Raw genomic sequence first — 106,095 nt, 5'->3', positions numbered from 1 at the left:
CCTCTTGATGTCTGACACTGACTTTGATGCTAGTATGCTGTGTTGTGATTGGCCAAAAACACGTGCAGGAAACAGCTCTGAACATTCTCAGAAGAGGGAATTTACGCTCTCAAAGAGCCTCATGTGGAAAATTATTGCAAAAAACAAACTTTACTCAGGATGATAATAAGTATGTGTTAACCATGTGTGATTCTTGTCTGATAAGCCACTAAGTTGAAGATTTTCTTCAGACTTCAAGAAAAAAAGTTAAATAATGGCATGACATATTTTTGCCCTCTCAAATTTTCTGAATTTAATAATCCTCTGGGGGCCAGATTGGAAACTGTGGGGGGCCTGATGTGGCCCCCAGGCCTCCAGTTGATTATCACTGCTCTATGATGAAACTATGTTAAAGTGCATCGTCCTGATTACATAAAAATAAATTCAAAATTCATCAGTTACTAGCTTACATTAGCTAGTTCGTGTTTCTTGACAGTCATATCAGGGTCACTGTCAGCGGTCGGTCAGTGTTCTGGGGCTGTGGTGTTAGAAGACAGTCATGTTTTGAGCAAGCCGAGACAAAATCTGAGCTCAGGATTAGAAGTCTGTTTAGTGCTACCGTCTACAGTAACCTGCAGACTAACAGCATTAATCTGCTTCTTGTTCTTGTTTGTGATTGCTTCTGTAAATGTATAACCCAGGCTCGTTTTCTTATCAGGTGGTGTCCCCAGCTGAACAACGACTTTCTTTCATTATAAAAATAAGCAATAAAACACGTAGATGGCCACCGAGCTACCACTACTTTGGGGCAGCTCCATGAAGTCACGTGAAAGCCATTCAAACACTATTCTGCTCACAAGTTGATTTGCCCCCTACTGGCCATTAGAAATAATGCAAATTCAGGCACTGGCTTTGCATTTGTAAACAAGACACTCATCCTGTTCTTATACTAAGTCTATGGTGGCTGATGGTAGCTCATTTATCAAACATTTGCTTGATTTGCTTCTACTTCTACTTCATATTTGAATGGTAAAGTAAATGTAGCATGAAGCTCTTCAGAAAATAGCTGTGTGGCCTCCTTAGAGGCAGATTTACAAGGTCATATGAGTTCTCATCTTTGAAAATGAACCAGAAAAAACTCAGAATACGATGAAGGAAAGGCTGGAACTAGAAAAGGATGGTGGATAAATAATAGGAAAAGGATTTTTGTAGGTAAAATCAAGTTTAACTAAGATATCTGTCATTAGAAATGGAGTTTAAGGTACTTCTGCATTAACTTCCCTTTTGTACAGAAGCCCTAAGAGGACATACACTGATACACTTGATTTCACTTTATTTTCCTGTGAAAACAAACATTTTAGTTGCATTTCTTTTGAGATCCCCATTGATTGTTCTTGTTATTTTTGGTGGGATAACATTTTTTCCAGCAACAACTAAATTCTTGATTTTGAAAATGACAAAACTTAAGTCCTAATCATGAAAAAGCAAGCATTGCCGTCCCAGAATAATGACTCAAGATCTTGAAGAAACACCCAAACTTTACTTGTTGCTGCAAAACTTTAAAAATATGGGTGCATGTCCTCTTAGGGCCTCCGTACTTTCAAACCTAAAGGCTAAACCTTGTCATTTATACAGACATTGATGGCTAATATGCTTTGGCTCATGTTACAACTTAAGCCTTTTCTTTACTAGAGCTATACAATCTTATATTTCAGGTCATTTTCCTTGTATGTGCTTTTTCTATGGTTATGTAGCTCTGCAGCCAGAAAAACTGCCCAGATTCATGGTGGAGCCAGTGTTTAGGGGCCAAACTGAAGGGTCATATAATGTATACCGCATATAGAGTCAAACATTAACTCAGACTGAGTCGTTGCCCAGAATACAAACTTCAAACACGGGGGCGGCCCTTTAATTATCTCTATAGGTTTTTCTACGTTGAGCTGCTTTTATGATCCTTTATCTGCCTCTGTTGATCATGTTTTTTTAGCTGGCCTACTGACCCACTAATATACAAATCAGCCTGTTTGTGTCACGAGACCTGTTTTGTTTTTTAGTCAAATTTGTCTGTAGCCACCGTACTGTTGTTGTTTTTTAGCCTCCTTTTGTCTCGTGCTAAGCCGTGTGTGCTTTCAGCTGCATGTGTGGTTAAACCCTTCGTCCCCAATGCTGCCCTACCTGTTCTCAGCCTGAAAAGTCAATGAAACTTGATCTACCTGCTGTTTGAGGAGAGAGGGGGGGCTGCAGACGGTTTAACTGAACGTGAGCATGAGGAGAGAGATAGGAGATGTGCAAACAGGCGATGCAGGAAGCAGTAGGGCTGGGAAATATGCTGAGTTTGTGACATACAGGATTTAGTTTGGATTAGATAAAGAGAGGAGAACATCCTTTATGTTGATGCTAGGCAATGAAAATATCACTTACAGTAAGAACCACTGATGAAAACAAGCTTACTAAAGTCTAAATCATAATTTTAATTTCATTTATATCTCAGTATAAATCAAAAGTTGTTGATGCATTTTTGATATCACTGCAGTAAAGTAGAGGCACTCAACATCCAGTATTGGTTAACTTGCTTTGAATGACCAAAAATTGCAGGCAAACTTCTGCACACTGTCTAAATTGCACAAATGAATACATGTTGGAGAAAGAGGAAAGAGTGGGGAAGTTGTAAGGAGCATATGTGTGCGATTTAAACATTGCTCTCCCTCTTACGGTTGAATATGACCAACGGTCATTAAATTCCTGCTCTTTTAGATACCACTGATCGATCATTTTAAATGCATAAGAGCATAGTGGCATTTCCAGCCCCCAGTTTTAATTCACATTTTCAATTTGCACATAAAAACCTGACCAAATCCACTGCAAACTCAGAGGGAAACTTGGAAAACTGCAAAAAAGTTCTGGCACCTGTGAGATAGAAAACTTGGATGACCAGAGAGGTGTGACTTTTTGCCGTAGAGGCACATTTGGCTGATAATTAATGGCTTACCTGGATCTGGGATGTTTCTAGAACTCTTCTAAGAGCTTGTAGGTTTTTAAAACTCTCCGTTCCTCAGATAAAACTGGGCTATCCTTTGTTCTTGCTTCGCAGGTATTAGAGATGGGAATTCTGACTCTGGGATTGTTTGGCTCATCTCAGCAGAAGAGTCGCTGTAGACACCAGACCTGCTAGGGTGTCAGATCTCAGCGTCCTGCATCTTTTAGTGGCGTATTTTTGTTATACATTGGTAGATGACGTGGCTCACCGGAGAGGTTAGGGATGCGAGTTTTTGCAGATTTTTTGTGGTTTTTGATTTAATGTCAACTTTTAGTATGTAGCATGCACAGTTATCTAAGTTAAACTCCTTGTTTACTTCAGCATAGTTAGTTGATTAAGCTGATTCTATTTGGAGTAAAAAGAACTACTTAAATATAAATACACAGCATATTTTTGTGTGCAATATAGTGTTATTTTGATAGCAATACTAACTGATTACCAACTACAAAACCAGCTATGACATCAACATGATGATAAAATCAACTCGATAATACTTATAGATGTATATTAATAATGGTTTTGACATTTTATGCCTTTATTTATAGAGAAGGACAGTGGATAGAGGCGGAACCAGGATGAGAGAGCGCCACATGCTGGACTTCAACCCGGGTCACCCACAGACACGGGGCGCGCCCTAACCACTTGGCCATCTGTGCCTTATGTTAAGGTATTTGCAAATGAAAATTTCAAATTATTTCCTCAAACTATCAGATGTACAGTCACATTATCATTCTAATGTACAGCTAGTTATATTGAATAACATCACTAGTAGATGGAAGACCCAGAGCAAATTTATGACCTGCACTGACCCTTTTGGTTCCTACATGGCTGCACCCCCAAGTTCAAGTCTGTGGTCCCTTCACCACATGTCATCCCCCATTCTTTCATCCCTGTTTCCAGCTCTATCCACTGTCCTATCTCTCTCTAATAGAGAAATACAACAAATGCCCCAAGATTACTCTTAAATAAAAAAAAAAATCACATAATTATTTACTAAATTATCCTGTCTTCCCAAAAAGTCTTGCAGACCAGTTGAACCCTGCTTACTGGCCAGGCCATTTGACCCCGCTGATATGAAACATTAATGCTACACCATCATGCATGAGCCCTTAGAGTGTAGCATATCTGTGGTAGAGCAGTGAGGAAATATCCTCTCTTAATTCTGTCTTTCAAATAATAACCTGAAGAAAACAATGGAAACGCTCTTAAACAGGAAACAGATTTCATATAAAAGAGTCGGCTCTTTGAGCCTGCTCGTTTTTGAACAACACATCAGTTCAAGACATCAGGATCTTTGCAGGGCAATGTTGAGCCGTCTTCCTCTGCAGGATCTTTTGTTTTTTTATGTATGTGAAGTGCAACCTTAAATGTAGAAGAAAACCCTTCTTTTGTGCACCACTCTTTAAAGTAGTTGAGATTTCTATCATTGTGAAACAGATTATATTTACAAGTACAGTTTGTCTTCAATTATTGGTCATAAAAAAATAAAAATGACCCAATATTGGGTGTCTGTCATCATAAATGTTCAAAGTTCCTGGATTGTGAAAAACATTTGTTATTTCTCAACCGACGATAATATGGAGCTTTATTGTGTTATGCCATTCAGCTAATACATAAAATTATGATTTATGCTCTTTATTGCCCAGCCCTAGGAAGCAGTGAGGCATTTGGGAGGGCTGACTAAAAAAGCTCATAACATTTGACCACTGACTCGTGCAGCTGTTCATTGATTTCTCTGAAGCACGTGCTCTTTTAAGCTACTTTAAAACTCAGTCAAATGTATACAACAGCATCTATAACGCTTTAATCCTGCAGTTTAAGACCAAGTTTTCCTTTGTATTTGATGTGAGGTTAATCTCTGAATTCCCAGGACTGAAGATCCTTAAAGATCTTCTCTTTAAAATACAAAAGCAGTTTTTGTGAAAATGGCTTTAAATTTTAAACCAAAACCTTTTAAAAGAAAGCACAAAAAGTTGGAGGCAAAATTTAAGCAAAGGTTAAATTTACCTGTTGACTGACGAAGATGTGAGATGATCCTCTCTTTATCCCTCTGCTCACTCCTCTTTCACTCCAAAATGCATTTTTCTGCAGTCAAACTGAGATCCCAGCAGAGGAGAGTTTAAGGTTTTCTATGAAGTCCTGTCCTCCTCCTGGCCGTCCTCTGTCTGACTCACAGGTGTGCTTTTAGTTGTGAATGTGTTGGTGGGTGTGTGCTCCTGGATCAGCTTTGTCAATGTCAGCTCTGGATCCTCCTTCCTCCTCTGTGTCTGCTGGCCTGTATCATCTGCCCTGCTCTGTCAGCCCTCTTTTTAGCACTTTATGCAAATGCGGTTGGAGAGTGACTCGGCCTTGAGGTGGTGTCTGGAGGTGGAGAGGAGGGGGAGGGAAACTTCAGAGAGAGTAATACACGTTCTTACCCTCGCACTTCTTTCTGTCTCTCTTTCTGTGTTGATATCTCTTTCATCTTTGGCTCTTTCTTACAAAAACACTCTGACTAAATGCAAATCTCCCTTAGCTCCATCCAGCACACCTTCTACTATCAGACACATTCCCTTTCTTTATAACAATTTCCCACTCTTATAACTCCACAGGCTGCACCTTTTTGACTCAGACTGAAGCCACACAAACAAAGTGAGTCACCATTGTGCTGTAACGCTCTCGCTCTGGACATTAAACAGAACTAGAGCGCTTTTGCAACATCCAGCGAGCCTGAAGACAAACTTTGCACATAAAGAGTCATTTCCATGTAGACAGTGATAAGCTAACAGGTGGTTTTGCAGCTCTATATTCTCACTGGAGCACCACTAACCTGTTGGTCCACTTCCTGACACGGTTAGCATGATATATTAGCACTTGAGCCGTGACTGCTCCCACACAATGAATACACTGTGGTTACTCTGTAATGCTTCAGCTATTTCAGGAGGAAATGTTTCTTATTATGAAATATAAAGATTATGTCAGCTTTATAAAACTATGAAGTAATTCACACCCAGCAGGTTTATATGCACAGTTAAAACTACAGTAGGTAAATTTCCCTGCCAGGGAGCTTCCACTCAAAACATTAACAAAAGATGAGGAGTAGAGATGCATCAATCTGCTCCACCCACCTCTAATGCCTACATGCTGTTTTAGATTGAGGACTTCATTTAATAAAAGCAGAAATCTATAGGTTATATTTAAACACCAAGATGGCAGGGCCACTTTAATATACACTCACCACTTTATTAGGTACACCTCCCTAGTTGGGAGGGTTGGACTCCTTTGCCTTCAGAGCTGCCTCAGTTCTTTGTGCCTCAGTTTCAACAAGGTGTTGGAAACATTCCTCAGAGATTTTGGTCCATATTGACATGATAGCATCACATAGTTGCTGCAGATTTGTTGGCTGCACATCTATGACGTGAATCTCCTGTTCCCCCACATCCCAAAGGTGCTCTATTGGATTGAGATCTGGTGACAGTGGAGCCCATTGGAGTACAGAGTTCAAGGAACCAGTTTGAGATTATTTTAGCTTTGGTACATTATCCTAGCCATCAGAAGATGGGTACACTGTGGTCATACAGAGATGGGCGTGGTCAGCAACAGTACTGAGGTAGGGTGTGGAGTTTAAACTATGCTCAGTTGGTACTAAGGGGCCCAAAGAGTCCCAAGAAAACATCCCCCAACCCATTACACCACCACCAGCCTGAACCGTTAAAATAAGGCAGGATGGATCCATGCTGTCATGTTGTTTACACCAAATTCTGACCCTACCATCTGAATGTCGTAGTTGAAATCTAGACCCATCAGACCGGGCTACATTTTTCCAATCTTCTGTTGTCCAATTTTGCTGAGCTTGTGTGATTTGGGAGTGGCATCCAGTGTGGTCATCTCCTGCTGTAGTCCATCTGCTTCAAGGTTCGACGTGTTGTGGATTCAGAGATGGTATTCTGCATACCTTGGTTGTAACGTGGTTATTATTGAGCCTCTGTTGCCTTTCTATCATCTTGAACCAGCCTGCCCATTCTCCTCTTATATCAACAAGGTCTTGTCGATCACACAACTGCCACTCACTGGATATTTTCCCCTTTTCTGACCATTCTCTGTAAACTCTGGAGATGGTTGTGCATGGAAAATCCCAGTGGATAAGCAGTTTTTGAAATACTCAAACCAGCCCATCTGGTGCTATAACCATGCCACTTTCAAAGTCACTTAAATCCCCATTCTTCCCCATTCTGACACTCGGTTTGACTTTCAGCAAGTCGTCCTGACCACAAGCAATTAAACAGGTGTGTCTAATAAAGTGGCTGGAGTGTATATCAGAGCAAAATCCAAGCCATGAGGTCAAAGGAACTGCCTGCAGAGCTCGGGGACAGGATTGTTGAAGGCACAGATCTGGGGAAGGCAAAACAGTTCTGCTTTACTGAAGGTTTCCAAGAGCACAGCAGCCTCCATAATTCTTAAATGGAAGAAGTTTGGCACAACCAGGACTCTCCAAAGAGCTGGTCAACCAGGCAAAGTAAGCCATTGGGGTAAAAAGGCCTTGGTGAGGAAGGTGGTCACTCTTACCAAGCTCTAGAAATCCTCCAACCATCCCTTATCCTTCCACAAGACTTAACATCACTCAAAAAATCCTTTAAATAAGAGGTGGCAAGTCCTGTTTGCTGTCTCAGTTTATTTAGTAAATGTTTATTCAGTTCTTTGCAAACTGGACGTGGGGATTATACTTTTAAATCCAGTAAATTAAGAAGTTTTAATGACAAGTAGTGATAGTAGCTGTTGATGTTTGTTAACACGGGAAATCAGATGAGAACCCCAAACCCAAACAGCAGCAGACGGGAAAATGGTTCTGATATAGTCTTCAAACTTCTGGAGGAATTTGACCTTTGATGGTCTAAACTGAAGTTCACAAGGGACGATTTACATGACAGCTTAACTAAACTGAAATAATTATAGAGAAGCCCCCTGGAGATGAAAGTTATGAGACAAAATAAGAAAGAAAAGTCGTGTTTCAGAAGTGACTCTTAACATCCCTCTTGGTTACACCTGTTGCACAAAATGTCCACTAGTTTCTCAATTTTTAACACCAAATGTCAAATTAATGAAATATTTGATTAAAATAACAGTGAAAAAGATGAGCTTTGATTTTAAATGAAACCCTCCTGTTATCCAGGAGTTATTGACTAAATGGTGTTATCACTACAAGCAGCATTATTCTTAAACTAGAAAAAAATACCTTCAAAAACCAAATACAACAAAATATCTGATCCTGGAATAATAAATAACATAATTATAAAAGAGGTTCAGAGGTTTTGTGGTCAAACATTTACATTTTTTTAGAGTAAGTTGTGTCTAAATCCCTTGGGGCTGTTTAAAAATCCACTGAGCCAAACTGCCGGTCCTTTAAATGTTTATTTCAGTTAAAGTTTCATCCTTCTGTTTGTATCCTGCTATCTCCAGATATCAGATTAGATAATCTTAATTGATCCTCAGAGGGAAATTCTACAGTTATGTTACAGCTCCTGTCAGTTCCTTGAAGCTGTAAAAGAAAGTCTGAGTCATTGTTAATAAATAATCAACTCAAACTATCTGATGCAAGATTTTTTTTTTCCTTTATCCCCTTTAAGAGTGATACAGCAGTTTCCTCAGAAGCCAGTTTTATACCAATGTGTTCAAAATAACAAAAACAAATCAGAAATAGGCAAATATTTTCCTTCTACTGTGGTGGAAGGGTTTTTAGTTTCTTTATCTAATTAAAAGATTTGAATTCTGTCATAATTTAAACTACATGAAATACGTGCAAACTATAATTCACGTGTCTGTGTGTGCAGAAACACATGCACCTGTTTACAATCCACATTTTATAATATTCTCACTCTCATTTCCCTTTTTATTGTTTAAACATGAACAACAGATTGGAATTTCAAAATAAAATGTCATGATTTGAAAGCACTTTCATTTCAAACTCATAAGTACGGCATTCATCATTTCTTTAGAGTCTCGTTTGAAAAATAAATGTTTTTAGTAAGTAAAAATCTTAATTTATTGATTTGATGCAGAATTTGGGATTATCAACACAAAGTCTCTTTTTTTTTTTCAAATCAAATTCTCTAGAAACTTTTAAGTGGACTGGACTTTAAAGATCAAAACTCAGTTATCCAAGATAAAGTTAGAATCTCTTGTGTAAAGTTGATTTTCAAAATAAAAGTCTTATACATTTAGAGTACAATCCTCACAATTGCAAAAATAACCATTTTGTTTTAATTATGTCTTAATTACATGAAAGTAATTTCTTTACATTCTTGTTTGATTAAATTTGATTTTCAAAGTAAAAGTCTCAATATCTTAATAAACTATTGAGATTATTTTAAATAGAATGCATTTTGTACAAATTAAAAAAATGCAGTGTTTAGAAGTTCCTTTGGATCTCTCAGGTTGAATGGATTTCAAAATAAATGTCTAATTTTAAAATTCAGCATTTTGGAACCCTGAACGTTAGTTGATCTTTGAAAAAACAAGCTTCAGTCGTTCCAAATAGTGTCTCTAAGGTAAAGTGGATTTTCAAAATTAAAGCCCATAACTTTAAAAGGAGATCCTTATTATCTCTCAAGTTGACTGCTTGTTCAGAATAAAGACCATTTAAATATCCAAGTCATTTATTCAGAATATTGTTGAAGTAGAACTGATTTTCAAAATATGATAAACTTAACTGACAAATCTTCTAAGAAGTAGTGATTTTTACCTCTCAAGTACACTGAATGTCAAAATAAAAGTCTTTTTCCCCCAAACTGAATTCTTGAGAACTTCTTGAGCTAAATAAGAGTTTCATTTGAAAGATGGATTTTCAAAATAAAAGCCATATTCATTTGAAAGCAAGTTCCTACCAATCCTGTAACTTGACTGGATTTCCAGAATCAACAGAACTGATTTTCAAATTAAAAAGCTTAAACCTCTGTTACTTAAACCCTTTAGACTGTTTGAAGTAGCTATAATAGAGTTCAAAAATTCAGTGTCACAATCATGTAAAAGTAAGATCCTTTAAATCTCCTTAGCTAAATGGCTTTTCAAAATAAAAGTCATTTTAAATTAATTTCTAAGAATCCTTCACTTTTTAAAAAGCTTTACTTTTCAAACTACAGTCTTCAGAGTTTCAAAGGAAAAGTTGTTTTCCAAATTAAGGCCTCATTCATTGAAAGTTAGTTCCAAACAATCTTATGATTTAGATGGATTTTCAAAATAAAAGCCTCAATCATTTTATAGTCAATTCTTGACAATTTTGTTTAAGCAGAATTGATTTTCCAACTCAGACATGAATCTCTTGAGTTGTAAGTTCCTTTGAATCCATCTTAACCGCACTTTGCAAAATAAAAGCCTGGATAATTTTATAGTCAATTCTATATGTTGAGGTAGAATTGATTTTCAAGAGTAAATATCAAATAATCAAATTAGAAGTTCCTTTAAATCCATCTTAATTGCACAGGATTTTCAAAATAAAAGCTGCAATAATTTCAAAGTAAGTTACTTTGATTCTCTTTTGTACACAAGATTTTTGGAAGTGAAGCCTTCATTACCTCTGAGTATAATTTCTTTGGATATCTCTTAGGGTTTGCTAGATTTTAAAAATAGAAAGATTAAGTGCGCCGGTTTTCAAAATTAAAGCCTCCGTCATTTCAAAGCAAGGTCCTGGGAACATCTGCAGTGGACTGGATTTTTAAAAATAAGACTTTCCACTAACAGCTGAAGATGAGACTAATATTTCAGTAGGACTTCTGAGGAAACCCTGCCTCCCTGCGGTGCTCGCTCATGTTTAGTGATCCAACCAGATGCAGGCACCTGTAAAATTGTCTCCATAAATTTTCTGGTTTATTACATGAAGTCCAATAATTCCCAGCTATGAGTCGTGACCTCAGCTGACAGAAAAGCTTTTAAAAACCCGTCTCATTTCCTTCAAATGAACACTTTAAGGATATTTAGAATCATTTTTCAATCTTTAATCCAGGAAATGGAGATTAAAAATAACAAACATCCTCCAGGAAAAGGCTCCCACTCATTACCAGGACTTGAGCGATGGGTGTGAGAGTTTTTATTTGATTACTCATTGGATTTGATGGTAATGACTAATAGCTACAGGCCATTAGCACCAGCATGTCTGTGCAATAACTGACCGAGTTATTCAGTAACCCAAACACAAATACTGCCATATCATATCAGCAGAGTCATTTATTGGGATGTGAGTGCTTCGAGGAAGGAGCAGGAGCAAATCAATCCCTGTTTTATTCCTCTGACTGGAATCCATGAAGGTGGTGTTATTATAAACATGTCACAGATTTAGAGGGTGTCAGGGTGGGAGAGATCAGCTACGGTAAGTTACCCTGCAGGGAGGAGGGAGGGAGGGTGAGGCTGCTGATGAGGCTGAGGAGGGAAACACGTGAGCGGGGAGGCTGTGTGAAGGCCGGCTGTAAAAGTGACACAATGTTTGCTTTTGTTCCTTCGGCCCCGACTACACAGCAAAGATCACTTCTACCTCTCACACCAAGTCACATAGGGTTAAATCTGTGCTCTGACATTTTGGTTCAAGGTGAAAGTTTCAGTCTAGTTTACAACAGTCTAATGTCTTTATAATATAATAAACAAAAAGGGAATAAAGGTCAGTAGAATCCACCTCTTATTGGAGGTTTGTTGATTGATCACATTTTAAGATCACTAATAAATTCAAAAACAGAAATTTAGTTTGACTATGCTTTTGAACTGTGGCTGTAAGAAAAGACAGATGTTTATGCTTCTTTATTTGTTTATGCAAAAGAAGTAAAAGTCATGTGACTGTAGATGTGCATGATAAGAGGAGGAAGCATCTCCTGCAGCCACTGGGCTCCATCAACCCCAATAAATAAATAAATAAATAAATAAATAACAGTATCAGACAATTTTTAATGAGCACAGCAAGCATTTTATCGGCCTGTGTATTTAGGTCAGCCTTGTTGTTACTGTCTGTTTAGGCTTGCAGGAGTTAAATCACTGAAACAAACTAATCAGCCAGTTCTCAGGCTGCCTTAAAATTTTAAGTTGACTGGACTTGAAATGATGAGATAGCTTTGTATATTTATTCAAAACGAAAAGCCGTCCTCCTCCAGCTTGCTTCCTGTCTTACCTGCTGAGCCAGAGAACTCATAAATGTGAGGTATTAGGAATAACCTCTGCCCTACATAGTCACCTCACTTATTGTAGCTCTTGGGATCCACGATCGCGCCGGCGTGATTTCGTCATACGCTACTTTGTCACATGACATCATGAAACATGTCACATTTTGCCTTGCAATCACTTTGTTTGGAAAGCATGATCTTTAAGCTTTCTTCCAGGTTTATTTGATGCCAATATGCCAAGAAAAATAGGAAATATGATCATTTTAATTTGATATAAGAATTAATGTCACACACAGGGGACAGTGGACCATGCTGTAAAGGAACGGCACTGGTATTTTTCATAATTTCAGCATATTTTAATTTCTTTTAAAAAGTGACAATATTGTTTTAAATAACGTATTTTAAATTCTTTTTGTGGTGTGTTGTGGGTTTTTTGAAGGCCCTAGATCTAATACAGTAAATTAAACTTAGAACAATATAGTTTTTATTTTATGAAGCTGAGGTAGTGCCAAAAAAGATTATACCAAACATGAGCATGGTGTATTTTTTTGAGTGGTTTATTTTGTCAAAAGAAAATTAACAAAATGGCAAAATAGCCAGTGGACCTCTAAGGGATAAAGTGCACTATTTTGACTCATATTCATTTTTCAGTTGAAAACTTCCCAGAGTACATAAGTAAGCCAACAGGAAGGGAGCTGGACTTGGAAAGCTTTTTTGTTTTAACGGCCAGCTGATCCCAATGATCACTTCCCAGCACTCACAGCTCTTTCTCTCAACACAGCGGTTTATTTAAAAATGACACACTTCTCACTAATCCCTGCTTGCGTTAATGCTGATGCACCACACTGCTGCTGCGCACAGAGCTTCACCTCCTCCACCCCAGCCTCCTCCTTAAGTCTGTTTCACCCTCATGTTCAGATTCATGCTACTGTGAATTAATTGCTCATGAACTTTTATTCTTAACTTTTATTGTATTTAGTACACATTGTCATAAATGTATCTATCCATATGAGGGTTTCTAGCCATGCACTCCCTGGAAAGTCAAACATGCTGCTTGACTAACCCAGGGAGCATCTTTAGAGCAGAGCCTTTTCTGCCAAGTAAAACTGTACATCCGTTTAGCAATGAAATGGTTAAATGTATGATGAGGGTGTTTCAGGTTCAGTCAGTTCATATATTATGGCAGCCTAAAGGCTAACTTTTTAATGTTTAAACAACCAAAGAGACTTGTGTTTTGATGCACTAAACTTTTCTCAAAGGTTTGATATAATAATAAAAAAAAGAGGCTGTGCTGCAAAACCTCAAAATCTGAGAGAGCATTCAATCAATAACTGGTCAAAATATCTCGTACTTTTTATAAGCCAAATTTATCTGACCAGCCCAGGTAAATATCTTGGATAGCTCAGTGGTTTATATCACAAGCTTTGGTGCTAGAGACTGGGGTTTGACTTGGTATTAGTACCAGGGGTGGGACCAGGTTAGGTCCTTAATGCTACCAATGTCTCCCCATACCTTAGATATGCAAATATGAACATGAAAACAAACAAGGTGACACTAATCAATATTTGCCCCCCCCCCCAAGATAGGATTTTCTAACTGAGAGGGTAACTTCACTCATGGTGCAAAAGTGTTTGATGCTGAAAAACGTTTTGGGAAAACTACAGATGAGGATGATAAGGGATGAAAGTCAAATAATATGAGTACAGTGACAGAGGAAGTGCTGTTTACTTAAAGTTAAAAAAGGACATTCAACTCAGAAAAATAGAGCTGAAAAAATTACTTTGGATTTTTAAGTTACCCCCAAATGTAACAAGCTTTACTGTTCAGTCTTACAGTGTACTGTGCATAAATTTTAGACATGCAAGGTGCTAAGGATTTACTGTGACATGACTCGGAGCTGGAGATGGGGGAGAGCAGCCATAGTCACTCTTGACACATGTTGACATGTGTGTTGCTATGTCATCTTTTTTGTCTGGACCCTCTCAGCCCTGGTAACACGCCTCAAGACCACTGGGGGTTTTTGTGACCTTTGGACATGCACAGCATGAACAGGGGCTCCTAACAGCCCTACTGCCTGCCTGGTTGGTAGCACTGGGTGTGCTTATTTGCCAAATCCACTCCTTACCCCCCCCCCCCCCCCCAAAGGTCTGGACTTTATTTTCTAACATGTATTTCCCCATGCCCCTGGTTATATGCAAGGAGATCCAGAGCACAACTGAGGTTGTGTCAGTCCTCCTTCCTGTGAGATGGTGCCCTCAGGCAGCTTACTCGCCACATCTACGCCTTACTTCAGCTTCAATTTTTGGCCCAAACAAGCCCAAAAGTTCTGTACAGTAATGTATATATTCTGGCTTCCCAAGTCAACGAGGCCCATATTAGGTGTTGGGGAAGAGCACAGCTAAGGTACTGCTCAGAACCCCCAGGCCTCTGGTAGAGGGCCTGAAGGCCCTGCATTGTTTAAGATATTACAAATCTGCTAACGGAAAGTGCATATTGTTTAGGGTCTTGAAAGGGCATGCATTAGCTGACATAAACAGAATATCTAATTTCAAAACATACAATGAGTATACTGAGAGAGAAAAAGGAGGGAAGTGTTGAGGATTTTGTCTTCGTTTTGAAACAGGTAAACATGTTTGGTTCTCTCAAAGTATTACAGGGAAAAAAATCACTTTTTTGTGGAGCTGCCAAACATCTTCTCATAGTCAGAGCAAACCAACTTTGAACGATAATCCAGGAGAACTTTTTTCAATTTGCTAAACTTCTTTAAAAATGTTTTTATCAATATGAAAGTTCTGTAGAAAAAACCCCCTGAGATTTTGTTTTAAACTCCCGAAACTTTTTCCCCACCTGTTCCTAAGTTGTGAAAGCCAGAGGGAAATGATTTGGATCAGACTGAGAGGACGGATCACCCGAGAATTTTCTGGCTCGCATTCGTGGCTTAGAAACTCTAGAGACGGGAAAATCCTCTTTATTATTGCCCAGTGAGAAGAGTCTGAACAACTACGGGATGTTTCCAGAGGATCAGGCTGTTGGAGATGTTGATGAACGAATGACTCTTTCTGGAACATCGTGAGGCTGAAACCTCTTTTGATTGGGGTAAAATATCTCAGCAAACGCAGGGTGAAGTCGTGTTTTAAACACATGCATTTGTAGCAGTGCTAAGGAGTCCACTTGCCATCACCTGTCAAATTTTCCTGTTTGTTTGTGTCGATACTTCTAAAGTTTGTTCTAATGACTTTCTTTAGGGACTGGTACTTTCTGTTCCCCACTTGACCCCAGAGCCTGGTTCTGCTTCAGCAGTTGGTCTTGGACACAACTGATGTTAACTCTGGCAGTGATGTGAACACAAACAGGACCAAGCACAGAGTACCTGACCGAGTAGAGTGATGAAGGTCATTCTAAATGTCTCCAGCATGGTCCCATTTCATCCTCCAAACACCGCGGTAGATGTACAGTGAGAGTAGGAAAAGGGTTTTTTGATAATATCAAGGGAAGAGCTTTGTGGGGCCCATGGAGGTCTGTAAAATCATAGCTGTGATAACCATATTTCATATTTATCCTGATTAATATCCTCTTATCAAAGCGACAAAAAATGAATTTTGTTTATTCATGCTGTGGTATAGTATAGCACTTTATAAAATGTAAAGCCCTTTTCTTATAACAGATTTACCTTTTTGGTCACGTTAACAGAGTGAAAGGGCACATGGCACTTAGAAAGCCATGATTTACACAAACGTACAGATGCCAGAAAATAAAGTAGAAGGAATGTTAATAGAAGAATAACTAAATAATAGCAAAAATGTGTTAAAGGTGGCCTAAATGGGGTAGAAGTTGCATAAATTTGCAGGAAAAAGTGGTAATAAGTGTTTAAGGGGTTGCAAATAAAATGGGCTTAAGGTATAAAAAATCAGAAGTGGCACAAATGTTGCAAAAATGGCCATGTAAGTTTCAAGTTTCAAGCTTAGTTTATTTAATAGGACAGTGTGCAGTGTCATTAAATATTTAAAAAAAATGAAAAGATGGCTGCACCAGATTTAGCGAAACGCTAATTTCCATTCGTAGTCCTCAGTCCTAAGTGTTGGAAAGGGGTTAAAAGTGTGTCAAAAAGCTACAGAAAGAGGCAAAAAGCACCGAGGATTAGTTAAAAACGGCAAGTAATGTTACAAGAATGGCCAGTTAAGGTCTTGAAAAGGGGCTAAAAAAGTTTAAAAAATGATTCAAAAGGGGCAAAAATTGGTTGAAAGAAGAAAAAAGTGGCTATAAGTACCAAAAATTGTTTAAAATAGGAAAAAAAAATTGCAATTGAGCAGACAATGTAGTGAAAAGGGGTTAAGTGTGTATTTAAGGGGAAATTAAATGGCAATTATGTTGCAGAAATGGCAAGATAACATAAGGAAATAATGGTTAGAATTAGATAAAATGTGGCAGATAAGGCCAGACAAAACAGTGAAAATGGGTTCAAAAGTGACAAAAAAAAAGTTAAAATTGGCAAAAAGGGCAATTAATACCAAAAATAAGTTGATGTTGGCAATAATTTGCAGATGCTGGATAAAGTACTATAAAGGTTTATAAATGGCAACGATGGGCAAAATGTGGAAAAAATGATGCAAACAAAATGGGATAAAGTTGTGAAAATGGGTTAAAAGGTGACGAAATTGGTGTGAATTGCATTAAAAGGGCAAAAAGTACCAAAACTGGTGTTAAGAATGACAATTATGTTGCAGAAATGTCTGGATAAAGCAGAGAAAATGGGTTAAAATGTGACAAAAGTGGGTTAAAAGTGGCAGAAAAGGTTGGACATTGCAAAAATGGGTTAGTATTGGAATAAAGTGGTTTAAATAAGCCAAACTGCGGTGAAAAGGGGTTAAAAAGTGGCAGGAATGAATAATTCCAACATCACAATCCAATAATAGTTTGACACACTTTTCTAAAAATGAAGAAACTGTTAGCCAGGACGCTAACACCAATGCTACTCATCCAACACACATGCATTAATATCATCAATAAATCCCAGCCGAGGAGAGGCCCCAGACAAACCTGATGGCCGGCCTGGCCTGTCTGCATCTGATGAAGGTAGCTTACAATGAATGCAATGAGGCATGTTTTAAACCGTATAAGAAATAGACCAGTATAGATTTGATTTGATTTATTTATTTATTTATTTTTGCAGTGTAGCCCCGCTGTCTCTGATCACCTCCACATCAGTAGAAGGTTTATTGCCCTATATAAAGGCCTAAAGCGCTACAGGAGAGGAAAAACATAATAAATACATATCCTCATCGTGTGATTGAACAATTGTCAGCCTACTAAACAAACAAAAACAAGGCACGTTTGACCCAAATAGACGGCCAAAAGAGGGCCTATAAAAAAATTCCTGGCACTGTTATCAGTTATTTATATCAGCTGGTCAGAGTTGACAGAGCTCAGCAGCTACAGGAGGTGTGCTTCCTCTTCTTCTCACACATACCTTCCATCAGGGACATTTTCATTTTTGCATAAACAAACAAAAAAAACAAACAAAAAAAAAAACAACACAGTTGCCAGTTCCTCATAGTGTCAGTCATTAGTGCAATAGTAGGGCCTGAGTGACCTAGTATTTAATTCTCATGCCCCATTTATAGAAGCTGTTGTCCTCAAAGCAGGCTGCCCTGTAGATCCTTCCCTGCAGACCATTCCCTACTCCCTCACTCTTTCCAATAATTGCAACATCTAAAGTTTTGATTTACACAGTATGTTACTGCTTCTACGAATGTAAATGAGTCTGTCACGCAAAGCCAAACATCGACAACGTGAAGAAGTTCTGCAGACTTCTCTGAGCCAGAGCTCATCTGAGATGGACTGAGCTGAAGTATAAAAATGTGCTGTCGTCTGACAAGTCCACAATTCTAATGAAGTTTGGAAATAACGGCTGTTTAGGCCTCCAGAACTTGCAAAATCCAGGTAGTTCTATCTACTCTGCCACACGGCCTCTAGTGACTCCACAATCCAACTAGGTGAAAAGCAACAGTCCACACAGCAACTGGGTCATTGAGTGGGCCCCTCCTTTGCTGGTATTTAATAAAGTCAGACCCTAGGCATCTTGGCAAGACTTGACTGCTAGCTTGGATGTCCCAGAGATGCCTCCATCCATGGTAGCTCTCACCGGCCTTAACACCCACCCATAAAACTTGTGATATCATGTTGTTATGTACAAAGGGCAAAGAAACCAACAAACATACAGATATTCCTGGTGTTAAAAAAAGCCTGAAGAGAAAAGACAAGGGTAGAATGGTGAGGGCAAAGTATTAATATCCACTTCATTCAGCAACACAAACACACATCTATAATAGTAAAAACAACGAGTAGATAGAATGTTAAAGGACCCTTAGATACTGATGCCCCTGACAGTAGTAAGGCTGGATCCAACAATCATAAAGAAGCACAAAAGTTCAGCCAACAGGCTCCTGTATATCAGACTTGCAAAATGCATCTACAAGTCACTATCTTACATGTAAACAAACATGCACGTGTAAGACAGTGTATGTTTGAGATAGCAGCACACAGATAGATGCATTTGCAAGTCTGATGAAACATGCTGCTCAATAAATGCTCTAACAGGAGCTGAAAGAGATCATGCCGAATCTTAGTGCTGAGTATCTGCCTAATATAGTGCTCCACCTTCCTCAGGGGAAACAAACTGAGTATTATGAAAAGGTTAAGTAGTGATTCAGTACTGAGTAACTACGAAGTTTAGTGATTAACTAGATTTAGTTTAAATTAGACAATAATACTACCTGCAGCTTTAAAATGAGAAAATAGCTGAGTTAGTGTTGATGTTTGCTGAGCAGAAGCAGATGGATGTTTGAAGGTGGAGAAACTCCTCAGGGTGTCTAGTTTACTCATCATTTCCTCCTGAGTTTGATCACATTTCAGACACTACAGTAAGCCTTCAGTGTTTATGCTTCGAAATGTAAAGAAATCACAGTATGACTTAATATCATCTGCTTAAAGAAAAAAAATCAAATTAATACTTTCTTCTTTTTTTTTTTTAATCTGCGCCAACTTAAAGAAGATGTAATGCTGATGTAGGACAACGTAATGGTGATGTAACGTCCCAGTGTAGGTCAGAGGTCATGATGACCCTGTGGTCAAAGACCTCTGCCTCACATAACTGAAGCATCTCCAGGGCTGAGACCTTCTCTGAATGTCATTCACCTTTTCTTTTTCCCCTCACTTGCTCTTTAATTCTCTGCTTTTTACTACAATGAGTAAAAATTACTAAACTATGGGATACAAACATGTATTTAGAGATTTAAATAAAGCAGGATGTGTGCTAAAATCACAAGATGTAGTCTTTAGAGCAAGGAGAATAGCCCACTAGGATTTTAGGGTAATGCCTAGGAAAGTGCTTTCATCTCAAAACCACTCCTCACCTCTTTATCATTTCTATAATCAAAAGGATTTCAGTTTCCAGGGACTTTAGAGCATTGCATAGTGATAAGTCTTGCAAAAGCTTTAAAATTGTTGATATTTGAAAATGAAATTTATGTGTAAAATTGCTGACTCTTACCAACAAATAAGAAGTCTTTTCTACAGTCTACAGAAGCCCCATACAAATTCTACTTCCTGTTCTCTTTAGCAGTAAGATACTTTTTAATTCATTGGTTAATTCAACCTGACACGCCACATAGACAATTTCATACACCACATTCAAAATTATTAAGCAAATGATATTTTTCCCTGATTTTCCTAATTAGTCAATGCAAATTGCAGTCAGTATAATTTTCATGTCATCAACCGTTAGAGCAAAATTCAAATTTTATCAAACAAACCTCCCAATGATAATGATTATTTTTTCAAAAATAAAAAATTCAAAATGCACTGTTCCAAATTATTATGCAACACAAAGCTATTTCAATCAAAAACATCTTAACAGGACAAGTTCCATGTTAGCATAGGAGCCTTTCTTTGATATCACCTTCACTATTCTTGCATCCATTGAACTTGCGAGTTTTTGGAGAGTTTCTGCTTGAATTTCTTTGCAGGGTGTCAGAATATCATCCCAGAGCTGCTGTTTTGATGTGAACTGCCTCCCACCCTCATAGATCTTTAGCTTGAGGATGCTCCAAAGGTTCTCAGTAGGGTTGAGGTCAGGGGAGGATGGGGGCCACACATCATGAGTTTCTCTCCTTTTCTGCCCATAGCAGCCAATGACACAGAGGGATTCTTTGCAGCATGAGATGGTGAATTGTCATGCATGAAGATAATTTTATTAGGGAAGGCACAGTTCTTCTTTTTGTACCTTGGAAGAAAGTGGTCAGGCAGAATCTCTTTGCCAAAGTCATTTTCACACCTTCAGGGACCCTAAAGTGGCCTACCAGCTCTCTCCCCAAGACTCTGGCCCAAAACACGGCTCTGTCACCTCCTTGCTGACGTCGCAACCTTGTTTGGACATGGTGGCCATCCACCAACCACAGAAGAAGGCAGTTTTTATCAAGAATGAATGGACCGATAAATATGTGTTTAACATGCATTATATTTGCAAACTAGAAAAGCATTCGGAGAGCGCAGACCTCTGCCATTAGCCCTCTCTCTCCCAATAGTAAAGAATCCTTCAAAACATTCCTGGATCCAGATGGTGATCTGGATCACTCCCAAAATCTAATCAGTTCTTCCTTGTGCCATTTCTGACATTTCCTGAAAATTTCCTGAAAATCTGTCCATAAGTTTTTTAGTTATGTTGCTAACAATCTAACTAACAAACTAACAAATGCTGCCGATCACATAACCTCCTGGCAGAGGTAATAATGGCTGAAAGATGGATTTCTGAAAAATGGCTGAAACAAACCATTCCTGATTGATTGTTTTGGAGTGGCTTTAATAGCTGTTTTTAGCTTTTATTTCTATTTAGTTTTTACCTTTTGTTTTGGATTTCAGTTCAGTTTTTATCAGTTTTTCCTGCTGGTTTCTTAGTTTTAGTTTAGCTTTAAAAAAAAAAATACTTTGTTGTAGTTTAGTTTTTTATTAGTTTTAATGTTAGTTTTAGTTTTTTTTTTATCAATAATGGGCACCTTTCAAGGGCTAGACCCAAGTGGCTCTTCACTTTTTATTTTATTTATTCAATTTTTATGTTTGTACAACTAAAGACCTAAAATGTGTCTGAGCCGCCTCTCATTTCTTACCCCAAGGCACGTAAACATCCGTGCTGGAGGACTACGGGAGTAAGTTGTGGTCAAACTTAATCAGATGACTAAACTACGTTATTACTTTTATCGAAGTGTTAAGGTTTCAAGATCAATCATAAGCGTTAACACGTTAATATTAACAGCCTTAGAAAAAATTTAAACGAAAATATAACTAGACCATTTTTCAAAAATTATTTTGGGGCTTTTTGTGCCTTTATTTGATGGAGGAGGACAGTGGATAGTGTCGGAAACAGAGACGAGAGAGTGGGGAGACACATGCGGCAAAAGGCCACAGGTGGGATTCAAACCCAGGCCGTCTGCATACATGGGCCTCACCTTAAACCTCTAGGCCATCCAAACCCCAACTAGATCATTTTTTTGGTTGATTTGAGAATTCGGCCCCCCACAGTGCCTGATTAGGAAAAAGCTGGCCCTGGTACAAATGTAGTTGATGACCCCTGCTGTAAAGTGTCACTGTTACAGTTTCTCTGCACAGAAACATCAAATCTGAAACTTTTTAAGACCAATGTGAGTGTCACCTTTAGGCCTGTAGAAACAGTACAGTGTTTATGTTCTTTAACGTCTCCTTTTTAGCACAGAGGTCGATTCACCTATTAGACACAGTCTACTGCCATAGTTAGTCACAGCCTTGTGTTAATTTTATGATACATGAGTCTCTAGTCTGGTCACCTCTTTTTGAGATCGTGCTGTTATCTCTGTCTGCCAGGTCAGGTTCAAAACAAAGCAGATAAACACCAGCAATACTGATTTACAAGCTTATGAGGCTCCATCTTACAGTATTTTACCGTTTACTGTAAGCTGGACCGGGTCATCAGCTTATCTTTATGACCCATAACTGAAAAACAGTCACGTTTCTCTTCTAATAATCTTTGGCCCCCAGGCTCCACGGAGCTCCCTGTTTTGTTGCCAAGTCACGCTTTGAGGAAGAGGGAAGTCATCCTTTTAGCGGTCCAATCAAGAAATAAACAAACACCCATCAGAATATGTGGGATGGGAACGGCTCCCTCTGGTTCTCAGACTCACGTTTACGACGGTTTATCAGAGACCTGAAAAAATCACTCTAACACCGACCCACGGCATGAGATGATCATTTTCCAACACAGTGACCTTCACTGACAACATGTGGCTTTTATGGCTGTATTTATCCCCCGTCTATTTTATGCATAATTACATCTTTGCAAAATAACTTTCAGAAAATGATAGGTTGTAAAAAATCACCTGTTTACTCACACATCCAATCACACTAAAACAATCAGCAGTTAGATTAACATTTTTACAACTCTGACTTCAAGAATACTCACATATGGAAGAGTTATTGGTCTCTGTCTTTGGGTCCGGTCCAGACTGTCAGACGAAGATCCTTCTGGATGTTCTACCAGTGTAAGAGCAGAATCCACGCTCGTCTTTCTGTGTGAAAATGCTCTTTGAAAGTTCAGCAGGAGTTAATATGAGGCCTCTTCTGCCTGCGTCAGTCTTTTTACTAATAAATGCCCTCTTTGTTTTACCAACTCTCCACTGCAGTTTCACACCATCTTAAAAAAAGAGGACAGTTGTATTAAAATTGTTGTAACACCCACATGATACTGATAGACTGATAAAGCCATACAGTGATTTTATAAGTTCAGTATGGATTTTAGTCATGATCTTTGCTAGAATGGAGTCCCAGCTCCCTCTCAGAGATGTTACCAAAAACCAAATCCACAACCCAACCATATAGAACATGATTCCCCTGTTAGTTTATCCTGGGGATTACCTGACACTGCACATAGACTTTGTTTGTATTTTCACTGCATTAATGCAGAGCAGCTAATCTGAAGAACCAGGAGAATTCCTGCAGTTGCAAGCACTTCTTTAGTAAAATTTCCCCTAACAAGTCCTTTACTCAATCCACACTAGAGCCAAATGTGCTACACAAAACACAACATACAGCACCTATAAAAATATTCACCCCCCTGGATGTTTAACCCTTTTTAGGATGTCATAAATCAGTTGTGGTCGGTCTAATTTGGCTTTTTTGACAAAAGAATCACAGAAAAACCTTCTCTAATGTCAAAGTGAAAACATTTCTACAAAATAATATAAAATGAAAATATGATGCATAGATGCACTTTTGGCTGCAATCACATCACTGAGGCTTGCACATCTGGACACTGAAATTTCACTCCATTCTTCTTTGCAAAGCTCCTCAGTCTCCGTGAGGTTGCACATTCACTTTGCTGTCTTTACACCATCTGTGTGTAGCTTTCTCTGTATGCTTTAGGTAAGTCTTACTGAAAAATAAATCCTCTCCCAAGCTGTAGTTCTCTTGCAAATTGGATAAGATTTACCCTCCCTTTACAGGCCTGTCTGCCCAGAAGCATCCCCACAGCATGATGCTGCCACCACTGGCTTCACACTGAGGATGGTGTGTTTGTGCTGATGTACAAACATAGCATCTTGTCTGATGGCCGAAAAGCTCCATTTTGGTTTCATCAAACCAAACAATTTTCTTCCACATGACTTTTTGTGAACCTTAGCAGAGATTTAATCTGAGTTTTCTTCAACAGAACCCGGCCAGCAGTTGTTGTCTGTAGAGTCTCTCCCATCTTAGCTGCTGAAGCTTGTAACTCCTCCAGAGTAGTCATAGGTGTCTCGGTGGCCTCTCTCACTAGTCTCCTTCTTGCACGGTCACTCAGTTTGTGATCTAGGCAGATTTACACATGTGCCATATTCCTTCTGTTTCCTGATGATGGATTTAACTGAACTCAAGGGGATGTTCAGAGTTGCTTGGAGTGTTTTTTTGACTTCATGGTGTAATGGTAGCCAGGAATACTGATTAACCAGTGACTGGACACAGAATGAAACTGATGACAGACATAAAATCCGGCCAATCCATCAGCTTTTCAGGGTTATTTTTTGTTGGAGTTCACCCCTGCTAGGTTGTGCTGAATGCCCTGCCTCTTCCATTTTCACGAGAGAATCGAGGAAACAGAGAAAAGAGGAGACTATCCTGAAACCACTCATTTAAAACCTTCTTCAGAGGATGTTTGAGAGAATTTTACAGTCCAACAGCTGGACAGTGACCAGGTCTGCAGTGGATGATGTTGGCAGCAAGTAATGCTATTTTCTTGCCTTCTTAACTCCCTGTGCTGTTTTTATTTATCTACACAAACATGCATCAGTGTACCTGATATCTATTACTATAAATACAACCGTTCAACATAGACTGAATCATTCAAATGCATGAGCTATGCTGGTCATGTGGTTATTTTGCAAATTGTATGGTGATATGCTCAACTGAAACTCCTTGTTTGCAGACATTTAGACTGAACCTTACATGGAAATATATAATTAGCAAATGTAAGTGAAGTCAAAGTATTATAGGTAGAGGAAAGGGAAAGTAAGGGAAAATAAAGCAGTAAACCAAAATGCCATTTAAATCTGGTAAAGCTTGGATACAAAAAGACAAAAAAACAGATGGAAACAGGTTTGAGCTCAGTCTTCTTTATCGCCATCATCCACAAACTTCAGTCCAAACACTTTCAGTTTCTGCAAAAATATTTTTCCGTATCCAAACAGAGGATCTCCCAGAATAAAACAGAACATGATGAATATTTTTTTAAATCCCTCTGAGACAAATGTGGGACCTGCTGTAAAGCTGCAGGTAGATAAGGCCAGCACGAATAAAGATGTAAACCGTTCCTGATGTACTTGTCAGAGGAAGGTGTTGATGCATGAGGATAATTCTGTCTTATCATCAGAGTTTTTCTGCTTTTTCTAAAGGGAACTTTCTGGGTTGTAAATATCTTGTGCCTGTTCAACTTTGACTCCCTCAATTATAAAGTTGGGACAGTCTGTAAAAGGAAAACAGTGCGATAAATTTGAAAACATGAAAAGCCCATTTTTGAATGCACAGCGTGTACCTCCGGCTTCAATTACTAGCACCGAGAAGTTTAGTGATTTTGGGAAATTAAGAACCTAGTTTGACTTCTATGCCACCAGTATTAAACATTTATTATGTTTACTAAAGCCCTGAAATAAAACAGAAGGGGAATTATGAAGATTTCAACATTTATTGCATAAAGATACACAAGTCAGGATGTCAGTGAAAAAGAACTTTGCACAAGGATCTTATGGTTCTTTATTGCATTTTTCCCACTATTGGACATCTGGAGGGTATTTTACTATGTTTTTATTCCAATAAAAGGGCACCTTGAAGGGGACTTTACCAAATTTTGCCAACTTGGAGGCCACCAAAGAGGGCATGTTGTCAGAATTATCAATGTAGAGGACATCCTAGGGGGCACTTTGTCAAATATTATCGGCTTTGAGAGCACCAAAGAAGGAACTTTGTCAGATTTTATCCACTTTTGGGGCACCCTTGAGGGAGCTTTACCACATTAACCTCCTATGGGGTCATCCAAGAGGGAACCTTACATCATTTAACCAACATAAGGTCATTGGGGTGGTGGTGTTTTCTGTCTATTATGCAGTAAAGCATTTTGAATTGTTGTATGTATAAAGTAGTCTTTCCTATCCTTACAAACCTCCTCACATTTTTAGTCATTATCAGAAATACTTTCTTTATCCTGGGTAAGGGGACTAAATCACCTTTATAGATGCTTTTATGGGGGTTGGGTGGTATTGTTGCTCTTTCTCATACTGAATTCAATAAAAAGGGAAAAGAACAGGACATCATATTATTCATAAGGGATATAAAAAGTTCTTCTTTGTGGAAAACTGTCCACAGGTTGTTTTTCATGATTTCAACACAGAATATATCTGAAGACTAATCAACTGATAGTTTGGTTGATAGTTTGCTCAGTTGTAAATGCTCTCTCTGCTGCCCTCTAGAGGACAACCACCCCAGCATGATTCACTGATTGGATAAACTCAGTCCAGGTGTGCTCAGTGTGACCCTGTTTCCACTTCACATGTCTCCAGACTCTAATCCCTCGCATGAATCACTGACTGTGTGAGTTTTCCCTCTTTATTTGTTGACCTTCATTGCCTGAACTGTTATTATGAGGATTTCATGAAACACAGACCCGTCAGAGCTGTGGATTTTGTAGAATTAGATGTGAGTGTGTCACGATCAGTGAAAGTCGTTCTGTGAGTAACAGTGAGTGCTGCAAAAACATTCAATTGTCTAATAAATTGTGAGAACAGAGGAGCCTTTTCTAAAGCATCATTTTGCATAATGAAGCACATGTTCAAAAATAAATGCAAAGTATAACCTGATGAAGAAATAATTATGGACTCTTACTGATGCAGAGGAGGACAACATGGACTTTATAAAACTGTGGGCGTAGCTTGTGTAATGTCACTGGTAAATGATGAAAGAAAAGCACAACAGCACCACATGTCTAAGAGCCAGGGGTGTAGCTAGGGATTTTGGGCCCCCAGAAAGAATATTACCCAGGACCCCCTTTAACTGACTAGCCGAGCAACAAATGTAGCCTAATTTTACAAATATCTCTTCGTTGTAATGGGTTTTTTATTCATAATTTCCTCATTTATGAGCAGTAACTTTACTATGGTTAAATTGAATTTAATTGCATTATTTTGCAGCGCTGGTCATTTGGACATTTTTAAGGGAGGAGCAGGGCCCCCCAGTATTATGTTTTACTCTATTTGATATAAATTTCAGTCTGCTGACTGATTCATTTAGTCAGTTTTGATTCAATAATGACACTAATTACTAAGAAAAAATAAATAAAAACACACTTTCTGGATGACTATCTGGATGAATAAAAAAAGACTGTATGGGCTTAGTCTGAGCCTGTGAGATACCTTTGAATAAACCATAACTAGCATACAAGTTTATGAGGCCTTTATCTGTATAGTTCTTATCAGAAGCCATGTGTGGAGGGTATTTAGGGGAAGTTGGATGTGTTTTGTTCTTTAAATCTGGAAATAATTAACAGGTCATTAAAGATATTATTGATTTCAGTTGGAATTAAACGTCTTACTTTCAAAATTAAATCTGACAGAAACCGTGCAGCTATTTTCCACGGCACTTATTTGATTTACAAGAAAAGCTGGAGTCATGATGAGTGTGATATATCACATGTGTGTCCTGAAGGGAAGCCGCAGTCAGTCTGAGGGAAAAGAAACTGTTTTTCATCCTGGGCTGATAGAAAATGTTCAAATGCGTCAGAATTCTGAGACGGCAGCATTACCCCATACTCCCTTTTTTGTTCTTAGAAAATACCAAAAAAGGATAAGAAACAAAACAAACCAATTTCTCTGTCAATATTTCCAAGTCTGGCGCTTTCAGAAGCATGAACACTGGTTTCAACTGGAGATAAAGCAGCCTTGAATATGGTTTATTTTTCATTTTATCTCCTAAAATAGCTGGGAGCTTAAGTCTGTAACCAAACAGTGATAAAACAGGGGAAATTGTGCTTTTTCAGGGGACGTTTTTGACCACGGATTACAACAGAAGTATGAAATCTGAGCCTGATTAATGTCATTAACAATGCCTTTTGGTTAGACAGTGTTTAAACGTTTTAATTTGACTTTAATCTGTCTTTAAACCAGGAGCCAGGCTCTGTAGGGAGAAAAAACTCACATGGGCAGTAAATAAGACTATTTTCCTCCTTTTAAAGTGATACTTTAACAAACATTCAACAAGGGTAAAATATATTTATAAACTAGGCATAATAACAGATAATCACAAAACTTCCAAAGTCTAAAATGAATAAAGAAAATTAAAAAGTTGAAGGCGACTATTTTAACACTGACGGTTCGTTTCTTAGTGGAATCATGTGGAGACAGCGCCCCCATGTGGCCACAGTTCCTTCTAACGTCACTAGTCTGTTGTTTCTGATGCTGAAGTTGAAAGCTTCCTCTCATTGTAATTGTACTCTTACGGACGGTGCCTGTTAGCTTAAAAATCTCCATATTTATCTTTTGGACTGTAAGGGTCAAAGGGTTCGTTCGCTGCTGGGAAATAAAATGAGGAAGTTTGATATTAATACAGCCAGAGAGGAAGTTGTGCCTGAGAAACTTAGCCCAGGGTCCAAGACTTCCCTGTCAGTAAAAACCTGTTCGACAGGAAGTTCTCATCCCTCCCTCTCTGGGTGTGACTCTGCATCAGTACAGCTGTCCTCCTGAAGGATTAACTCCTCTGTTTGAGCCTAAAACCCCCCTGTATTCACGTTTTTGACGTTATTTTAAAGCTTTAGATTCACGTGAGGTTTGTTTTTGTGGTTTCAGATGTCAGGGAGTAAACGGAGTGAGAGGTCAGAGAGAAGTGTAAACACAACAAAACTGAACAAAGTTTGTACTGGTCTGTACTTGTAACGTTTTAGATTTTGTGCATTTTATTTTAATTGTAGAAAAAGAAAATGCATGTTAACTTTTTGTACTAACACACTACAAACTATCTTAAAGCATTAGCTACGCCTTATTCATAAACTACATGGCATTAGAAATTAATTTATAAAGTGGCTAAACAGGCTTTATGAAACATTTTGAAGTACACTACATGGACAAAAGTATTTGGCCAAACTTGTTAATTATTGAAACCATGTGTGTCAATCAGACCTGTTATCACAGGTGTATGAAATCGAGCACCCAGCCATGCAGTCTCCATTTGTGATGTATTCTGTAATGGATGCCGCCTTTGCAATAAGACTGTTTGTGAAATTTCATCTCTGCTGGATATTCTACAGTCAGCTGTAAGTGATAGTATTAGAAAGTGGAAGCATTTAGGAACAACAGCAACTCAGCCACAAAGCAGGAGACCATGCAAAACCACAGAGTGGGGTTAATGATTGCTAAGGTGCGTTAAAGTCGCCAATGCTCTGCTCAAGAGTTGTAGACTTCCTCTTGCATTAATTTAAGCACAAAACCATGCAGCAGGACTTTATTGTAATCGATTTCGTGGCCGAGCATCTGCATGTAATCCTCACATCCACAAGTCCATTGCCAAGTGTCACATGGAGGGGTGCACACCAATACTAGACTGTGGAGCAGTGGAAGTGTGTTCTGTGGAGTCATGAATCTGTTTGGCATTCAGATGGGCGAATCTGAGTTTGGCAGATGCGAGAACGTTACCTGCCTGACTGCATTGTGCCAACTGTGAAGTTTGGTGAAGGAGGGATAATGGTCTGGGGCTGTTCCTGTTTCAGCCACTTCCTAGTGCTAAGATGTTTTAGATGCCACCAGTAATAATCCTATCAAAATATAGGGTTGTTCCAATTCCAGTACCATTATGGGAAATGTATACAATTCACAAAACTGCTTAAAATGCAGGTACTGGTATCAGCAAGTACATGAGGTTATACAATGATCCGATACCGTTTGGTTTAGCTGTATGTTTTGCTTTGTTTGGCTAAATGTTGGCGCTATCAGTTCTTCTTTGATGCATGCGAAAAAACACTGCATGTACAAGCTACCGTTTTTAGAGCAGCAAAGAATTGAGGCTGTGTGACAGATTTTCTCTTAATATGATTGTTCAAACGCCTTCCAGACCAACACTGTTGTACACGACCAGGAGTGACGCAATTAATTAAAAGTTAAATAAATTTTAAACCATAAATTGTTGCCTCTTGTTTTTCCTATTGAAGCTAGCCATTGTGCCTTTCCATTAACGCTGTTGTTGTATTTGAATCCCTTGCAGCATTTTCAGCTGAACTTATGTGACTTTTTGGGGACTTCAGTGATCAAATCCACACCAGTCAAATCAATCAAATTATGATCATTTATTACCGCTAGCTCGAACGCTAAAGGCCATATTGTTAATCCTTTGTGAGGGTCTGTCAGCCAATGGCACGTCATGCAACCTGAAAAGAGCATAATGGAGAGAGAGATAGAGAGCCTGTGATGCAGTCCCCTGTATTATTATTTTAATATTTAGCTGTAAAACTCAATAATCAGTAGAAAAACAACTTTAGGGTCACAGAGATGCTGTACATTATGTTGAGCCATGTTCTGAGTCAAATATAGGTCTAAAATAATTTGCTAGTCTGCACAGTCAGTCCAGAAAGTTCACGCCGGTATCAGATCGGTACTCGGGATCTACTGATACCCAACACCTTGGTATCAGAACATCCCTATCAAGATGTACATATATCCCTCTTGTACCTAAGTTCTTCAGGATCTTTCGGGATGAACAACTTTAAAATGAAGTAAAACTTTTGCTAAGAAGGTATTCTCCAATATAATTTATAATATAAATCTGTAACTAAAATTGGATCACAGCAGGACAACTTAAAAATAAAGAAGTCATTTGCCTCTTTGTTTCCACAAAATCTCCACATTATATTTAACATGAACTGGATTTCTTTTGCACAGAAGTACAGAAATAGCACATCCCATTTTTCCAAGAAATTTCTCTCCATGATGGCAAGCTGCTTATGTTCCAGTAGTGGTTGGAAATTTCTTCCCATTGTTGCTGTGAAACTGTCCTGATGACCTCTGTTTCCCGTCTTAATTTAACAATTCGTGTACTTTCTTTAAGCGACTCAAGGTATGGAGCTGTGTTTAAGCAATTTGAGTTTAAATAACTTAATTGACTCATTAAATTCTGCTCCCAGGAACCAATTTATTTATAAAGTAGCACATGTATGACACATCATGCTTTAGTACAAAAATACTCCAAATACTGTACACTGGTTCTCAACTGTGCAAAACATAAAATCATATTTACAACTCCAGTTAACAAAAAAGTCACTGACAGAAGAGATTACTTAATTTTCTCAAAATGTAAATTTTCTTTTACACTTAACCCAGAGTTTAACACTCTGGATAGGTTTAAGAAAATAGTAAACAATGTATTTTTACAGATTGTGCAGGGGAATGCAACATAAAGTGGAATTTACATTAAAATGTAAAGAATCAACATGCATCAGGTTGGATCCATGCACATTATTTATAAAAATATTTACAAGTTTGAAATGTGGAAAGGTTGCATTTTCACTAAAATGCACATATTGTTTAGTAAATCTAAACCTAAAGTCATGTACAGTATGTAAACATGTTAATACACAATGAGAAGAATGTCCATCCACACGTTGATCAGGCTGAGGTTCATGAATGTCTTTACTTTTGCAGATTCGTTCTTGAGGCTTCGTTAAACAATGATGGAAAATCTTTTCCAGTTCTGCTCCATTAAGAAGTGCACTGCTTTCAAACTTGCAAACACAACTATGAGATGACCACAGTCCTCTAAGATCCAAACTCATCCTGGTCTGCTCACATCAGGATGCAGGAATCTTACTCACATTCACTCCTTCAGATCCTCCAGCAGCAGCAGGTGTTCTGTTTTTAATCACAAAGTATTTCCTTTTAGAGCTGCAGGGATTTTCACTTAATTTGTAGGAGCTTCATCTTGTTTCCTAAAAAAGGACAGAATCATTAGCCGCTGAAAATGAACCCCTATAAGAATGAACACTTGATGATCCGGCATCACTCACCCAGTCCTTTAAGAAACTTGTTCACTCCACTCGGCTCTGGCTCAGGGTCTGCATCCAGATACTCGGCCACTCTGAACTCAAACAGACCTGAGAGGAAGATGAAAATATGAAGCCATCGGGAGGGAATTAATACTAGATTAGATATCAACCAAAGTTTACATTCATCAAAGATTATTCCTCTGAGATCTCCATGCACAGAGAAACATTATTTTCACCCTGCTGCTCAAATGCTCAGTTTTTCCTATAAGTGTGTGGCACATTTAATCAAGCCCTGACATGATGATTTAAAAAACTTATCTGGTTTTTGCTGCCATTGGTGTACAAAACCAAATCCAAAAAAGCTGGGACGCTGAATAAAATGCAAATAAAAACAGATGATGTGCTCATAAAGAACATAATCACTCTGTATCAGATGTTGAACCTGAGACATTTTACCATTTCATGAAAAATATCAGCTTATTTTGAATTTGCTTGCAGCAGCACAACTCAAAAAGTAGAGACAGGGCAAAAAAAGCCTGGAAAAGTAAGTGGTACTAATGACAAACAGCTGGAGGAGCATTTTGAGATGAACTGGGCCAATTGGCAACAGATCGGTAACATGACTGGGTATAAAAGGAGCATTTAATAGAGGCAGAGTCTCTCAGCAGTAAAGATGAGCAAAGGTTCACCAATCTGTGAAAAACTGTGTCTAAAAATTGTGAAACAATTTCAGCAAACTGTCCCTTAACATAAAGTTGTGAAGCCTGAATATCTCATCATCTACAGTCCATAATATCACAAGATTCAGAGAAATCTGGAGAAATGTCTGTGTGTAAGGGACAAGACTAAAGGTTAATACTGGATGCTCATGATCTGCAGGCCCTAGGGCAGCACTGCATTCAAAACAGGCGTAATACTGTACTGGAAATCACTGAATGGGCTCAGGAATACTTCTACAAATTATAGACAATAATACAGTTCACTGTCCCATCCACAAATGCAAGTGAAAGCTGTATCATGCAAAGAAGAAGCCATATGTGAACATAATCCAGAAACACTGCCATCTTCTCTGGGCCAAAGCTGGTCTAAATCAACTAAGGCAACATGGAAAACTGTTCTGTGGTCAAAGGAATCAAAATTTGAAATTCTTTTAGGAAACTTCAGACGGCCTGTCCTGCAGAGTAAAGGAGGGAGCATCCAGCTTGTTCTCAGCACACAGTTCAAAAGCCTGCCTCTCTGAAGGTCACAGGCATTAGTGCCAATGGCATGAGAAACTCACACATCTGGAAAGGAACTATCAATGCTGAAAGGTAGATAAAGGTTTAAGAGCAACATATGGTCCCATTCAGACAACGTCTCTTTCAGGGAAGGCCTTGCATATTTCAGCAAGACAATGCCAAACCATATACCGCATCCATCACAACAGCATGGCTTCACAGTAGAAGAGTCCAGGTGCTGAAATGGCCTGCTTACAATCCAGACTTTTCACCAGTAGTGCACTTGGTGCATCATAAAACAAAAATATCTGGCAAGAAGACAGCTAGAATCCTACATCAGACAAGAATGGGACAGCCTTCCTCTCCCAAAACTCCTGAAACTGGTTTCCTAACTTCCCAGATATTTACAGACTGCTGTTAAAAGAAGAGGGGATGCTACAAAATGGCAAACATGGGCCTGTACCTACTTTTTTGAGATGCATTTCAGCAATCAAAACCAAAATTAGTTAATTTTTTCTTGAAATATTAAAATGTCTGTTTTTACATCTGATATGGTTTTTATGTTCTACTGTTAAAAAACAGTATAAAAAAATGATGAAAAAAACGGTTTATGAGATTTGAAAATCTTTGGATTGTTCATATTTACATTCAACAGCGCCCCAACTTTTTTTGGAATAGGGGTTGTAGATAGTTGAGTTGTGGGCCAACAGGGACCATGTGGTATCCTAGAAAGTATCAGTACTGTTATAACCTGGATAGTTTGTATTAACAGGACCAGGGTCTGTTCAAGGTGGAAATGATGCTTTGGTTGCACTGGCGGCTTAAATCCGTACAGACAAGGTTCCAGCAGGGGTTTCCTCAATTAGCATTTACAGTATTTCAAATTTAACAGATTAACAGGTAAAACTGTGTGACTTCTCATTACGATGGGCATTTCTCCATCCACACACTCACCTCTTCCTCCTCCCTTGCGAAGCTCTTTGTCCTGAATGAATCCTGCAAACATCTGAGTTTCCATGAAGAGCTGCAGGAACTGACGAACTCCCCGGGATGGGTGAGATTTGCGGAAGCTGTCACGCTGCAGCTCCCTGCTCCCGTTTGAAGACTCGACCATGTGGAGAGGATAGTGACCCACCAGCTCCACAAAGAACCGCACGAAACCCTCCGACACCAGAGAGCTCAAGTCAGCCTGCTGACCTGGATGGGCCAAAGTGTGACAGGAAATTGAAGGATTACTGAAATTACTGAGACATGATAAATACTTTAACTTACATAACATATTGGCTAAATATCTAATATCAAAATATCTTGTAGTGGTGTATAAACTGCAGGTTATTAGAAAAGGTGGCATCATAAATGCTTTTCTAAAGAAGAGCGCTTTATGCTGCTGTTAATGAAACACAAAGCCCCCAAATACTCTTCATAGTACACCAGAAAAAGAAGGAAATATTTCATCGACACACTCCTCAGACAGTGAAGGCTGCAAAATCACTGTCTAAAGATGCTGAACTATCTGACTGGCATAAAGCATTTCTTTTTGGCTAATTGGACGTCAGTTATACAAACCTCCACTTCTGTCTCCATCCTCTTGTCTTAAGATTTCTTCTCTCTCCTCCAGGATCTGCTGCAGCGCTGCCTGTAGTTTACTGGGCAGGATGCAGTCTTCATCACCAAGCTGTCACAGGAAAAAGGAAGTCACATGAGACACTAATTACCCATCATTGTCTATATACTAGAGCTGGTGAACTGTGTGTTTTTAACTCAGGTGCTATTTTTCAACACATTATTTCAGGGTCTCAGGACTTTCTGGATTCATAGCTAAGAATGAACTTTATTTACATGTCATGCACACGACCTGTCTAATCCTGGTGCGTTTATAAAACACCACCGTTATCATTGCAGAGTTCCAAAAAATTCATTATATTACAAGGCATTACAAAGTTGCATGACCAAATTGAAGCCGAGAATTAAATGGCATATTCTCCCTTTTCTCTTTGGCTCCGCAAATAAAACGAGGCATCAAGGTCCCTTTTCTAAAACACAACTCAAGTTTTTTCATACTTTTCAAATGAGACAGATATCAACAATTGAACACATCTTCCTAAAAGGACAGTATACCATCATAAATGAGAGTAAAACACAAAATAAATCTCCTTCTGTTTTCCCAAACTCACACTATAAATGAACTCTGCCTTCCTCATAGGATTCTACACTGCAACCTTTTTTATCATCAACCACTGTAACCAAATGGCAGACAAGAAGAAAATGCTGCCACTGGTGCTCGATGCAAACCGAAACTGCCAAGGCTTCTTGTTTCCATGATGAATCTACAATAAAAGCCTGTCTGATACCACATCAGTAATCAAAGAAATGGCCAGTGCATGTACGCTCTGCATCCTCTGCATGTTAAATAAAGTGAGAGAGCAAACCCACTAATAGCAGCACTTCATCCTAATGCTTGTATACACAATTTCCACATACACAGGTTATGAGCAGTGCTGATGTGCAACTGATTATTTGCCTTCAGCGACTACACATGTAGTGTACAAGGTGTTTTGTAAGTCACAGGAAGCTCTAGATGAAGAGTCTGTCAATACTGTTGGAAATAGCTGATGACATGTAAGGTACTAGAGGTTCCTGAACTTTTCAGCCCCTGATCACCCCCAAAAAGCATCAGAGATCAGGGCTTTGTATAATATTGTGTGTAAAGCACACAATATTACACAAAGCATCATGTACAAAACTTGCATTTTAGGTAGTTTTTACAACTTTTACTTGCATTTAAGCACAAATATCACTTAATAACGGCATTGTGATTTTAATTTGAACTAATTTGAACTAATTTTAACAATATTTTTAAAATAATATATACAATTTATGAATTTGTATCATGAAATTTCTCTTTGTTTTATAGGAAGCATCCCGTGACACCCCCCCCCCCCCCGTCTTGCGACCCTCCTGGGGGTCCTGCCCCCCACTTTGGAAACCACTGAGGTACACAACTGAAAGCCAACAGTTTGTCAAGTTAATGCAGGAACAGGTCACCCCACTAAAATCAGTTAACATCCTTAAAGATACAAACAATAGAGTCCCTTTATAACAGCTTTCTACTTTTAACTATGCGTTAATTAGTTGTGGCTCATTATTTCTGTACATTTTAGACTAATTTCAACAAGAAAAGAGCCATTTTAGATTTAAAATGTTTCTTTGCTACTGAAACATAAATCTAATCTTATTGAGGGAAAATCCCCCTTTATACATTTCTCATGCGGCCGTTATGTTTTTGACAAACGTTTTAAATTCTGAAACTCTTCATTTAAGAGTTTAAAACAAAAAAAAATTCTCATGGGTCATCTCTCGCCCTTTTCTGACTGGCTCCAAGTTTTGCTGCATGCACACATGTCCGTTGGGCATGCACCGTCTCTCTGCTGTCCCAGCCCTGTCCTTCCTCATAAGTTTTAATTCAATAAATCTTCCTACAAGACTTGATTTATTGTAAAGCTAAACTAATAAAAAAAATCTGAATTTAAAAAAATCTGTTTGTCCAAGGAGTTTGTCCAAAGAGATGCTAATCCAGGCTTTTACTTTGAAAAAAAAGAAAACAAACAAAACCAGAAGCACACTTGTACTGTGCACAAACCATGTACAGGGCTTTTACTGAGAACATCTTTTTTTAGACAGGCTTCAGGCCTTCATCTGGTCCATCAAGAAATAGCAAACCTATTCTAACAATGTGAATAGACATATCTGCTTAACAAGGCAATTATGGTTCTGTTTATCCTTTTCCTGTCCATTATGGCTAGCAGACGTGCAAAGCGTGCAGAAAAATAGACAAGCCCACTACTCTAAAGACTCTCTAGAGAACAGTCTCTAGAGTCGTAAGACGTGCACATCAGATGTGTGATAAAAAATCAAGCCATGTTGCATCTCATGTACCCAGTCTGAAACAAGCTTTAGATTTACCCACTCATTTTTAAAATCAAATCTTACGTGAGCTTCATGCATAAAGTGGATGATTTTTTTTGTTGATTATTAGCTATGTTTCCTTTAACATAATTGAATTTCACATAGAATTGTTGCTGAAATATTCCTCAGATTGCAAATTAAAATTAGCAATTTAAAGGTGAGTTCTAAAAATTTCCTGAGGCAGAACCCCAGGCACCCTCATATTACTTGTGCCTCACTGTGTATGATAAACTGGGATGGGGCGAGCTTTTAGTCCCCCTATCTGGCTCCTTCTTCCCTTAGGCTGAGTAATCAGTATTTCTGCAGAAAGCACTGAATTAAATGCTATAACTGAACTTTGACCGAAGAGAGTGCATTGCACATTACAGTCCTTCTAGCATCTACAGCTAGAGAAGTTCCCTTGAGCAAGCCTACGCCTAGTCACTTAGACCCCTAAATATGTGAGAAATAGTGAATTCTGGAGTTGATACTTAGGGAAAGAGGTTGACAATTGTAATTCAACAGTAACAGATATCAAATAGAAACCCAGGAAAAAAACAAACCCAGTTTGTTAACTGCACCTCTAAATCAGCAGTAAACCTGCTTTTATATTTGCATAATGACATTATCCAGTGTGATCTGATAACTGCTTTGCCCCTGGGTGTTACATAAATTTCTCTCTGTCGCCTTCAAAACATTCTGAATGCAAACAAGGGACAAGTGTGGGCAAAGCCATCCTCCCCAGTAGGACCACACCTATCATTCCCCACTGCACATTGCTGTGTGTACACACCTGAATGACAAACTTGTCTGCACACAGATCCACTATGAGCACCTGGAGAGACACAGAGAGGAAAGAATGACAGTTTCTCAGCGTACTATTTCGTAACCAGAGTTAAACAAACATGTGGTGAGTCTCTCCAGGATGTTTCTCTGTCACTGCTCTCTCTGAGTGAAAGCTTCGGTACAGGATCATTTAAAGGACAGTTATTTAAAATCACTGACCTCTTCGATGGGCAGCTCTAGCACCTCTGGTAGACACTGTGCCAGCACCCCAATGAGGAACGGGGTGGGGGAGCAGCTAATATCCAGCATGCTGGCTGGTAGTACAGGTATAAAGGTGTGCTGCCAGGTGAAGGGGTAGAGCAGCGCCAGCACTGCATGGGCACACCGAGACAACACACTGCAGGGAACAAGAGAGGAGAAACAATAAATACAAAAACACCACGCAGTTCTCACACAGATCATATGACCCAGAGACACCAATTATAACTGTCTGGAGGAATCATGGTTACAGCATTTTAAAACCATTTTAACAAACCTTCAAAGCAACCGTGCTGAATAGTTGTCAGCAAACTTTACATGTGGACTTCTGTGACGAATGCTCCAAAGACACATCTGATCTACACATGCTTTTACTTTTTCTGCTGACACTTCATGTCCCTTTCTGCCAGTTGCCACATGCTTGAAAATACCTCACCAACTTCCTTTTCATTGGTCAATTTCTTGAGTCTAATTTCTGTAAACTTTTGGGAAACTTTCTACCCAGCTCAGCGATTTCTTCAAAGCACAGCCGTCTTTTATCCATTCTCTATTATCCACTAGACTTTTATAGTGACCAGTCATTCATCATTTGTCCTCTGGGGTTGTCTTTCATGTAAACTGCTTTTAGTAGGCTCTTTTCTTAAATAATACAATGCAGACTCTGTTTTAAAAGACTTGTCATCTTCTTAAAATCCTTGGACATCTATGTCTTAATAAACTGCTGGGGAATTGTATTTTTCATCCTTTTAATCAGTTTTAGACTTTGTAGCACTAAAACATCTATATCATTCTGCTGACTCCCAATCAACCTTTTAATCCTTACCTTGGCACAGTGCTCCATGCTGCTGACTTTTCTATTATATCTGATTATCTGGAAAATAGCCTCCAAGATCTGAATAACAATCACATCAAATATCTTAAGAAACTGAGTAATAAGTAGGATTTTCCTGAGTAACAGTGTACGGACTTGTATCTAGACAGAAATTGCCCTCTGACAATAAGTTCTTCTTTTTAAAATATGTTTAGGAACAATTATGTACGTAGTCTTCTATCAAACACGGTCATTACAGCTAATTCCTGACATATTTTTATCAGCAATATTGATATTAAAGCAATTTCCAAGAGAGTTGAGGACGGATTTATGGCCAGAATTCATTGCTGTTGCTCTGCTTTGTCATTGTTTTTCTTCCTCCTCTCTCTTTTTCCAATTCCTTTTCTCTTCCATCACCTGCCACTCAGATCTTGAAAAGTTGATGTTAAAAGAACTGAGCTCTAATCAAGGGTGGACTGATAAGTTAACCTGACACGCCAGATGGATTCTTTTCACACATCCATCTGGAAAAACACTCGTAGACAACGTTTGGGAAAGGGCAGAGCCTTTGGAGTAAAACACGAAGGGTTACTGGATGAACGTTCTGTCTGTCACATCTTTACAGGCCAATCAGAGCAACAAAACAAATGACTTAGCCGCTACCCACGACTAAACTACATATAGAGCTGCATAACTCGAACCATGCTGACTGTAGACATGTCAGACTGAAAACAGAAATTTTTTTGTTCAACAATTACATTTGTTCCCCAGTGATGATAAATTGTTGATCTTGTGTTGAATAAATACAACTGACTTGACTTAAAGATTTTCTGGGGAAAAAAGGTTTATGCAGAGGGAATACTTGCAAAGCTGCAAAAGACTTGTCAAACCAACCCTTGATGAAAAAAAACAACAACAGTAAGTCAAAAATATGAGATGACATTGTAAGCCACAGTTATGGAATAAAAAAAGAAAACAATCTATCTCATAGTTCTGACTTACTGTCCCCTAATCTTAAGTTTTTATTTCATAATAATGAATAACCATGGGATGCAAAATTAAAATCAAGTTAAAAGTTTGCAAATTTTTTTCAAGTGGTGGAAATGAGCTTTGAAATTTCAGGGAAAATAATTATAACAATTTATAAACTTGAGTCAGAAGCTGTACCAGGAAGCAAAAGCATGCCAGCTGGAGGAATTTATGCTAATTTTCTCTGAGAAAGACTGATGTTGAAAAAAATAAGGTTCTCTTCATTGTTAAAATAAATGAGAAATTCTTGTGAACTTCAATTTATTTTCAGCAAACTGAAAATTTGATTTTTGAGAAAATACAAAATAAATTGTAAAGCTGCGGAGAAGAGTGCACTGGATCTGGTTCAACAATTTGTGGCTTTCGCTAGATTCGTATAAAATCCAGCATCTGCAGGGTTGTGCAGAGATGTTTATTTAACAAGAATGGAAAACAACATTTCGTTTATCCAATGCGCAGTTTTTGTCTCTCAACACCACTCCCAACGAGCAAATTCTCCTCATTCCCTCCCTCCTCACTAATGAAGATCATCCAAAATGAGCAGTTGCAAATTTCTTTGTGTTAAGGAGCCTGGGCTGGGTTACATCCTGTTATTCTTTGGTCCTGTAGAGCTCAGTGAAACACTGTACGTGATACTGGCCTGTACAAATAAACCTGCCCTGACTTGCCTTTGTAACCCTGTCATAGGTTTACACTGGAGCAAAGGTACACACTAATAAATGACACTGGATCTCAGCATGTGTGAAATGAAGAATCTTCTGTGGCTGTAACACATAAGAAGAAAGCCTTGATCTTAAAAAAGCCAATAGTAACTATAAGAGCCTCATAATAACATGTTAAAGTGATGGTAAATGTCTGTGCAGTGTCTGGTGTTACCATAGTAGTACCTGAGTTTGTCAGCGACAAAGATGACCCTCCTCTCTAGCAGAATGGAGGCGAAAACCTGCAGGAGTTTCCCGACGCTGAGACACTGCAGCAAACTGTCAAAGTCCACATGTTCCAGTCTGGAGTCCACTGGCCGACATAAAGTCAAAACCTGGCAACACACAAGAGCACATGGAGTCAGACTGTAGAGTAAATACAGTGTGATAACCTGTATTTGTTTTCAGTAGTTTTTCCACCTTGTATGTTTCCTGAATGCCAGAGAACAGACCTTAGACTTTGGTATAATACATGTAGGGCTGGGCATTATGGACCAAAAATTACAGTTTTATATTTTTCATCAAAACGCACTGTTGTACAAATCGGGCTGAAGCCCATTCCAGTGTTTCTGTCATGACTTCTTTTGTCTCATGCTTGACCATGAAAACATATCAGAGTTTGTCCAACAGATCATATTTTCTTTTCAATAATAAATTCAATCTCTGTATAAGCTGCTAGATGTGCTAATTCTCAGCATTAAATTGATATGACACAACAGTTAAACATTTGCTACTAACAGTGGTTCATTTCCATGTTATATGCCAATGGTCAGTGTTATTATTATTATTATTATATTATTGGCCAATACCAATGCTAAATCTGTGCATCCCTAATTTTTGAACCAAACTGTGATACAATACATGTAAAGAAAAACGGAGCTGTTGTCAAAGACAGGAAATGGAAACTCTAACATTAATCTAGTGTACAAATACTGCAGCAACACTTCCACATATTGCGGTTGTCAAAAATTTCTATCCTAAGACATTTTCACACTGGGCAGACTTGTTTCATAATGTGTCTGGGCATGCCTGCTCCATCCTCCTCTCTTTCCTGCTGGTCTGGTCTCACATTAGTAACACTGTCCAGCACACTTGTGTACCTATGCAGTCCGATACAGTAGGTGGCGGTATGCATAATGATCTGAAAGTGGTTTGCAAATCCACCAGTAGGAAGAAGAGACACCTATAACAGCCCCTCAGGTTGACATTTGAGTCCATCCTGCAGGTCAATATGGATGTTTTTATTGTTTTAAGATGCTAACAACAATCCTCTTCCTGGTTCCACATCTACTGTGCTGCTTATGGGATGAAATGGGCCAGTGCCACATGTATACGACTGTTGTGACTAGACAGGTAAGAAATGACCTTAACTACACTTGCTTGACAAGTACCCAGCACTAAGGCCTTGTTGGGTTTACATCTGCCATGGACCACCCAAGACGACCTTTACCTGCTCTGCAAGTGTGCTTGAGCATGGCGCTTGAGTACACTTCGATTGCATTCAACTGGTCTACGAGTTTCAAATGGAACAGGACTTTGGGGTCAAATGTACATTAGGGATGCAAGGTATTATCGGCCTGATATCTGTATCTGCAGATATTAGCTTAAAAAGGCAATTATCTTTATCATCAGGTAGGTTTGAATAGGTTTGAAGCTGGACCAACAGACCAATGCCAGTTGAGGTCTTTTCTTTGTTTATTCTCAATCTTTTGACTTTAAAGTGTATTTTAAGTACTAAAGTTTTTTTTTTTTGCTAATTTTTTACGTTAAAATGTGTACCAAGGACCAAGGTTTTAGGTCTGAAATAAATACTTAAATATCAGAATATCTGCTAAAATTAATCTGCAAATATCAGAAGATCAGCTACTGACAAAAATCCAGTATTGTGCATCCCTACTTAATACTTCAAATAAAAAAAAAGCATAATACTATAAGTATTTCTTACTGAAGAGCACTCTTCATACTGAAAAATAGCCCTGGAATTCATTTTTTACATTTCAAATCAACATGAAATATAAAAATATGAACAACACTGTACTACCCTATATCTCCTTTGGTAATATATTGCTGTATATTACCAACTCGATGTATTGTCCAGCCTTAAATACATCTTTAAAATGCTGCTTAAACAGTTTCTTGGTTGTGTCTTAAGAGCCATTTAGTTACTAAAAACAAGAAAAGTCATACTTTTGTATCATGATTTAGAATAGGAGGGGTCATTTCTTCACTTATTTGAGTCACTAAACCGAGTGACTAACCTGATTATTGCATCCTGCTTTAGTATATATAACTTTCCCAAAATGAGCCCCACTAAGCTCAAAAACCTTTCCCTATTGTTTACAAAGATAACCTCACGCTCTGAGTCACTCTGGCTCTGCAGAAAGGAGGAGGTTAGGAGGAACAAAACTACTAATTAACATTTCCTCTTTTGGTTTCAGGGTTACCTCATTCCCTGAGCCGGGGAGGAAGCTCTTCACGGTGACTGTGCGTCCAGGGGCTGGGAACGGGGCCTCCATCACGCTACGCATAAACGGATAAACCAGCGCTGGAGAAATCTCCCGCCTCCTCTCCACCTCCTCCAAAATCTGGACAGACAGAGGCAGACAAACACTGTTTGTGTCCTGGAGGAATGAATGCTGATTAAACTCTAAACAAAACAACAGTGGCAAGATGCAGCTCTGCATGTAAATATAGTTTTCCTGGCTATCACATTCACACTTTACTGTTTGTAAATTTCCTTCAGCAAACTGCAAAAGGGACAGGACACGTCTGCATGCACACCATTTCTTTTTTATAATACACACCCTGGGATTGCTCAGGATTATCTTCTACTGCAGCCTCATTCAATCAAAATACAAACAAGGAGTCTGAAAGCAGGAGCTCTGATACACTTCAAGGGGATTACCACTGAACTCTAACAACTCCTGCTCTTTTCATGCCCCTGTAAAGGCCTCTATCTGCAGACACAGGGGAGCAGATGTATTGTACACTTGCCTTACCTTGGCAAACAGGTTGAAACAGCCCAGTTTGCTGACAATGCAGTGCACCTCGGGGAGCCTCTTCCCTTTTCCACTGGGCTTAGAGACACATGAATAAAGATTAAAATGTCAAAAGCAGGCAACAGATTTATTTTTTGACAAAAACACCTAAAATACACACAAATATAAGCAGAGTGATCTGGGCCACACACTGAGGAGCCTATTTTCACTTTTGTATGTTTAAAAGTACTCAAAATAACTTTTTATAAAATGACAAAAAAGTAAAGTACAGCACTTCTGTCATTAATACTTTGTACCAATATAGTAAGAGCAAGGGCTGCACAATAATGCCAATAATTATAATTACATTCTGATTATTAAGCACAGCAGTCCGGCACTATATCATGAAAGTTTTCTACTAGTATGCAGCGCAGTCTGCGTTAGTTAAAACTGACTTCAAATCCATGCAAAACCAAACCCCTCCTCAAAGAAAAAGCTGTTGAACCGGTATTATGTTACTCATCTCAGGGTAATATGACTGAGTCTGCATGATCTTATAAATACCTTGGTTTGTTGATTGATGAGTCATTGTCTCTTAAGCCTCTATAGCTGTTTTTTCACCTTAGAAGTAAGTCTTACTTTTATTTTGCTGAAAAAGATTTGTTGCTACCACTTTTCTGACTGATTATAATGCTCTATATATGTATGCAACTCAATGTCTTATATGTTTGGATACTGTATACCAGGGGTGTTCAAACTATGGCCCAGGGGTCAAATGCGGCCCACAGTTCATTTTTGATTGGCCCGCAGCAAATTATAGAAATAAAATGAAATACAGCCCATGAAGCTTGTGCTCAACTGTATTGTACTTTTTAGTTTCAACACTAGGCAGTACTACCATGCTGATTTTGTACACAAACATTTTGACGAGAAGATATTTTGATTAATAATGTCATGATAGATTATTGCAGCAAATAGCAGCACCAACAGCATTTCAGGAGCATAGCCAGTGGTAGCCAGGGCCAAACACGGCCCCCTGAAGTCTGATTGGCTTTCCCAAATCCTTAAAATGACTATCTAATAACAAGCCATTTAGGTGTATTAAATCGCTAAGCATGTATTAACTTATAGTTGATTGGTCTTACTTACTAAAATACACTCAAGGCGAGGAATATGAAAGTGCCCCCACCATTCTTATATATTTCTGTATGTGGCCCTCAGTGGAAAAAGTTTGGACACCCCTACTGTATACCAGGGTGCCCTGAGGTTTCTGGCAAATCTTAGGTTTTTAATTCATCATTACATTCTGTATGATCGAGTTGCTTGGCCTTCACTGCCCACTCATAGACAAAATCATTGGCGTATCTTTATTTATAAGGCTATACCTAACATGCTTCATCATACCTGTGTAATATTATTCGTATGAAAAGTGCTGGACGCTAGGGATCCACTATGTTATGGATATAAGTATCTGTAGATATCAATTTAAAATTTTAACCATATTTACAACCAATACATCAGCTGTAAATATAAGCCATGTGTATTAGTAATAAAGGTCGATCAATTTCTGGGTTTTTATAATGTCTTTCTAACCTGACACCATTTTTGTCTTAAGAATGTTCTGCTAGTTTTTATGATGTTGGAGTTACATTGCTGGCTGAGTTTTTCATGGGTTCTTCTGTTGTAGGGGTTTTGTCTTTCTTGTGATGTTTTGCTGTTTGTGTTTGCTTTGTAACTGTGATTCTGCTTGTTGTCAAAGCACTTTGTAAACCTCTGTTTTTAAAGGTGCTATACAAAGAAAGTTTATTATTATCATTATTATTATTATTATTTAGTTTTTCAGGGATAATACTGATACCGATAATTAGTAGGGCATGTGATTGATCATTGATATTTGGAACTGATGTGCATTAGTTATGAAAAACAGAATTTACCTAATGTGGAAAAAAATAAAACAGCATGTTAAAATATTAAGAAAATACACAATTTAGCTTCTGCTCTGTAAAACAATCCTTAGCAACACTGAGGCAGCAAGAAACAGGGAAGTGATGCTGTACCCTTCCTGGGCGTTTACAAGAGTGTTCCCTCATCATTCCCACTCCAGTACGGACTGAATTCCTTCCGCTGTCTTGGGTAAAGCTACCTCAGTTAAGCTGGATGGTTTAAATACAGCAGCAGGCTTAAGGACTAACTCCCCTCACTGACACAGAAACAGGAACTTTATGCAGCATGACTTTATGTCACTAAAACAATACATTGTCCACATGAAAATCATCAGGTAGTGTCGCTAAAATAACTCCACATAATGAGAGAAAACTAATGTTAACTTTTTATATTCTAAATCTGTATCATACTGCTATATTTAACTTGTTTGTGCGAGTGATAATGTGGAACTTTAATCTACAGCACACCTCATACTTTAATCTACAGCACACCTCATATGACGACCAATAAAAGGTGTTACACCTGTTTAGTAAGTCAGCAACCATGCAGACTTGCTGATGGGGGGTTTAACTACCAACTTGCACTCTGACCTTAGAGGTTTTGAACGGCACTCCGTGTGGTGGACCTGCCGCACACAAACAGAGTGGAAGTGTGGAGGGGTAGTTTCGGAAAGACTGTTAGATGTGTGACATCAAGCCAGTCAGATAGTGTTGTGGGCAGGACTTTAAGTGAGTTTGTAGAGAGTGGAAGCAAAACCAGATGGGAAGTCACAGCTTCCAGTGAAGCCAAAGTAGCACACCTTTGAATTAAGTGATTTTGGCTGATTATTGAGAAAATAAAATGCCCATACTGATAATTGACTAAATACCAAATATCAGCATTAATAATTGGCCAGGCTGATAATCATTCTAGTCCTAATCAATCATTATTTGTGGACTTTTGGGATGGCCCAACAGACTTACATGGGCTGAAGTCTATTTCTTTGTGAAACCTCATTCCTTAAACTTTAAAATGTGTTTGAGGTATTGAAGTTTTAGGTTTGAACTACATCTATGTAATAATATTGAAATTGGTATCTGCAAAAATAAATTTGTAAATACCACCATATCAATAACTGCAAAAATCCAATATTGTGCATCCCTGCATAGAAACAACAAAATTCGCTCTAAGTCACAAGATTTACTTTTCCTATCTGTTCCTAAAGTGGGAAAAATTAGCTTCAGGGACACTGCAACTGGGAATCTGCTGTAGGAAAATGTGTCTGGGGGAGCTGCTCTCTTTAAAATCTATTAGAAGTAGACTGAAGGCTTTGGAAGAAGATGTATCAGGTTGTAAGTCTTTTGACTGATGACTTTCTGTGTGCTGACTCAGGGTTTGGTTGATCTATGTTTTTAGCTGCTATGATTTGTATGACTGTGTCTTTGTTAAATGAGCTACAGGACACTTTTGTAAATAAGATGCTTAAGGTTAATGAAGTTAATCCTGATTCAATCAAATAAAACCAGATTACACATTGTTTCAACATCTGCATCCTATACTATTTATGACTTACCACTCCTAACAATTTAAGTTGGTAAAAACTTGTCTTGTCTTTGTGATCATGGTAAGGCAAAAGCGCGATTGAAATTGAAAGTTATCTACCAGCAATACCAAAAACTAAAGTAAAGCTAGTTATAAAAAAGTACAAAACATTCTTTTACCGTGGCACAGATGACCAAGAGGTTAGGTCATGCCCCATGTGCAGAGGCTAGTCTAAGCATTCAAGCCTGGGTTTGAGTCCAAACTGAAGCTTCTTTCTTGCATGTCATTCCCCACTCTCTACTCTCCCTGATTTCCAACTCTATTTACTGTCCTGCTCCCTTTATGTTCGTCCTACGGTGAGGTGCTGAGGTGTGGTCAGGTACATTGTTGGTGCTACCTTGTGGCAGAAAACAGCAGATTAACTAATGAACAAAAGCCTGCTCTTCAGTCGATGGCTCAATATTCTTCTCCTATTTAAAAGGTGCATTATTCAGATAGTAAAATGAGCTAACACAGGCAGGTCCACAATACACTTTCACTCTACTTATGACACAGCAACACCCAAAACACACCTTTAATAATTACGAGACTAAATATAACCACTTTGAACCTTTAGTCAGGCCTAGATTATGTAATGTATGGCTAGAAAAAAGAGCTCTGGACACATCCTAACTGCATTTGCATCATGCATATCACAGTATTTGGAACAGACAGTTTAAATAGAAACAAAGAGTTCGAAGTCTATGTTCAAGATGGCAGCAGTGAGCTTATATAACCACAAAACAAGTCATAAACATTTCAGGTTTAGCCCTGCAGTCTTCATTTAAGATAAATAAAAGACCGCAAAGTTAAAGACTGCAAAACAACGCTACTAAATCCTGTTAACAATGATGATTAAAGAAACAACCAAATAGGAGAAGATGTTCAGATTCAGGATACAAAATGTTTCTTAAAGTGTCCAAAAAGTCATAGAAGCAGCCCTCCCTGTGAGGCAAAAGAAAGGGGAAAATTCTTGCAGCACTCTGTCATTGATTCAGAAGTGGTTTATGGTCTGTGATTCACATGTACTGATTCACATCTCCTCTGAGATGTTGTGTAAGCACATGGCGGGCTCTCGCGTCATAACACACTCAGACACACGGACACACATAAGCCACTGAGTTAGTGATTCAGGCGCAAATGTCAATACATGCAACACTCACCAGAATCTTACGGCAGTAACAAAACCAGCGGCTGCCGTCTTCTCCAGTCAGGACGAAGGAAAAAGTCTCACTGTAAACAAAACATAAACAGGCAGGAGATTAAAACCACATCAGTTTAACTTACTTTTCAATTGGCTTTAAAAAAAATACTAAAGACTCAAGATCTTATTTGCGGGGGTGCAGATGGCCTAGTGGTTTGAGGCGTAACCCATGTGCGCAGGCGGCCAGGGTTCAAGTCTGGCCTGTGGCTACTTTCCCACATGTCTCTCCCTCACCCTCTCATCCCTGTTTCTGACTCTATCCACTGTCATCCTCTACGAATAAACCCATAAAAAGCCCCAAAAATATATCTTTAAAAAAAAATGTAATGCGGCGCATACAGAAATTAAAAAGTTGGATATGGAAAACTAGGTTTATTCACTCAACTGTAGGTTTTTAACCACAATGATGCCAGTATCTTAATTGGAAAATTGAGTTGCAGCAGCAACGTTTTATGGATATTATCTGACAGCAAGACAAAAGAAAGTGCTTGTTGGCTAACATTAAGATATGTGAAAAATGAAAACAAAAGACAAACAGAAAAAAGCCCAGTATTATGATAATATCATGAAGCACAGCCTTTAAGACCAAGTTATAACCATTCACATCTAACGTGATTCAAACTTGAGATGTCCCGATTGATCAGGAACCAATCAGGATTAACATTTCTAGTCATCTGAGGATCATGCTCTGGCATCTGTAGCTGAGAGAATCACTGTGTCTGCTGTGTATTATATAGACAAATTGCCAGTCAATACGCACTAAGCCCATCAGTATTTTAACCCAAATTAAATGGAAATGCATTACCCTGGAGTATCAGCTTGAAAAAAACTCAATCAGCTCGTTTGCTGTAGTAAAGTTATCCTCCTCATCCTTTTAAGCAGCCATGGTAAACCCCCTCACACACTGTTGTAAATTCAGAGTTGACATCAGTGTTGAAACCAGCAAGATAAGAGCTGGTTAACTAAATCTTATCAATATACAACAGTGGCATCTGCTGAAAACCAGTCTTCTTCTCTAGTCTGTCTGTTTTCTGTTTTTTAATTCACTCTTTAAATCAGAGCTATTTTGTGACTTTATCTACATGTCTGGGCTACAGTTTAATAGGCCCAGGATTTTTGTCCATTAATAATTGTGTTAATAAATTCCCTTAAAGTAAGATAGGTAATCACTGAATCTTCAGATTGTGTAATTCAGTTGTCCTTCTTTACTCTAAAATAGTTGCTCCATTACTCTTTGGGAGGTTTTGTACTTCTCTGTTGAACAAGTCAGTAAAACCATGGAGTTGACTGAATAAGGATGACTTTGTGCTTCTTTTATCAGGTTACACTGCCACCTGCTGGCGGACCCAGCAGCCTACAAAGCGAAGTAGACTGACCAACCAACAAACCAGCTGATATATCAAAACATGACATATGATCAGGATTGGTACTGGGTGCAAAAAGTGATCTGGACATCCCTAACTCTAACATTACTTAAGTGTGTGATCTGACCTTGGCATGTGTGCAGAAGGCTTCCAGTCCTGTGAGTCAGGGAAGCAGAATTTAGGAATAACCTTCAGCTGGTCTTCTGCCTCTCTGGAAAGACGGGATGACTTTTCAAACTGAAAAAGAGGGTTTCAGTTACAACAGGGGTTTCCTTAATTACCTCCTTTAAGTTGTTGCTAGAAATTATCTAGAGTGAAAATCAATAAAAGCTTCTTCAGTGTTTATTTTTGCCAGAACTTTTACACAACCTTTCAATATGAGAATTTGTATGAGCATGAAAGCTGTTTGGATGGGTAAACTTGTGAAATCCCCCACCCATGTGATCAAAGTCAGCTCCATTTAATTTGTCTGATTATATTTTGTCCATCTTGTAAAGGACTCCAATTAGGTCAAAGTCAAAGCACTTTCATGTCCTAGAAGAAGGGTAGGATCATGTAAAAACCTTTGTCTTACCATTTTGGGGAACTGCTGTGTGATTTCAGGGGAGTAGGTGTTTCCCGTGGAGCCTTTTCTCAGCGACACGACCACAAAGATCTGGAAGAGCTGCTGCTGCTGCAGCTGGATCAGATCTCTCTCCAGGGTGCGGTAGCCTGGTCGACGTTTCAGTGTAGACTGTTTGTAAACTGATCTTCTGGAGCCTGCTGGACGCCACACAACAAGACAAAACAAATGTGTTTTTCTCTGCTATATCCCATGGAGTATGCAGTATCTAAGAAACTGGTCTTAAATTACCTCTAACTTAAGTTTGGATGGACCTTTCTTTAATCTGAAATTCTGAGAAGGCTCAACAGCAACTGCAGTTGACTATAAGGCTTCATGTACAAATGGTAAAACCCCTTTGGTCAAAACTAACAACTGATCTAGAATCCGCTTCAATTCAAATGTAATGTGTGGCAATAAATGAATACAAATTGTACCATTAAATCTGCCATCAGATGTGCATGTGTTTATTACTCATTTGCAATTGTGAAAAAAGCAACACACTAAACCAAAATGGTACATGCTTAACTTCAGTATCAGTCCAAAAACACAGGCTGGATCTATGTATTAGCCTCTTGAGATGTAAGAAAAAAATCTGAGACTATATTCATAGTTTTTACACAATAACAATCTTTATATGGGATCTTGCCCTATTCATTTTTAAGTCTGATTGCAGCAGTCAAGTTTAAGGTCTTCTTGAGGCTTCATAATTGGCCATGTTTCAAATGGATGAACATTTTGGACTATAGCTGGGTCAGTTTAGCACCACGCTTTAAATTGTGGGGTCATGCAAATGACCGATCCCTAAGCATCCATGTGATGCAGATGTTGGACAACCAATGGGTGTCTATGGCTCACTAGGTAGTTGGCCGTTGGTTTGATCCCTAGCTTCTGCAGTCACTTCTTAACAAGTCCTTGGGCACCTTAATTTCAATGTGCTCCCACTGCTGCATCAGTGGCATGTAAGTCTGTTTGAATGCATATGATTGGGATTAGCCATTACTCATAACCACTCTATGTAGAAGCCATTAGAGTGTATGGACTTACACACATGTCTTGGTCTTATAGCCTTTACCTTTAACATGCCTGTCTATCATTTTCTTTCTAATCTCTTTGGACAGCTGTCTCCTTAGCTTTCTGTAGTCCATGTTCAGTGTGGTACACACCATGACACCAAACGGCACAGTGACTACTTTCCACCTCTTTATATAGGAAGAGTGACTGATTATAATTTTGAAGACACATGTGACACTAATTACTGGACACACCTTAGTTCAACATGTCCCTGTGGTCACATTATTTTTAGTCTTTCTAGGGGTACCATCATTTTTGTCCAGGCCAGTTTTGTTAATCTTTTTAATGATTCTGCTGAACCACAATTTAAAAAAAATCCCTGATTTTCAGAAGTTAATTGAGAGTATTTTTTATTTATTATTAATTTTGACATGGTTATGATTTTGCTATATATACAAGCAGCCCTACTTGGCAGCATATCGTTCTCAGAAACTTGTGTATATATTTCAGCCTTAGTAAAGCCCTTACAAATGTGAAGAGCACCTTTGAGAGTCATGTGCACTCATACTAACCCATACCATCAGGGATGTTGGTTTTTGGACTGAGTGCTTTTGCCGTGCTTCAAACTCTTGTCAGATCACTGAAAAGTTTTACTCTTTGTCTCAATGCTTTTAAAGACACTGGGCCTGAAAAGGGACTGATGTTTCAAGTGTTATTTTAAATATAGTTTCTTCTTTGCATGGTGGAGTTTCAGCTTGAATTTGTGGATGCAGTCATGCAGAGATATCTTCAAATTGTTTGTCATTTCATGTTCTAACAAACTTCACTTATCTTCAGCTTATTTACAATTTTATACTGAGAAATATCTTTCTTGAAATACTGCCCTATTTCCAGCACTGTGTATGACAAAATGAGGAACCTCTCATCACTTCACCTCTTGAGTAATCAAATCTGTCACAGCCCCAATATGGCTGGCTTGACTAAGCATTAACAAGAAGTGAAGACAGATAAGTTTCCAGAGCAATAAATTCTTCTGAGATACTTTTTCATCTGATAATGTAGTCCTAGGATCACATTCAGGGTGTTGATAATTAATACTTACTGATAAATACTTCCTCCTTTAAGCAGCTTATGTAACTTAACAACTCTAACCTGAAAAGCATCTGTAGCATTAAAGACATATTTACTCCTTGTTACCTTTTCTGTTGTCCTCAGGATCGCTCTCCGTCCCGCTGGTCTCCTCTGTTGATATAAATAAGAGGAGGGAGAGATTAAGGAGGACCAGAGGAATGGAACAAACTTGAGAAGCCATAATCAGATGCAGACAGTCAGTCTTTGTTTCATAATCAGTGGCTTTGAGTGCAGCTTGCCTTGTGTGTACCATCAAACGCAGGGTATTTCCACCAAGAGGCTCAACTTAATCTTATTGAAGTGTTGATGAGGGGGACATGAGGGCATCTGGGACACTTATGTGCATGTTTGTGAGCGTACATGTGTGCCTTACCTCGCACTGAAAATCCCTGGTTCCTTACTCTCTTCCTCCCTCGCTTGTCGTCAAAGATGGTCTCAATCTTGTTGACGTACTGCGCAGCAGAGAACACACAGGTAATTGTCAGCCCCATAATTTCACAGCCATTATAGAATGATGATTACAGGGAATCATGATAGAACAGCCACTAAGTACATAATTATATTATACATTTTCAGCATTTTTTATGTTTGCATTCCAGAAGTTTTCTCTTTTATACCCTGAAAGAACACACTATTATATAAATTTATATAAGTGGTTTCAAGGCAAGTTTTTTTTATATAAAGCCTCATCATGAACAAAGCATTTCAAGGGGAGATAAAAACAGAATATTTCTTAAATTCTGAATATTAGCTGGAGCCAAAAAGACATTGGAGAATAAATATATAAAAAGATAAGAAAAAAATAAATAAATTATGTGACATAGGGCAAAAATAAGAACTTAAAAAAATATATATATATTAATCCTTAGAAGTCCATGGGCTATTTTTGCCGTTTTGTTAATACTTTTCTTTTGACAATATAAGCCATTTAGAAAATGTTTCCCATGCTCATGGTTGTTATTATATTTTCAGCAACTTTATAAAAAGAAAACAGCTTTTAACTTTAACTTACTGTATTAAATATAAGACCAACAAAAAAATTAGAAGAATAAAAAAAGCATATTAAAAAGTTGGTATTTAAAAAAATATCTGGATTAAAAAATAATGAAGTTTTCATTTCAAATGTTTAAAATGTAGAAAATGTTGTAGACTTACACATACAGGTAGTTTAAAATATTTTTTTACTTAAGCATACAGAGAAAAGTATGGCATTTTTGTATTTCGGGATTGTTAGGGTATAAAAGATGTACAAGTGAGCAAAAAACAAGCTAAATACATAAAAAATATAATTATGCACATGTTGTTTTTTCCTATTTTAATTGACCCATTGGAAAATATTATATATAAACACAATTATATGGAGGATAAAATTACATGGACTGCACTGTAACAGAATAAATGATTAGCAGATGGTAAAAGTAAAAGGAGGTTTTTCCTTTAAAAAAAATGACATGAAATGCTCAAAGTCTTAAAACAATACTAGTGCTAGTCCTGTACAGCATGGGCCACTGTCCTCTGTTTGCACAATAAATGTTATATCAAATTCACATGGTCATATTCTCTTCTGATTGACCTTTTGACATTAAACACGTAATTAATTAATCACTTAAATTTGATTGCAATGCAAAATATGGTTTTGTTTGCATGCTATCACCTGGCAAAAATAGCGCATGATGATACGGCCTGATCATGGACTCCAAAAGTTTAAAATATCTTCAAGATGGGTATCTACTGCTCTGAGCACCTTGTGATGTTAAGCTGCATTTCCACCAATAGCCTGGATCCGTTTGGTTTACAGTTCACAATCATTGGCATTTTCATTGTCAAAAAATGCAATTCAATTCAATTTATTTAGGATAGCCCCTTGAGATGCAGCATCTCGTTTTCGAGGGGGTCCCCCAAAATAGGAGGATTACAAAAGTAACTGATCTTTACCATCCAATTTTTTCCCCCCTTTCTTGGGTGCCAAATGTACCTGTCTGACCCTAAAGGGTGGAACTAGACTGACTGCAGTCTATTGATTTATTGAAAGAACTGACATTTTCTGTTTGACAGCAGTGAAAAACAGGAGCCAGCTCCCATTGGAGACCCGGTCTTCTTTTTTTTTTTTGTCATCTTTAGTGTTTTTTTTTTTTTTTGATACAGGAGTTTCTAAACTTTGCCATGCCAAGGATCCCCGTATAATGTTAGTATCTTGTGGGCCCCCTTCCAACCCTTACCAAATTTCTTAAAGTCCCTTTACAGTATGATGTTTATTTATGCAAGGATAACCAATGATTAAATATTCATGGTAATTCTTGGTAAAATATAAAGCATTTTGAAGGCAAACCATGATGATGCCAGAAGGCACCCCAGGGTGCCACAGCACCCCTGTTGAGAAAGGCTGGTTTAACAGACATTAAATGGAACCCACTTAAGAGCCATTTGGAAGCAGAAAGTCATTAACTTAACCCTAATCTAAGCCAAATGATCCTTATCTCTAAAAAGTCATTATGAACCTGCTGTGGAAACATCCAAGACCAGGATTTACCACGCTAAACCCTGGCAAACTGCATTGAACCAAACTGGACTGCTTGGTAGGAACACAGCATTATGGTGCTCTAAAGTCCACAACTACAAAGTCTACTGACTGACAGAGTTACCTGCTGGTCTTGCTTGATTGAAATTAATCCTGCTTAACAATTCTCCCCCTAAACAGCTTACTGAGGATATTGTCTCACAGTTTCTTCCTTCTGTTTCGGGTAAAGCTCTTAGCTGCCCTGGAAACCCCCACAGTGGTGCTGTGGTGGAAAAATCCACTAGTCTTCACACTTCAACAACTGTAATCAAAACGCTTCAGCATAACTAAGTTTGTGCTCATCCTCCTTTACTGGAAAACTCATTTTTGGAATATTTCACACAGTTAATTAGTTTTTAATTATTCAAATGATTAAGTATAATTATAAAAATTATGATTGCGAATTGTGTCTGTCAATAACAGTGAGCAATTACTACAAGTAAACGGCCCTGCGCATAGATAAATATGACACTATGAAAGTAATTCTTGTATCAAAAGTCACAGAAAGAGGGGCGCAGGTGACAGAGTGGTTAAGGCGCCCGCCCCATGTACGCGGAGGGCCCAGGTTCAAATCTGGCCTGAGGCCCCTCACCGCATGTCCTTCCCCTGCTCTCATCCCTGTTTCCAACTCTATCCACTGGTCTCCTCTGTCAAATAAAGGCACAAAAATGCCCAAAATAAATCTTAAAAAAAAAAAAAAAAGAAAGTCACAGAAAGCGACACATACAGGAAGCCAAGACTTATCTTTGAGAGGACAAATAAAACACGGTCATTAAAAAAGGAAAACTAATAGCACTGTATAAGGAAAGAAACCAACATGGCTCTGTAAAGATCTTGACAAAAATGTTAAAAGGAAAAAACATTTAGTCGTTTGAGTCCTTCTTTCTCGTCTTTCTGAATCTGTGATCTAAAAAGGTTCAAGCACAGCTTGTAAACTATATTTTGCAATTTGTTATCACTTTTCAAGCTCTTTTTTATCTTTAGGTCTTCATTATTATCTATTAAACACTTAAAACTTACATAAAAGACAATACACAGATCAGCAAAGGCATCTATAAATAGACCTGGCTGGCATTTGTTAAACCTGCTGGTGCACAAAGTATAAATGCCACAGAGGGTAAAGAAGTGACATTTCTCCCACTTTAAACCTTCATCGATACACACAAATAAAAAAATAAATGCATTTTTCTTTTACTATACCTCGTTGTAAAAGCTCGTCCCCGTCCCCACTCTTTCTAAGGTCATCTGTCGCCTATTCAAACTCATGTTTAAACTTTATTAAAGCTCTTCTAAAGCATTCATACATGTTGCTCTGCCACTGTTTCTTCCAGAGTTATCTTCTTCCTGTTCAACGTAGCACCGCCTCCTTCTTTTCTTTCTGATGTCATGCTGATTCATCACTCTACATACCACTTTTCTTGTCAACCATGTGACATTATAAAACACCTCAGCCAGGTCAGTGTAGAAACTACTGATTCCTATGAACATTTTTCATTTACCTGAGGCAGCCTCTGTGTTTTCTGAGTGCTTAGATGTCTGGCTGTAGCTGGTTTAGGAGTTTCTGCCAGGGTCGTAGATTTGGATGGTGTCATGGTTTGGAATTTCTTCTTATCGACTTTTCCAGCATATCCTTGTAGTGTTTGGGGTTTAGGAGGCAGCTGGAGGACAACAAATGATGTCACTTGGTTTAAGAAAATTTCCTGGTATGACGATGCGTGATTCATATAATACTATTTAAATGTTGTCCAATACCTTTGGGAGCTGAGGTCGTGAAATAGGGAGACACATCGGAGACAGCTTGACATCCTCATAGGGATTATCTCTCGTCACGTCACCTGGATGAGGAAAGAGTGATGTGAAAGATAAGACAGGTTGACATGATGTTTATTAAAATGTTTATTAAAAGTAAATTGCTTGATTTTCAGAAAGATACAGTTTGTATAAAGCAAGAGAGAATGAGATGAATGTAACTGAGGGGTGACCAATCTAGGGTGTACCCCACCTCTTTCCCAGTGAGAGCCATTTTTTTTAGTTTTGTGTAAAATTATGTCAATTTTGTATTTTTCTTCAGGTTTTTTTGTGTTGTTCCAATACACATAAAGGAAATACACACATGTATACCAAAGACATTTGTAACTGCAACAATTTCTGGGAGAAATGGTGTATTTTCTGGAAAAATTCCAGGGGTGCCAATACTTTCATCCATGACTGTATGTCCTTATCAATCTGTCAATACATTTCCTCTGACAAAAACTAGCCATTGATGAGTGCAATTTTAAATGACTAAAAAAAAAAATCAATACCAAATCTTATCCTCAGTAAAAAGATTGTTTACAATGAAACCACTAACAGTAATTACTTACTCACCAAGAGATTACTGATTTGAAATGCTGAGACTAAATGGAGACCTAGCATTCAATTTTATTTCATTTAAATTAGAGATGCTCTTATTGTGAAAATTAGGGCTGCTCCCAATAACACTGAATAATTCATTCAACCTTTATTTAATCTCGAAATGCCACTGAGAGCATGCTCTCATTTACAATGATGTAGAGAGTACATTAAAACAATATATGCAAGACAATAAATAAGCAAGGAGAAAGAAACACAAATGCAAATAGGCATTGATACTTGAGAATAAGTGGAGCACAGTTTAAAAACAGTTACAAACATGTACATAGTAGTTTCTTATCATGTTTGAAACTGTCCTATGTTAATAACTGAACCTAGTTTTAGTGTTTGCTGTACAGTATTCCAGCTGTGGGCTCCACAAAAGCCAAAAGATGTTTCTCCAATTTTGGTGTTTTCTCTTGGAACATCAAGCGTTATCTAGTCACTTGAATGAGTTTGATAACGGCTAGTGGACACGTTCAATAAAGAGGTGAGGTATAACGGCAGATGTCCGGACAGAGCTTTATAAATAAAAAGTAACTAATGCCTGTCTCGTCTAACTGATAATGAGGGCCAGCCCCTTTGTCATACAGGATGCAGTGGTGAGTTGAGTAACTGTCGCCAGTAATGAATCTCAGGGTGGAATGATACACAGAGTCTAGTGGTTTAAGTGAGCTAGCTGTAGCATGCCTGTAGATCACATCTCCATATTCTAAAACAGACAAAAAAGTGGCTTCAATAACTTGTTTTCCACAGGAAATAGGGACATTAGTTCTGTGTCTGTATAAATATCCTAATTTCTGTCTTAATTTTGTAACAAGTGAATTGATGTGAGATTTGAATGTGAATTTTTGATCCAGCCAGACACCGAGATATTTATACTGAGTGACTCTTTCTATATTGTGACCTTCCAGAGTTGTAATGTGTGGAGTGCTGTCAGCAGGATCTCTGGATCGAGTGAAAAGCATGTATTTAGTTCTATCTGGGTTCAAAATTAATTTCAGATTGAAAAGTGCAGTTCGCAGTTTGTGAAGCTCTTGTTGCAGTATGTCAGTGGCCAGTTGTGCAGTGTTAGCAAAGCAGTAACGAACTGTGTCATCAGCGTCAAGGTGGCTATTACAGTAATAATATAACTACAAAACCAACCAGTCAACCAGTCTTTGGTATAAAATTCTTGGTATGCCAACATTTTCTCTTTCATTTGACCATGAAAATAGATCAGTTTGCCTAACTGGTCACTTCTTGTTGAATATGTTTAAAGATCTGGTATTACATTCAGTAGATACACCGGATACCGTCATACCATCAATTTGGTGACTTACATCTTCCGCATTCTTTGGCTGATGGGCAATGTCTATAAACAGGGGGTGGTATCAGCTGATACTGATGTCTACAAATAATAATAAGCTCCCTAATATAAATACATACTTTCTTAATTCCTAAAGGGAAGTTTTACACAATTGTTGAACTTGCTACACACACATAGGCTGACTTACATGCAAATACACATGCACAAACAGGATCCTGCACCAATGGAGAGATGTCAGAGTGATGGCCTTGCTGCTCTTGCTGGAGTGCTGCCGGAGCTGTTGGGGGTTCAGTGCCTTGCTCAAGGGCCATTCGACAGTACTCAGGAAGTTTTCTGGCACCTCCCAAGCTACCTGGCCAAAGTCCAGATATGGTCCGACTAGAACTTGAAGCGGTGACCCTCCGATTCCCAGCCCAAGCTCTTACAGACTGAGCTACTGCTGCCCCATATAAGGGGAAATTTCTGATGTTTTTTATCTATATTTTTAATTCAAAAAATGATGTGTTTTTTTATCTTTGTGTCATTTTTCATGTAAGCTACATGTTGAAATTGAGCAGCTAGCTGTTAAGTGTGACATTTAGCATTTAGTCCGTGTGGTTATCTCTTGTTATTTCTGAACAGAAGATAATGTTGAACCAAGACGTAGCCTTTTATATCAGATTCTACAGCGGTGCAGTGGTTAATGTTGAAGGTTCCTGGTTCACTTCCTCCTCAGACAGGGTCTTTCTCTGCTGATTTTGCTTGCTCTTCTCCTGCGTATCTGAGTTATCTACAGCTTCTCTGGCTTCCTCCCACAGACCAGAGACATACATGCTAGATTAACTGGTGACTTTGAATTGTCTATAGGCGTGAGTGTGGATGATTGTCTGTTTCTATATGCTTGCCCTGTCAGTGACTGTCCAGGGTGTACCCTGCTTCTTACACAATGACTGCTGGGGTGGGCTTCAGCCCCCTGTGACCTCCGACAGAATAGGCATTATAGATGAGAGTTTTATAAAACCTTTTGTCCAAGGCAAGTCTAAGATCAGGCCAAAGTAATAAAGCACACCACTTGCACATCCATGCAAAACAACGTCTTTAATACCAGCTACAGTATCTTTACTTGTCTAGTCGTAGTAATAATGTATGGTTGTTTCTTGGTTTTTGCTTAATATTGCCCAGTCCTACTGTTCTGTCTACAAAATATCAGAGATTAGATTAAAGAAGTATGCTGCTTTTGCACAGTCATGCTGATGCATAAAACAGGCTTGTAATGCTTGTAATCAACATTCAAAAACTAAGTGTGTTTTGTTTAACCCATTGAAAAAGGAAGAAACATTCCTTTGTATTTATACCTTTTAGACCTGATGAAACCTCAGCATGTTTTAGATGATCTAATTTTTCATGGGATGAAAAAGTACTTTTAGTTTGGCCTCTTTAGCCTCCTCACAGAAATGCTGATGGGTGAAAAAGTTTTTAATGTTGAGCAATAGCTTATGCAACTGAAGAAACAGCGAGGAAGATGACAATGAGAACAACACTTTGACACGAAACCAGATTATGATTTGACTGGAGAGCAGCTAGCTAAGGCTCGGTGGATGAGAGACATTTTCTGAAGAGAGGAAGGGTATTAAATATTTTCATTTTTGATCAATAATTCTGTTGACAAGCATCAGAGCAAAGGTAACTGTTTTATAAAAACAAGGTTTAAGCTTTTAAATGTTTATTTCATGTCTCTATATGCAACTGGATGTAAAGATTTTAGTAAACATTGTGATAAAATTCATTTTTTTCAGAAATCCCTCTGGTTTTTGGAGGTTGTTTTCAAACAAAACTTCAGTTTTAAAGGCTTTTCTTTATGGTGACTTTGGGTTTCAAAGTGTTAAAATGAGCAGTGAAAGAAGAGGAGCAGCACATGATTCATGCAAAAGGCCTTAACTAGTTGATTTTTGGCATTTTGGATGACTAAAACTATTTATAAATTGAGATCTAATTGGGTCATTTTAGTCAAAAATGTACAGTCAACCGACCCTTTGTCTGTCTTAATCAGAACCAGTGCTAAATTTAGTATTTTATTAATGAGATGGAGTGTTATCATCAATGCTTCATTCAAATTAATAGTTTAAATGATGCAAAAACTTACAAACAATGTCCTCATAGATATTGTCATCAGAGTAGGCGTGGTAAAGGCCTGAGTTCCTGGCATCCTCTTTCAGCGTGCCATTCTTCGCCGTCAGACGCGCAGCATCCTCGTACTCAAAAGACTTCCTGTGATAGAGGGAAAGGGAAGGCGGTGAGAAAGAGGGGCATGGCTGCTGTCCTAAACATAGACATGACAGCTTTCCTTTTGTTGATATCAAACACAGAAAGACAGACAGAGGGTGTGAGATAAACTGTCAGCAGAGGAAATGACTGGGCATATGGCACAACAGTTCTAAGAAAGCAAAACCAGGGAAAACAGTTTGACAGCGTTTTGATGGAGACAGCAGCTGGCAATATGACAATGTCCACTGTCAGTAAAAATTAGGTCAGTGTGCAGCTTTCCTCACTGAAAAACACTTCAAAAGACATAGCTGCAGCTTTGTTTGGTTTAAGTTTTTTTTCTGCTATCAAAAAGGATAAAGTAAAGCCCTATTTTATAAAAAGTTTGAATGCTGTGTAAAATGTAAATTAAATCAGAATGTCACACTCCATGTTTGATTAAAAACGGCACATAGAAAACATCAAATGTTGAAACAGAGGAAGGTCATGATTTTTGGAAAAGGATTTGCCCTTTTTGAAATTTAATGCCAGAAACACATTTCAAAAAACTTGGGACAAGGTCATATTTACCCCTATTTCTCATTCTTTACGAACACTTTTAGAAGTGTTTTGGAAACTTTCAGCTGCCCTACAGCTTAGGGGCTCCTCTGTCATATCCCCTTAAAGGCTAGGTTTACTCACCACTGTAACAAGGTCAAACTATGGTTTAGATCTGCACTCTGTAAACTGTCTTGAGATCACCTTGGTAAAGAATTGGTGCTACACAAACAAAGATTGATTGATGGACTAAGAATGCTAAATTTTCTAAATGGAAGACCAATCAGGACTGTAGACAGGCCAGTTTAACACCCAGACTCTTGTGTGTGAGTTACACTAGTGTAATATGAACAAAAAGTAGACTGGAAACATCTATTTGAAATCATGTTCCCTATCCTCCTGAACCAAAAGGACACAATCTCATTTATTTCCAAACAAAATATCAGAATATTTGACCTGCTAGGACCATATTCTCACTTCAGCATGGTCCCTCTTGTATGACTTTAGGCCCAGAAATGAGGCGACCTTTCTGATTTACATGCAGGTTCCTCCTTTGATGATATAGCTTCAGCTTAAACTTGTTGTAGTAGCTGTGACCTGTGCACACAGACAATAGATACAACCTGTTCTGTATTGATTTACATTTTACACAACCTCCCAAACTTTTAGGAAATAGGGTTGTAAAGTTCAGTTCAAGTTCAGTTCAATATTTTGGATCATTGTTGCTTTTTACAAGACATTTTCTGGCACAATGCTTCAGATAGACTGCAGCATGAATCATCTTCGGTGTGCTGTAATACCTATCCCCATGGAGGTATTTCATAATAGACAGGAGTGAATGACAGCGAATGACTTCTTCTGAAGTTGGTAAACAAACCAGACAACAAAGCTTTGCTAACATTGAACAGACGTGCAGGCCGGCTGAAGGTGAAGACAACACTGTGGCATAAACTCAGCAATTAAAGACGAATGCATAACACTGTCAACTCAAGGAGTATAATGTAACATTTAAATAAAAACTAGGGGGATTTAAAAGTTTTCTTCCAAATTAACTTTATTTTCAAAACACTCAATAAAACCAAAAAGTGCCATTACATTATAACAGCAGCTTTATTGTTTTCCAGGGTTTTTGTTATTTAGTAATACGTCATCATTTGTTCAAAGATTTTTTTTTTATCCAATCTGGATATCTTTAATTCAGTTTAGTGATAGAAACATTTTGAGTGACTTTTAATACTAAAAGCAACTTCAGGGTGCTCCCAGTCCAATGAAGGGTTTTACTTTGGTAAGAATATATACACCGATAGGTCTGTAAGCATTTAGACAGACTTCAGCCTCATTATGGCCTCCGTCACCTGAATTAATACTCCCTTAGGCTTCATATTGATAGCTCCAGTCAAACAGCTGCAAAATGCAAAGTCATTACTTAAAATAATATCCAGACCTGTTATTTACCACACCCAGCCACACAGTGGGTTCACAATAACCTTGCAAAGCAGATGGATACACCCGTTTCCTTGTTTTTCACTGGTAAATCCATCTTGTAAAGCTCCCATCTGAACTGTTTGGGCCCGATTAGAAAGTGACAGGACCAATTAGCGGCGAGGGGCAGTACTTTCAGGCGCAGCAGAGTCGTGACGTTAACAGGCAGCAGCAAGAGCTGGTGCAGTTATGGAGGAAGAGATTAGCGTGGATGCTGCTAAAGCGCCAGTTTTATCACAACTTGACCACATTTCTTTGTTAAAAGAAGAACAAAGAACAGAAGTGAGTTGTTTTCTTTTCAAAAACGACAAAAGTCGAGTACTTACATGTCTATAGTCACCATGTTTCGCGTTATTCTTCAGTAGCTGTGCACGCGCAGCTCGATAGCGGCTACGTCACGTGTTTTGTTGCTCTGATTGGCCCGTAGAGATGTAACAGACAGAACTTTCATCTAATCACCCTCCAAGTTTTTCTCAAAGCCTCTGCCTTTTCTCAAACATCTCCTATTGAAGCTTTCCCAGATGGATGTGTGAAACACATCCATCTGGTGAGTCAGGTTAGGTTATCAATTGATTGCCCAAAGACTTTTGGGTAGATGATGCAGATACCAATGTCTAAAATAACATTCAAGCTGATGTCTGTTACCAATTTCAATATATTTTTTATTGCTTCTTTTGATGTAACAATGCCCTAATGCCAATTTCGTCTGTCATGTTTCACCATGAAAACAGATCAGATTTTGTCCAACAGGCCACAACTCCTACCCAATTACAATTCTTTTCTCTGAATAAGCCATTGGGTGTGCAAAATCTCAGTGCTAAGGATTAAACATCTGCTAAACATCACTTGGCTTCATTTTAGTCTGTCCCCCTCCACATCATTTCTAGATAGTCTATGGTGGCTGTCTGCAAATTATGTGGACATGATGTTGGCCAATACAGATGATTAAAAATGCATCTAAGCATCCCTAATTTTAATCCCCTCATAATGGAGGTACTCTGAATAAAATGGCTGTAATTCAAAAATGATGAATGCCACTTAGTGAAACTCTTGAAATCAAAGCTAAAAGTCTATCTTGATTGTTTTATTTCCAGTTCACTGTGGTGGCAAATAAAAGTAAAATGGTTCAAATTGTGTGGCTGTTCAAATACTTATGGACCTAACTTTAATTTACAGTCCAGCTAAACCATATTGAGGTTAAGTTAAGAATCTTTAACTTTTTTCCAGTTCATGTTATAGCTGTTATTTTACTGATAATTAGTATTAAAAGGTACCAAGGCTTTTCAAAAGCTTCAGATCATGAAAATTTTCACAAAGGGCTGCCACAAGCATTTTGGTAAAAGGTGTTGCCAATATATCAGTGCAATTAGGAAAGTATTTTCAGGCAAATATTATTATATATTTTTTGGTGATCAAAAACAATAAATTACCAAATACTCGGTGCCCAGGGCTTCTACTTTTCATGCTGGAATTAAGACAGGGATTGATATATTCTAAATTTTTAAAAAGATCATGGAAATTTAAATGTTGGTATCATGACAAACTTAAATGAGACACCAACGAGGCGTGACAGTTACAAGGAGCAACATTATAATTAGAGACATGTCATGTATTTAGTCCAGAGTGGGAGCTACATGGGCTAGACAGTTATGTCTTGTTTTGCTGAGCCGTCAGTGAATGACAGAGAGTGTGAGTGTGAGTAAGAGTGTGTGTGCTGATGAGGAACTAGGCCACATCCTAACAATAGAGAACAATGCTGCCAGATATTATGTGACATCACACCAGGACCCCAGCCAGCTTTGGACTTAGGACCCCTCCCCAAAACTGTCCTAAAAACACTGCTTAGCTAATGCTGCAGCACATTTTTAATTTTTATATCCACTTATTTTCTTTTTTCAATCAGGAGCGTTTATATTCTTCAAAAACATTACTCAACGCAAATAAATCCTTTCTTAAAATCAACTTAACCAGAAAAACATGTGTAAGATGTGTAATGTTTAAATGCATTGACCCACCTGTTCTTTTTATGTCTTGATAGCCCATTGGTTGTTGCTCCTGGACATGGAGGAGGTGGAAAGTTGGGTGGTTGAGCGACCCTCCTGCTCCTTTTTCTCACATTCGAGATGTCGTTTTGGGCGGATCTGTTGTCCCAGCGTATTGTGTGCCTCGTGTTGTTGTTGTTTTTGGATCCCTGATACTGGAATGTCCGCTGAGGTTTGGGAGGAGGCTGTGGTTCACCTGATGACTCCCTGCCTTTCTCCCAGAGCAGTCTGTCCCCCTCCAGCTTACGCCAGAAACCCCGTGATGTGTAGAAGTTTCCAGCAGGCATGTTGTCGTCTTGGTCATCAGTTGATGGAGGTAGAGGTTTAGGAACTACTTCAATGTCCAAGATCCGCTGTGTTTTGTGGTTACCATTAGCTGTATAGATTTGTTTCACTGTAGAGTTAGCTGTGTTAGCCTCTACTTTGGGAGACTCAAACTTTTTTTGTGGAACTGAAGGTTTATTTCCTGGGGTTGAAAGTTCTGCTGAGCATTTCTGCAAAGGCTCAGACTTCCTACCAACAGCAGTCTGTCCCGCTGGTGGTGGGGATTCCCGAAAATCCAAGCTCTTAGCTTTTGAGAGGCTTGCTTTAGCGTGAGGCCCCCCTCTTGACCCCTCATCAGAGCACCCGTTGCCTAGAACATCCCCAGACAGACTCCGGGATACAGTCGGTGGGTGTACTTTGACCCCGGCATCCTGGCTGCTCTGCTGACTGCGACCTTCCCACTGGGAAATCTTCTCCCTGATGTTGAGGCGGCGCTCTTGCGAACGGGGCCTCCCTGACTGGCGACCCTGCCAAGCCACGGTGGCCCCTTTCTGCAGGCGATCCACCTCACCACCCCCTCGCCTGTCCTGCTCCAGCCTCAGAGCCAGCATGCTGAGAGGGGAGCAAGTGTCAGCTCACCCTCAGTTCTCCATTGATTAATGCATCAGGAATTTCCTCACAAAAAGGACAGGAAAACCCAGGAATCTGTTCCCAATTAATCCAGAAATGATGAGTAAAAACAGGACAGCCACGAGGTTTATGGCTGAAACTTTTCCTTTATATCTTAATCCAATTCCTTGTGCTAGCAGTGTGTCATTACCCTCTTGTCTCCTTTTGTAAACAACCTAAAGAGAAAAGAGAAGGCATGAAAATTACTCGTCAATCACTGCACTTAAAAACAAGCCCAGACAAAACACTGTCAGGTCAAAGGGATACTTCAGAGGTAACACTAGACTTTACTTTTGAAACAACACACATCTGCAGCAGTCTGCAACAGGGACAGAGAGAGGAAAGGTCAGGAAGAACTAACTCCTGTCAGGGTTGACTGCCAAAAATAAATCCAGTAAGAAAAAAGCAGGATAGTGACAGGAACAAGGTAAGCAAATATTCCCGCTGCTGCGTGTCTGTGTCTTCAGCCGACCAACCCTCCTCCCGTAGCTCCAGGGAAATTTCTGTCTTCTCTGTAACTGTTGTCCCTAAATGTGTAGCTTTCAAAGTACAAAATTACAATGATACAACAAGGCATCAGATCTAATTAAGAGTTATTTTAGATGAGAGACAAATCTTAGCTGACAGAACTTCAAATGGAAGAAAACACATTAATCTCAAGGCAAACACAAAGGGCAAACAATCAGAGCCAGAACATTATGAGCTTTTTCAGACAAAAAAACCTTTAGAGGGGAAAAATCTTGCTGCAAATATATAGTTTGTTTGCAGCTGGAATGAAAACCAGTCTTTTTCATGTATTGAAGAGATGCACCAGTTGTTAAACTTGGGTCTGATGCTGTTTAATAAAAATAATGATTTAACCATTTACTAGTGGTGGGCAGTAGACTGGTATATCAGTACAGTCATCGTTAAAATTTCTGCCACAAAATGGATTTCTGTTGACCTTGCAAAGCAGATGGATACGTCCGTTTCTGTGTTTCTCACTGACGAATCCATCTTGCAGAGCTCCTGTCTGAACTGTTTGGGCCCGATTAGAAAGTGACCAATCAGCGACGAGGGGCAGTGATTTAGGGCACGGTGGTGTTGTGATGTAAGCAAGCAGCAACGAGAGGCCGGTGGAGTAATGGCAGAAGAGCTTAGTGTGGATGCTGCTAAAGCGCCAGTTTTATCAGAACTTGACGCATTTTTTCGTCAAAAGAAGAACAAAGAACAGTAGTGAGTTGTTTTCTTTTCAAAAGCAACAAAAGTTGTGTACTGACATGTCTAAAGTCGCCATGTTTCACATTATTCCTCTGTAGCTGTGCACGTGCACCTCAGTTGCAGCTACATCGTGTGTTTTGTTGCTCTGATTGGGCCGTAAAGATGTGACCTGCTTTTTGCTATTTTTCCCACTTTTTTTGCCCCTTCTCACCCTTTTAAGCTGCCTTTTTCCACTGAGTGCCACTTTTTCCCATTTCACCCATTTAAGTCTCTTTTCAATCATTTTTTAACCACATTTTTACCTTTTTTACCATTTTTACCACCTGTAACTCATTTTTTGATCAATTTTGCAACTTTTTTCCCCAATTTTTTTTTTTGCCAATTTTCACCCATTTCTTGCCAGTTTTTGATGGTTTTGCCACTTTTGCCCATTTTTGTCTCTTTTCACTCTTTTCTGCCAAATTTTTACAATTTTTTGACCAATTTTGACACCTGTTACTAATTTTTTTCAACTTTTACCATTAACCACCAGTTTTTGACTCTTTTATCCTGCTTTTTGTTATTTTCAGTTTTTTTCCCCGTTTTGCCATTTTTGCCCCTTCTTGCATATTTCAGATGCCTTTTTCCATTTTTGCCACTTTTGCCCATTTGAGTTACACTTTTTTTGGCCACATTTTGACCTCTTTTTGGCCATTATTACCACCTCTAACTCATTTTTTAATCAATTTTGCCACTTTTTTCTCACCATTTTTGCGAACTTTCACCCATTTTTTTGCCACTTTTGTCTCTTTTGGACCATTTTCCTTTTAACTTATTTCTATTGCCACTCTTACTCATTTTCACCACTTAGATTGCGGCTCTTGCAAATGTTTTTTTTTAATTAATTTGGCTCTTTGGTTGAGCAGAGTTGAGTAACACCGCTTTAACGTATGGACTTGGTTCCCTCAATCAAAAGCTATCAAACACTGGGACTGATGTAAAGTTCTGCTGCAGCATTCACCATGTCTCGTACTCCCTGAGCAGACATCAATGCAGTCACTGTGCACTCACAGCTCCTGGAACCAAACCATTTGGACACGTTGCACATTAGGCTGTGAGAATGTGGAGAAGGGGATACACACACACACACACACACACACACAGAACTCATGATGATAATAACTCTATGAACTGCATTCCTCCAAAGAGGGGGAGACGGGGAATAAATTTAACCAGAGACAGTCGGTCAGTCAGTCTTTAAAGTGACGCCTTTGTTCAGTTTGACCTAAATCAAAATGTATGTGTGGATTGGAATGCTGCTGCCCCATCATTGCCAGACCATGCAATGACAATGCAGCTTCCAAAACTGACCCACTTGTGTTATTTGTCTGTGTGCGGTATGTCGTACAGGAAGGCATGAGTTGAGTTTCCTGACATGCAGGAAGACAGATCAGTGGACTGTCCATAATTACGGTGCAGAGAGATTTGCACCCAGCACCAACCGCTGATTTGGGCTATGTTTAGATCATCTATAGTAATCAAACTTTGTCTTTGAACTCAGAAAATCCAAAAATATAGCCGCTACACTAACGTGAAAAAAACATCTAAACATGTGAGCTCCCTCTTCCCTGTGGCTTTTAATAAAATCAAATGTTGTTGCTGTGAATGAGGCAAACTGTGAGGTGCTGTGATATCAGGTGTCAAAGCCAGAGGATAAATCAAAATGATCTTCACTTATATTTATGGGTCTGTCAGCTCTCCAGAAAGGTATATGTGCATCTTCTAGTGAAACTCTCTGACTCACCCATGGAGAAACTAGACAGAGAACTCGTGAAGCTGAACTACCCCGTCATCACTTGGCAGCTAAATTAAATCTAATTGCACCTTCAAAACCACCACAAAAAACGCCCTTGCAGAAGTACAACATGATTCAACACGTTTAAGGTGAGGTATTGTACGACTGCGGTTCACCAGCAACAGTGACAGCTGAAGCTATAATGAGAGAAAAATGTGGGTTTGCTAAATGCCAACATAAAAAGGACACACTGAGATGAAGGGCCTTAAAATGACCAGTCTATCAGCAGCCACCAGAGCAGCGGTGGAGGTAGTCATTAATTTTCACTGGGCTGGTGAAAGAGTCATGGACCACTTACACATGACAAGGTCTATTATTTGGTGACATTTTTTTTGAGTTGTTGTTGAAAGTGTTCAGAAAATGTCTCTAAATTCCATCATAATTTCTATATCATGGGCAACTCTTAAGTCTTTAGTAGGTATGCATGATATTTAGGGACGCATGATGCATTAATAAGCATAGGTTTCTGCAAAATTGGCCATGTTGACAAAGACAGGCCGATGGCCTGACAAGAGCTATCAATTTAATCTTGCCACCTACTTCACCCTACTGCTGATTTAGATAAGTAGTTTTACATCAGGCACAAGAAGTGACCTGTTGGACAAATTCTGATCTGTTAGGTGGTTAGATTTGGAGAAATGTCAGCAGGCTTTCACCGTGTCCTAACAGTGTAAAATCGTCATTGCATCATGCAGCATCATGCTTGCTGTCTACACTGCCTCCATTAATAATGCTGGCCCTGTGAATTTCAGGTTTCCCCTGTAAACGGTTAACCTGACATGCCAGATGGATGTGTTTCACACATCCATCTGGAAAACCTTCAAAACTAAGTGTTTGGGAAGGGCAGAGGCTTTCAAAAAAACTCGTCGTGTGACTGGGTGAACGTTCTCTGTCACATCTCTATGGGCCAATCAGAGCATGTGATGTAGCTGTGACTGAGGTGCGCAGCTACTGAGGAATAACACGAAACATGGGGAGTGTAGACATGTCAGAACAAGACTTGTGTCGTTTTTGAAAAGAAAACAACTCACTGCTGTTCTTTGTTCTTCTTTTAACAAAGAAATGTCGTCAATTTCTGATAAAACGGGCATTTTAGCAACATCCACACTAATGTCTTCGGCAATAATTGCACCGGCCTCTTGTTGCTGCTTGCTTACGTCACGACTCTGCCGCGCCTGAAAGTACTGCCCCCTGTCGCTGATTGGTCCTGTCACTTTCTAACCGGGCCCAAACGGTTCAGACGGGAGCTTTTCAAGATGGATTCGCCAGTGAGAAACATGGAAACGGGCCACTTTTATTTTGAGTGTGGAGAAATGGAAATGTAGTTCTTTATATTGACAAGTCTATGACGAATGTGATCTGAATAGTTTTGACCCAGTGTTGAGAAGTCAAATTACATTTCAAACACAGATATGGACAGAATTAACACACAACTTTCTCTACTTTGTAAAGCAAGTTAACAATCTATTTTAGTAAGGAAAGTCAAAGACAGACATTCTTAATGGCTTGTCATCTCTTTCTTTGTTCCTTTCCCATGTCAACTCGAGAAACAGAGAGAAAAATAGGAACAGGGCAATGGGGCAGACACATTGACACTGAATCAATGTCAGAATGCCAGAGGTGTAAATAAATACCAGACAACCATACTCAAGTAAAAATACAGTTACTTTCAAAGCAAATGTTTGTCTTGTTTTTTTTGTCTGTTTCTAAAACAAACTGTCACACTGAATGTGGAGGTCAATTCTAGTGTGGATACACAGTGTTTTCAGTGAAAATAAAACTATATGTTGGTATTAGCTGATGTGAGTTTGGACATACTGGATAGAATGGATATCTGAAAACATTCAATATCATGCATTCCTATTGTAAAGACAGTTTTAAGATGATAAAATCAGCTCTTATTTAATTATCTTTTGCAAAAATTAAGATACATCTATTTACAATGCTCTGATGTTGATTTCTCTGAGAGTCTTATATAATTCTAATATGCTGTCAGTTACAGTCAGTAATTCATTAACTCAGCTGTTTGCCTACAGTGTGCAAAACCTGCAGCAGATTTCCATACAGGAGCAATACTCTCTGCAATTAGGACTGACCTTGGCTCACCCTGTGACTTAAATTTGTTGATTCCTGGTTGTAATATGTGGAGAGGAGCAATGACCTGACCTCAGTAGAGTGGGATGGTGCAGGAAGGAAGAGGGGAAACTTGTCTTCTGCTCTGTGAAGCTGCAACCAATTCCCCTTTAACATATGAAGACTTCAATGGGCCTTCGTTAATTCCAAGTCTCATTTCCACGTAAACAAAACTGACTCGTTAGTGTAATAAACTGACAACTACTCTTTAATTCGGCATTGTGGAAAAGTACTGTGTATTAGATTCCGCATATGCATTCAACGAAACAAGAGTAGGGACACATGGACACCATATTTTTTTAACCTACGAAGGTATGTGTTCATTCACAAATTTTCTGCAACTTTAAAGTTTTCAGAGCCATGCCGAATTTAAGGTGAAGGCTTTATAAAGCTATACATTTGGTTGTTGTTGATTTTAACCCAGGACTATTTAAGAATTTAACTAAATTAGCTTAACTCGGTCCGTGGTCACTTGAGTTTTCGTTTACGTTTCACTAACGGTTACATGAAGAAGTCACACGTTTTGGAGGAATGTAGCACTATAGACATGTACATTCATTAGGATAACACATTATTCACTCTAAATAAATTAATACAACAAAATAACCCGCTGATGAATTACTCGTTTAGCTAGCGGTAACTTCTACCTAAGAAAGACAATAACATTAGTGAGAGAAGTGTAAAGATTTTAAAATAATTCGCAGCACATCTAGACATTCACTTGTATTATGACTTACCTCTTGCTGTTTGATGAAAAAAGTACATGCTCCTTCCTCATTTCACTCATAAAAAACTAAGAACACGTAACATCACAGTCTTACTGCTTCGTTTAAAACCTGGAGACGTTAATGTTAGCACCCTGAAACAGCTCCCGCGTGCGTTTAAACCTCGGGCCGTCACCGTTAACTTTGAATAAAATAAACTTTTCTCAGGCTTAGAAACGTGTCTCTTTTTCTTACAAAATACACAACAACAAAGAAAGAGAGTATGACCAAGAAAACTAAAGCACTCCTCGCCCTCCTTCTCTGGACAATCGGTGTCAAGGTAGACAGAAGATACGTGACTTCCGGGCACACCTTTCAAAATAAAATTCCAAAGTCCACTAGCAAAATATTTCGCTTTCACGTCAACGTTTTCACTGTCTGAAAACTGAGAATAATAGTCCATTTGCCTTCGAAAAGTCACATACGAGAACACTTTTACTGGATATTTCTTCTGATGATGAGATCAAAATGCAAGATATTTTCTTTTTTAACTTGCAGAGGGGAAAAGACTTTCCAAAATCTTTATGTAAAAACTTAAATTGTACTTTTAAGAAATTTCTAAAACGTTTATTTTAGCACTGAAAATAGCAGTAAAATACATATTTATGTAGTGCGTCTATAAAATTGACACCAGTAGCTGTTAAAAGCATCAATAAAAAACGTTCATGTTGTTAATGTTTACATTTACATCCCATCAAACCTTGAGTTTTGTATTTCTTTACCATCACAGTTGTTTTTTACTCCTCCTGTTATGTATTTAAAATGCAAGATATTTTGCGAAAAAAACAATATTGTAGATTGGAATAAACATAATTACCTAAATATTTTCTGACTTCGTTTAAAGCTCGGAAAATATAAAATTTCCATTCAAGGTAATAAGCGTATTTTGTAAATTTACTTCAGTAGCCTTTGAAAGTATTAATAGGGAAAAACATCCCCCTTGATTTTGACAATGTTAATATGAATACCCCTGCATTAATATTTAAGTAAAGCCAGGACTCATGATTATAGATGGATTTTTGACAAAAATGGAAAAAGTGGGAAAAACTATCACAATCAGAGCTAAGTTGGATTACTTCCTGTTACTAGTTCTATCATACCAATGAATATTAAAAGAATTCCCAAATAACAGTAATCCTTTACTTCAAAAATATTCCATCTTGATGTGGATGTAGTTGTATATCCTGTTGCAATGGGCAATTTTCTAGCAAGGCTCCATGATTGAAATGACAAAAAATTCGACTTTGTGGAACATCTCAATTTACTAAAAAACAAAAGCTAAACAAAGCTACGAAAAAATGCTTTTAAATGCAATCAAGAGTACTTTGATGTAGACAAGATGGCCGACATCGACCAATCCGTACCGGAAGTCTTAAACGGAAGTCCATACGTCTAAGGTTAGGCTTAGGCATTAAAACCCAAGTGGTTAGGTTCAGGGTAAGGCAGTGGGGAAGGTGATATATTTGAAATCCAGCACCAAGGGTTAGGCTTATGGCTGACAGCTGAGTCCAACAAAAAGAAGAAACTTCCGCTTGGGACTTCCGGCATGGATTGGATATATAGCGACGTGCATGTTGCCCATCTTGACTGCAGTAGGGTCCCTCTCAATGCAATGCTGCCAAAATCACTAGTTAGGTGGGCCAGCACGTTTCATTCCCAGTAGCCTTTTTGACTGTTAATAATTCGTAAGCATGGTTGACAGGTGAGTAAATGTAAATACTTCATTGCAGATTCACGCCCTCTCGCCTATCACTACTCTTGTTTTCTTATCAGGAACCTTAGTTTCCGGTTTCGTGCTAGGTGTCTGTATTGAGCTTGACGCATCGGTGTCTGTGAGAAAGTTTGGTTGAATCCTTTCGATCCAAAAGACAAGACGTCATCACATCCACTCCTGCAGCTGTCATCGATGAATAAATACTGTTGTCTTCAAGTGTCCTGGGAAATATCAATACTCTGTTATGAGCTGCACCTGCGCGACTCCACGAGTCCAAAAATATGACCGGGACTTTAGTGTCATTAATAAAGGAACAGATGCGATTTGTTGCTGCTGGGAAATGATAGACAGCTCTAAAACGGTCAAGACATCGCTGGATAAGCCAAAGTCTGTTCAAGTGTCTGGTGCAGAGATGCTTTTAATACAAACTGTTATGATCTTTTTAAGTTTATCCTTTCAAACAAACTTTATCTGTCAGGAAAAATGCGTTTGAAACTTAATCCTCATGTGATTTGCTCTAGACAACTGGATCTCGACTTTAATTTTTGTCACCCATTAAACAAATGTGACCCCAACAGCAGTCTCAACCGAAATTTTCTAATCTTTATTTGACATTAGACGGGGACGCATAAACAACAACCCAGACCAATAAGTTCATTTCGTTTGCATGACTAAGCAAATCCTCTATAGAGGTGAAAACTGTAAACAGTAAAGACTGCAACAAGTCGTATCAACAAATCTACGTCCACTCAAAGGAGACAGACTTTAACTTCCAAATTCAAATGAAAAATGGGGTGTATTATTACCGTTGGGTGCGCCCAGATGCTCTTTTACGCACGGAGGAACGTGCGTAAAAGAGCGCAGAGGAAGTCCGCTGACGGCGCATCTCTTCAGTAAGTTCATTCATAGAGGTGTGCTGTCTTGTGTTAAAATTGAAGCCTCTAATGCCCTCATTTTAACAAATCTCTTCAGTCACTTTCTGCCAATGCTCTCCCATACTCCTATTTGATGATGACTTTTGCGATGCGCATCATCATCAACGAGCCAAACACAGGGATCACATTTTCAAATAATGTATAATTGAGTTAAACTTGTCCAAACGTAGGTGTTTTATTTGATCTTAGATGTATTAATGATATTGCCAAAAGGGAAGAAACAGAAAAATAAAAGCAACAAACTAGCAGGAAGGAACGATTTGTGAGGGGGAGCTGCAGGTGTGAGGCAGGGCTGGTTTTAGCCATTTGGAGGCCCAGGGCAAAGACCAATATGGGGACCCTCCCCCCTTTAGCTAAAAGCAATAATAATGAGAGGGAAAAAATAGAAAGCATAACTTTAAATTAACAGAGTCACAGAGCTACAGTAAATGTCCAAATATAAAATATAAATACCCAAACAGACACCCATAATTCATCAGCTCTTTGAAAAGGGGGCGGCTGTAATGTGTCTGCATACCCCTCAGAAAGTAGGTAGTTGCACCCCTGCTAAGCATCATTAGGGATGACTAAGAAACAGAGACACTTGTTATTTCACATTTTATTTCTTTCATTCTTTTACATGATGTTTCCCCATTTATTTTACACAAATTGAAGTTAATGTACAGTGAAGACATTGCGAGTTTCATCCTCCAAAAAAGACATCAGTGCATTAGAAGGTTGCTTTCTTAAGATTCTTGTCCAGATTCTTTAAGATTTTTAAGAGTTTCTATGAAAAATATGTGCAAGCTTTTCTGAATCATAACAGAGATTAGTTTAGAGCTGCAGTTTCTGAGAGTTTTACTCCCCCTTCAAGCCCTCCTTGATGAGGTTCAGCTCATAGCAGAGGGTCTCAAAGCGGTACGCCATACGGATCTGAGCCACATTGGTCTTGCGGATGTCATTGCCCTCAGGACCCTCCTTCAGGTAGTCCTGACCCAGGAAGTGAGCTTTCTCCTAGAGCACACAAGGAAAACACAGGAATGTTTTAATGAAGGTTTGAGAACAGAGTCTGTGTCTTTAAGAGGATTTGATATAAAGCTTTTCAGAGCAAAGACAGCTAGGGATATATTTTTGGCATGAGAGATAATTCAGCCACTTAAAAAGACATTAAAACATCATGTGTCTTTTACCTCATGAGACAAAGCGCTCTGCAGCACACTGTTCCTGGAAATCTCACACATGTCACAGGTACTGAGCTTGAACACCTGGGCTGCAATGGCGTACTCCTCCATCAGGGGCTCCTGTGGATAAATAATCCTAGATTTACAATCTGATTTTGTTAGAATGAGGCATACTTTACTGATCCCAGGGGGAATCTAGGTGTTCAAGCTGCTCAAAGATAGAAATTAACCACAAATTCCTAGGAACCCACATCAGCAATAACCTCAAATGGAAAATAAACACAGACCACATCTACAAAAAAGCCCAGCAAAGACTTTTCCATCTACGACAGCTCAAGAAGTTCAGAGTAAGGTTCCATCTTCTGCTCCGCTTCTACACAGCAATTGTTGAAAGTGTCCTCACCTCATCAATAACAGTCTGGTTCGGCAGTCTCGACACACTCTCCAGGAAGAAACTACAGCGCATCATTAACAGAGCATCCAAAATCACTGGCTCACCTCTACCATCCCTTGAATCACTCCACCGCAAACAGACACTGCGCAGAGCCCGCAAGATCACCTCGGATCCCACTCACCCTGCACACTATGCATTCCAGTTACTGCCCTCTGGGAGGCGCTACAGGTCAATTGCCTCCAAAACAACCCGTTTCAAAAACAGTTTCATCCCAATTGCTATTAATATTCTGAACTCTGAACACTGAGGAGGGTTAAGCATGGCCTTTGTGATTGTCTGAATGTGTTTGTCTGGCTGTATATCTATGTTTGTGCTTAAATGTTGGAACCTGTACCAGCTGTACTGACAACAAACTCCACCAGCTTGGCTGTGTGGTCATTAAAGAATCAATCAATCAATCAAAGAAAAAAGGAAATAAGTAAAACAAATGCCGGAATTATTTCAGCTTAATGAACAATAAAATATACAACACAATATATAAGAAGAAAAACGAGTGGAATAAGAAATACACTCGCTGGCCAGTTTATTAGGTACACCTGTTTAATTGCTAGTCAGCCAATCACATGGCATCAACGAATGCATTAAGGCAACTGAGCATCAGGATGATGCAGAATGAATGAAATACAGTGACAGTAGCAATTCTAACTGCATTATGTTGCAGACTTTCACAAACTATTCAACATCTCCATAGCAGGTATTTTATATAGTGGCTCCACAATACAGCCACCATGATAAGACATGCCTCATGACAACAATAAAAATCAAGAATTTCTTTGGGTTTGAAAACTGTTGGAAATATCTGAGGTTATGTGAGAACTCAACTAATATATATATATATATATATATATATATATATATATATATATATATATATATATATATATATATATATATATATATATATGCAGGATGCAGGACAGAACATTACAAGTGAAGGACAACAAGCTTGCAGTATTATACAGATGTGAAAACGAGACAAGACAGAGACAAGCAGGGACTCATAACATTTAGACATTTTAAGGTTGAAGGTGTCGAAAGGCTACGTCATAGTTCATGTGGCTGTGTGTGTGTGCGTGAATTTATTTGTTTTGGGGGACATAATGGAGTAGTGAGGATATGGGTTGCCAATTAAGCTGGGGTTAAGATGTATAAAAACATGAACAATAGGAGGGGAGACATTGTAAGGATGCATTATATAATGATGTAGGTCAGTATATGGAAAGGAACAGTTAAAGTGGAAGAAAAAATATGAAGAGAGAAAAAATAAATAAATGAATGATAAAGAAAAAAGAAAGAATGGAATAGAACAAAGGGACAAAAAATGGGAAAAATAGTAATGATAATGATAAAAGTAATAATGCCATACATTAGATTCCTTTTATCACCATTATAATTCTTCCTTTCATGTCCAGTCTTTGGTCTCCATTCATTTTTAAAGTAATTAACAATTAATCAATTTTCCATTGTTAATGTTTCCCTCCCTTTATTCTATTTTTTGTCTGTGGTTGTCTGTGCCTTTGTGTTGCATACTGGAGATTTATATGCTTGTATCTGCATGCTCTACATGAATGATAGCCATGTATGTGTTTATAATGCACGTTCATTCCATGTATATGACATTTCATTTCCGTATGATTGTGCTGTAAATTAAGTGTCCGGTCCTACATGTATACAAAGACTTCCAAAGAATAGCTGTATATATTGTAGGGTAGACCTCATGTACAGCTGAGAATGCACTATTGTGTACATTATGATCAAAGACCCTCGCTCCGTGCTCTGACCTTAGTGTAGTGGAACTGCATGGGGTCGTCAGTGGACAGAGACACCACCAGGCCCTTCTTGTGAAACTCCAGCAGGGGGTTCTTGGCGTATTCCAGGAACAGGCTGTTGTTGCTGAGAGGGGACATGGCAATGGGGATCTGAGCCAGGAAGTACAGGTACTGCAGCACTGGACTCTGGAGGTGGAGGATTCATAGGTTAATACATGAACTTTACAAAGTTAGATACTGTCAGAACATGACCTTGTTTATCAAACTGTGGCAAATAAAACCATCTCTTTACTCCTAATTTTGCTGAAAGAAGAGGGAAAACTGAAGGGGCAATAATTAACTTCCTGAATTAACATTATTACCCAAAGGATCTTTTTACAGTAAAAATATGCAGCTACACCCATTAGCTTATTTTCTGAAAGCCTGCAACTGTTGCAATAACTAAATAACAATTCCTACAATAAGTATTGATAACAATATTGATAACAATGATCACCCTTAGCCAAATCAATAGATATTGTTTTCTTTGCCTCTATTCTGGCGACAGTCAAAGATTAAGTATTGTGTTTTCAGGTTTTCCATCAGGGTCAGTCTTATGAACACCATATCTTTAATAAAGTATTGATTTTCAAACTTTGCAAAAATGTTCAACTTAATCCAAGACTGAACTGACAAGATTTTGAAGGTCATAGGTCAAAGGTCACTGGGCATCATGCTCAACCATTGCTTTTTGGGTTAGTCTTGTAGACATCATATCTTTGGATCACTTTGAGAGATTTTTCCACAAACTTGTGCAAATATTTGTCCTGGCTCAAGGATGAATTGTTTACATCTTGGAGGTCATAGGTTAAAGGTCAGGGTCACAGGGCATGCATGCATCCCTTACTTTTAAACACAATATGTAAAAAAATGCTAATAGGGATTTTCTTCAAGCTTTGCATACATGTTCATCCTGAATCAAAGATAAACAAAATAGATTTGGGGGTCAAAGGTCTTTAAGCTTCATGGTCAGCCCTTGCTCATAACATCAGTACCACAGAAAACAACCAAGCCCTTCTTCTTCACCATCCACAGCACTTTTAATGTCAATTAATTGGAAATGGAAACATCCACTAGGTGGCAGTTCTAGATAAAAGTGCATGAGAACTGTGATTCAAACACTAGGACTGAAAAGGGATTTACCACCTTTAGAAAATCTCTGAAAAAATAATCTTCTTTGTCTTGAATCAGTAGGTTAAGAGTAGATAAATCCAGAAGGAACATCTTCCATTTCTTTTTTTTAAGAAAAGAGATTACAGTATATTTTTAAAAAAGCCTTTATTATATTGTTTGTTCAGGGCTGACCTTCTTGAGGTTGAGTCCGTGAGAGATGTTGTCAGCAGTCATGAAGGACGCCAGCAGATGGGTGATGGCACCAGCTTCACCACAGTGAGGCCTGAATGTGAATGTGTTCATCCCCCTCTGCCTGGAACACAAAAGAAAACCCAAGAGTTACTCTACAGGGAAGACAGAACATTTGAAAAAGCAGCTGATTTTGATGATGGTTTCTTGCACCCATGGGCAGTTTTACCACTTGGCAAAGGTCTGTAATCAATTGAAGCATCAAGAAATAGTCATTATATTTACAATAAAAACTAGTTTAAATTATGAGGACATGAATTTTGAGGGTAAATATGAGACAAAGAGGGATAAAATAGCATCAGACTTGGTTATGAAAATATAAAAAATCTCAGTGGAGGAACCCTGGCTCCACTAGCAAGGTCCAGACCCATTAAAAAGCTCCCAAATGTCAGCATAACAAGCAAACCACTTCAGGTTGATCCCCATAGACATTTTTATATTTTATGTTTTAAAAAACTAGTTTAAACTGTTCAGTGCACTTACAAAAATAACTAAAATAAAAATAAATAAATAGAGACAAAAAAAACCTTATTTTAGTCTTGGGCACAACCATACTAACTGGCTAGTCTGGGTGTATAAAATGGCCTGATATGATTGGCTAAGACTTCACACAGTGGTAGTTTTATGTATAAATGTATAAATAAAGTGATAAGTAAAGAGTAGCCTGTTCGAATGTTATTTAAGATGCATGATGTTCACTCAGCCCCGACATGTATCTGGAAAAAAGACTAAAATGAACACTAAAACGAATAAAAACTAAAGTAAAAAGAAGCATTTTGCAAAAATACAAACTCTCCAAACAAAAGAAAAAACACATCTGTAAAAAATTATCAAAACTTAACTGAAATTAAACACAGTAAATGAAGAAAAAACAGGAATAAAAACTAATGAAAAATCCAAAACTATTATAACCTTGGCCTGGAGACATGATAAAATATAATGATGAGTCTGAGTTATGATGCTTTATTAAGAACTGATGATCAAGTGCTGCTGTTGGGTATTTGGGTATTTATATCTAAGGTTTGGGCATGTCCTGTGGTTTTCTGTTACCTTGCAGAAGATGCTTGAAATATTTTGTTCACTTGCTATGCTTGTATCTTGCTAAATGGTGAAGGGCTTTGTGCCCCTGTCTTCACCACCTCCAAACACCAAAAACCAAACAGCATGCACAGAGAGAAAGTGACTGACCTGCGGAGCTGGTTGAGCACAGCAATGTTGGCATACATGTAGTAGATGTAGTAGGTGTAGGAGGGGTTCTTGGCAATGTCCCACTCCTCGGGTTTGGGGCTCTTGGTGGAGAACATGTGACCGCTGTGCTTGGACTCATCGTCCACACTGTCGAAACCTGTCACCTACGAACCAGGAGCGAGAAGGAAAAGAAATTAGACACAGAAGGATCTGGGTGGGTCGAGTTGCTTGGTTATCAAGGGAAATGCTGGGAATAAGGATAGTTTTGAAGTGTGTGTCTCTCAACTCAAAGCATAAAAATATTAAGTAGCATAAAATATACAAAACCTAAAGTTTTTACAGTACTGCTTTCAAAATAATATTATCCAAAAAATAAAAGTTTTTGCTTTTTGAGAGTAAAGTTACTTTTATTAAGTGCAGAAGTGGCACTATTGTAATTTTAAAGGCTTTTCTGCTGGCATTTTTATTCACAAAAATAGTTACAGCCTATTATGCAATGATGCAATTGCACAGCCCGACATCGTAGTTGCTATTGTGCAGCACTACTTTTAAACAGTCCCATAATAATGTGAAGGAAGTTTCTACTCAACCCACAAGAAGATATATCATCTTGCTTAATTAGCTTGTTCTGATCCACTCTGCGACCAGTTTCTCTGACTCACATGCTTGAGGAAGATGCTAAGCTCTGGGTTGGACATTGGGTCGATGGTGGCCTGGAACACCGGCAGGAAAATGTTCTCCAACATCTTACCGAAGTGAGGCACAAAGTTCCTTCCTCTGAAGATGTCACTGAGATAGAAGCGAGGAAGATCCAAATCAGTTACAAATCAATCCCACTCATCCTTTACATCTTGCAATGTGTCTGAAAAAGGGTTTTTTTTTTTTAAGATGAATGAAAACCTACTAGATCCTGGGCACTTGGATCATCCATTTCAGGTTTGGAGAGAAGACTCTGTGTTTGACGAACCAGCTGGACAGTTTGTTCCACTCGTTGGGGTTGCAGCCATAGATAGACAGACGAGGCTCAGCATACTGGTATTTAGCATCCTCCAGGTCGCTGGCTACTTCCTGAAGTACACAAAGGTCAAATCAGGATCATCAAGTTAAGCTTGAGGTTTGTCACTAGCAGAGCAGTAGAATTCTTGACAAACAACAGAAAGTAGTAAACATTTTGTTTATGTTACTTTATGACGGCATTCAGGATTTTCTTCTGTTTTGCTATCCACTTCTCGAGTTTTTATCTTTGATATTTTTAATATTCATTCTACTGACCTTGATGATGGTGGCAAAGTACTCTCCACTGATGTGGTTCTCGGTCTTCAGGTAGAGATCACGCAGCTCGCTGGCTCCCACAGGGTTGTACTTGGCGTTGAACTTATCAAAACGCTGGAAGGTTTGTCTGCCCTTCAGGGAAACAACAAAAAAATGAGAAAATGTTAGGATCAAGAATGAGTGTGTGTATATTCCTCATTCCTGTGTTAAACAGCATCTTTGAACTTTGCAAACTTTTACCTCATTTATCATGGTTTATGATTTAACTTTTAGATTATGTATTTCAAATTTTACCTGAAAATTTTTACATTTACTTTTTTTTAGGATTTTATTATTTTTATGCACAACCAAAGCAATAAATAAAATTATTCTGAATGTCATATCAAAAGTTTTTCTTATCCTTAAATGTTCCTATTGTCACAATGTACTGTTTTTTCTTCTTATTCTTTAAGATCTGAACCCCATCATCAGGTAACCTTACATAGGAATCAACATTCAATCTTCTCTGATGTGCTCTAGCAGTTGGAAATTTCTCGTGTTTCTTCCATATGAGTAACGTACAGCGTGCACATCCAGGGAGTCCACAGTGAGGTCATAGGGGTGCAGGTTAAGGGTCTGGAACAGCTCCTTCATGGTGACCTCTCTTCCCTGCAGGTTGTGCACGACGCGGTCGGCGTCCACACGGTAAGACTTCTTGATAAAACGCAGCAGGTGCTTCTGGTTCATGCAGGCAGCAGCGTGGATGTGCGTGTCCACCTGGGAATGAAGGAGGGTGACATGTGTGAACGGTGGTGTAATGGCTCTGCTCTGCCAGCAGAGGGAGCTAAAGACACGTACAAGTTGTGTTTCACCAATGAGCGAGTGAAAGACAGCAATTTATACATAAAATAATATCACCACGTGACTAAGAATATATTAAAAGTGATTTTAATGAAACCTCATTAACAAATATTCAGTAAAACCAACATTGTTTTTCTCAGTCTTTTATCTAGCATAACCAATGGTTTCTGGATTAACATACTGTGGTAGTTGTAAGATATACACAACAACTCAGCATATTCAGGCGAACATCTTTCTCCCAAAACGTCTTGTCATATCAGGGTGTAACCTTTTGGAATAGTATTCCACTCTCAGTGAGGGAAAGCACATCCTTCCCCACTTTTAAGAAACAATTAAAACAATGGCCAAGGGATAGGCAAACATGTGATCATGTGTGAGCTACATGTTTAAAAGTTAGACATGTGCAATACTCATCTTTTCTAACCAAGCACCCTTAAAAATGCAGTATAATATAGAGAAATGTGCAATTGGACGTAGTGCAGTATGAATCGGTGCAATACAGGGATATGTGCAATATAAATCATTGCAGCACAGGGCTATGTGCAATATGGATCAGTGCAATATAGGGATATGTGCAATATTGATCAGTGCAATACAGGAATCTGTGCAATATGAATTGGTGCAATATAGGGGTAGGTCCAATTGGACTCAGTGCAATACAAGGGTATGTGCAATACAGATAAAGTCTGGCTCATCTAATGTGTTATTGTTGTTTGTTTGTACTAACATGATCTTGTAGTCACAGTTTTTGTTCTTGTTCATGGTTGTGTCCTGTGTGTAAATAGTATGTGTATATGTTTTATTTCTTACATCAACCTGCCAGGGGGTCTGCAGATGGAAATGAGCCTTGGGCTACAATCTGGCATATTTACATTTTTTTTAAAATGTTCATTAATATGTATTAATAAATAAATAAAATAAATAAATATTGATCTAATTGTTCTTTAACTTGAATTCTTAAAATCAGTAACAGGAGCCGGCCTGTAAACTCCACAGTGAAGATTTTAAGATCAGTATATAGGGAGAGTTTAACTATTTCATGTTATTTTACAGACATTTTCATGTTTTGTCCTTCCATTAAAAAATAGTTTGGATGGTATTTACACGTTGTTTACAGCAGTAGTTCCCAACCTGGGGCCCGGGGACCCCTAGAGGGGGGGCTCAGATTTCAGGGGGGTGCGGGACCCTGTCTGCTCTGACATTGTCAAAATTAGATGTTCATTTAAAAAGCAAATCATGATTACAAACCTAATGTACAATAGAGTACAGGGGCCAACCTAAAAGATTAAAATAAAATGAGTATCTGTAGATTTCTCATCAGAAAGGTCAAAATTTTGTTTGGAAAAAAAATCCAAATTTTTTAGATTATAAAGTTTTATATTTACAACATTTCAGAGTTTCAAAAGTCAGGGGAAAAAAATCAAAATTTCAGAATTTAAAAAGTCTTAAATTGACATTAGAAACTCTTTTTTTTTTTTTTAATTTAAAAGATTTTAAAATCCTCATTTTACAACAGAGTAAGGTCAAAAATGTACAAGAAACCAAACTGAAAACAGTGGTCAGATTTTGACTTTTGGGCTTCATTATCTTAAAATTTCTTATCTGGGGTTCAGGGACATTTACTGCTTTTAAAGTCATAAAAAAATATATATTTTTAAATGAATTACATTTTTTCACTTGATTTTTTTTCTTGAATTTTAAATGATGTGTACTTTTTTCGACTGGGTCCGAGGGGGGGCTTAGCTTTCTTCGATGTGAGTAGGGAGGGCCCTGAGGAAAAAAGGTTGGGAACCACTGGTTTACAGCATAGCTAGGTTCACTGTGCAAATAATGCAATTTTAGTTCATACGCATGTTTAAATTTATCATTTTAAAACCCATTGTATGATAATTATATCACTGGCACGCTCTCAATGAAAACAATAATATAAGAGGAAATCCAGGACAGCAAGGAGTCATGGGAGTTTTTCCAGACCACCTAAAGATGAAAACTTGGGTAACAGAACGCTCAGCCAATGGTAGAGAACAACTGTGGTCCATAGCAAGTAAGTAAAACAAAACATGAATGAGATACAGCAACTGAATGGCAGCTTCTGGTAGCAGCACGTCTCCGAATGAAGTAGCTGTTGATATTAACGTCACGTGTTTCCACTACCCATAAACAAGTCATGTCCATCATGGCAGATTAGGCACGTCCCATAACAGCTACAAAAACACGAGGGAATTCTGTGGTTTGGAAATTGTTTAAATATTTGAGGAAATGTGAGACCTCAACTAAATACACACTGTGTATAAACCATAGGTGTAGTCATTTTAAGTTGATTTGGTCATATATATGAGAAAATTCCTTATATTGTACCTTTAAATATACCCTTTAGTTTTTCAGCGTTTTATTATAGTGTTCTAGTAAAGAACCACCTTTTTAAAAATGTATTTATAGACGGTAATGTATGTATTAAAGGGGACATATTTTACCCTTTTAAGACAAGTTTATATTGGTCTCAGAGGTCCCCAAAACATGCCTGTGAAGTGTGTTGCTGAAAAAAACACTCCAGTGTAGGATTTCTGCTTGTCTAAAGAGCCCTATGTTTCAGCCCTTCTTAGAACAAGCTGTTTCTATGTCTGTAAATGGCAATTAGCTGTCTGACTCCGCCCCTGACCACACCCCTCTCAGGAAATGGATGTGGCACTACTGACGTTACAATGTCACAGACACTTTTATTCAAAGTTAAGGACGAGACTGGGACTTGAACCATCAATCTCCCAGATTACAGTCAGCAGGGTAACCCACTGAGCTATCCAGCATCTCAGCTGGCAGCTGAGAGGAAGATCAGGGGTGGAGGGCGGAACTTTCTTCCAAGTGGGGAGGGCCAACCAAACCTGGGGGTGGTGCTTACTCCCCACATGAGTCATGAGGGGAAATTCTGAGAATGGCTTGTTTTAGCACACATTTTCTGAAAGGTGGAGAAGCAGGGTGGGGGGGGGGTCTGATACTTGAGGGGACTGTACACATATTTTTGTTAGAAAAGCCTGAAAAAGTGATTTTTGCATAGTATGACAACCCCAGCAGTTGTCAGCAGCAGCTCCCGCAGCTTCTCAAGTGTCCACTGGGTGGCAGCAGAGGCACCAGAAGTCATGTTAAAATGCAAATTTCACGCCAGAAATAAACATGCTTACAGCCTGGTTTAAAAATATTTTTTGTCTGAATAGTCTCTATGGGCAGACACTGTATTGGGGGTTAATTATTGCAAGTTTAAAGAGTGGCAGAAGTTATGCGTAATTAGGGGAACAGCTGATATAGCTGTCATGCAGAGGGTTGTAGCCGTTTGACAGGAGGCGTAGGACCAAAAGACAAAAAGAAGTTAGGGACAGTATTTTCATTATGTGGATCACCACTGACTGGCTTAAAAAGATGGTTTCAATGACCAAATGGGTTGATGTTACTCAGATTTTCTCCTGTACTATACAGTCTATGGTCAATTTTGACAAATGTGCCCAAATTCATCATTTTCAATTAATTTCTCCTAGAGCAAGATGGCTATCTCATTGGTTGATTTGCCATCATTCATTCAATGACACTGCTAAATGCTGTTACCTTCCTGCAGTTGTAGAAGTCCCTGTGAGGGTTCATCTTTAGCTCCTTCATCTCCTCCATCTCATTCAGCATCTCGTGCACGTTGAACTTTGACATGAGGAACTTCAGACGGCGGTGAGTGTAAGTCTTTCTGCAGAGACAAGCATGCCAAATATAAAATGGCATGAGCACACTAACAGACCTTTATCATTACTCTTACGTTTCTGTGATTATAAACAAGAAGGTTACTGAGGCATTTCTAATATATGTTTAATAAAGACCTTTACTTTTCTAAAACTTGAAATAGGCATTACATTTCCTGGGACTCACGTTGGACCCTGTGCAATGAGAGCAATGAGGAAGTTCATGTCATCGATGAAAGTGTTGTAGTCGGGGCAGGGCAGATCTTTGGGCTGATGTTTGTCAGCAGCTGCAGCGTCGTTGTACACATAGATGAGACCATCCTTCATACGAGCCACATATCCCAGGTTCTTTGGCAGGGAGCTGGTATCAAAGGGGTCTTCCCCGTTGGTTGGAGGACTTGTGAAGACTGATGAATGGATGGGGCATATGGATTATAAAGTCTAGATACTAAGTGTGGTAAAACACTATGTTAGATGGGCATCTATGTAGATCCTCCTTACCTGGCTGCACCTGATCTTCATCTTTGAAGGTCTCTCCCTCAATCTCACGCATGAACTGGGAGGCGGTGCGTGGGAAGCGCTGGAAGGCAAGCCTCATGTACTTTTCTCTGATGGTCAAAGCACGGTACAGACCCTTACAGGACAACTCAAAGTCATCCATGGTCACCTGAAGAAAATGCAGATGTTTTTTCAGGTTATTCTGGGGTTTTCTGTCTTTATTTAGCTAGGACAGCTGAAGGAAATGGATGAAATGTCTCTCATTTCATAGACAACCGCCTCTGTTCATGGGCCTCTACTTATTTACAATTTGTGCACAACCATCCAGGCAACTTGCAGTAAGTAGTATGGTGAGTAAATCTAAAACTGAGTGAACTTTGTTCACTGGGACAAAAATGTAAAGCTGGTACAAAGTGTTTCCCTCCTTGTAAATGTCAAACTCAGAGTCATGAAACCTAAACCTGCTCCTGCTCTCAGATGAGCTCCATTCATGGAGGGAAGCTGTAAGGGCACTGACCCACACTGACCCACAGACCCATGGTGTCAGTGAAATTCAAAGTCAGCACGCTGTGTGTCCATTTCAACCTGACCCTGGGCTTGTTTAGGACCTCTTCATGACGTATGGAAACACAGGCAGAAGTGCTGTCAGCGACGAGGTAAACATCATGCCTGACTATGATGAAGACAACTGTGTTAAAAGTTAAACAATTCTTCTACCATACCCTCACATGCCTTGAAATGTAAGCTATGTAACAGAGCTGACTGGATACTGTCTATCCAGTACTTTTCTTCATACAGCAGTTTGCTTAGTTTATCATAAAGTACATTAGCCACATGAGATGCCAGCTAGCAGGGCCCATTTGTTGAGATGTGCTGCAAATCCATGGTGGAGGCTTCCAGTATCCCCCATCAAACAGTGCTCTTAGTACATCAAACAACTGAAAAGGTGAAGCTTTTGATATCCTGTAATAAAGCCTTAAATTATGATTCCATAGGAAGTGTATCTTGATGGATTATTATTCATTTACAAGTATGCCTCCAGCAAAAAAATCCAAAATGCAACAAAATGCACAGAGCCAATTTGTAGCATGTCTCTAAAGGCAGTTAAGAACACTGCTGCAGAAGGCAGGCATTAAACTGCTGCACACCGGGCCGCTTGTGCTGTGTAATTTAATTAATTTAAATAAAAGTCTAACTATAACATCATTGTTGGTGTAAGCTTATACTGATTTTTGTCCTTAAATTTATTTGCTATCACTTTCAAAGCCTGCTGACCCTAACAAATGATTATAACTGTGGTATTTAACCCTCTCAGCCCTGAGCTTTTGTCACACCCTGACTTTTTGTCATCTCTTACATCAATCCTGTGGTGCACAGTCAAGCTCTAAACATCCTTGTTTTCAGGACAACCTGGGCTTTTAGAATATGTGAGCTGCAAAAGTATCACTCTAATTTTTACAAAGTTATAAAGACAAAACAAGCAGAAAACAATACCTAATAAGACTGTTTTGCACAGACTTGTTCTCCCATCTCTTAGGGAACAAAAAGTGAGCAAAAAATCATTCTGTGACAAAAAGTCTTCAAAATATGCACATATTTACAAAAAAGATTTTGTGCCTTTTATATTGGCCATATTTATGAGCCATTATTCAAAGCAGTTCCTGTCTGCAGTGACAATGAAGGCCAAATCACAGCCTCTCTCTATCATGAGCTGAAGTTCTGTTTGGCAAACCAAGACACGATGATGGGACGTCCTGCCATTGGTTGTCACAATGTGACATCCACTCTGAACACAGTATGTTGGCTAATGCTAAGCTAGCAGCAAAAACAATCAGAGATGGTTAAGAAAATAGATAAAAAGATGTCTGTTTCAGATTTACTGGTGTGGATTTAATCTTTTAAGACCCTTACAAGCCTCTTGATTTAAAGTTCAAAAGATTTTTGTCTCTAACTAACCTTTGTCTCTTCTTCTAGTATACGACTTCGTTTGTCTCAGAGGGTAAATATTTTTTGGGGGGCCCAAAATCTTGTTTTTCCTCTTGATTTTATGACCTTAGGAAAGACCCCAGGATGCTGATTCAATGTAAGCATTTCCATTAAATACAGGCAGAAAAATAAGGAGAAAGGAAGCAGACCAAGAGAATAAAATCACTAAAGTTTTTGGGTGAATAAATGGAGGACACTTGTCTGGCTACCCTGTGACCCCAAACAAGATAAGTGGTGTCGATAATGGATGGATGGACTTTTCGAGCTAGCTGACAAAATTTGACAGTGCTGTAAAATGAAAACACACAATAACCATATTGTGTTTTCTGGTTTCTAATCACTACATCTTCAGTGGACTAAATCTTATTGATACTATACTGTAAGTCGTAAATTATACCATACGTCTCTAAAGAGATGGTTGATGTATTTAAAAGTATATGAAACAATCACTTAAACATAAACAAAAGATTTAAAGGAGAAAAGAAAACATTCAGTACCCCAGCAGCGTAGTCTCCAATGATGGCCACTCTCTGGAAGTCAGGCACCTCCAGGTAAGTGGGCGTGTCCACCTCCACTGACACTACAGGGGCTGCGGACGTCTTGGCGGCGGCCACAGGCACAGCCATGGTGCGGCAGCGCTGGTGCCTCTTGCTGTGGATCGACAGCAGTAAAGTTGTTAGTTTCATACATATACCATCAAAATTACTGAAATTTTATCATGAAGGCTTACAAGTGATTCTGTTGGGTTTACAAACTGTGACATTTAGAACACTTTTGCACTGATTTAAAGGAAGTTAATCTGCAGGCATTTGATTGACAGGTAAAGCTGAGGTGAGGCTAACATTGCTAACGCAGTGTCTGCTATTGTTGTCTGCCAGTTCCACTGCACACATGGGCGGCTGGTCTGATGCATCCTGGGGATCAGTGGATTTCAAACTTTTTTGCCCAAGGCACAACTGATATCAAGCCAAAATCCTCAAGTCACATTGTATTCATAGCTATGCAAAATAGCAACTGCAACACATGTTGCAGTATCTTTAGGTCTCGAGGCACATTTGAGAACCACTGCTGTAGATAGTTCCTAATCAGTACAACATCTGAGCTTTAATGGCATACAGTGAATCTAGCATTTATTTGCATACAGCTTACTACATTTTGGCTAATCCCATATGTACTGGTAGTGGTTTCAAATACAGTGTAAGAGTGGATTCTATCAAAGGATTTTTAACCTTTGCCAGATTATCTAATGACGTGTCATAGATTAAAACAAAACAGCCTTGTGACTAAAACTGAAATCTGTGTCTCTTGGATGCTAGCCACTGGGCTAAAAGATCTGCAAGTGGGTGTTAGAGTTAGCTTAGCTTTTTTCTCTGGTATTTAATGATTAAATCCTTTATGCGTGGTACATTTAGTAGTAACATTTCATCAAAAACCACAGAAAATCTGATTTTAAAAAAGGTAAAGTTGTGTAGCCCGTTTAAAGTGCTGCAACTGAAAAAAGTCAAAACATCCGATTTCAGAGCAAAATCAAGTTAAAAAAAATAATGATTGAGGAATCAGCTTCCTTGGCAGGACTCTTCCAAGTTAATCTCTTCCTGGTCCATAGATGGTTCGGCCCAGGAAATATCTAATTTATAAAAAAAGAGTCTCTTGAGCTTCAGCCCCTCCACTGGTAGAGGTCAGTGCTTCTAGAAAAGGACCAGAAATGTGTCAAAGATGATTCAACGGACCTCTAAACACAGGTCAATCCAAAGAAGAAGCAGGAGCACACGGGTTATGAAGGTGTAAAAGTTAGAAGCATCAGAGTCAAAACAAAGAGCCTTTATCTTCCCTTTATCTCTTTCACCTTATTAAACTGCAAACATTGACTTGTGTACTCCAGTTACGTCTCTGGATTGACCCGTACATTGAAGCATCTTTTGAATGTCTCATTCATCACTGACTCCCACCTCACCGTTTCATGGCGTCGTCCTCTTCCTGCAGATGCTGGGCCAGCTCACTGTTAAGGATGGGGCAGTCCTCAGCCACATCAAACATGGAGATCTCATCACGGATGTTCTCATCTTTGGTCTCAGACGCAAAGACCTGCTCCGCGAAGGCTCGCATCTTGTCATCGGTCTCTGTCAGACCCAGGAAAGATGCAGTCAGTCACAAGATACCCATCCTGTTACTGTCACATCATGCAGCAGTACACAAGACTATTGCTTCGGCCATGTAGGGAGCATTAAGAAAAATGGAAATTCTTATTTCTATTCTAATGTGCATCAGTATGAAGAATGAGAAGATGCATGATGACTCTATGGTGCACATGACGTCCTATATCAGCAACATAAAGAAGGCACACGCCTTACCTTGCCTGGTGTTCATAGACTTCAGAGCATGCATCATATGCATGACTAAAGATAGACTCAGACACAACAAGTCTGCAACACTGACCTCTGGTTTGGGCTGCAGACACAAAGTCCCATGCACACAGAGGAATGATGGAGAGGAGGCAAATAGACGTACCCATGAGGACACAAGATTTTAAAGCTTTATTTGAACTTGAGACCCTGTTTTCTTATCATCTCTCTGTTTTTCAAGCTCCACCAGATGAGGATTTTGATTAGAATTTATCAACATGCTCAAAGAAATGACAGGAAAAGGGGTCAAGATCCAAAGTGACTTGAGTTTTGAACCAGTCTTGTGTAACATTTCTTCTACAAGCATTTGAGTTTAATGGGAGACGATGACGATATGATGCTTTCTACTGAAATAACTACTTTCTAGATCATTCTCTATGTTCAACATGCATGTACAAGCCATAATCAAGACCCTCTACTCTAAATGAAGAGCTGGAGAACTGAATATTAAACTAAACATACTATTTGTTACCCCCATACTTACTCTCTTGACCTGATAATGCCCATCAGAGAGAGCCCAGAATAGAGCACCAACCGGGATAAAAGTGTGAGAAGAGCATTGGTTAGAAATGTGTTAAATTAAAATGACACACAGATATTTACTGTATTTCTATAGAACATTAATTCAACACTGGTTTCTTACAAATACATAACATTATAGAAACAAAGGCTGTAAAGGCAGTTTTGTAAGTTATAAAGATATAAGACTTGAGGTAAATGCATGCAATGAAAGATGTTAGGGATAAGAGAGATGAAGAATGAGATAATGGACAATTGCATACAATTTTTGGTGGATAAAATGGATAGAAGTAACATTCAGTTTAAGGATGAGAAATGGAAACTGTTACATGAAATTTACAGCAATGCTGAAATAAATAAATTAGAAAACTATTGCTGGACAAATGATTGGTAAACCATCTTCAAGACTCATGCATAAATGATTTGGCAGTCTTTCATCTTATTGAATCAACAGTGGAGGATATGCAGTGATTCTTTTTGCAGCACTACCATCTCTGTGTATGCGAACCTAACCAAAACATCCAAGTGTGGCTCAAACGGGCCGACTCTCGGTTCAGCCTGGTTAAACTGGGCATTGGTCCTTTAGTGGATTATGGATATGGGCTCAATGCAAACATCATTAGCTACATTTCAGAGTTAGCATTCTCCAAAAAAAAGTCTATGGTAGATTGCATCTTGGCACTTCCAGTCCTCACTGAGCACCTTTGGGAATTCTATAGAGGGTTTCTGCAGTCTATGTAGACTTTCAGAAGGCATTGGACTTTGTGAGCAGGAATGCCCTTTGGAGGATTCTGGAGCTCCAGGATCCCATGTTTGCTCATCCAGGTGATGACTGTGTCTTAGGAAAGCGGGGATGAGAGGGATCAGCTGTTCGATACAGGAGCAGCAGTGGCACTCTTACGGGCACCTGGCGCACTCACTGGGTACTGGAGCCCAGGACCTGGTGGGCTGGACCAGATGTCAGGGGTGGAAGGCATTTGACTCGTTGAGCAGGGATGACTGATGACCAGAGACAGACTCCTCTGCAACGACTTCTCTTCAAAGCATATTTGGGTATTGTTGGCAAAACCGTGTGACTAATGCTGACATGCACCATCAGGAGGCCAGAGAAGTATAGGGCCAAGGTTGATGTGATGAAGTTCTGAACTGGCATACACTCCCATACCTGACCTAACCTTACATTCCAAAGACTCACAAGCCCTAGCGCCGCAGCACAGAGTGTCAAAAAGAGGCGCCGCAAGTGCGACCCTTAGCATACATCAACAGAAGCACCTCAACTATTGAACTCCCGACCAGTCACTGCTTGATACCAGGAGCAAGAGTCTGCTCAAGTAAGTGAAATAACCATAAGAGCAGTGGTATTTCACAGGATGCCTAAACCTCCCATTTATCATTTATTCTACATCTAGAATGGAGGATGGCGCTTCTTCTGTGCCCTCAAACAGAGCTGCTACTATGTCAGCAGAGATGTACAAAAAAGCTTTCTCTCAAGAAAAAACTTGGCTGCCACAGCCAGCCCACTGGAAATAGAACAGTGGTGTGAACTGCAGTGGTACAGTGTGTCCAGATGTGTCTGGTTGCCGCCAGTGTGGGCTTGTACATAGAACGTGATGGTGACAGGCATTCACGTTGCATGGCAGGTATGTTCTGGGCTTTAGGTGGGTTTCACATCAATAACCAGGGCCCAGATCTAAGCATATTTGACCCCAAAGTCTGGTTGTATTTGGTCAGAGTGTATGGATGGTTATGGGAAACATGTGAAAGCCTGGAGGTTTTCTTACTCTGTTTTTTAACAACAATCCAATCCACATGCTACATTCCCCAAAAGAAAGTCTTTGGAACATTAAAAAAGTCAAAAATGCTGCCAAGAGAACGGCATGTCAAAGAAGCTTACCAAGACAGCAATGATGTCCCGATTTGAGGAATGTCCTTGTTATTCCTCTGCAATGACCATTTCATTTTCAAAGTTATCCCGCCAACTTAAACCGGGCCTTGTCCAAATCCATTGATGCTGGGGTTTTGTGTCTTCAAAGTGTTTTATGAAGCAGCAGTGACCTCAGTAGTCCATTCAGGCATCTCTGTTCATCAACATGGTGGGACAGCAATATTAATGCCGGCTCACGTTCAGCACCTGCCATCGCCGTTTATGAAAGTGATAATGTTCCACATACTAGTGACTTCAAACAGAGAAGCCAGCATTCAGTGTGACATGCCCAAATCTCTGTTAACCTGTCGGCACATAAACACCGTAAACAGAGTCTCTATAAATCTTCATCCTGGAAGAAGTAGTCTGAAATGTGTTTTCATTGACTTATAATGGCCATTGGAATTCTATGAAAATCTCTGAGGCCTACTGTATGAGGCCAATGAAGGGCCCATCAACCCATCTGGACCAACCCATGTGAGGCCTCCAATTTCCTTGGCCCCAGTTGGTCAAAATCCCAATACTTAGACCCACACGCAACCCATTTGGGCCTACTTGGATGTGTTAGTTGGGGAGATGCATTTCCTGTTTATACCTTTGATAAATCAAACAAGGTGGTGGTCTAAGTTCGCTAAACCTTGTTTGTGTGCTGCTATGCTAGTTGATTTGCATTCCCATGGTGTAATAGTTGGGGATCTACCTGCAAAGACTCGTTTATTAATGTAAAAGTTCACTTTCAGTTCTGTTTAGGCAAAACTGTTAAAAATATATGTATACTAAGGGAGAGAAACAATACTGAATGTGAACAGTACATTAATAAATGTTTTCCAAGTAATTACTATTCAATGATTTCATCATTACAAAGTTGTAATTAAATGCACTCTGAAAACAGCCATGTGGCTGTAAACCATGCATTTGAAATGCTTCATATTTCCCAAGGCTCCCTGTGCTGTTCCTCAGCTCTATACTTACTTCCTCCCTCTGTTGAGTAATTTTTAAGTCCCCCCATCAAGGAGGGATGGTCCAGGTTAGAGGGAAACAAAACAAGTGCGGTTATGTGTCAAAGCAACAAGGAAACAACTCAAACTTTCCATCCATTCACACTTCATCATTCATAGTGAAAATCTTTCCAAAGTCTAAACTCAGTCCAGAAAACCAGTGTCTGAATTGAACTGAAATATGATCTATAAATGGGTCTTACATTGCATATTGCCTTAATTTGATCATTAACACGCTTGTTATAATCTTGCCAAGCCTCGTAACGCTGGTGTGAAATCTCTGCAGCCAAATCAGAATATCAGAATGAGTGCAAACAGTCTCAAACATGTTCACCACCAGTCCCTAATAACCATTAGAACCAGCTCCCCCATTACTTGTTAAATGGAGCTCTCCCAACAGCAGCTGCTCGAACCATTGCACTTCTATTTTTCACCCTCTGAAAACTCTTCATGGCATAATATGACTTCATACTCGCCAGTTGTCTGGTGGCTGGTGGAGGTAAGGCTATAATTAGTAACCATTACAACAGCGTTTAATACTGGGGATTGACTGCAACAAGTAACACCAAGGAAGCTAACACCTCTGGTACAACATGTGCAAAAAGTTCCTGCAGAAATAAAATCAGTGGTGGACAAAGTAGACAGTTTGACAACATGATAGCCAATGCATACTCCTGGTCAAATACTGCATCAATACAAGTGAAAGTTACTGAGTTGAAGTATTACTTGAGTTAAAATACTGTGCACTTCTGTTTAAAGTACACAAGCATTACACCTACTTGAACTACATATGTCCTGGTGGTTATATGCCTCCATGAGGTACATAACGGGCGTACAGTAAAAGCACAGTGGTGGGTGAAGAAGACGGTCTTGGTGGTTTTAATGGCAGTGAGATTGGTAGAAATTAGATTTCTCTGCTGATGTAGGTGCAGGCTTGTAATAAACTTTGGAACACAGAGCTGTTTAAGAATATGGGGGTCAAATTGATGTAATAGCAACCTTTGTTCTTCAAAATCAAACCAGTTTATTCTCATGTCCAAGTGTAGGCTTGTGCTAAATTTGACGAACATCCTTCAGTGCATCTTTGAAACGTTGTGCTCAAACTCTCTAAGGTCACCTGACCTGTAATCTCCAAATTATTACCAGTTTTTCCTTGAGTCATAGTGGGCATTGGTGCATAGTTTGAAGAAAATCCCTTAAAGCTTTAACCTGACATGCCAGATGGATTTGTTTCACACATCCATCTGGGAAAGCTTCAATAGGAAACGTTTGAGAAAAGGCAGAGGCTTTGAAAAAATAATCGGAGTGTCATTGGATGAACCTTCTGTCTGTCACATCTCTAAGGGCCAATCAGAGCAACCAAACACGTGACGTAGCTACGGGGAATAACGCGAATCATGGCGGCTTACATGTCTATACATTTAAGTACTCGACTTTTGTTGTTTTTGAGAAGAAAACAACTCACTGCTGTTCTTTGTTCTTCTTCTAACAAAGAAATGTTGTCAAGTTCTGATAAAACTGGCACTTCAGCAGCATTCATGCTAATCTCTTCCGCCATAATTGCACCAGCCTCTTGCTGCTGCTTGTTTACATCACGACTCTGCCGTGCCTGAAAGCACTGCCCCTCGTCGCTGCTTAGTCCTGTCACTTTCTAACCGGGCCCAAATGGTTCAGATGGGAGCTTTGCAAGATGGATTCGCCATTGAAAAACAAGGAAATGGGCGAATCCATCTGCATTGCAAGGTTAATAAAGCATACTTAAGCTATGACATTTACAAAAATGGGTCTTACTGACGAACGTGCATACTGATAACCTGAAAACATACGTCTACAGCCCTGGTTATTAATGAGAGGCATGAAAATGTCTAGATATTGTATTTTCACACTGCATGGCTGCAGTCAGGAATGCAATACATCTTTTTCATGTGAAAACCACATACATGGACTCCTGATCTGCTGTAGCCACCATACCCATCACTAAATGTGTAGTGTTACCTGAATGATGTTTGCTCTGCATTTGCTCTATGTTTTAAGCCTGGAGATGCTAAATGTACAAGTATGGCAACACCAATAACACAAAGCATGTGCAGAACGACACAAACACGGTCTTTCATCCTGAATGTTTAACCTTACAGATTCATCTTATAAAGCTTCAAACTAATATGCTTGTTTCTACATTTGTACCTGCAGCAGCAGCGCTTCACAGCACCAGTTGATGCATTTTAAATTTGTGAAGATAGCCTACCTAAAACTTTAGGGTTGGTGTCTTTGAAAGTACTTAATCATGACTTAATCTGATCAATGATGTTTATTCTAGATGCTGCACCATGTGCAGGGGTTAGCACTGTTGCCTCACAGCTAGAAGGTTCTTGGTTCACTTCCCAGTCAGGGCCTTTCTGTTCGGATTTTGCATGTTCTCCATGTCTGGGGTACCCCGGCCTCCTCCTACCACCAGAGACATGCTCGATAGGTTAAGTGGTAAAGCTAAATTGGCTGCAGGTATGAGTGTGAGTATGCCCGGATGTTTAGCTGTTTCACAAAGTCCAGGATCCTTCCTCTGTGGGAAGGATCCTCCTGAGTCAGGACCCTTGGAGGCGAGGCCAGAGTCCTCCTTACCACACATTTGGAACAGTAGGGAGGGGCCCTTGAAAGCCTGCAATCAAAAATGTGTTTTTTTTTTCTTAGTAAATTGAATCTAAAATGACTAAATGAATCAGTCAACTGACTGAAATTTGTATCAAATAGAGTAAAATAAAATACTCAGGAGCCCCTGCTCCTCCCTTAAAAATGTCTAAATGGTATAGTCCAGCACTGCAAATAATGTAAGTAAATTTAATTTAATCATAGTAAAAATATTGCTCATAAATGGGCGAATTATGGTTCAAGATACATTAAGATGCATTGATATTTGTAAAAAATGATGCTATTATAAATTATTTGTTGCTTGGCTAGCCGGTTAAGGGGGGCCCTGTGTTATAGTCTTTCTGGGGGCCCAAAATCCCTAGCTACGCCCCTGCTGTCCACCACTAAGTAGATCACACTCCAAGAACCTGATGATAAATCAAATCTTTTAAACATCCTCTCTTGACATTTTCACAGCCAGCACTAGCACACTCAGTGGATTCACTCACTCTACACTTAAATAATGTGTGATGCAAAACTGAATGCCAACAATTAAACGAAAGAAAGCTATTTGGATGCTGGAATTAGCAGCCATGTAATCTCACAAAATCTATTTGATGCCAGCTGCAATCACAAAAGTCAACTACATTTCATCAAAATATCATAACGTCTTTATATCGGTCAGTTTGGACTTCAGGAGCTAAATGCATTTCAGCCCCAATGAACCTGTCATTAATGCTGTCAATGCCATCCATTTGAGTGCCAAAAATATTTAACACTGGCATACACATGGGAATTTACTACCTTGACAGTTGTTGATACTCCGCACAGTGAGGGGTGTGACCCTTGTAAAACACAAATCCATACAAACAAGTTTTGGGAGTTCTCAGCTCCAAATGTCACAAGAGGACTACCGGTAAGGATAGACAACAAAGGTGAAGTTTCTTGCATGTGTTGGCCAAAATAATCCAAAGAGAAGGAAAGGAAAACCAAAATTATTACACTTTTAAGGAACACTTTCCTTGGTTTGTCTTCAAAGATGTATGTAAAAGTGAACTAGCCCTTTAAAAGTCTGATCTAAACCCTTTTCTAATGGTGAGATTGCTCATTCAAACCCAGACTCATTCTCCTAATACTCACCGGGCACTATGACTTTAGGCATGGTGACGCTGTTCCAGTGAAACGCTCCCTGAGGACTAGAAAAGGGTGGTCAGCCGCTGCACCCACTGTAGCAGGGAAGTGTGGAGACCTGAGCATGAGTCTGTGGGATATTAAGCCCCCTCTGCCTCAAGTGTAACCAGAACCGGCTGTGCCCACACGGGACACGCCGAGACGAAACGGGCTACTCATATGTGTCCAACTCTATTTTAAGTTGTGTCTGTGCACACTGACAGGCACAGTGTGTAGACAAAGAGACAGTTATGTGTATGCAAAGGAACTTGTATTATATAACGACCTGATAGCTACACTAGCTGCTATGCACATGGCAGGTGGGATTTTAGGTGGGGGCATAGGTTATTTTCAAGTGCAACAGGTGGGAAGATTGTTACTGCTGTTGGGTAGAAATGGAAAGTTGTTTTGAAATTGGAATCAGTTTATTGTTAAAGTAAGTCATCGATTACACCATTGACGGGGGGCTGCTTTCCATTTAGGTCCTCGGTTGGATTGAAAGTGTGAGAATTCCTGTTGGATATATGATCTTCAGACATAGTACTGATAATTGCAGCTTTCACGGGTGTTTCCAAGAAGAGGCCAATTGTTGCTACCAACAAAACACACTAAATGTCAAGCTGATACTTTTTAATATAGACCTTTAACATCTAATGTCAATGTCTGTCCCGCCCCTGCCTGGACAGAAAAAGGAGCATGTTACTCACTGGACCAGTCCTGATTTAAAAATAATCTTAATCCTGATTAGAAAGCTTGAAATGTACATAATAGTTGCCTATAAAACATTTTAAGAGACATAAAGCAGCATAAAACCAACAATGCTACAACTGCAACAAAGGTACTGCAAATGCCAGTGTTACGCTTTAAAATGTGACCATATTAACTGGTGACTTTCAACCTCACAAGCAGTTAAAAGGACATATACTTGAAATACCTCTTTGTGTAGTCTGAGGATTATATTTAGACACTTTAATGAAAACCAATGCTGTGTTCACACCAGGTAAAATTATTCTGCAAGTTCATTACATGTAAAGTCAAAGTAAAGATGCCAGTAGACGGGAGTTTGCCTCAGGTGGCACTAACTCTGCCAATGTGCAGTGCAAATCGTACAAGCTGAGCGTGTAATTTGCATGAATGAGGTGAATTTGTGCTGCAGTCAATGTGCCATTCCCCTGATGTCCGTATGTGTGAGAGTTGACAAAACTGGTAATATATTTCATGTACGTCACTGGAGCATCTCTGAAGGACCAGCAGGGGGGGAGGAGGTACATTCAACCAGAAAATGAAGAACTTTGTGTTGTCTGTCTGTGGCTAACCCAAGCCAGTGCCTCTTCTAATGGCAAAGGAATAAAAAGGAGCTTGCTCAGAGGAAAGTGAGTGAGGAGGTCAGATTGCCTAGAAAGTTGTGAAAACATTTGTCTGTCACTTGATTTCAGCCATCGACTACCAAGTTAGCACCATGGTTAGCACTACATCCTCTCAATGTAGTCAAGGTTAGCCATGTTTGCTGACAACTGACTAAGCAAGCCCCGTCCCTCTTGCATGTTTTGGGCACTCACGCACATGATTTGATGCGTGAGCAAAGCAAGTTATTTTCACTATTTTACAAAGAAAAAAAGTGGATAAACTCCCTACATTTGCATGTTCATCTACGTGCAAGTAGGCAATCATTCATGTCTAGTGTAATACCATCATAAGAGTTACTCAATGGGACAGCTGTAAAGGCATCAAGGCTTTTGTATCCATTAAGAACATATTTCTCTGTTGCCTGCGTATTTAGCTTATTTTCTACAGGACTAAATGCATTGCCTTGAATTAACACTGACAAATGAGACTGGCTGACCTCTATGCAATCGTTCAATGAATGGATGACTACTGGATAACCGAACAAAAATAATTTTAAAGGGGACATATTATGCAAAATACACTTTTCAGACAAACATATGTGCCCCTGGCCTGTCCACAATCCCCTCAAGCACCAGAAAAATCCATTCCCTCCTCCCTCTCTTTTTCCACCATTGAGAAAATGTATGCTGAAACAAGCCGTTCTCAGATTTTCCCCTCATGATGTCATGTGGGGAGTTAGCCCCGCCCCCAGGTTCAATTGGCCCTCCATGTTTTGAAGAAGTTCCTCTCTCCTTTCCATTAAGCCACATCCATTTCCTGAGAGGGAGTCAAACAGCTCATCAACATTTAAAGCCACAGACACAGAAACAGCTCGTTCTGAGCAGGGATGAAACAGAGGGTTTTTTTTTTAGACATTTCAAAAATCCAACACTGGAGTGTTTTTTCAGCAAAAATAAACTTCACAGGCATGTTTTGGGGACCTCTGAGACTAATATAAACTTGTCTTAAAAGGTTAAAACATGTCCCCTTTAAAGGAATTTTGTTTTTTTTGTGTGTGTATTTTCTACATTAAGGCCCCGTCCACACAGAGACAAATTCAGGAATATACGCAGAAGTTTTTTGTCGTATAGGCATTTCATCCACACGGAAACAACGTTTTGGGAAGCCATAAACACTACTTTTTGAAACCAGGTCCTAGAATGAACAAATCTGTTAACACTTACCGTTTCGTCTCTGCGTGGACAGCCAACCGCATCTTTCTTGAAACGATTACGTCACACATAGCGTAGCCCACTTACGCTGCATGCCCATGTCAAAAACCAAGACAACTATGGTGGATTACAGGGTTGTGTTCGTGTTGCATAAGCTACTGAGCTTATTATGGTTTTTACAGCAAAATCTGATGCTCCTTTACCAACACTGAAAACAGCATACTAGATGTTCTTAAATCCAACACAGAGAACAACCAGAAGAGCAACCAGGAGAAAGTCTGTGGCAGTTTTCTGTAACCTTCCTCTCGCTTTTGGTGCATTTCCATGGCAGCGTTACAGGCTTTATATACTACAGTGTTTTCAGTCATTTTCAGTGGTTCTGTGCTTACACGGACATTTCCTGAAACGATTCTGTATTTACGGTAAGATTTTTCAAAACGGAATGGAAATATAACGTTTTCGTCTCCGTGTGGACAAGGCCTAAGTGTTTGCACCACTCATGCTCATGCAGTGTCCTCCACAAGCTAAACTCAGCAAGCCAGTCACAAAAAAAGTTAAAGAAAGCTGGCTGGATTGAGTTGGTGATGACTCAAACACACTCTTGAACTTGTACTGCTCCAGTGTTGCCATGCATGGTGTAAATTTTAAAGCAAAATGTAGCTTATTCCTTAGTTTGACTAAAGGCATCTTTCTTTCAACAGTTACTGGATAGAATGTCTGCAAATGCATGACCACTGCTGTGCCATACGTGTGTCTTTGTAGAAGAAGAGTGGTATCTTTAATACTTAAAGGCTTTGTTGACCTGTGTGGTGACATCTTGACAGGCCAGATGAAGTACCTAGTAAGAATTAGTCTCTAATAGTAAGACCAAATTTGCACTAAAGTTTAATTTATCAAATTGCTGTCACTTTTAATAGACACAAATCTGATATATCATTACAGGATGTAAGTCTCAAACAGGCCATTTGAGTTGGCATTTGTATGGCCATCATAATCAGCCTCATGCAGAGTTTTACTTTAATTTGCCTGGTATTTATAAGACAATCTCTGAAATATCTGACATTTTTTGAAAGGGGGGATAAATTGGAAGTATTTTTCTAAACGTGTTTTTATTCCAGAGGAAGAACTGTAGGGGGAAATGCTGTATCTTGAAGCCCATCAAGCAAATCTACATGCAGCTATTTCTCCCTTTAAAGCTGAAAGAATCCTGGAGGTATTTCAGATCCAATATAGATAAAACAAAACCACTACCATGCTGCATAAACCTCAGTGAAATATGTCTTTGGTCTGGCCCTGATGTTGTAATTTTAAAGTTTGTTGTAAGGTTGAAAATATCTTGATGACACTGCTGATTTTACATTCACATGTGTAAGACTTCTGCTTCTTCATTCATTCTGAGATGCTGTGCAGCTTGTAGACGCTTACAAGCCGTCTATTTTTAGGGAATGTGATCCTAAATGTCAAAGTTCCTCTGAAGGTACACTAGTTAAAGAGATCAGGTTAGAAACGGGCACTCAGTCAGTTCACCTAATAGAAATAAAAATACCAGAGATTTTTACATATCCAGTACGCTTACAGATGAAATATAACATTTTGAGACAGAATTATACCTTAAAAATTAAAATTACAGCTGAAGTATGGTGCACAGTTTACTGACTCAGGTGTCATATTATCTGAAACACTAGATGCTGCCTCATGAATGTGAACTTGAAGGACAAGCAGAGCCAGGAGAGTGGCAATGAATGTCTGCAGGTATGAATAGTTCTCTGAAGAATTTCTTTTTTGTGGTGCGTAAATATCTGCCTGTTCCTCACTGTGAACCTGAGAGATTATCAGCAGCTGGACATGTGGTTTACATGGACAGGACAGAGCAAGAAGTCCAAGTCTCACCGTCTCATATTACCCCTATCATCACCATCCAGGGTGTCAGACTCTGCCAAATTACAACAGGTGCTCCCATGACTGGTTTCTGGTCTGGGAGGTATTTGGTTGTGTTTGGGAATTTCCTGCAGTTGTGATTTGAAATTGATTTCATTCTTTCTATGATTTTGGGGAAAAGGCTAAATATGGCATGGATCAACACCCAAAAGACCAGATGTATTCTGAATAATTTGAAAAAAAAAATATCTAGCTCAAATTATGTCTGGTTTAAGTTTTGACTGATTTTTAAATGCATGTGTGAAGAAATAAGACACCTCAGTGGTTCCAAAAAACACTCACATGCAGAAAGCAGTGATCACTGCAGCATTGAAGCTTATTAGGCAGTCTAGAAACATGACATGCTGAGGTTACTGCATGCAACTACAAAACTGCAACTTTGCAAAAGTGAATATGATGTTTGCAAATCCTGCATTGCTTTATATTTAAATTGGGATCAAGTTTGGTCTAAATTATAGGAAGTTCAGATATTTTGCAGCACCAATGCCATCAGGATCGGTACGTGCCTGATGGTTACAGTGAGGTGTTTTTCACAGCTTTCAAGTTCAGCATGTTTCCATGTTCTGTTTAGATTGTGATCACCCTTCCTGTCGCAGAGATAAAGAGGAACACCCAGATCTAAAAACAGCATGAGTGCATAATCACTGCTCAGTGCACCGACAGTCTGGACCAGGAGTTCTTGCTGCTGGGTAGTGGAGCTGCTGACACTGGGTCATGAATATGGGCCTGGAACACTCTTCATTTTAACAGCTTTTATTAAATTTCAGTCTTTCAATTAAATGTCTTTTAGTTTAAGTCACATTTTAGTCATTTCATTCCTTTATAGTTTTAGTCAATGAAAAGTCCTCACAGTTTAGTCTTAATGTTTAGCATTTATTCTCTTGTCAAATCTGGTACCAAATCATGGTAGTGTGTTCTTTACACACTGACAAACCTGGGGTCCCTGCTTTCCACACCTGAGAGGCAGAGCTACATATGGGTTGTATTTGGACAGATCTGACAGCTATTGAATTTCAGGCGAAAACTAGATTACATTTTAGTCTAGTTTTAGTCATCAAAGGTTTTTTTGGCTAGTCTTAGGGTCAGTCCCATTCTTAACCCTTAGTCCTTATCTTAGCTCTTCCTCTTGGTTTTGTGCGTTCACGTCTGGTGAAGGAATGTCCTAACCGGACATGTCAGATGGATTTGTTTCACACATCCATCTGGTAAACCTTCAATACTAAGCATTCAGGAAAGGGCAGAGGCTTTGAAAAAAACTAAAAACTTGGAGTGTGACTGGATGAATGTTCTGTCTGTCACATCTTTACGGGCCAATCAGAGCAACAAAACTCATGATGTAGCTGCGACCGAGGTGTGCGTGTGCAGCTACCGAGGAATAACGCGAATCATGGCGGCTTACATGTCTGTACATGACTTTTGTCGTTTTTGAAAAGAAAACAACTCACTGCTGTTCTTTGTTCTTCTTTAAACAAAGAAATGTCAAGTTCTGATAAAAGAGGCACTTTTGCAGCATCCACGCTAATGTCTTCCACCATAATTGCACTGGCCTCTTGTTGCTGCTTGCTTACATCACGACTCCACCGCACGTGAAAGTACTGCCCCCCGTCGCTGATTGGTCCTGTCACTTTCTAACCGGGCCCAAACGGTTCAGACGGGAGCTTTGCAAGATGGATTTGCCACTGAGAAACACAGAAACAGGCCTATCCATCTGCTTTGCAAGGTTAGGAGTGTCCCAGTTCTCTTTTGAATCGAGGGCTGGGACTAAGGGCTACATGGCACTTGAAATTAAGATTTTTCAGGACCACACTTGAAGCCAAGGGGTATGATGAATTTCCCACCATGCTTTCACTTGCAAAATAACATAACGGGTTACAATGGAGGCATGTAATTATTGTCAGCATTTATAAATCATTATAGAAAATATGACAGCTGTGTTTTCTCATCTATTCAATCTTTAGCTACAAGGGATGGGAGTTTATTGTTTTTTCTGTATGTGTGCACTGCAAACGAGGGCTATTAACTGCAAACAAATAGAGAAGATCAACATGGAGATCCATGGTATGAAGGAGATGGTTGAAGCTTTATTTTCACCTCTGGTGGCACACTGTTTATTGGCGATGTGTAATGATGAACAACAGTCAAGTCGCGTCTCATTTCTTAAGGGAAGGTTTTCACCCCTATCCCTTCGGGGGGCAAGGGGAAAGGCTTAGGGGTAGAAATGGGATTGGCCCTTACTCTAGTCTTTCTCATGGAAAAAAGGCTGTTGATGACCATTTTTACTCTTAGTTTTAGTCTGCAAATTTAACACTGGCCTGGGGCAAAAAATTGAAGAGTCTATAATTTACAGAAGTCCTAAGTAGACCTATAAATATTATAATTTACTCAATTTTGCTGTGGTAACAAGTACATTTTGGTTGTTCTCTTGAGATTCCAATTTTTTTATCTAATTATCCTCAGAGGTGGAAAAAGTACCAGACTACTGTACTCGAGTAAAAGTAAAGTTACTCTGGTTAAAATTTACTTGAGTAGAAGTAAAAGCACTGGTCTATAAATCTACTCAAGTAAAAGTAAAAAGTAAGTCATTTAAAATTTACCTAAAGTACTGAGTAGCTACTTTTGATACCCAAGGGGCTTTCACAGTCACCAAGACATTTTCTGCATTTTGGACCGAAGTGTAAAAGAGTACCCACTACCAGGCAGGAGAGCCCTGGCCACACTCCTTCCTTCTGCAACATCCCACATGAGAGAGAAAGGATTTTCTGCTGTTGCCTCAATCAAGACAAAAATTGGACTTTGAAAATGAACTGATCACAGCTGCACCCTGGACTCAACAAGAAATGTAGGGCAAAGAAACCCACGGTTGCCACTGAAATGATTGCAGGACGGGAGGTAAAAGTCTTACTACAATGTTTGCTACTTGTTTATTTTCAGGGAACTGTTCCTCTTCAGAGAGTAAGGTTTTCCAAACTTTGTTTTTGGCAATGGTTGTTATTTTTACAAAAGTTTGAGAACTGTTCAAAATTCAGCGCAGAATTGCTCCACTCAGATGCAAATCGGCCTCATTGCAAATATCACCTGATGCACGACTGCAACAGGCTCTAAAAGTAGTGCATTTTAACAGGAAATGAGAACTGGTATTAAAATCAGCGCTATCTCTCTCCCTCACCTCTTTCCACCTCAGTCAGGCTGTGTTCATGTATATGACATGAATTTTGGTAAGACTGTATCTTTATTAGATCTTTGTATTTCCAGCTGAGCTCCTATTGTAAATACAGTACAGTACAGTACACCTTTCAGCAGAAGGTACATTCAAGCTGTTTAGCACAAAACATGCACCTTTGAAACCCATTCACACTACATCTTTCT

General features: G+C 39.0%; 3 protein-coding genes across 4 annotated transcripts in view; all 3 read right to left on the bottom strand.

Annotated features, from left to right (window-relative positions):
• LOC121517871 (RING finger protein 223) overlaps positions 1-5,842 on the bottom strand; it is a 13,630-nt gene extending 7,788 nt beyond the window's left edge. Inside the window, exons 1-2 of the mRNA XM_041799951.1 lie at positions 5,826-5,842; positions 5,024-5,377 (exon numbers count right to left, since the gene is read on the bottom strand). The gene's annotated coding sequence lies outside the window, so the exon portion shown is untranslated. The remainder of the gene's footprint in view (positions 1-5,023; positions 5,378-5,825) is intronic.
• A 24,742-nt stretch (positions 5,843-30,584) lies between these two features.
• On the bottom strand, positions 30,585-71,923 carry dennd2c (DENN/MADD domain containing 2C). Of its 2 annotated transcripts, none has more exons than XM_041799027.1 (19): positions 71,639-71,923; positions 64,775-65,910; positions 60,622-60,746; positions 56,552-56,634; positions 56,299-56,457; positions 52,616-52,694; positions 52,309-52,353; positions 50,071-50,255; positions 49,624-49,733; positions 48,092-48,161; positions 43,446-43,523; positions 42,891-43,031; positions 40,633-40,781; positions 37,867-38,044; positions 37,655-37,696; positions 34,483-34,591; positions 33,871-34,113; positions 31,721-31,807; positions 30,585-31,642 (listed from the first exon to the last, which is right to left on the bottom strand). In XM_041799027.1, the coding sequence occupies exons 2-19, from the start codon at positions 65,674-65,676 to the stop codon at positions 31,611-31,613; spliced, it is 2,817 nt and encodes a 938-aa protein (XP_041654961.1). In that variant the 5' UTR covers positions 65,677-65,910; positions 71,639-71,923; the 3' UTR covers positions 30,585-31,610. The 2 variants fall into 2 exon arrangements, with proteins under 2 accessions (XP_041654961.1, XP_041654960.1); XM_041799026.1 differs by having other exon boundaries at positions 30,587-31,642; positions 50,071-50,258.
• A 2,974-nt stretch (positions 71,924-74,897) lies between these two features.
• Positions 74,898-98,355, bottom strand: ampd1. Its single transcript, XM_041799415.1, has 16 exons — positions 98,204-98,355; positions 91,485-91,493; positions 90,553-90,718; positions 89,096-89,249; positions 86,616-86,781; positions 86,302-86,521; positions 85,993-86,122; positions 82,120-82,314; positions 81,559-81,690; positions 81,191-81,354; positions 80,949-81,075; positions 80,287-80,450; positions 79,042-79,162; positions 77,710-77,883; positions 75,484-75,594; positions 74,898-75,307 (listed from the first exon to the last, which is right to left on the bottom strand). Exons 1-16 carry the CDS (start codon positions 98,223-98,225, stop codon positions 75,152-75,154), a joined length of 2,211 nt encoding a protein of 736 aa, XP_041655349.1. The 5' UTR covers positions 98,226-98,355; the 3' UTR covers positions 74,898-75,151.
• Between the last annotated feature and the right edge of the window lie 7,740 nt (positions 98,356-106,095).

The sequence above is a fragment of the Cheilinus undulatus genome, linkage group 11, assembly GCF_018320785.1.
Source record: "Cheilinus undulatus linkage group 11, ASM1832078v1, whole genome shotgun sequence".
In the NCBI taxonomy this organism is placed as follows: Eukaryota; Metazoa; Chordata; class Actinopteri; order Labriformes; family Labridae; genus Cheilinus; species Cheilinus undulatus.
Note: the sequence above shows the minus strand (reverse complement) of the source record. Positions and strands in the feature narration are given on the sequence as shown.

Excerpts from the sequence above, each read along its gene's own strand:
- dennd2c (XM_041799026.1), bottom strand. The coding sequence starts at position 65,676 with ATGCTGGCTCTGAGGCTGGAGCAGGACAGGCGAGGGGGTGGTGAGGTG. Across the intron at positions 56,635-60,621 it reads TATCTATGAGGACATTGTTT|GTGACGTGACGAGAGATAAT; the intron begins GTAAGTTTTTGC and ends TTCCTCATCCAG. Across the intron at positions 52,354-52,615 it reads CCAGGGATTTTCAGTGCGAG|AGGAGACCAGCGGGACGGAG; the intron begins GTAAGGCACACA and ends TTATATCAACAG.
- ampd1 (XM_041799415.1), bottom strand. The coding sequence starts at position 98,225 with ATGCCTAAAGTCATAGTGCCCG. Across the intron at positions 81,691-82,119 it reads ACTCCCTGGATGTGCACGCT|GGCAGACAAACCTTCCAGCG; the intron begins GTACGTTACTCA and ends GTTTCCCTGAAG. Across the intron at positions 81,355-81,558 it reads ACTTTGCCACCATCATCAAG|GAAGTAGCCAGCGACCTGGA; the intron begins GTCAGTAGAATG and ends TGTGTACTTCAG.